Source organism: Ursus arctos, unplaced genomic scaffold (assembly GCF_023065955.2).
Source record: "Ursus arctos isolate Adak ecotype North America unplaced genomic scaffold, UrsArc2.0 scaffold_56, whole genome shotgun sequence".
Classification (NCBI taxonomy): Eukaryota; Metazoa; Chordata; class Mammalia; order Carnivora; family Ursidae; genus Ursus; species Ursus arctos.
In genome coordinates this window covers 13,650-157,828 of record NW_026623074.1, presented here as the reverse complement: position 1 = coordinate 157,828, position 144,179 = coordinate 13,650, and the positions used below count along the sequence as shown (strand labels likewise).

General features: G+C 37.6%; 1 pseudogene; it reads left to right on the top strand.

Moving 5' to 3' along the window:
* The first annotated feature begins 38,828 nt into the window (after positions 1–38,828).
* On the top strand, positions 38,829–112,183 carry LOC130542854 (WD repeat domain phosphoinositide-interacting protein 3-like; annotated as a pseudogene).
* The last annotated feature ends 31,996 nt before the right edge of the window (positions 112,184–144,179 follow it).

The following is a 144,179-nucleotide window of genomic DNA, read 5'->3' as shown; positions in this document are numbered from 1 at the left end:
ATTTGTGATGTGCAGTGCACCCTACAGAGACTTAGCATCATCCTGCTGTTTCTGCAAGAGGAAACGATAAACTCTGCTTGGGTTTTCCCACACAATTATAAGATAATTAAGCTTAGCTCTTTAAGGATGAGTTCAGGACTAGAACTGGCCTCTTCTTGGCTAAGTAGTGCTCTGAGGGCAAAACACTTAATTATAAAAGATCATCTTAAACACACACACACACACACACACACACACACACACACAGAGTAATCTAGGTCCTTTGTAACAGCATCTATAGAAAACGCTGCCATTGTTTTTTCATGGATTTAAATGTTTTGCAAACCAAACATTTTCTAATTGCAAGTGAACAGAAATACAAATACACTTTCTTGAGAGAAGGTTTCACACATGAAACCCTCACTGAGTAAAACCAGAACATTAGAAGCCAACAGAATTTTCAGCATCTACACACCTGAAAAAACATACAAGAAACCAACAGTTTAAGAAAAAACAGTAGGCTTCAAGGAACTCTCAAATCATTCCATCTCTATAGTCAATTCTACTTTTTGGCTTTGTGTTTCAGTGAACAGGAAGCAGACGGGAGAACTTGCCCTCGTATATCTCTTCTAAAAGAGGTAAAATAAGATGTTCCAGATAGATGCACATACATGACTTCTAAAAGGTGGCTGTCCTTAATCTCTCCTTACTTACCTATCCTGGTGAGTTGGCTGCACTTGGTAGAATAATAAATCCTGAAGTTTTATCTCCCAACCAGTTTTAACAACTGTGTAATGAGGCTATGATCTCTTATTTCAAAAGATGTTGTAAGAATTAAATAAGATGTGTATTTAAAAGTGTTTATTGAAGTTCTGAAGATAAAGTACTCAAAATGTGTTGAACAAATCAGGTCTGTCATTAACATTTTTTAAATGTCTATGGAAATTAGGGTTAAGACAATACAGATTACTTTTGTTTATAAAGTTCAGGAGAAGAGGAATAAAGTATAATCGTATAGAACCTGTGACTTGAAGCTCAATAGCTCCTAAATCAAAATCCAACCTCTGACTATTCTGTAGGTTTTGGGTGTAAAAGACCATCATTGATGATCTTATTAAAGTTCTAGGAGGCTTCTCCAAAGAGCAGAACTCTGACTTGGAGAAATGCATGATGAAGAGAGGTAAATCCAGGTACACTGACCTGTCCTTTTGGATATTGTAGGATTTCTTGAGAGATGCATGGGCTCTCAGGAACATGTTAAAAATTGAAGAAGGAAATTTTAGGAAGAGATTGGAACTTCAAGGAAAGGGAGCCAGTTTAGAGAGTGTCTTTTGTTTCTCATTACATTATCCAATCAGATTTTACTAGAGAGTCATTTCATGGTGGTTATAAAATAGTTTCTTTGCCCCATTTAGCTCCTCTCTTGGTGTATATAATTTATTGGCAGAATCCTATAGAAGAAAGCTGTTAGCAGGTTGATTTGGACACCAAACTCTAACCTCAACGTCAACATCATTAAGTTAGACCGTGCTAATATAGACACTTGCAATAATTTGGACATAGGAAGGGCACCTTTGGGTTTCTCAGTTGTCATTTTTTTTGCCTGCTAAATATCAAGCACTGAGTTAAGTGTTAAGAATAATAATAATACTCCCTTCTTCCCTCAAGATATGCACAGCCTGGTGCAGGAGAAAGAAAAGTAAACTGAAAATGTTAACACAATGTTCAAAATGCTATAGGGAAACAAAAGAGAGGCATAGTAAATATACCTGAGGATAAGAAAGTCTTTGAAGAGTAAATGAGACCTGTGCTGCGTTTTGAATGATGAGTAGCTCTTTGTCAAGTAGGCAGAGTGTTAAGGGATACTCCAGTTAGAGGAAATAGTAAATTCAAAGGTATGAAGTTACAACAAAGCAAAGCATGTTGTTGAGCTTTCAATTTGGTGTAACTGGAATGTAGAGAGGTCCTGAGGAGAGTAGAGAGAGAAAAGGCTTCAAAGATGAGGGAGGTTTACTTACTCAGGCTTTATATGCTGTGGGATAGGAAGTATGGATCCTTTGAAAAGTTTTAAGCAGTAGACAGAAGAGTAATGATCTGATCTGTTTTTGGAAGATTACTATAGCAGTTGGATAAGTAAAATTACAACTATATCACTAAAAGAATGCACAGTATAGCAAGAGAAACAGAGTGAGAGTACCTACCAGTTTTCTGCCTCAGCCAGTTATAATGGAAAGAAACAAGTCTAAAATTTTAAATATTTTTATGTAAAAATTAAAAGAAATGACTATATATATAGCTAAACTTTAAAGTTTACTTAAAAAAAAGGTATTTGGGGCATGTGGGTGGCTCAGTTGGTTAAGCTCCTGATTTTGACTCAAGTCATGATCTCAGGATCCTGGGATCAAGCCCCGTGGGGAGAGGGGGGCTCTGCACTCAGCAGGGAGTTTGCTTCTCCCTCTCCCTCTGCCTTTCCCCCAACTCATGCATGCTTTCCTCTCTCTCAAATAAATAAATAAAATCTTAAAAAATGATGTTTGATTTGAGGTTAGTTACTATAAAAATATGAAATACATTATTTTACTTTAAAATATATACATTTTCAGGGCACCTGGGTGGCTCAGTCAGTTAAGCATCTTCCTTCAGCTCGGGTCATGATCTCAGGGTCCTGGGATCGAGCCTCACATTGGGCTCCTTGCTCAGCAGAGAGTCTGCTTCTCCCCCTTTCTCTGATCCTCCCTGCTTGCTGTCTCTCTCTGTCTCAAAAAAATTTGAAAAAAAAATTTTAAAAAATATATACATTTTCAATTACAATAGTAGACCTCACACAAGAAAGCTTTATAAATGTAAATTCTACCTCCATCACAACCTCTTGTCTCAAAGTCTGGCTGGAAACCAGATGACATAATCATGTCATGTATAAATAAGGAGGTTTTATTTGTTCTTTTCCTACCCTAGTAACATTTACTTATGTTTCTTGCTCTATTGTCCTAGCTGGACTAACCCATAAAATGTTGAATAGAAATATTGATACTAGGTCCCTTTACCTCATTCCTGATCCAGGGGAATGCTTTCAAGTGTGATGTTTCCTGTTTTTTTAAATGCCTGTTATCAAATTAAAGCTTTCTATTCTTGGTCTGCTAGGATTTTAGTCTTATCATACATGAGAGTTGAATTTTATCAAAAGCTTTTTCTTCCTGTTTGAAATAATCATACAATTTTTCTCATTTATTTTTTTGATGTGATGAGTTACACTGATCAATTTTCTAATGTTAAACCAATCTGCATTCTTGAAACAAAGCCAAATGGCTGTAATGTATCAACATTTTTAAAAAAATTATTTTATTGCTGCATTTAGTTTGCTAATGCTTTGCTTACAGTTTTTATGTATATCTTTATGAACAGAATGAGCTATAATCTTTCCTTCTTGTGATGACCTTATCAAATTTTGGCATTTAGTTGATATTGGCCTTATAAAACTAAGGGAAAAGAGTTCTTCCTCTTTGTAGAATTTATATAAGGTTGGAGTTACTTTTTCTGTACATGTTTGGAAAAATTTCCAGCTAAAGTTAACTGAGCTTGAAGATTTCTTTGTGGGAGAGTTTTATTTACTTATTGTATTTTAATTTAATTTTTTACCCATAATTTTATTTGTTTGTAATATTAATTCCAGTATAGTTAACATAGAGTATTATATTTGTTTCAGTTATACAATATAGTGATTCAACAATTTCATATATTACTAAGTGCTCATCATGATAGATGTACTCTTAATCACCTTCACCTATTTCACCCTACTTCAAGAGTCTGTTTTTTGGTTTGTCTTTTTTTTTTTTCTGTTTGTTTGTTTTGTTTCTTAATTTCCCCATGTGAGTGAAATCATATGGTATTTTTCTCTCTCTGACTGGCTTACTTCACTTAGCATTATACTCTCTAGCTCCATCCATGTTGTTGCAAATAGCAAAATTTTATTCTTTTTGTGGTTGAATAATATTCCGTTGTATGTATATAACACATCTTTATCCATTCATCTATCAATGACACTTGGACACTTGGGCCACTTTCATAATTTAGCAATTGTAAATAATGCTCCTATAGACATAGGGGTCCATGTATCCCTTTGAATTTGTGTTTTTGTACTTTTTGAATAAATACCCAGTAGTGTGATTATTGAATCACAGAGTAGTTCTACTTTTAACTTTTTGGGGAACCTCCATACTGTTTGCATTCCCACCAACAGTGCTTGAGGGTTCCTTTTTCTCCACATCCTCGCCAACACTTGTTGTTTCTTGTGTTTCTGACTTTAGCTGTTTTGACAGGTGTGAGGTGATATTTCACTGTAGTTTTGATTTGCATACCCTGATGATGAGTAATGTTGGACATCTTTTCATGTGTCTGTTGGCCATCTGTTTATCTTTGGAGAAATGTCTGTTCATGTCTTCTGCCCATTTTGAATTGAATTATTTGTTTTTTGGGTGTTGATCTATATAAGTTCTTTATATATTTTGGATATATCATAAGAGAAAGAGTAAAAAACATATCATCATTTCAAGAGATGCAGAAAAAGCATCTTTGTGCTTTCACAAATCATCATATCTGTTCATGATAAAAACCATCAAGAAAATAAGTTTAAAGGGAACATATCTCAACATAATAAAGACAATATAGGAAAAACCCACAGCTAACATCATATTCACTGGTGAAATGCCAGAGCATTTCCCCTAAGATAGGGAACAAGACAAAGATATCCACAATTACCACTTTTATTCAACATGATACTGGAAGTCTTAGCCACAACAATCAGACAATAAAAAAAAAATTAAAGGCATCCAAATTGGTAAGGAAGAAATAAAGTTTCCAATATTTGTAGATAGTATGATACCATATATGCAAAAACCCCAAAGCCTCTACCAAAAAACTATTAGAACTGATCAGTGGTTTAACTCTTTTTCCCCCCATGTTCATTTGTTTTGCTTCTTAAATTCCACATATGAGTGAAATCATATAGTATTTGCTTTTTTCTGACTGACTTATTTTGCTTAATGTAATACCCTCTAGCTCCATCCACAGAGTTCCAAATGGCAAGATTCCATTCTTTTTGATGGCTGGGTAATATTCCATTCTATATATATACCACATCTTTATCTATTCATCAATCAATGAACATTTGGGCTCTTTCCATAATTTGGCTATTATTAATAATGCTGCTATAAACATTGGGATGCATGTGTCCCTTCAAATTAGTATATTTCTATCCTTTGGTAAATACCTAGTAGTGCAATTGCTGGCTTATAGGGTAGTACAATTTTTAACTTTTTGAGGAACTTCCATACTGTTTTCTAGAGTGACTGCACTAGTTTGTATTCCCACCAACAGTGTAACCATAAAACAGACTCTTAACCATAAAGAACAAACTGAGGGTTCTTGGAGGAGAGGTGGGCAGGGGGATGGGTGAAATGGGTGATGGGTATTAAGGAGGGCACTTGTAGTGATGAGCACTGGGTGTTGTATGTAAGTGATGAATTACTAAATTTTATTCCTAAAACCAATACTACACTATACGTTAACTAATAAATTAAAAAAAAAATTCCAATGGCCTTCTTTTGCTTTTTCTGCATCTCTTAAAATGATATGTTTTTTATTCCTTCTCTTATGATATATCATGTTGATTGATTTGCAAATATTGAGTCACCCTTACATCCCCCAAATAAATCCCACTTAATCATGGTGAGTGATTTTTTTAATGTATTGTTCGATTCACTTTGCTAATATTTTATTGATGATTTTTGCATCTATATTCATCAGATATTGGCCTATAGTTCTCTTTTTTGTTGTGTCTTTATCTGGTTTTGGTATCAGGGTAATGCTGGCCTCATAGAATGAATTTGGAAGTTTTCCTTCCTTTTCTATATTTTGGAATAGTTTGAGAAGAATAAGTATTCTTTAGGTATTCTTTAAATGTTTGATAGGTTTCATCTGTGAAGCTATCTGGTCTTGGACTTTTGTTAGTTGGGGGTTTTTTCTTACTGATTCAATTTCATTGCTGGTTATCAGTCTGTTCAAATTTTCTATTTCTTCTTCGGTTTTGGTAGGTTATGTGTTTCTAGGGATTTATCCATTTCTTCTAGATTGTCCAGTTTGTTGGTATATAATTTTTTGCAATATTCTCTTATAATCCTTGATATTTCTTTGTTGTCAGTTTTTATTTCTCCTCTTTCTGATTTTGCTTGAGTTCTTTTTCTTTCTTTCTTTCTTTCTTTCTTTCTTTCTTTCTTTCTTTCTTTCTTTCTTTCTTTCGAATCTGGCTAAAGGTTTAGCAATTTTGTTGCATTTTTCAAAGAACCGGCTCCTGGTTTCATTGACTTCTTTACTGTTTGGTTTCTATTTCATTAACTTCTGCTCTAATATATATTATTTCCTTCCCTCTACTGGTTTTGGATTCTGTTTGTTCTCCCCTTTCCAGCTCCTTTAGGTGTAAAGTTAGGAAGTGTATTGGAGATTTTCCTTGCTTCTTCAGGTAGGCCTGTATTGCTATAACCTCCCACTTGAACAGCTTTTACTGCATCCCAAGGATTTTGGACTATTGTGGGTTTTTTGTTTGTTTTTTTTTTCATTTTCATTTGTCTTCATGTATTTCTTTAAATTTCCTCTTTGATTTCTTGGTTTACTAATTCATTGTTTAGTAGCATATTATTTAACTTCCATGTATTTTTGGTCTTTCCAGATTTTCTTGTGGTTTATTTCTAATTTCATTGTGTGTGGTCAGAAAAGATGCATAATATAACTTCAGTCTTTGAAATTTTTGAGACTTGTTTTGTGACCTAATATGTGATTTATTCTGGAGAATGTTCCATGTGTACCTGCAAAGAATGTGTTTTTAGCTGTTTTAGGATGGAATGTTCTGAATGTATCTATTAAATCCATCTGGTCCAGTGTGCCATTCAAAGCCACTGTTTCCTTGTTGATTTTCTGTTTAGATGATCTTTCGGTTGATGTTAAGTGGAGTGTTAAAGTCCCCTATTATCATTATATTACTAATGATTAGTTCCTTTATATTTGTTATTAATTGTTTTAAGTATTTGATTGCTTCAGTGTTGGATTCATAAATATTTATAATTGTTACATCTTGTTGGATTATCCCCTTAATGATTATTCCCTTAATGATATCCCCTTTCTTTGTGTCTTGTTACAGTTTTTGTTTTATTTTATTTTATTTTATTTTTTTTTTTTTTTTTTTTTTTTAAAGATTTTATTTATTTGACAGAGAGAGAGACAGCCAGCGAGAGAGGGAACACAAGCAGGGGGAGTGGGAGAGGAAGAAGCAGGCTCATAGCGGAGGAGCCTGACGTGGGGCTCGATCCCATAACGCCGGGATCACGCCCTGAGCCGAAGGCAGACGCTTAACCGCTGTGCCACCCAGGCGCCCCACAGTTTTTGTTTTAAAGTTGACTTTGTCTGATTAAAGTATTGCTACCTTGGCTTTCTTTTGACATCTATTTGCATGATAAATGTTTCTCCATCTCTTCACTTTCAATCTGCAGATGTCTGTAGGTCTAAAATGAGTCTCTAGTAGGCAGCATAGAGATGGGTCTTATTTTTTCTATCCATTTTGACACTCTATGTCTTTTGATTGGAGCAGTAAGTCCATTTACATTCAAAGTCCATTTACATTCAAAATACATTTATTTTTGTAGATCTTTTCTGTTCCTTTCTCCTATTATGCTCTTCTCTCACCATAAGTTGGCTTTCTTTAGTGATATACTTAGATTCTTTTCTCTTGATTTTTTGCATACCTATTAATGGTTTTTGGTTTGTGGTTACCATTAGGTTTGTATATAACATATTCTGTGTATAGCAGTCTATCTTAAGTAGATTATAGCCTAAGTTTGAACCCATTATTTAATCCTCTCCTCCCCAAGTTTTAAGTATATGGTGTCGTACTTTGCATCCTTCTGTTTTGTGAGTCCTTTGACTTATTTTTACATGTACACTTCTTTTTACTGCTTTTGCTTCCTACTTTTCTAACTCTTACTTATGGTCTTTCCTTTCCACTCAGTGAATCCCCTTTAACAATTTATGTAGAGCAGGGCAGGTTTAGTGGTCATGAACGACTTTAATCCTTGTTTGTCTGGGAAACTCTATCTCTCCTATTCTGAATGATAGCTTTGCTGTATGGCGTATTCTTGGCTGCTGATATTTCCCTTTCAGCACTTTGAATATATCATGCCACTCCCTTCTTCTGTCCTGCAAAATCTCTGTTGAAAAATCTGCCGATAGCCTTATGGGGCTTGAATATAGCTATTTTCTTTTGTCTGCCTGCTTTTCAGATTCTTTCTTTATCATTGCTTTTTTGCCTTTTTAAGCACTATGTGTCTTGGTGTGAACTTCCATGGTTGATTTTAGTGGGGGACCTCTGCCTCTTAGATCTGAATTTTTCTTTCTCAAATTCAGGATGTTTTCAGCTATTATTTCTTCAAATAAATTTTCTGCCCCCTTTTCTCTCTTCTTCTTCTTCTGGGATTTTTATAATGTGAATGTTATTATGCTCAATGGAATCACTGAGTTCCCAAAGTCTGTGCTCATTTTGCATAATTTTTTTCTCTCTCACCTGCTTAGCTTAATTACTTTCTATTTCTCTGTCCTCCAGGTCACTGATTCATTCTTCTGATTCTTCTAGCCTGTTATTTATTTCATGTAGTATATTTTTAATTTCATTTATTACATTCTTCATCTCTGATTGGCCCTTTTTTATGCTTTCTATCTTTTTGTTAAGAGTCTCACTGATGTCCTCCACTGTTTTTGTAAGTTCCGTGAGTGTCTTTATGATAATTACTTTAAATTTTCTATTTATGATCATTACTTTAAGTTCTCTAAGGCATATTACTTATCTCTATTTCACTTAGGTCTCTTGCTGTGGTTTTGTCCTGGTCTTTCATTTGGGACATACTCTTCTGTCTCCTCACTTTGTCTAACTCTCTGTGTCTGTTTCTTTGTGTTAGGAAACTCAGCTATGTCTCTTGCTCTTGAACGTAATGGGTGAGGTATGCACTTTTAACAAGGTGGAGCTGGTCCTCTTCCACAGGGAACGGACCCACCATCAAGAACAGGGCCAGCCAGGAAAGCTCTGCAAAAGTGCATGCAAGTCAAGTGTGCCTGCCTAAAAATTGTGTGCACCAGCCCTCTTCCACAATGGACATATCACCACTGCAGAGATGGGTGGAATAAGTCACTCCCAAAGTGTGTGTGGGCCAGGTACACAGTTTTACAAGGTGCCCACATCCTCCATGGGAGTTGACCAGCTACCACCCCTATACTAAGGCCCTCCAAAGCAGGCAGTTGGGAGGTGTGGTGTTGGTAAAGTTTGCACCAGTCTTCTGGGAGAGGGGAGCTGCAGCACCAAGACCATGGAGGCCTGGCTAGAGAGGGTGCAGCGTGGTGTAAGGAAGTTATGTAGTGAATGTCAGTGTCATGCTTGTTCCTGCAGTTGGCCGTGTGTTTATGCCTGGGATGAGGGAGGGAAATGGTATCTGCCATGTCCTTTGTTCCTAGAGAAATCCCTCATAAATTAGTAAGTAACTTTCCCTCCCATGTCTCAGCTGTTTATCAAACTGCTGCTTCTGCACTGTATCTTCGTGGGCTGTTTTTTGTGCTGTCTGTTTAAGGGTGGTGACTCGGTTTCCTATTGCTCTCCCAGCTCTCGCATAGCCAAGCCCACCAATTTTTAAAGTTCCAGGCTTTAAGTCCCTCTGGTTATAAGAACTCATGAAATTCACCTCCTCTGATTTTTAAAGCTACATGTTATGGAGATTCATCCTACTCCTGCAGGCTTCCTGGCGCAATAGTCTGTTTCTCTCCCCTCTTCATGCCTGTGGGTCCCTTCCTCTGGTGGTTTAGCTCCCTACCACATCTCTGCTCTACCCACCCTCTTCAGTGTGGTGTCTTCTCTATACTTAGTTATGGAATTTGTTCTACGAGTCTTTGGGTTATTTTCTGATTTATTTACACTGATGTTAATGTTATAGATTTGTATCCATGGGACCAGGTGAGCTGAGGGCCCTCCTATTCTGCCATCTTCCCCAGAAATCTCCTGGGAGAATTTTAAATTACAGATTTAGTTTCTTTCATAGGTATAATACTAATCAGATTTTCTGTTTCTTCGTATGCCATTTTTGGCAAGTGATACTTTCCTAAGAATTTGACCATTTTATCCAATTTGTCAAATTTATTGGTGTTTAGCTTTATATAATTGTTACTGATGTCTTTAATGACTTATGTTCCCATTATTATTCTGATATTGAGAATTTATATTCACATGTATGTGCATTTTTTTCTCCATCCATCTTGTTTGAAATTATCCAGTTTTAACCATTTCAAAAAATCAACTTTTGACTGTGTTGCTTTTATCTATTATAAGTCTGTTTTCTATTTCATTTATTTTTGCCCTTCTCTTTCTTTTCTTTCTTCTATTTTCTTGGTGATTAATGTATTGTTTGTATACTAACTTTTTGTTTTAGATACTTAGATCTTTGATTTTAGCCTCTCTGTTCTCTAACATGTTGTTCTAAAACATGATTAGTTGCATTCTACAAGTTTGATCTTATCATCATTTAGTTCAAAGAATCTTCTAACTTACATTATGATTTAAAAATTTTGTTTTCTTATAAATTCCACCAGACTTAATTTTTTTTAATTTTATTACTATAGATGCATCAACTTTCTTTTGGTTGGTGTTTGTATGATATGCCTATTTTTCTTCCTTTAACTCTGACCCTTTCTGTGTATATCTCCTATAAGCACTGTGTATTAAGTTTTTTTTTTTTTTTTTACATTCAGGATGACAATCTTTGTACTTCAACAGGAGAACTGATCCATGTACATTTAATGCAACTGCTGATATACTTGAATTTATATTATCATAATACTAAGTGTTTGCTGTTTTATTACATGTTTATGTATCATTTGGCCCATGGAAATCTACTGTTTAAGTTCCATATATTTGGGATTATTCTTTATCATCTTCTTTCTTTTCACTTTTTAATGATATGTTTGTCAGAAATTATACTCAGTATGCTTCCAATCCTTTCAGATATCTTGAAAATTGTTCATAGTGTATTATTTGGTAAATATTCCATATATTTCTGTTTTTGTAATTTCATTATCTGGGTTACACTTGTCTGTGTTTTAAAATTTTCATCCTGTTTCTTGGTACTTGCCATGTTTAATTTCTTACTGAATGTCATACATGTGTATGAAAATTTGTAGATGATATTATTTTCCTCCAGAAAGTACCCACCAGTAGACCCTACCCACTAGAATTATGGGATCACCACAACCCAATAAGGTATTGAGTTGACCTGATGTGGGGTGTAAGCCTTTATAAGGCTTATTCTACAACTGCTTTACCCTTACTCCTAGAGTGCAGACTTCCAGGGTCTTTACCAGGGACTCTCCTTTTGGGAAATTCCTGAACTCCAAATTTTTGTCCTGGGCATTATAAGAGAAAACTCTGGTCTGTGTTTCACATTCTTTCTGCTTAGATTCTTAGCCTATTGTTTTATGTAAGGAATTTTAAAATTATCTCAAAGATTAAAGTGCTAACTTTTTTGGTTCTCCTTATTTTACTTCTTTTGGAGTTTTTTCTCAAATATTGGCTGTTTTGAAAGTCCTATACTCAAATTTTTGATTCCCCAGTGCCATATGATTTTAGAAAGTTCTGTTAGATTCTATGCCTCTTCACAGATTGTCAGATTGCAATTGTCAGATGAAGAATGAAGACACTTTGGGCCAACTGGTGTTGGAGAAGATAAAGCAAAATAGAAACAAGAGGACTTATTTATGAATTGGGTGTTTTTGCAAACATGCTGGGTGGAAAGAAACAATGTAGAATGAAATATGAATTTTTTTATAGCAACTAGGAAGACATAGAAGTGGCATTTTGAAATATGAAGTAGAGATAGATTATTTAAGAAATGCACTGGCACATTTCATTAAGATTTTGGAAATATATTTTAGATCACTTTCTCATATCATGTAGTCAGAAAATTTCCAGAGAGATTAGAGTATTGAGTGAAAAAACTGAGAACCAAATTTAATAGTATAAAATATAGGTATTTATCTTATTTTTACTTGAGGAATGTCTTTCTAATTTCAAAAAAAATTAAAGAAACAAATCAATGGAGATAATTGAAATACCTGACTATGAATATTTGAAAACTTCTCAACACTAAAAATATAATTAGCTTAAAAATACAGATGACAAGAGGATAAAGTTGGCGGGCAGAGGGAGAAGCAGGCTTCCTGCTGAGCAAGGAGACCAAAATGGGACTAGATCACAGGATCCTGGTCATGACCTCAGCCAAAGGCAGATGCTCAACCAACTTAGCCACCCAGGCATCCCAGCAATATAGTTCTTGAAAAAAGATTGCTATTCCATAATTATCAAGGGTAAATTGGATGGGTAAATTAGAGATGTTTTAATAAAGCGAAAGAGTAAATATAGAGGAAGAAGGATCTAACACAAAGCCTCTATTTAATAAGCTCTAAATGAATATTGGAGGTATGAAACTGGTGTGGCCTGACCAAGTAGAGACAACTTAAAGAGTTTTATCTAAAGGGTAGTGGAATGATGGTCAAAGACCATCCTATCACTAAGAAAGATGATCCTGGCTACAATGTGGGTAGTGGTCCAGTGTGGTCCAGAAGGAAGAGTACTGGTTAGAATCATGTAGGAACCAGATTATTTTAAAAGGTCATAAAAATATGAGACTTAATCTCTTGGTGGAGAAGGAATGTTATTACAAATGACTTCTAGGAAGTTGTCCCATCACTGAAGTTTCATTTATACTTCATTTACATCTAGAAAGCAGTCCAATTCCCTCTATACATAGACATCTACAAAAAAACTTCTTTTATTATATAGTTTTCAAGTTATACATATATATATCTCATATTTTCTCCCTGTACCAATCCTCTCTACTTTTAGCCTAAATGTCTTTCAAGTTAAAATGTTTTAGATTTTATGCTTCATTTTATGATTAGGAAATTAAAACTGCTGGCTTTTATGGAGATCATGCCTGTATTTAATTTTGGTTGTTAAAAAGTTCTTTGACCTAGCAAGCCTCTTTCCTGGGACTGTATCATACTTAAATATGATATGCTTTATCCAAAAGCAGATAAAGAAGAATATCTGGAACAAAAGAATTATAAATGATTAACTGAGTAACATAATATGCTTGCTCTATATCACAATAAAATAATGTATGGCCATAAAAATGACTATTATAGACTGTAGCAACCAGAATATCCTTATGAATCATTTAACCAGATTATAAACACATATCTACACCGTAGTTAAAACATTGTAAAAATGATATCTATTTGGGGCCGGGTCTGGAAAAGATCGGTGAAAATGAATATAGTTTGATTCACAGAGGTGATCAAACAGTGTTTTTCAAACTGTAGAGTACAAGTGAATCATCTGAAATACTTCTTTAAAATTCACATTCCTGGACCCACCCTGAGATTTATATTCAATTGCTCTGAAGAGGGACTTCAGAACTTACACATCTAAAAAAGCATTCTCAAGTGACTCTGAGGCAGGACATAAGTAGTTTACATTGGTGACACTGTGATAGGATAGGAAGTGATTTAAAAGATTATAACCAGTCTTATCATCCACTAATGTGGTTATGTTGTTTGCTCCACAAATATGAAAAATATGGGGGAAATCAGGAATATACTGCATTTGATTGTTTGTCTAGCCTCTAGTCAAAATGTGTTAGGCTAAATTTTACACAGCTGATGTATAATATCATGACATCTGCATATTTCTGACCCACATTAATAATTTTGTTGTTGTTGCCTATGTCTGTGGAACTCTATTTTTCTTATCTACTCCTTGGGAAGAGACTGACTCCATTTGGTAATTTACTACTATTCAGTTCTTGGAATTGAGCAGGAAAAACAACAAATTTACAGTAGTTCATTAATTAAAGAGGACTTTAAATGATGGTTCTCTAATGGAGAAGACTGGAGTTAAGCTTGTTGTCATGGATTCAGTATCCACCTCTCTGGGTGAATCTACATTTTCTGTATCTCAGCTATCTTCCTGCCTCCTCAAACCTGGTTTTCCTTTTTCCTGTTGAATCAGATTCCATCTATAACCCAACACACATCATACCCTATTGTAGTCTTGCTAGCATGCTCCCCAGCATATGGAATTGCCTCTCTTGGGTCATTCACTAGTTTCCTGATTTGAATGGACTTATCAGTAGGAAACATGGTATATCTGTAACCTTCTGTTATTTAATTAATGATAGATAATTGACTGGCTGCTATACTGAGGACTGTGACTGTCACATACTTAGCAAGTGTACAACAAAGGCAAGTGATTATTCATTATATCTGCTAATCTGAATGCTTTTAGATATCAGCATTAGCCCTACCTGACCCTAACCACCTCTGCATCTATTGGACACTTGGAATGGACTTTAAAATAAGTTAAGCATCATGGCTTCATGAATGTTTCACACCTCCAGCTGTTTTCTGGTCCCAGTTTCATCTTTCTTTTCATCCATTCATGGGGGTGAAGTTCCACGCAAATATGTACCCAATCTCGTATTTATAACATTAGATTAGAACTTATATGTAATTTCTAGTGTAGACAAGGCAAGCACATTAATAGTTACCTTCCCAAAGTATACTGTACAAACTAATTTGGCATTGAGAAGGAAAAGGAGGCAGTACTATCTTACATATTTGGCACACATGATTAAATTTATTCTCACAAAGATAACATATTACATGAGGAAACTGAAGTTTGGAAATAACAGAGGTTTAAGTATACTGACAGAAGCAAAATTTCAACTTGTATCTAACTGGCTCTAAGGCATTTTTTTTTTTTTTACCACTATATTATCATGGCAGTCAACTTACCTGTTTTTTGTTTTTTTGTTTTTTGTTTTTTTAATTTAGAGGGTAGAAACAAACCACTTAGAAGGAAAAGCTTATTGTTAGCAGCATTCAGTCATTGACTGAAGGTTTTTAGTTTGTGTGATTTTGTTTTTCTAGAACTGGTTAGTTTAGTTTTTCAATAAGGCCAAAAATAATGAAAGAGAGAAGAAAGATAAGGTTTTAAGTGATACTATGGACATATTCTCAACATAAAATTAATATGCAGGGCAAATGGGGAACTGAGCAAAAATGATTAATTGCTCATTAAAATTTACCTTGATATTAAAGTATGTCAAGGGCATTTAGTTCTGAAAGGCTATCGGACGAGACTAAGAGTGTGAGAAAAATAAGAAGTGGCTATGAGGTCATTCTTTTGTTCTATTCTGTGAACTTAATAGCATAGAAACCATTGCATAATGACTGACATGATGATACAGATAAAAAATGAACAATACAGCAATGCAAATTAAGAGGCTGGTTGTTGGCCTGATTTAGGATAGGAATAATGAATAAGCAAGGTCAGGTCATGTGAGAATTTTTCTTTTATTTGAGAACTCTAACAAGAGTTTTAAAGAGAAATTAAATTGCAGTTTGTATTTTAAATATATCAGTGTCTTCTCCATTTAAATACTCATAGAGAGACAGTTAAAGATAATACCTAAAAATCATTCTGAGAATGAAGTGTATGTATCAACCATCAGAAAAGACCCAGAAGAGCTTCCATGAACCACAAGAAGTCGGTAAGACTGGATTGAGAAACACAATTATAATCTATGTATTGAATCCTGGTGGGAAGAAGTGGGGATTGAGAATAGGAAATCAGTATAAAATATAGGGGTTTTTTTCCAAGTTAACTTGAAGACTTTCTATTAAAACAACCTGAGCAACTACTGATTTACGGTGTGGGTATGCTTTCTTTAGAGAGAGCCAGGGTCACATGCCACCCTCCTCTATCCCTCATCAATACCTCTCTTTCTCATCAATTCAAAGAAACAAACTCTCAGAGTACGATATAGCAAGCAGGCAGAAGGAGACAACTAATAGTGTAGTGTAGTTTTTGGTGTATTTTTTCACTTCTATGAAGTGATGTATCTACAGAGAGAGACAAGAATAATACTGAGGTGAATAATGCTGAAGATTCTAGGATTTTATGTACTCTATGTAATGGAAAAAGAGTCAGGGATAATTTTACCTCAAATTTGCTTGTTGATGTACTGAAATTATGACAATCTTAATTTATATCAAGATTAATTCAATTTTTGTCAATTTAATGTGCTTTTAACTCTTACATTTAATTCTTCACATTCCCTATATCTATAATCTTGGTTATTATTTGCATTATTTTATTTGTGATTCATTTTATTCCTTTCAATTCACTTCTCTTTCATTTTTCTGACTGGTGATTTTGTTCTGGCAGCACATTTTTGGGGGTTATGTATTTACAATGTTTTGAAATATTTGGTAGTGCAAATATCACTTATGTCTTTCAAAAATGTTGAATTGTCTATCTAAGCCTACTTTTCCTCTCAGAATTGTTTTAGCTATTTTCAAATGTGTGTCTATGCAATTTTGGATATTGATATTGTGATGAAACCAAATATTACTTATGGAAGAATTGTGACCTTTATGAAATTCATTCTTCACGTACAGGGATTCCCTGTAATACCTTATAACTTTGATGAGAATTGTGACATTTATTATGTAGAGTTCTACGCATTTCTTGGTTATTTTTAATTGTATATAAAATATTTTAGTCTTTTGTATTATTTTTTTTTCTTCAATGTTTTAATGATTTTTTATTATATTATGTTAGTCACCATACAGTACATCCCCGGTTTCCGATGTAAGGCTCGATGATTCATTAGTTGTGTATAACACCCAGTGCGCCATGCAATACGTGCCCTCCTTACTACCCATCACCGGTCTATCCCATTCCCCCACCCCCCTCCCCTCTGAAGTCCTCAGTTTGTTTCTCATAGTCCATAGTCTCTCATGTTTCATTCCCCCTTCTGATTACCCCCCTTTCTTTATCCCTTTCTTCCCCTACCGATCATCCTAGTTCTTATGTTCCATAGATGAGAGAAATCATATGATAGTTGTCTTTCTCTGCTTGACTTATTTCACTTAGCATTATCTCCTCCAGTGCTGTCCATGTTGTAGCAAATGTTGAGAACTCGTTCTTTCTGATAGCTGAGTAATATTCCATTGTATATATGGACCACAACTTCTTAATCCAGTCATCTGTTGAAGGGCATCTCGGCTCCTTCCACAATTTAGCTATTGTGGACATTGCTGCTATGAACATTGGGGTGCATATGGCCCTTCTCTTCACTCCGTCTGTATCTTTGGGGTAAATACCCAGTAGTGCAATGGCTGGATCATAGGGTAGCTCAATTTTTAACTTTTTAAGGGACCTCCACACTGTTTTCCAGAGTGGCTGTACCAACTTGCATTCCCACCAACAATGTAGGAGGGATCCCCTTTCTCCACATCCTCTCCAACAATTGTTGTTTCTTGCCTTGTCTATTTTTGCCATTCTAACTGGCGTAAGGTGGTATCTCAGTGTGGTTTTGGTTTGAATTTCCTTGATGGCTAATGATTTTGAACATTTTTTCATGTGTCTGTTAGCCATTTGTATGTCTTCATTGGCAAAGTGTCTGTTCATATCTTCTGCCCATTTTTTGATTTGTTTATTTGTTTCTCGTGTATTGAGTTTGAGAAGTTCTTTGTAGATCTTGGATACCAGTCCTTTATCTGTAGTGTCATTTGCAAATATATTCTCCCATTCCGTGGGCTGCCTCTTAGTTTTTCTGACTGTTTCCTTGGCTGTGCAGAAACTTTTAATCTTGATGAAGTCCCATAAGTTCATTTTATCTTTTGTTTCTCTTGCCTTTGGGGATGTGTCATGAAAAAGGTTGCTTTGGCCGATGTCGTAGAGGTTGTTGCCTATGTTCTCCTCTAGAATTTTGATGGATTCCTGTCTCACATCGAGGTCTTTCATCCATTTGGAGTTTATTTTTGTGTATGGTGTGAGATAGTGGTCAAGTTTCATTCTCTTGCATGTAGCTGTCCAATTTTCCCAGCACCATTTATTGAAGAGACTGTCTTTTTCCCACCGGATGTTTTTTCCTGCTTTATCAAATATTAGTTGCCCAAAGAGCCAAGGGTCCATTTCTGGGCTCTCTATTCTGTTCCATTGGTCTATGTGTCTGTTTTTGTGCCAGTACCATGCTGTCTTTGTGATCACAGCTTTGTAGTACAGCTCGAAATCCGGCATTGTGATGCCCTCAGCTTTGTTTTTCCTTTTCAACAGTTCATTGGAGATTCGGGGCCTTTTCTGTTTCCATACAAATTTAAGGACTGTTTGTTCCAGTTCTTTGAAAAATGTCCTTGGTATTTTGATCGGGATAGCATTGAAAGTGTAGATTGCTCTGGGTAGCATGGACATTTTAACTATGTTAATTCTTCCGATCCATGAGCATGGAATATCTTTCCATCTTTTTATGTCTTCCTCAATGTCTTTTAAGAGTGATTTATAGTTTCTAGAATATAGGTCCTTTACTTCTCTGGTTAAGTTAATTCCAAGGTAACGTATGGTTTTTGGTGCTATTGTAAATGGGATGGATTCCCTAATTTCTCTTTCTTCGGTCTCGTTATTCGTGTATAGAAATGCAACTGATTTCTGAGCATTTATTTTGTATCCTGCCACGTTACTGAATTGCTCTATAACTTCTAATAGTTTGGGAGTGGCTTCTTTTGGGTTTTCCATATAGAGTATCATGTCATCTGCAAAGAGAGACATTTTGACTTCTTCTTTGCCAATTTGAATACCTTTGATCCCTTTTTGTTGTCTGATTGCTGTTGCAAGGACTTCTAGTACTATGTTGAATAATAGTGGCGAGAGTGGGCATCCTTGTCGAGTTCCTGATCTTAAGGGAAAGGCTTCCAGCTTTTCCCCATTGAGAATAATATTTGCAGTAGGCTTTTCATAGATGGCTTTTATGAGATTGAGAAATGTACCTTCTATTCCTACACTCTGAAGGGTTTTAATCAGGAAAGGATGCTGTATTTTGTCAAATGCTTTTTCGGCATCGATTGAGAGGATCATATGGTTCCTGAGTCTTTTCTTGTTGATATGATGTATCACGCTGATTGATTTGCGAATATTGAACCACGCTTGCATCCCAGGTATGAATCCCACTTGATCGTGATGGATAATCCTTTTAATGTACTGTTGGATTCTATTAGCAAGTATCTTGTTGAGGATTTTGGCGTCCATATTCATTAGGGAAATCGGTCTGTAATTCTCCTTTTTGATGGGGTCTTTGCCTGGTTTGGGGATCAAGGTAATATTGGCCTCATAAAATGAGTTTGGTAGCTTTCCTTCTGTTTCTATTTTTTGAAATAGCTTTAGGAGAATAGGTATTATTTCTTCTTTGAATGTTTGGTAGAATTCCCCAGGAAAACCATCCGGGCCTGGAGTTTTGTTATTTGGAAGGTTGTTTATCACTGACTCAATCTCTTCATAATTAATTGGCCTGTTTAAGGAATCAATTTCTTCCGGTTTCAATCTTGGTAGTTTATAGGTTTCCAGGAAGGATTCCATCTCTTCCAGATTGCTTAGTTTATTGGCATATAGCTGTTGATAAAAATTTCTAATAATCCTTCCAATTTCAATGGTGCTCGTCGTGACCTCTCCTTTTTCATTCATAATTTTAATAATCTGGGTCCTTTCTCTTTTCTTTTGGATAAGTCTTGCCAGTGGTCTGTCAATTTTATTGATTCTCTCCAAGAACCAGCTTCTAGTCCTGTTGATCTGCTCTACTGTACTTCTGGTTTCTGCTTGATTGATTTCAGCTCTAATTTTGGTCAACTGCTTCCTCGTGCGTGGATTAGGCCTGTCCCTCTGTTGCTGTTCCAGCTTCTTGAGGTGAGAATATAAAAACTGCATTTTAGATTTTTCTATTCTTTTGAGTGAGGCTTGGATGGCTATGTATTTCCCCCTTAGGACTGCCTTTGCAGTATCCCATAGGTTTTGGACTGTTGTATTTTCATACTCATTGGTCTCCATAAATTGTTTAATTTGATTTTTGATTTCCTGGTTTATCGAGTCATTCCTGAGCAGGATGGTTCTTAGTCTCCAAGTGTTTGAGTTTCTTCCAAATTTTTCCTTGTAGTTGAGTTCCAATTTCAGAGCATTGTGGTCTGAGAATATGCAGGGGATAATTTCAATCTTTTGGTATCGGTTGAGACCTGTTTTGTGTCCCAGAACATGGTCTATTCTTGAGAATGTTCCATGGGCATTAGAATAGAATGAGTATTTTTGGTTCTGGGGTGTAGTGTTCTATATATATCTATGAGGTCCAACTCGTCGAGTATGGCATTCAAAGCCTTTGATTCTTTGCTTAGTCTTTGCCAGGGTGTTCTGTCTATTTCTGAGAGTGGAGTGTTGAGGTCCCCTACTATTAATGTATTTTTATTTATATGTCTCTTTATTCTGGTTAAGAGTTGGCTTGTATATCTTGCTGCTCCCCTGTTGGGGGCATATATATTTATAATTGTCATATCCACTTGTTGAATACTTCCCTTAAGAATAATATAGTGCCCTTCTGCGTCTCTAACTATAGTCTGTAGTTTAAAATCCAATTTATCTGATATGAGAATTGCTACCCCAGCTTTCTTTTGAGGTCCATTTGCGTGAAAGATGGTACTCCATCCCCTTACTCTCAGTCTGAATGCATCTTTGGGCTTGAAATGAGTCTCTTGTAGACAGCAAATGGATGGGTCATTTCTTTTTATCCAATCTGCAACCCTGTGACGTTTTATGGTATGGTTTAAACCATTTACATTAAGACTGATTACTGAGAGATATGATTTTAATGTTGCCATGTTGCCAGTAAAGTCTTTGTTTGTATTGGCTGTGACTTTCTGTTCTGTATCACTCTTGGGGCCTTTTTACTTTTATAGAACCCCCCGTAATATCTCCTGTAGGGCTGGTTTCGTGGTTACAAAATTGGTTAGTGACTGGCGATTCTGAAATGTCTTTATTTCTCCATCAATTCTGAATGACAGCCTTGCTGGATAAAGGATCCTTGGCTGCATGTTTTTCTCTGAAAGAGCTTTAAATATGCTCCCCCAACCCTTTCTCTCATTCCAGGTCTGTGTAGACAGGTCTGACGTAATTCTGATGCTTTTGCCTTGGTACGTGAGAAATTTCTTTGCCCTGGCCGCTTTTAATACTGTATCCTTGCATCTAATATTTGCGAATTGCACAATGACGTGACGTGGCGTAGGTTTGTCGTGGTTGAGCTTGGGAGGGGTCCTCTCTGCCTCTTGGACATGAATGTTTGTTTCCCTCGCTAGATTAGGGAAGTTTTCAGCTACAATTTGTTCAAATATCTCTTCTAGACCTCTGTTTTTCTCCACCCCCTCGGGGATGCCGATGATTCTAACATTGGATCGTTTCATTGAGTCAGTAATGTCCCGTAACCTACATTCGTGGGCGTGGATTTTTTTAAGACCATCTTCTATTTTCATTTTTTCCTCTATTAACCCATCCTCCAATTCACTAACTCGTTCCTCTGCTTCTGCGACCCTGGCCGTCAGAGCCTCTAGTTTTGCCTGCATTTGGCTCATAGAATTTTTAATTTCTGTCAGATTCGCTCTCATTTCTGTCCTTAGGGATTCTATATTCTCAGTAACCTTTTCGTTAATAGTTTTTTCAATTCTACTCATCATTTTGACCATCGTTACTCTGAATTCCATTTCTGATAATTTGGTTACATCCATATCCATTATTTCTGTGGCAGAGGCCACAGACTCACTGTCTTTTCTTTGCTGGGGGGGGGCTTCTCCTTCTTGTCATTCTGATGAAGAGAGGTTGCGGGGTTTCCAGAGCCCAAATTATTGACTGGGTCCCAGGCCGTGCCCCTTGTTTTATAGGGATCTTAGGGATGTGGGCTTCTTCTTTAAAGATTTTATTTATTTATTTATGTGGCAGCCAACCAGCGAGAGAGGGAACAGAAGCAGGGGAGTGGGAGAGGAAGAAGCAGGCTCCCAGCGGAGGAGCCCGATGAGGGACTCCTTTCGGGAACACCGGGATCACGCCCTAAGCCGAAGGCAGGCGCTCAATGACTGCGCCACCTAGGCGCCCGGGTTGTGGGCTTCTTGATTTTTCAGCCTGCCTTCTGTGTTCTGGGGGAGGGGCCTGCCGCGCCGATACTCAGGCAACCCTGTTTGGGTAGAGTCTCGGCGTCCCCTGCGAGGGGGGGTGGGGATGGGCACTCCCTGAGCCGGTATTTCCAGGCTTTTGTTCTCTGGCGGCTTTCCCTGGCGGTTTGCTGTGCCTCTTCTGAGAGTCAGAGCAGCAGCGGCCAAATTTCAGCCTCTGTCACAGAAGAGAAGGATTGCGGCCCGTTCTCTACTAATGTTCTGGCCACTTTAACTCTGTTTCTGTTGGTGCTGCTCAACCCTGCAGCGTCCTGGGATGTGCGCCCCACCCCCGGTGTCCCAGCCCTCACTTCCAGGGCCGGCGTGTCTCTGTCCTTTGTGTTTCTAATGCCGCCAGCCGCCCCGCGCGCACTCCCGGATCTCCCGGTCTCAGTCTGGATCCAGTGAGCGCACCGGGATTCCGGTGATCCGCAAGATGCCTGGTGGCGCGCGCACCCGGCTCACGGTCTCAGTCTGCTGTTTTGCGGGTGCCGTCCGCGAGCCCCGCCCGCTCTCCCGTGCAAGTGGCTACCGCTTCCCGGCACCCGAACGCGGCGGCTCCCTCCCCCTTCTGTTTATCTTCCGATATCTGTGAGCAGTTTCATGGCTCCCCGCTTCGTACCTCAATACTCAGCTCTGGAGATGATCATTTATAGAGATCCAGATGCGTCTTCCTGCGTCTCAGGCTGGTTCCGTGGTTGTTTAGGCTGGTCTGGTACCTATCCAGCTCGACTCGGAGGACCGGCTGAAAACGGTGTCTCCTACTCCTCCGCCATCTTAACTCCTCCCAGTCTTTTGTATTATTAAGCTGGTATTACTGTTGTGACGGAAATGCATTAGCATTTAAATTAGAACACTATGATCAGAATTGGAATAGAATAGTGCATTGATTAATAGACTAGATTATTCAATCAATTAATGCTTTTACCTGAGTAGGAGCTAAAATTCTAATGACTTGAAAATTAGGTAATGATATGACTCAAATCTGGAGACAAAAACGACGTGACTACCTCCTTCTATAAGTTACAAGATTCCTATTATGGATTTTAATTTGAGTTACATATAACTCATCATTGTCACAGACAAGAATTTGGTCATTTCACTCCCAACATTCCCTTTTATTAGAAATCCTCAGCAAAATCTGGGGAGGCAAACTTAAAATGACTTGCAAAGTTTATGCCCAAGTTTGAATGACACAAGTATTCCCTAAGTGAGTATACATGTGACCATCCAGAGAATCTAGAAGTGAGAATAAAACAGTTTGAGGAAATCAAGATTATAATTTTTTTTAGTTAAGAAATAAACTGGCTTTCCAGGTAGCTATAGACAATGAAGTCAGTGTATTAAATAACCTTCCAAGATCTCTTCCATAAAATATGTAAAGTAGCCTCATATCATGCAAAGTCACATGCAAAGCATTATTTAAAGACAAAGAAAGCTGAATTTTAAAACAACTGGTGAAATGAGAAAAATCAGCAGGTATTAGCACCATGGACCCACTGGTCAAGGGCAGGAAAAGTACTCAAAGGAATAAGGCTTTTAACTTCCCAAATTTGGCGGAAAGGTATAACCTACAGGTTCAAGAGCTGAATGAATTCCAAACAGAATAAACCCAAAGTAATTCACACTACATGCATCATAGTAAATCATCTGGAAACTAAAGAAAAGAAAAAGATTGAAAGCAGTGGGAAAGAAATGACACCAAGTGCTAAAAGAAAAGAACTGTCAACCCACTTTATTATATCCAAAGAAAACATCTTTCAGAAATGAAGGAGAAATCAAGACATTTTCAGATGAAGGAAAACTAAGGGAATTTGTCACTAACATATCTACCTTAAAGAATGGCTAAAAAACGGTTTCTGAACAGAAGAATATGATAAGAGACCTTGGAACATCAGGAAGAGAAAAAAAAAACAAACTGAGCAAAAATATCAGTCAATACAATAGACTTCCCTTCTGTTAGGTTTTATAAATTATGTTTGACAGTGGGAGCAAACATTAGAGTCTTATGTGATTCTAAATGTGTGTAGAGGAAATATTTAAGACAATTATACTGTAAGTAGAGGAGGATAAAGGGACATAAAGGAAGGTAAGGTTTTTGTATATCACTTGAATGGTAACATGATGATACAAGTAGACTGTGATAAGTTATGCATATGTAATGTAATATCTAGAACAATAACCAAAATAGCTATACAAAGAGATACACTAAAAAATACTACAGATAAATCAAAATAGAATTGTTCAAGTCAAATAGTGTTCAATTACCCCACAGAAAGACAGGACAAAAGGAACAGGGTAACTTAAGATAAATAAAAATAAAATGGCAGACTTAAGCCTCAGCATATCAGTAGTTACACTAAATGCAATTGGTCTAAATACAGCAATGAAAAGACCAGAGACTGTCAGAGTGATTTAGGTAACATGCTCAACTATATGCACTCTAAAAAATACTGACTTCAAATATAACAATATAGGTGGGTTGAAAATAAAAGGATGGAAAAAAGATGTATTATGCAAACATTAATCAGAAGAAAGCAGGAATGGCTATATTAATCAGCTTCAGAACAAACATTACTATAAGTAGAGAGGCATATTACGTAATAAAACAGTTAATCCACTAAGAAGATTTAGTGATACTAAATGCACCAAACAATAGAGCTACAAAATATGTCAGGAAAAAATTGATAACTGAAAGGAAAAATAGACAAATCCACAACCAAAGTTGGAGATTTCAACATCCCTCTATCAAAAATTGATAGAATATATAGACAGAAAATCAAGAAGGATATAGAATAACCAAATAATGATATTAACCAACAGTATTAATTGACACTTACAGGACACTCCACTCAACAAAGCTGAATACACATTCAAGTGTCCATGGAACTTATACAAAGTACATCATAACCTGGCCATAAAAGAAATTTCACCAAATTTAAAAGAATTAAAAATGCATAGATGCAAACTAGAAATCTGTTATAGAAGCATAACAGGAGGGATGCCTGAGTGGTTCATTTGGTTGAGTGTTGGACTCTTGGTTTCAGCTTGGGACATGGTCTCAAATTGTGGGATCAAGCCCCGTGTTAGCCTCTGCACTCAGCAGGGGTCTGCTTTTCTCCCTCTTCCTTTGCCCCTCTCCCCTCTCCCTCCCTCTAAAGTAAATAAATAAATATTAAAAAAAAAAAAGAAAGATAACAGGACAGTCTCCAAACATTTGGAAACTAAACAATAGATTCCTGAATAACACATGGGTTAAAGAGGAAATCTCAAGGTAAATAAATAACTACATTATACAGAATTAAAATGGAAAATATGATAGATTAAAATTTGTGGAACAAATTCAACAATAACAACACATACACACACACACACACAACACACACACACACACACACACACACACACCCCAAAGAACCCAATTTAAAAATGGGCAAATGACTCAAATAGACAATTTTCAAAGAAGAGACACAAATAGCTAATAAACACATGAAAAGATGATCAACATCATTAATCATTAGGGAAATCAGAATAAAAACCACAATGAGATACTGCTTTGCACCCAGTAAGATGACTATTATCAAACAAACAGAAAATAATAAACAAGTTCTGACAAGGATGTGAAGAAATCGGAACCTTGTGCATTGTGGGGCAGGGAGAGTGTAAAATGTACAGCTTCTGTGGAAAGTGGTATGGTTGTTCCTCAAGAAATAAAGCAGAATTACCGTATGAAACAGTAATCCGACTCTGGGTATATACCCAAAAGAAGTGAAAGCAAAGACTGCAACAGATTTTTGTACGCCCATGTACATAGCAGCATTATTCACAATAGCCAAAAGGTGGAAGCAGTTCAATTGTCCATGGACAGACAAATGCACATACAAAATGTAGTATATACATACAATGGGGTATTATTCAGCCTTTTTAAGGCTTTTTAAGGAAGGAAATTCTGACATTTGCTACAACATAGATGAACCTTGAAGACATTATGCTAAGCTAAATAAGTCAGTCACAATAGGGCAAATATTGTCTGATTCTACTTCTGTTAGGTACTAGAATAGTCAAATTCATGGAGACAGAAAGTAGAGTGGTGCTTTTCAGGGGATGAGGGGAGAAAGGAATGGGGAGTTATTGGTTAATGGGTACAGAATTTCAGTTTGGGGGAAAATAAAAAATTCTGAAGATGGATAGAAATGCTGGATGCAGAACAATATGAATAATGCCATGCAACTGTACTCCTAAAAAATGGTAAATTTTATGATAGGTATATTTTGTTACAATAAAAAAAAAACTGTGGGACATAGTTAAAGCAGTGCTGAGGTGGGATTTTATAGCACTAAATGAACACATTAGAAAAGAAGAAATGTCTGAAATCAATAATGTAAGATCTCACCTCAACAATCTAGAAAAAGAAAAGCAAAATAAACCCAGAGTAAGCGGAAAGAAGTAATAAAGAGAGAGATATTTAACAAGAGATACTTAAACAAAACAAAGAGCTGGTTCTTTGAAGAGTTCAATATTATTGTCAAACCTCTATCAAGACTGACAAAGGAAAGAAAAGAAAGAAGATTCAATGACCAATATGAGGAATGAAACATGGCATATCACTACCAACTCCCTAGAATGTATGTCAAGTGTTCGGTTCAAGACATATTAAGTTTGATACATATCACGAAACTTTCAAACCATAAAGTAGGCACTGGGATTTAGGTGCCTTGATGCACAAGGACTGTTGTTGAAACCTGTCTCAGCAGGTCAAAAATATTTTTTGGCCATTTGCCATGTGACAATGCATCCTTCATCTGAAAACAAACAAACCTGATTAAACTCTTATGTGTAGTGCATTGCACAGCAAGCCTTAGTTTGTTTTATCCCATGCAGATCATTTATATAAATCATAAGAAATGAAATGAGAGCATGTAAGTTTCCTTATATATTTTTCATTATGTCATGAATGTTTTTTCATGATTGCCACTTTATAATAGCTTCATTAGAGAAAAAGTCAGCCACCTCTACATCCCAAATGATGTCATTGTTGTCACTGGGTACAAATGAAGGAAGGTCACATCATAGAAGAAAAGAATGACGGGGTTACGTCTATGTGGCTTAACTGCCAATGAACCTTGTTTATCCACCTCCTCACAAGATAGCTAGAGGCTGGGTGATTAACCAGGAAGCATGTTCTTCAGTTCTGCTGAGGTTATTGAAACTTGAAGTTTCTTCATCAGAATGTAGAGAAATCAGAGTGGGTGATAGCTGATTGCTACTTAATAGAAAATGTTGAGAAATCACTTAGACTGATGTCTGTATCCAAGTTCTGAACCTTTTATCCACTGATTATAAAATGAATCTACTATATAATTAGGTCCCTGAGAGGGAGAAAGTACTCACTACTGATTTTTTTACCACAACTTCCACTAAAATGCCAGGGAGACACCATCATGTATGCCATTTAATGTCACAGGAATTTCTGCAATTACATGGAACAGTGTTTCTCAAACTTTTGGCAACTGTAGGTTACCAATTTAAAGTACAGTTTTAAAAGATTCATCAACTCTGTGAAAAATACTGATGATATTTTGACAGGGATTGCATTGATTGTGTAGATTGCTTTGGGTAGCATAGACATTTTAATAATATTTGTTCTTCTAATCCATTAGCATGGAATTTTTTCCATTTCTTGGTGTCTTCTTCAATTTCTTTCATAAGTGTTCTATAGTTTTCAGAGTACAGATCATTTACTCCTTTGGTTGGGTTTATTCCTAGGTATCTTATGGTTTTTGGTGCAATTGTAAATGAGATCAATTCCTTGATTTCTCTTTCTTCTGCTTCATTCTTAGTGTATAGAAATGAAACTGACTTCTGTGCATTGATTTTATATTCTGCAACTTTGCAGAATTCCTGTATTAGTTCTAGCAATTTTTGGGTGGAATCCTTTGATTTTTCAAATGTAAAACAATAATACAATAAAATAGAATATTTAAAAATTAGTAAGTATGTTAATTATTTCAGATCAGTGAGAGAGAGGAAATTATTTGAAATCTTTCATCAATGTTTCCATATCCAGTTTACTAATGAATAGCTATAGTTGACAATTGGGGGTATATCCAATTGATATATTCTTTTAAATCCCTTTTTCTATTAAATTAGAACATTCTAATAAATTTTAGTCACCAGGAATGGGCAATAGTGTTCAGTGTTATCTGTTTAATGGTTCTGGAGATTCAGATTCAAAACAGATCTAAAATTTATAAACAGATTTTTCAGTTACTACTTTAGTTATATGAAGGTATACTTATTCAGTTACTACGTTAAGTATATGTGACACTCTGTGGTATCATTTGAAAAACTGAAAAGTCAAATGTCTCAGTATGAAAGATAATGGTGAATGAGTCTTTATCCATGCTTTGTTTCATTCATCTCTGTAAAGCATTCCTTCAGATTTTGATTAAACATGCCCAATAATGTATACCAACAATTTCATTCTCCACTGGTGAAAAAGCCATCAGGTATTGTGAAAGAGTGAAACTCAGAAATCAGTCTTCAACATGGTTTAGCTTTCTTTTTGAAACTTTAATATCTTATCCTTAACTTAAAGAACTGTGATGTCTTAGTATGGTATCATAGATTCAGACTGTTCAAGATTCTGCCCATTTCAATGAGAAACACAATTTAAGTAAATTACTTAAAATCTTGGAAATGATTTCCCGTATTAGAAATGTTTCATCTAATGGTTCATTTCACTCATTTGCATGCCTTTATAACAATCTGCATTCTTATGTGCATAAAAGCATTTTGTTGCACAGCATATTGAGAAAAATGCATGATTTAATGATATTCCCAATTATGCTCTTTTCTTTTGACTGTGAATTGAGATCAGGAATGGGCTCTGGAGCTGGACTGTCTGGATTTGAATCCCAGCTCCACTACTAAGCTGTATGACTGGGAACAATTTACTTAACCTCTCAGTTTCTGCATTGATAAACTGAGGTTTATACTAGATAATAACAATTTCATATGTTATGTGGTAATTAAATGAGTTAATTCTTATAAAGGTTTTAGGGCAGTGATTGATACATAGTAGGTGCTCAGTACATGTTATCTAATATATGAGTAGCACTAACTTAAAAACTTACTCAGATATCAGTCATTTTATCTAATTGTAGTATATGTAGGACATGTGTTTTAAATGCTTTTCTAAATAATTACACTTTAGTAGTCAGAACTCTTTCTGACATGGATTGAAAGAAAAAAACCTTGAACCTAGCTTAAATGGAAAAAGAAATGCATTAGCTCATATAAACTGGGAAATCCTAGAGGAGACTTCACATTAAGCCTGTCTGAATTAAGTATTCAGACGATGCTATCAATAATAAATCAGTCTCTTTTTCTCTCTCTCTTCAATCTCTTGGTTCTACTTTCCCAAATTTGGCTTCATTCTGAGGGAAAAAATGGCTATCAACCACTCTGTGCTTAAACTTTTTGACTATTAAGACTTCGAAAAAGAGAGACTTTCCTTCTCATGGTTTCATTATGAATCCCCATGTAAAATAAACAGGTGATAATGGTTTGAGGGAAAAGTTTTATCTATAGTTAATTGCCCCTTTCAACCTTCTTTCTAGAAACAATTCTCCTTACCCCTGAATGAAATATCAGGCGTGTACCATATCTTTTAGCTAATAACAAATAGTTTGAATTTTCAGTATTAAAAAATCCAGGCTAATAGTAATGCTTCAATATTTCATCCACTTTAAAGCTTCTTCCATTCCCCAGCTTAGCCCTTCTTCAGGCTGTGAATTCTGTGATGGGAACATACAGGTGAAGTTAGTTTCCTCACTGTTTTCTGTCCCTGTTTTTCTGCTGCTTCTCTCCCATTCACTTGGCTTCTTTTGAATCCCATAGTGTTGAAATAGGGGAACAAAGAGAGGTAAGGACAGGAAAGTTTGCCCATGTTATGCAGTTGTCATGTGGCTTTGGGACCCTTTGAAGAGTGGCAGAGATAGATAGATAGATAGATAGATAGATAGATAGATGATAGATAGCAGCTCATTCTTCTTCTAGTTGAGCCCCTTTTGTGGGTTTCTGAGAGACTTGCTGGGAACCTCTTACCTGCAGTTCCCTGAAGCTCATAGAGGTATATGACACTCAGTTATTTCCTGTTTTGTTCCTGGGCTCTGACAGGTATCCCAAGACTTGCTCTGGAGAGTCTACTCTCCACTTTGATTGGAAATCCTTTAACACATGCAAGTCCAGCTTGTCTTCTGCAGGGTTGCCATCTTGCCTCCAAATTCTGGAAGTCCAGACCACTTCCGGTGCAGCTCTCTTTATTGGGCTTAGGAATAAGCCGGCCTGCCAGCAGCATGAGCAGTTCTTCACTCTTACTTCATTTGGTTAGGTTTCCCTGCTGCCCTAGACCAGTGTTGCCAGGAGTTGGATAAGTCAGTTTTTCTAGTACTGGACTTGTCTTGGTAGGGGTGTTTGGTTCTTCCACCAAGTGCATTTTTCAACTAACCTGCATCAATAAAATGGGTAATATTTTGGCCTCCAGTTTTATTATTTGTTTTATTTCTCACGTTATTCAGAATCTAGATGGGGAAAAGAGTTCTCTTTATTTAGATGGATGGAGAATCTCGGTGGTACAGACCACTATGCTGAGAAACACTAATTCATTGGAGAAAATATAGAATGAAGTGGGAAAGAGCCTAGCCTCTGCCTTCAAATTTTTAGTCTAATTAGAGAACTAGGCAAGTCAGTCAACATGTACAGGTCAATGTTCAAAAGACAATAGTGGCTGTATTTATTGAGCATCAACCCGTGCCAGGCTTTACATCTATTTTCTTATTTAATTCTTCAGCCACCTTGATTTAGGGACTATTATATCTTCATTTTACAGACTGAGGCTCAGAGAATTCAAATAACGTGCCCCAAGTTAGGAAGAGTTGGAGCTCAAATTTGAGCCCAGGCCTGTCTGATTTCAATTTTTTAAAAAGATTTATTTATTTATTTTTGAGAAAGAGACAGAGAGCACAAATGGGAGGGGCAGAAAGAGAGAGAGAGAGAGAGAACATCCCAAGCACATTCCACACTGGGTGTGGAGCCTGAGGTGGGGCTTGATGGAGGGGGGCGTGGGGCTCAATCCCACAACTCTGAGATCATGACTTGAGCAGAAACCAAGAGTCGAAGGCCTAAGTGTCTGCACCACCTAGGCTTTTAATCAGCACCCTCGAAGGCCTTATTTTGACTTTTAGAAGCTTAGAGTCTAACAGAGAGCCGGACATGCAAATCTTCAATTTCAGGAAAACATTAGAAAAGCTTCCTTCTATCAAGTGCTTTGATGTAGTGAATTATATGATATAAAGTCTTTCTTAATATGCTAATGTCATTATTTGGCAATAACAAAGTGTCTGTCTTAGTTCAGGCTGCTGTCACAAAGTACCAAACATTGGGTGCTTATAAGCAACAGAAGTTTACTTCTCACAGTTTTGCAGGTTAGTAGTCTGAGATCAGGGTATCAGAATGATGAGGTTCTGGTGAGGAATCTCTTCCAGGTTGCAGGTGGCTGATTTCTTGTTGTATTCTCATATGGTAGACAGTGAACTAACTCTCTGGCCTCTTCTAACAAACATTCATGAGGGCTCTACCCTCATGACTAGTCATCTCCCAAAGTCCTCGCCTCTGAATATATCACATTGGGGATTAGGTTTTCACATATGAATTTTGGGGGACACAAACTTTAAGTCCATAGTAGTCCTAGGTATAAATGCATGAATCTACATGAATTTAAAAGCTCATCTCTAGCACCTAAATAGTTCAGACACTCTCCACTGTGTATACTGACCATTCGTGTATGCTCACCAAAACGCAATGCCTTTTAATATATTCTGAAATATAAACAAACTCTATTCAGGATCAGAAAATCACATAATTTCTGAGAGATCAAAAGATTTATTTTTATACTTTATTACATGAAGAAATATACCATTAAATTTCACAAAAGTAGTAACATTAGTATTCTGATTTTATTTTAAATGTGATTTTTTATATCTATTCATTTGATATCATAGTATATAGTAATGATGGTACAGAATAGATCATCATTATTATTATTACCAATATAATTAGCATTATAAGGAGCCTGAGGTTCAGAGTTATAAAGTGGCTTGCCAAGTCACACAGTTAGCAGCTGCCTGGACTCTCTTCTGACTGTAAATCTTTCTACTCTACCTCAGTGCTACAGATACAGTCAGCAATCACTCTAGCTTTTCCTTGGCTAGTTCCTCCAGAATGATGGATATCTTCAAAAAATTGCCAACGTGACTGCAAGGACTGATTATTGGCTGGCTAGAAATAAAACATATATCAGACACTGTGGTAAAGCACAAGTGCATTTACAGAGGCATTGTTTTTAATCATGAAAAGCTGGTATGACAGGTAATTTTTTGAAATATTAAATTGTGTTTTGCTTTTCCAGCTATAAAAAAATTAAAAAGAATGAGCGTATTTATGTTTTATACTTTGTATTTTCCTCCCCTCACTCTGGAAAGGCAAACAGGACTTTGCATTCTTTTCCCTCTGGTGTAATTTCTAAGTAAAACAAAATTCCTGATACAAAATCACTTTTTATGGTCTTTTTGGAAGCTTAGATTCATGAAGGATAGCATGGGAAGGAGGGAAGAGAAGCCAGTCTCTTCCAGGGTGAGAAGTAAACAAAACCAGTGAAAAAGTTGGGGTACACCACAAAATTTAAAAGGGGATGGCGATCTGCTAATTTGTGGTGTATTTGAGATGCAAAGTATGACCCATTGAAATATTCTTGGAAGCAGGAAGGAACCTAAAGATGAAATGACTGCGTGATAAAGCTCAGGAGGCTAGACCTGGAGCTGAAACACAGGCAGACATTCAGGTGGCTGACAAAGGCTCCAGAGCCACAGGGCTTCGAAGTTCAGTGGAGATAGATGATAGGTTTATCAGCTCTTCCAGAATGTCTCAATGGCAGGAGAGGTCTCTGCGAACATATGTATTTACCAGAGCTCCCATCATCATCTTTGTATGAAGGCAGAGTCAGAAAGGGGATTCTTAAAAACATTGCTTTTATATCACAGAAATAAAGGACACAGCAAACGAATATAGTCAATACTGTAGTAGTGTTGCATGATGACAGGTGTTAGATGCACTGGTGACCACAGCATAAGGTATGGAGAAGCTGCATCACTGTGTTGTACACCTGAAACTAATGTAACATGATGTGTCAACTATGCTCAAGTTAAAGAATTTTTTATTTTAAAGGATTGCTTTTCTAGATAGCTACTAGCTGGAAACTTGAAGATTTGATTTTACTTGACAATTTAATTTAATTTTATTTAAAAACAAGTATATATATGTGTATGTGAGTGAGGCAGAGTTGGATAGTTGAAATAAGTTTGGCAAATGTGAATAATTTTGACATTGACTGATAGGTACATGGAGGCTCATAATTCTCTTTTTGTGTACGTTAGAAATTTTTCATAATAAAACATTTTAAAAAACATTTTAGATATAATAATACATAATGAAAATGTGTTTACCTTCAATAAGATAACAGTTCTTGCACCCCTATTGTGTAGAATAAGGTTCATCCTGGCCATGTTGGAAAGAGCTTAAGAAGTATAGCCAAAGGGAGTAGGTCATTTGCAGGGCCTACCATGGGCTTAGAATGGAGACGTGGCTATATATGTGACATGCATTTTCCACCCTTGGTCAAGTTTCTCTCACTTTTATTTTTTATATAAACAAAGTCATCAGAAATCAATATATTCCATTTTAGTCATTTCCATGCAGAAATAGAACAAATATGTTATGCTTTTGTGGGGCTAGATTAATAATTTGAATCAATATCCATATCTTTTATTATAAAGATGGTTATTGTTCAGTATTTGATTCTATAGCCCCCCCCCTTTTTTTTTTTTACCAAAACCTGACCAAAATGTTTCTGCTTGCTGTAGTTCCAGGACCAGCTCTACTAGGAACAGAAGTGGGATTTAACTAGAGTCCCCTATCCACTAAAGCTGCTAGATCCAGATAATCTTGCTGGCTTTGGTCCCCCAGAGTAGAAATAAAACCTGGCCTGGATCTTTACCGGAGTTTGGGAGCTGGATTTCATTTCCAAACTCAGACAAAAGCCCTGGTATCCAGTTCTTGCCTACTACCATCTGAGATACCCCAAACTTTTACCCCAGCCCTGCTGGTGCTCTGGGGTGGCATAATCAGCTCTCAGGGGCTGATCAGGGCTCTCAGATTCTTGCCCTGATCTCCTGAGTTGCCAGCCTCTTTCAAATTCTGCTATAGGACCTGTAGCTCAGCAGGCCCAGAAACCTGCATCAGCAGGGCTCCTTCTTCTGGACTAGGTGTCTAAAACCAGGATACCCCAGATGAGAAGCTTCCAGCCAAGGGAAGTCTAAGCATACCCCTAGAAGGGCCTGGAGCAGACTTCTGAGGACTGCCTGTTCTCAGAGTGGAGCTGCTCTCAGGAGGGGCTGGATTCCCCTGAACCAGTTGAGAATTAAATATCCAGTAGCTCAAGAAGCTTTGAAACTAGCTTCCAAGGAGTACAAACTACCAAACAGTGATTCACAGACACATCTAGGTCTTTGGGGGATGTCCAGCCATACTTAGGACTGGCCCAAGTGCAGCTACTTCCCCAGAGGAAAAAAACTTCTACTTTGGAACTGCCCCCAACATTCAGGCCCCTGAATGCCTTGTCCTTCAGGGCTGAGGATGGGGTATCGAAACCTGAAAAGGTTCAAAGGCTCCTAAAGGTCTCTGAGTGGTGTACAGGAAGAAAATGTTGCAACTTCTATTTATATTCATTTGTATCTAATACGCTGAAAAGGAATATACTTTAATAATATATGATTGGCAGTGGTATCCCCACTTGGTCCATGTATCACTTAAGGTATACATTGTACCCTGAGGGGAGAAGATACATTCTACAACTTGAAAGGGTCAACAGCTGCACACCTACAGATCCCTTCAAGCACATAGTGTGGTTCACATAGGCTTGGCTATGTGTGTTTATGAATTTGGTATCATAAAGAGTAGACTCTTTATAATGCCTGAATTTGCAATGATATTAGGTGTGACCATATAAATCTATTTTATGTATTGTTTTTTGTTTTATTTTATGCAACATAGTTGTCTTGTTATCTTTTGGCAAAGAACCTAAAAGAGTAACAGTTTTCTTTCACTAAATGACAAGTACTCCAAATTTGGTGACCTTTTCCTTGATGACAAGTAGCTGTCAATAGATGCCACCTAACAGAGATCCTCAAAAAAGATAAAGACACTTATTGTCTCCTTTCAAGTTAAAGGTGACATTCTAACAATGAGTGAGAAAGTAACTATTTTTTCTTTTGTTTTCTTTTATTTTTAATCCTGCTATGGGAAAAGAATGTTGAAAGATGGATGTTTGTATGTGTTTACATCATTGTCAAAAATTATATGTATCAGACATAAACTTCTTATATCTTACACTAAAAAAAAAAATGAAACAGAATTCTCTAACCTATTTTAAGATCTTCCAAATGAAGAGTTTCAGTGGTTTTTTGAAACCATTGGATAAAATTTTTATGAAAGAAAATCCCTTCTGACTCATTTAAAAAAATCGATTTTGACATCAGGGAAAGGGAGAATTTATGAATTTTAACAATACAATCGAACAGGAAATGTTGTGAATAGGACTGAGAAAATATGATTTAGAAAGTGCAGCCAATGATGCACTTCCTCTGTTGGATCCACAGATCTTTTGAGAAATATGTTGCAGCTGTGATAGTCATCAAAACCAAGTATCAAAATAAAATGAACACACTAGAGCTTTAATTTCTGCAACGTGAAGCACTAAGTCAAAATTTTATTTAAATAATGAAGCATATTCTATCTCATCACAATGCTAAAACTGTTATTAATAATAATTTAGTGAGCTCTTTCATACAGATTTTTGTTTAATAAATATAATTTAAATGTTTAAATATTCCTAATTCATTTTTATTATATTTGTACAGTGTCTGGTTTGGTAAATAGTTTGTAGTGTACATAGTACCTAGTACTGTTTTATATAGAGAGATATGTTGCTTGTGTGTACATATATATGTAAAGAGAGAACAAAAAATTTATGTAGGAATGCCCTGGGTCACACACATGAGATCCAGAATAACTGGACATACCTTTTGAACCGCAGCTCGAAACAGGGGTTCTGAGGCTGGCTATCTCTATACCCATATTGTTAAACACAAGGCCTTCCCAAATTGAATAAATAATAAATGAATGAGTTTCAGTATGGCTAGAGGTTTGAATTGTTCTCATTTAAAAATAAGCATTCATTAATTCTTTCAAAAACTGTTTTAATCCAACCACATACACACAGAGCAGTGACATAAAATTGCAAAATATTTATGCATTTGTAAAAAAAAAATTCTATTCCCATTAGACCTGAAAAAAAGGAGCCCAATGTTTCTGTTACTAACCACTAGATGGCAATAGCTCTACATTACTCTCCATCTCGCTTCCTAGGGATCCTTCCCTAGTGGTCTTGGAGTTAGCACAGAATGTTATCTCTGCAGATGTTTGCCAAGAAAAGGCTTATCTGTTTTAGGACCTCTGATACTGATATTACTGATGCAAATATGTTTCTGTGCTTGTTTCTTGTTGCATATATCTATGACTATCACAACAGTCATCCACCAATTTGATTATCTTGGAGCTGTAAATTATTATAGCAAAATCAATAAAGAATTTATTTTTAAGCCATAGGAGTCCATAAAGGTCTACATATGGAAAATTTAAGATAATTGCTGTGCCTTTATATAGCATTCTGATATACTCTTTCTCCTTTGCCCTAACCTCATGGCCTTGGAATTACAGAATGAAGACATGAGAGCAGCTATAAATACAGATAAAGATGGCAGAAGTAAGAAGTCTGCCCTTGCTTCTCTCCCTGGCTTTTGCTCTGTATTCACAAACAAGTCACCTAACTGTGACTGAGACCTGTCCAGTTTCTCTTTCATGGAGCAGATCTACAAAGAACACCTGCAAAATGCATGAGATTTTGGACAGAAAATGATTGAATTGGAGGCAAGATAATGGCTGGGCAGTATGAAATGCTCTTCAGCTCAATACCTTAGAAAAATGATACAGTGAAATTTTCTTTTGAAATAGGAATGAAATTTAAATCAACACTTTCATGAAGCTGGTTTTTTTTTTTAATTTATTCATATAGGCATATCAGGATAATAGAAAGAAACCATACCCAAAGTTCAGGAGTTGAACTAACTAGTTTGGTCTAAAGCCCTCATAGGTAATATGTAGATTTTTTAAAATGTCTTTTTCTATGAATTTATCAACTATTGGCTCTCATTGACCAAAAAGTTAGGAAATGAAACTAGTTAAATTAATTTTTAAAAAAAACCTCTTGACCTTTGAATTTGTATCTTTTTTTTAAAAGATTTATTTATTTGAGAGAGAGAGCATGAGTGGGAGGGGCAGAGGGAGAGAGACTCTCCACCAGACTCTGTGCTAAGCACGGAGCCCAGTATGGGGCTCATTCTCACAACCCTGAGATCATGGCCTGAGCTGAAACCAAGAGTCAGGCCCTTAACCAACTGTGCCCACCCAGGCGCCCCTGAATTTGTATCTTTTTATTCCTCTAGTACTTTTAGCTCTGATGGATTCAGAAATGCAGTTTTATTTTAGCATCTCCCTATGCCCTGACAACTGCCTCCTGTCCTCCTCTCCCACTTTTCAAATCTTTGTGAGGGGAAATTTATTTATTTATTTATTTATTTATTTATTTATAAGATTTTATTTATTTATTTGAGAGAGAGAGAGCGCAAGCAGGGGAGAGGGGCAGAGGGACAGGGAAAAGCAGGCTCCCTGCTGCGCAGGGATTTCCCCAGGCTGGACTCTATCCCAGGATGCTGGGATCATGACCTGAGCTGGAGGCAGATGCTTAACGGACTGAACCACTCAGGCGCCCCCTGAGGGCAATATTTAAAAAGAAAAGGCAAGAGAGAGCTAAAATGCAGACCCCCCTCCCCCCCCCCGTGTATTTCTAAAATTAAATAAATATTAATGATGCAGCAAAAAGTCACAGATTACTGTGATTTAGTTAAGGCCACATTTGGCTGTTTTATGATGGAAAATAACTGAGTTCTAACCACCCTCATGCTTTCTGCATTAATTTAACTTCCATCTAAATCCGGTTGTAATTGGTTTCTTCTAGAGAGAATGCTAAGGGATTATTTTGGGATTGAATCTTCTCTTGACTATCTACGACCAATTGTTGTTGAATATTATTTTAAAAACTGACCAAATGAATTGGAATCAATGTGGTATCTCCAAAAGAACATTCATTCATTCATTCATTCATTCATTCATTCAACAAGCTCACATAGAATGTCAGCCCTGTGTTCTCACATGGCAGCGTCCAGAGCTGGAAGGGAAAAAAGGCAAAGCGGTCTTGTTCTTATGCACCTCTTTTTTTTCCGGTGTTAACTTTTTGGGTATCTCCTGGCTCACTTTTCTTACATCTCTTTGTCCAGAACTGGGTTTCATACCTCCTCTAGGCCCACTCCTACTAAGTGTATGGGGTTCTGTGACTCTCTTAGGTTAATCATGAGCCATCCCTAGACAAGTCTGGGTACATTGTCACCTGAATAAGGATGGCGGAAAATTTTAGTGGTAGGAGACAGTACGTGGGCAGCACAAGATATAACTTTTTAGGAGAGAGGCTGGTGAGTTTGAAGAACTAACAAGTCAAAGACCAAAGTTTCTGCAGCCCTGAATGAGGTAGTGCTGGAATGACTGGGAAGGTTCAAATGTATAAGAAATGGGCTAGGGCAGAGTACATCTCAAGAACTAGATTGTGGAGGAGACTGAGAGTCTGCAGCATGGGATGACCAAGACCACAGTGTGTCCCACCTTGTGAAGGGAGATCTGTCTTCCTTTGTCATTGTTAGGAATGAGACTGGCCTTTCCCTGGCACTGGATAGAAGAAGAACTCCTCCTGATTCAGCAGGGTATTTGGTCTCAAGCACTGGACACGGAGTTTGTAATTGCAGCCTTTTACTGAGATGATTCAGGCTGTCCTTGGGCAGTGTTTGCATCACTGTGAGAGGGTGTGTCAGTGTCTAGTCCGCTCGCAGAATTAATCTGAGGCATGTCATTTGTGGCTCCACCACTGGGTGAAGATCAGTGAATCCACTCCAGTGGACAAAGAAGGGCCAGAATGCCTGAAGTACTTACTCTTGATAGGGAGGTTCCAGTATGTCTGGCTCACTTAGAGCCTTGGGAGACTCTGGGGCCTGTACCACTGACTAGGGGGGAGTCAGAAGCCCTAGGTCTTGAAAGATTCTTGGTGTCTTCCAATATTGCAGACAAGAGTGGGAGATTTGAAATTTGAAGAACTGTTGGTACAAGGATTCCACATGGCTGCACCAATGACTATGCAAACAGCTGATATTTCTGAAGCCCTGGATGATAAGGTACCTGTGTGTGTGGGAAAAAATCAGTAAATAAAAAAACTATGGGTTAAGTATGGTTGTGTAAGGGACAGATGTTATAGGCAAAGGATAAATTATATTCTATTTATTGTGTTTGGTCTGTGTGACTGACTTGAATTACCCTTTATCAAGTATGCATCACCAGTACCTCCCTTTAAATGTGTCCTCTTCTAATGACAGCAGAAGGCAAGAAGAAAATTCATTTTCTAGAATGCTTTTCCCCATATGGTTCAAATTTAAAGTGTGCCAGTGAAAACCACTTGCATGTGATTTGGTAAGTGGATGAGAAAAAGTATACATTATTCCCTAAAGACATTGCAGGCCCACACCTAGAGAGACATAAAGTCACAACAGCTTCTTAGGGAGTAATAGGAACCATACAACTCAGCACTTCAAACTGAACTCTCTCTAAATGTGTGTGTGTCTGTGTGTTTATAAAACACAACAGGGGACAGGAAACACAAATTAGTCTGTCTGAAGCCCTTTTCTATAAACACCTAGCCAGACTGTAGTAATTAAAATGTTTTTTAAAAAGGGAGAAAAAACCCATCTGAGGTTAATATGATGTTATATATCAATTATGCCTGAATAACCAAAAAAAAAATGTAAAGGGGAACGACTGAATTCAAATGTGGCACTGGAATTTGTAAATCTTTTTGGTTATGTCAGCTTTATCTCTGTCAGCCAATTGTCCTTTGAGACTCCCATGCCAACGTCTGGTTATGGTGGCTGTAAGACGAGAATAATACTTTTACATGTGTCTTCAAGGGCTGCCCATCCTTTGTGAAAAGAGTTGTGATCATGACAATCTATAATGGAGTGAGCATCTGGAGTGTAAGTAACAGGCATTCAGAAACAAGAGAGAAAGCAGTCAGGATTGGAATCATTAGAAAGGATTCTGGGATGGGGAAAGTTGGTTTTTTAAAAAAAATGTGGCAAAATATACATAACATAAAATTTACCATCCCAACCATTTTTAAGCATACGGTTCAATAGTGTTAAGAATATGTACAATAGTGTGCAACCAATCTCCAGAATTCTTTTCATTCTGCAAAGTTAAACTCTATACCCATTAAACAACAGCTCCCCATCCTTCTCTTCCCTCACCCTCCTGCACCTGCCAACCACCATTCCACTTTCTGTCTCAATGAATTTCATTACATTAGGTAACTTACATAAGTGGAATCATTGTCTTTTTGTGTTTGGCTTATTTCACTGAGCATAATGTCCTCAAGGTTCACGTGATGGGGGATTTTTGAACAAAGCCTATAAGAACTTATAGAATTAGAGGATACAAAAAAGGGGATTTCAAGTAGGGAAATATAGATAATTATTCAAAATACTTTAAAATATTTAGGCTTTATATGGGAAATCTATCTGTGAGAAAGAATAGTGGGTTTTTAAAAAATGCTTATCACCTATGGTAGTAAAGGAATCATTTTATTACAATAACAGAAGAAAAACAGTATATAAAACACAAATTTAAAAATTGGAAGAAAATTGACAAAGTTACTGTTAGAGGTAAAGAGTTTAAGGAATCTATTTCAGTCAGTTATTGTATATCAAAAAGGCAGAAGTGAAATAATGCTGTAAATAATTGGAATATTATTAATGATGCTTACATGTAATCTCCAGTTGTGAGCCCTGTAACGAACTAACTTATAGGTTATTTTCATTACCTTCATAAATATTGGTAACCAAGGAAAAGTGTAATGCATTTTTAAAAAGTAGATTACTTGATTTCCATATTAGGATAAGATCAATTAGCCATTTCCAGCTTCAGGTTCTCAAAAGAGGCAGAGCTATGAAAAGAAACCAAGAATAAGTCAGAAGTCCTGCTTCTGATTAGCTGTAGGTCTTTGTGCAAGGTACTTTCCTGCTTCACTTCATTTGCTTATCCATGAAATGGGAAGAAAGATATGTAAGGTCTTTTTCAAGTCCAACATTCTGTGACATTCTGCATATGATTTTCACTCAGATAAAAGGAAACCAAATGTTAGTATTTATTTGGCAAGTGTTTCTCGATGGTGTGTCCGAGAAAGGTCCTGTACTAGTTGGTGAGAACGGACATGTAAAGAAGTTATAAATTGGGGACCACCCAGCTATGTTTGGAATGTTTAAGGGAAACTTTATAGGAAAAAAACGTTTGAACTGGGTCTTGAAAAAACACATAATATATGCAAAGAATAAACAAACATATCCATGATCTTTTTTGCCCAATGAGTAATTTATGATCCTCAGAATACATTGCACAATTTCCTTTCATGCTACTAGGTCCCTCTGATGATTTTAGAACTAGAGAAAGAAAGCAAGTTATTTCATCTGAGAAACCACCCTACTGGGCCAAAGCATTATAAAGTACAGTTTGATGTTATAAAGGAAGATAGGAGTGCAAGAAAACAGGAATCAAGCAGAAACTGAAAATTTAGAAAAATCAACTGGAGTTAAAAGAAGATCAAAAGAGGAAACATAGTAGTGATAGCTTTGAAGGTTAGCCATTGATAACTCAATCTCTTGCTGTTCCTAATGGACCCTTACAGACATACCAAGGGAGGGTAGGAGAGATAGGTGGTAAAGGATGCTTAAACTCTAATAAGTTTCATCTTATCACGAAGGAACATAATTTCCATTTCAATGAGAACTAGGAAAGGCATTTATTCCATAAATAAGCATCTAGGATATTATCTAGTACCAACTAGGGAAATAAACCTAAAGGACATTTCAAGAAATTTTAGAAAGTTCTTGACTATGTAAGTATGGGCTTTCACCCAGACAAATATGAAGTAAATTCCAAACTCTGTGACTTAATAGCTGAGACACCTTGACAAGTCAGTTATTTTTCTGAGCCTCAGTGTCCTTAGTTGTAAAATGACACCAGTAGTAGTATTCTGCCACAAAGAGTGGCTATGAAGATTAAACGAGATGAGGATGAAACACGCAGCCTAGGGTCTAGTGTACAAGAAATGTCCTGTAAATGCTGTTTCCCTCCTTTCTCTGTAGTAGTGCCTAGCTTATACCAACCTGGCTGTACCAGTTAGGGTCCAATCAGGATTTGGAAACCATATAGTGATTTTAATAAGTTTAATAGAACAAATATTAACAATAACAGGGAATTGGAATAACAACGAAATAGATGGTAAGAAGTAAAGAGAATTCTAAAGAATTAGGAATGGCAGAAGGAGTAGTCACTATCCCTGGGGGTATGATAGAGTGTTCAAGAAAGAGCACCCACCATCCCTCACCCCTGTGGCTGAGATTCAGATATTGTTGAAGAGATTGAAGCTGTTGGTCATGAGTGCTGTTCGCCAACTGTGCACAGCAGGAGGAGCAGGTTGTTAAAGACATCTGGGCTATAGAAGCCTGTGGCTGGAGAAAGCACAGTGCTGCAAGAGCTGGGTGCTGGAGAAGCTACACATGCTGCAGGAGCCTACTGAGGAGAGCACACTGGAACCAGAAAAAAGATCCTCTTCCTCCTTTATTGATTGTCTCTCCAGAATTCTCTATTCACAAAACTTAATATTGGCAAAGAAGAAATAACCAAACAGCCCATCTCTGTTTCACAGATCGTGCGGTGGAAAGTGGATTTGTAGCTGAGAGGCAATAAAATGCTAAGTGGCACATTGGTTAATCTAGTTTCCTCTTTGGGGTGCATCAGTGTGGAATCATTCCCTGTGAATTTATCCAGGGGACCCAGGAGGTGTGAATGGCCAGAGACAGGCTGGCTAGCTCCTGGGAATGGCCATCTAGGGATGCTGGGGAGGAGATTTTAGTTTCTTTTATTCCACGTATATCTTACCTCCCTCACCTTTCCATGAAAAAATTGCTAATCTTATCAAATTCTGGGCCATAGATTCATCCACATTTGCTAATGGGCAGGAACACTGTGCCATAAATATCACAAACCAGTGCTACACTTTTTCTCTTGCACTCTTTCTCTTTATGGTGTTCTTGGAAGAAACTCTTACCACTTCTCTTTTTTTCCCCCACAAAACCACTTGAATATCCTTGTCAGTGTGTCAGATCCCTCATACCTTGGGACTGGTCAGTAGGTGATGATATTCCAAGATTTGGAATTAGGCGAGGTGTAAACAAAGAGCTACAGTCCTCCAACTCAAGTTTCCAATGTTTTGCATTAGGAATAATTAGGTACTTACCCAAGTAATAATAAAATAGTATTGGTTTACCACTGGCTTTGTTTCTTCTGTCTATCTCCCTATAGAATTTTCAGAGATAAGTTGTGATTTGTAGAACATGATTCAGACATTCCTACATTTTTACAAACATCTTCAAAAGTCTACCTTAATTTCTAACAACTGTCATCTTGTTTTTGCAGTCAAATGCCTAAAGTGGTTGGCATTTTAAAAAATACTTCTTTTATAACAATCATAAAACAGAAGTATTTAAATGGCAATTTATATTTTTCAACAGAAATATGTATATAGCAACTTTACAAACAGCTCTCACATGTTAAATCATCCCCGCAATTTCTATGTGAGATTATTATTCTCACTCCTATTATACACCTAAGAAAACTGAAGTTGAGAGGTTAAATACATTTTCCAGAATCACATAATTTTTTTTTTTAAAGATTTTATTTATTTATTCGACAGGATAGAGACAGCCAGTGAGAGAGGGAACACAAGCAGGGGGAATGGGAGAGGAAAAAGCAGGCTCATAGTGGAGGAGCCTGATGTGGGGCTCGATCCCAGAACGCCGGGATCACGCCCTGAGCCGAAGGCAGACGCTTAACTGCTGTGCCACCCAGGCGCCCCTAGAATCACATAATTTTTAAAAGGTGGAACTGAGATCTCAGTATAGGTGTTCTGATTCTTAATCCTATGTTCTTTCAAGTGAATAAATATAGTTTTAAAATTCCTGGCACATAGTAGGTATTCCATAAATGTTGATTTTCCAGGTCCCTGCCCTCTACTTGCACTGGCTGCTTTCTTTGTGCAGGAAGTGGATCTGTTAATGCAGCTTATTTTCACTTCCCATTGCTGTGATAGTGCTAATCATTTAACATTTTGTTCTAAGGGCCAAGATCCTAACAGCGATCATACATGGGGTTCCTTCTGTAATGAGCACAGCTTCTGGTCCTGGAAAGGAATACATTTTGATCCTTTTCTACAGTATTACAAAACTGATTTGCCATTTGTAATTTTTATTTATTGGGAAACAGGATAAATTCACCACAGTGGAGCTCAAACCTCCACATTTGTCTTTAAAGTTCTTCGGAAATGTTTTAACTCTAGAAATGGCCTTAGAACAGCAGGGTCAATTGTTACAGATAGATAAAGAGCGAAAAACAGAGAGCATCTGATGCTTTTAAAGGGGGATTTCCCTAATATACTTACTGTTGGGGATTAAGAGCTTTCTCTCATCTATGGAACATAAGAACTGGGAAGATCGGTAGGGGAAAAAAGGGATAAAGAAAGGGGGGTAATCAGAAGGGGGAATGAAGCATGAGAGACTATGGACTCTGAGAAACAAACTGAGGGCTTCAGAGGGGAGGGGAGTGGGGGAATGGGATGGACTGGTGATGGGTAGTGAGGAGGGCACGTGTTGCATGGTGCACTGGGTGTTATACGCAACTAATGAAGCATCGAGCTTTACATTGGAAACCAGGGATGTACTGTATGGTGACTAACACAATATAATAAAAAAAATTAAAATATAAAAAAAAGAGCTTTTGAACAATTAAGTTTACCCCCTAATGTTGCCAGACCACATTTAAGTCCCCTGTTCATTCACAAGATATGGCCCACAGAGATGCACTTCACTGGCAATGTGGGAAACTTGCATTAATGCTCTATAGAGAAGTAGAAAATGAGGGAGCAAGATGCTCATTTTTATCTTCTGTATTTCTAGGTTTTCTCTATCAGAGGTTTCAGAACTTGCTGTATAGCATCCCTAGAAGTGAATGTGCTCTTGGATTCTGGTGACAACACTTCTCTTTTGTTTTCCAACCATGAGAGAGGTATCTGCTTTCTGTATATATTAATCTCTGGGTAACATTCCCTCCTCCAGGACCCTTCCTCATTTTTGCTCTTCCAGCTTCCCAGTATTAGTGTCACCAATTCTTTCTGTTAAAAGTCTGAAAAGGATTTCTATTTTCCTGATTGAAACTCATTGATAGGGAAACAAATCAATATGTTGATTTTAAAATGTGTCAAGTTCTTTGAAGGAGATAAAAGGGTAAAATGGGGTTCTTTAGATATTGTTATCAAAGCCTTCTTAAAAGGGAAGTTATTTGAGCTACCATCTAAAGTATGAGAAGGAGATAATAGCAAGGAGATCTGAAGGAAGCGTGTTTCAGCCAGAGGGGAACTTCTTTGGATGATAATTAGTGGTAGTTTGGATTAAAGGGATGGCAGTGGAGATGAAGTGCATGGATTCAAGATGTGTTTTCTTAGACAAAATGCCAAGATGGAGGAATTCATCCCAAATTAAAGAACAAGATAAGGTCACAGCCAGAGATCTAAGTGAAGCAAGTATAAGTAACATGCCTGATGGAGAACCTAAAGAAATGATCATAAGGATACTCAAATTAAATTAAAAGAACTATTTATGAAAAATACATGTTGGTGTGAGAGGAGAAATAAAAAATGTTGGAGTATGCTGAGTAACGCCCCCTCCCTCCCCCGCCGCTGCACACATGCAGGTTCTAATCCTTGGAACCTGTGAATGTTACCTTATTTGTCAAAAAGAATTTGCAGATGTGATTAAGTTAAGGCTCTTGAGACGGGGAGGTTTATTCTGGGTTATCTGGGTAGGCATTAAATGGAAATGCATGTGTCCCTATCAGAGGGATATCTGACACGGAAGAGAAGGAAACCATGTGACCAAAGCAGGGAGAAGCAGAATCAGTAGGAGAAGATGTTATATACACTGGCTTTGAAGATAGAGGACGGGTCACAAGACAAAGAATAACAACAACTACGAGAAGCTAGAAAAGGCAAGGAAACATTCTGTGGAAGAAGTATAGCCCTGCTGACACCTTGATGGTGGTCCAGTGAACTCCATTTTAGACTTCTGGCTCTAGAACTATAAGAAAATTAATTTGTGTTCTTTTAAGCCAGCAAGTTTGTGGTTATTTGTTATAGCAGCTATAGAAAACCAATACAGACAACTTCCAGAATTTCATTCTGAGCAACAGGGTAAGTGTGATATCATTTACTAGCATGAGAAATAGTGGGAAATGAGCAAACAGGTTTGAAGGGTAGGAAGTATCCAGGAAATATCAAGGAATCATTTTTGAACTTGGTAGTCTTAAGATCTAGGAGTAAGCCAAGTTGAAATGATTAGTTGGCTGTGGATATGTCCTACTTGGAATTGCCTGAACTTCTTGGATCTACTGATTGTTGTTTTTCATCACATTTAGGTAATATTTACCCATTATCTCTTCAAATATTTATTCTGCTCCATTATCTGTGTTCTCTTTTTCTGGGACTCCTGTTACCAATATGCTAGGTTTCTTGGTATTATTCCACAAGTTATTGAGGTTCTGTGTTTGTTTTTGTTTCATTTTCTTATCTGTGTATGAGTTTGGAAATTTCTATTTATCTGTCTTTAATGTCCCTGATAGTTCTGAAAGCCCTTCCGATTTTAATTTCAGATATTATTCAGTTCTGGATACCCATTTGGTTCATTTTTAGTTTCCATATATTTTCTGAAATTTCCTATGTCTCCTGACATTCCCTATGATCATATCCATTTTTCCAATTGACTCTAAACTTCTTGTTTGCTAATTCCAATATTGGGTATGTCTGTGCCTGCTTTTATTGACTGATTTTTCTTTTGAATATAGGTCATAATGTTCTGCTTCTTCACATGTCTAGTAATTTTATTATACATTGAATAATTTGTAGAGATTGGATTCTATAACCTTTCCCTGAAAAACGTTAATTTTGTTCACAAGCTAATAAATTTCTGGTTGATCCTGCAGAGGCTTTGCTTTTAGTTTTCTTAGAGTTGCTGTAATTTAATCTTTCTCTCACTTATGGGGCATAGACTTTAGTCCTGAGAAATATCCGTACTACTATAAGATGTGGGCCTTCTGGAGTATCAGTGACAAACCCTAGATTTAAGTCCTTTAATGAGGCAAGACTTGAAAGTCCAATCTGTGTCTCCTCAACACCAGGCAGCTACAAAATCCCTGTTCAGTATTTTAGCCTTTCAACTGCTTTCTGCTAAGTTCATTAGAGTTTGTATCTACATATGTGCAGCCGAACTTTGGGAGAGTTCACATGCAGATTTGGGGGGCACTCCTTCACTGGTTTCATCCTTTCATGTACTTACACATCCTAATCAATTTTTAGCAGCTCTGACCTCAGACTTCTGTTTTCTACTTGAACTCTATCTCCTATGTATGGAACAAACTGGGAAATGCCAGTTAAATGTGTATCTCATCCAGTGTGGTTCCTTTCTTGAAAGTATAAAAGCAGGTCCGATGTCTGCTTGCTTTTGGTTGATATATAGAGACATACATATATTTGTTTGTCCAGACTTTATAATTGTTTGTGGCAAGAGCCTTAGTTCAATATAAACTATTCTGCCATTACCACAATTCTGGCAATTGAATGAGTGAATTTTGATTTCAGGAAATAATTCTGGAGCAAAAATATAAAAATTGGTATTTACCAGTAAGAAACTATGCAAAACAATCTACAAGTGCTTCTCATTATTGGTTTCACATTAGAATCACCTGACAATTCTTAATGCATTTGCCCAGACTACCCCCAAGTCAACTAAATCAGAACCTCTGGGGGTTGGATCAGGCTATCAGTCATTGTTAAAACTCCTCAGGTGACTAAAATGTGCACTCGAAGTTGAGAATCACTGATCTTGAAAGAGGTTGAAGGATGAGAGAAGTAGATTCAGATTTGAGTTCCAGGATTATTCAGCAAAGGAAATTGAGAAGGAACAACTACAGGAAGGCAGTACTATGACAGCCAAGAGCAGAGAGTGTTTCTCTAACCAGGAAGAGGTTATCAAATGTTTATATGCTTCTCAGAGTTTAAGTAATTTGAGGACTGGAAAGCAATAGTATTTTTGCAACATGGTATTTATTAGTGATTAACACACTAAAGCAAATGCAAGAATTTTCAATATTGTGATCAAAAGATGAATAGAGTTGATATATACATACTATGTTTCAGATGTGGATGAAAGACTATTTCTGTATCTGTTCAAATGTGAAGTCAGCCTCTTTGAGATGCTTAGTCATGACTGTAAGTTGAATCAATTGTCTTTTTCTATGTGTATGTGGTAGGGGCTGGGAGACCTAAGTTCTTGGGTAACATGCATACTATCTGGGGTGTTAGGGTTAAAGAATGATGGATGTCCTATCGTCCTCACTAGTTTCCTTATACATGTCTATCAACCACCAAGTCACTGGCTAAGATACTGTGTTTGTCAGGTTCCTTGTTCTTATACCTACTGTTGAAATCTCGGGCCATAGCTAGAATCCCTGAGTTTGAGGTCCTCCAAATCTATATTCCCTCAACCCCAAGCTCCAAGGCTCTATTGCTTTACCATTTCCTCATTATTAATTCATTTTACATCTAAAACCAAGCTCATATTTTAAAATAAGGACTTCTTAAGATAAAATTTTAGTAATGATAAAAGGGATTATAGCAAGTAACATGTAAGTAGTTACCTCATAGAAAAAAATATTAAGGTATATTTACATTAGAAGTCCAAATTCAAGAGATGAAGTCTTCTATATCCAATGGAAGTTATGCCTCTTACCTAAGTTCTGTCTTGATAATTCAGCATTTCCCATTATCTTCCTTGTCTCTGATCTTAGAAGCTACGTGTTCCAAAGATAACTGACTCTGATATTATGTTAACCTTTTAGGGAGATCATTCCTTCATACAGTTTATCAGAATATAGTAATTTCAATACCCACAAAAAAAGATGAATACAAATTATCAAGGGGCTCATTTTTAAGTTTCAAGTAGCAAAATATAAAAATACATAAAATGTTGAAAAATGAGTGAAAACAAAGTGATAGACATGAAAAATTTAAATGTGTAAATATGCTTAAAAGTACATTTTTGTTGGAAATGCAATTGAAATAAGAGACACAAATAATTGAATAGTATAATTAGTAAGTTTGAAAACACAATGAACATTTATTCAAGAATTTAGAGGATGTTTGTAAAAATTAGATGTCTTGCTTCAAAAGTAAGCACATAGAGAAACTGAGACTCAAACTGATTTGTCTCAGTATTCACTGTGACTGTCTACTTTGTTTGTGAGAACTCCATCTACTGGTGGGTCTTCATAAGGCTCATAGCTGCGGGAACTCCAAGTGCTAACTAGGGAGCTGAGACAAACAGAATACAAGCTGTAGTTCAGTAGGTGGCCCAAAGTTTACACCTAAGATATATTCTTCTCCCCTAGAAAAAGGGGAGAAGTGAATGGCTGTAATAAGAGGATTAAAAAAATCAAGGATTGCAGAAGAGCAAGTTTGAACAATTATAATGAATTGAAATGATCTAGAAACTTACTACTAAAAGTGTGGTCTCTAGACCAGCATCATCAACATTATTTAGCAGCATGTTAGAAATGCTCAGTCTCAAACCCCATCACAGACCTACTGAATTAGAATCTGCATTTTAATAAGACCTCCTGATGATTTGAAAGCATTTTAAAGTTCAGCAACTGATCTAGGATATAGCTGAAAACAAAGCAAAGCTTTCCAAGTGATATAGAGTCCAGGGTTATAATTCAATTCTTCATTATTACAAAGCTAACTTGGACAGTATATGATGTCAAGGAGTGGAAAAAATAAAATAAAGCAGTAGAGGAATATTCCACTTACCCATATTTTGAATATGAAAAGACTAATGCAAAAATTATTTGGCCTCATTATGGCAAGTAGTGGCAAAAGGTCAGAGGCAGTGGATAATAAATATTTATTAGGGGATGCAAGTCATATAGTCATATACTAATTTACATTAGTGCCAATTTCAGTTATGAAATATTTGATCTGAAATACCTCTCCTCTGATGAGAGTCAATGCTTCTTCTTTGGTTAAGCTGGAGAGAAACTGAAACTCATCTCTAATTGGGTTGCAAAGACCCAGGAATAGCAGTGATAGCTCAAAATAAACATTAAATGCCAATTCAAATATTTGTAGGTAGCAGATTGAAATTGAAAGCACACTTGGTTAACTAGCAGGATTTCAAATCCTGACTTTTATCACACCTAATAAATGAGACTTAATTGAAAGTCTGCTATGACAGCTCCTAAAATCATACTTTGAAACAATAGTCACTGTTAACATCAGAGAGGTTAAATTGAGGCCAACTTTCTTCCTCTGAATTGGCCTTGGTAAAAATTTATTTTCTCATAATTCTGTCTTCTTGATTTCCATTTGTTCTTTTATTAAATATTCATTAAACACCTTTTATGTACCAGATAATCTAGGATCTGGGCATACAGAACCTATTAAGTCCTGTTCCTGACCTTTGGGAAATCAGGAGGTGGGGAAGCATCTATACTAGTAGGGAAAAAAATCCTTAATAGTAGCATAAACAGGGAGTTATAGAGAAGAGGAGGGACTGGTGGAGGCTAGAGGAGCAGAAAATGTAAAATATACTGAAAAAAATGTTTAATATGTGTAACCTTTACTAATGAGAAAAATAATTAACCTGAAAATTTCATCCGATCATTTCAAGAACCATATGAAATAGATATTAATCTGCTTTTGCAAATGAAGAGTCTGAGCCTAAAGGAAGATTAAAGACTTACTCAGGATTTTACTGGCAAGTGGTGGGACCCAAATGAGGATCCAGGTTTTCTAACACTAGAATTCTAGGTCTCCCACATAACTAGCCCACAACCCCTACCTAACCCGAGGTAATAACAGGAATAATATTTAGAATACTTTAGGATCCTCATCTATGTAACTATGAATGGTGGTCCTGCTAGGGATGTATCACCTGATCGACTGCTTGGTTGTGTTTGGGTGATATAATTTAGACAGGTCCCTCTAACCCCCTTGCTGTTTTTAGTCTATCCCTCTGAAAGCTGGCCACTTGTTAAAAAATGATTGCCTTCCAATCTTTAATAGTTAAAAATGGCTGTGTGTTTGGGCTCCACTGCTAGAATTTTAAAATACATTCATTATTTCACTTAATGACTATTTGTAGGGCATGAACCAACTATATACAAAAGGTTATACTGGGGCTTTGCGGAAGAACAACATTTTTAATACCTTAGTTGCCCAGTACTACCCCAAATCAACTAAATCAGAGTCCCTGGTAGTTGGCCCAGGCATCAGTAGTTGCTAAACCTACCCAAGTGATTTCTATGTGCACCTAGAAGTGGTGACTGCCCCTACATAGCACAAAATGGTTACAACCATAACAACAGCTCATTATTAGTGATAACTTATCCTAGGCCAGGCAACAGGCTAAGCTCTTTAATTGGATCATCTCCTTTTATCTTCCCAACAACCCAAGGAGAAGAGTGCTATTGTTACCCATCATCTCCATTTTTTCATATGAGAGAAATGAGGCTTTCTCAGAGGCTCATTAGTGTGTCCAAGGTCAGTGGTGAACCCCAAATTTCTGACTCCAGATTCCACGTTCTGACCGCTAGATTATACTGTCTCCCTACAATAAAGCTAAATAGCTTTTGAAGGCTATTTTCTAAAAGTTAAATTTACAAGATAATTGAGGTAGATCTGTACAATATTTGAGTAGATGATTTTTTTGTCCAGTGAAGACTGAATAGAGAAAGATGAAAAATTAGCTCCAAATGAATTAAGGTCCCCTGTATTATCTCCTTTGAAATTGAGCAAAGTGTTTTGATGTAGACCTATTGATTTAAAAAAATATCCCTAAGCGGCCTTTGGGACAGCCTGGCCCATAGCTGTTGGGAAGGAAGGCCCCTGTAGCAGATCCCAAGGCAAATACGTAGGAAAGCATCTGGTGCCAGCAGAGGGGGCAGCATTACGTAGAGGCTGGAGTGGGTATATTCAGTAGGGTTGTGGAACAGCAGAAAAGTATGAGACCTTAGTTGCAGAGCCATACAGATCTCCAGGTTTCACATGTTGAAGAATTATCAGTGCATAAATGTGGTCTGCTCACTTAATGTTTGCCTTATGTGAAGCACTACAGTATATTGGTTACCATATATACATATCCTAGAGCCTGAGCTAGGCTCCAATCTTGGCTCTAAAATGGAGTAATAATACTAATTTTACAGGGTTATTGTGAGAATTTTAAGATGTACTACATGATATTGTGATTTATAATGAAAAATGTATGTATTTCATCTTCATCCCCATTTCTTTTTTTTTTTTTTTAAGATTTTATTTATTTATTCGACAGAGATAGAGACAGCCAGCGAGAGAGGGAACACAAGTAGGGGGAGTGGGAGAGGAAGAAGCAGGCTCATAGCGGAGGAGCCTGATGTGGGGCTCGATCCCAGAACGCCGGGATCACGCCCTGAGCCGAAGGCAGACGCTCAACTGCTGTGCCACCCAGGCGCCCCTTTATCCCCATTTCTGACATAGAGCTTCTAAAACCCTTGAAATTTTCTAATTGATGAGAACAATAAAAGTGAGTTTTGTTACCTTAGTGAGGTGACTGTTTAGAACTCACGTAAGGATGGGGGCTGGTTGCCAGGGGAACCAGGCTCCTGATTGGAGAATCGAAATTTTTATCTTACCCCCCTGACCTCCTGGGATGGGAGAAGGGCTGGAGATTGAGTTCAGTTATCAATGATTTAACCAGTGATTTAACCAATAATGCCTAAGTAATGAAGCCTCTCTGAAAACCAAAAAGGAGGAGGTTTGCCAAGCTTCCAAGTTGATAACATGTGGAGATCTGGGGAGAATTGTGCATTTAGAGAGGGCATGAACCTCCATACCCTTTACCCATACTTTGTCCAATGCATCTGTTCCATCTGCTGTTCCTGAATTATATCCTTTTGTAATAAATAAGTAATCTAGTAAGTAAAATGTTTCTCTGAGTTCTGTGAACCACTCTAGCAAATCCTTTAAAGGCAAGGAGGGGGTCATGGGAACCTCTGATGTATAGTCAGTATGGGAAGTACAGGTAACAAGATGGATTTGGAACTGGCTTCTGAAGTCGGGGTTGGGGACAGTCTTATAGGGCTGAGCCCTTCATCTGTGGGATCTGATGCTATCTCCAGGCAGGTAGTATCATAATTGAGTTAAATTGTAGGACACTCAGCTGGTGTCCAAAAATTGCTTTTTGATGTGGAGGAAACCACCCCCGAGGTGGAATTGGGTCTAGAACAATTTTTATAACAACATACTCTTAGATATTTGAATAGTAGGCCTAGGATATCATAAATCTCAGTATACTTTGGTTGTTATTATTTCTGTTCCATTAAATGAGAAATCAACATAACTAATAATAACAATAATTTCCTATATTTTAGTTAAACCCGGAATTTCTGAGGAAGGGGGAGGAAATGTATCACTTGACCATTTTCCTTGAAAAGTATCAGAAAATTCAGAGAAGATTGTATAAGTGTAGATATTACAACTGGATATAATAAGTTTGAGGGAGCAGAGCTTAGTGGTCAGGAGCACAAGTGCTGGAATCACATGGCCTGCCAATGATTAGCTTTGTGACCTTGAACAATTTCTTGATGTCTCTGAACTTCAATTCTACTATCTTCAGATTGGGAATAAATAATTTAGGATTAAATGTGTTAATATTTGTAAACTCTTAGAACAGTGTCTTGCATATAATAAGTGGGACATAAGAGTCTACTGAATAAAATAAATCTGATCTAGAGATACAAAGTTGGCAGTATGCTTCAAGGGAAACATTAATTCTGAATACTTCTGCATGAATGATTCAGGGAACTTTTCTTGATTGAAGTGGTATTTTGGGTGGCCTTGTACACTATTACTATAAGGCTTTTTCCTCATACTCCAATATTTGGTGAGATGGAATGGATGTCTTTGTATGATTCCTGTTGTCTGTACCGGATGTAAGTCTAAAGGACCTCCAGCATAAATGGTAAGGATCTTGTCTCTATGATAAAGAAAGACAAGTCCAGAGTTAAATACATGATGGAGATCAACATAAGCCAACTAGAAATCATTTGCCATAATTACTGGAGAGGAGAGTGTCGACCTTCCCCTGTCAACCATGCCTATGTCACTAACTCAGGCTCTCTCAGGGTAGGAAAACTTGGCATTCTTACTCTTCCTGGAAGGCAAGGGGATACCACAGAGATTCAGAATCTCATGGCTCTTGTACTATGGCCCAATGTATATTCTTGAACCTAACTCATTCTTGGGGATCCAGTGACAATGGTGTATGGAGAGGAACCTGAGTGGTCTTCAGAGGTCAACTTCCCTTTATTTTTGATTCTTTCTTTTATTAATTTTATGACTTCTTTTTTTAAGCTTAATTAATTCTAATGGTCAGCTGGAGACATTTTTTAACCACTTAGGAAACAGATCAGTGGATTATCAGAAAACCTCTCCTTACACCTTCATAGAACCCCATCACCAATTTTTAACAAATAATATATAGTCACCTCATTTGAATGTCTGGGTACCTTGTTTAGGCAATGAGAATGCAGTGATGAGGGTAAAATCAATGTGGGTTCTGCTATCAGGGAGCAACTGAGTAAATTAGACTTTATACTGTGCTGGGTCAAATCGATCAAGGAGGACTTGGGGAAAAATAATGCTGTAGAAGACCAAAACTGTCTCAGTCTAAAAAGAGATTTCACCACAGAATAAATAATAATGAATTAGTGAAAACAAGATTAGCAAGATTGTTTACGTGAGAGAGGAAATTCAAATTTTAATACAAATATATAATTTAAGTGAACAAATACAACTTTCTATCAGACATGCCTGACAAAATTGTTTAAACTCTTATATTTAGAAGATGTGTAGTCAGGCGTTCATCCTTCTCAGAAAGTCTTATATTGTTGTACTAATTACTGATAAATATAGAAAAAGGTCTTTTAATCAACATTGACAAGAAACAAAGCATGCACAATTTCATCTTTCAAAAAGCCATTTTCCATCTGGCTAGCATCTTCATTTATATTCCTGTGGTTACAAGATGTATATATTCTTGTTCCTTCATTTTTTTGTCTTGCTGAGAAGGAAAATTTCAACAGAGCATTTGCATTTTTCAAGTACATATGTCCATAAATACAATTTAACCCACATTTTTATAACTAAAGCATGTCAACATAATTAAAATTTCCTTATTTTGATTTCCACAGAGCTTATAGTCTAGCAGGGACCAATTAAACTGGCAGACCATCCCCTTAGGCCATCATGAAAATCTTTTTTGATATTGTCCCCCAAACCCTTAAAATGGGTCAGTACAGGAATTAATTGAGTGACCCCAAGGGCATACTATACATTAGGATAAATTATCCAAGTTCCTATTTTTCCTTCTCCTACCTATTCACCAGACAAACTTATACAAGAATGTGTCAGCTAACAGCAGAGCCCAAATAACACAAAGCCAGCAATTTAAAATGCCCCAAATTTTCAACGAAACCTGTACATTTTAAAAGTATTATCCATTCATGTTATTATATAAACCTCTTTTTACCGCAGGGAAATTTAATAGCTGAAATGAAATCTTGTCTCCCATTTTACAGATAAATTAAAGTCCTGGATTATGTCTAAAATCACTTTCCTGCATTTTCTTCTTATTTCACTGAGTCTCAGTCAAAAGAGCTCACTTAAGTTAGAGAAATGGGGGTTACCTCTTCATCAGTAGTGCCCTGATTAAGGCCTACCTCCTTCCATTGGACATAGTAGAGCTTTTTAGTACGGCCATATGGACTTCTATCTAGAAGACTGTCCCATGTTCTTGTAAAGTTCCAGAGGGACAATAAGACACACAAGATCACAGCACCAACCCCGCACTTTATCTACAATCACACAGGATCCATGTGACACTGGCAGCTCTAAAATCTAAGCATATACATAAACAAATACCATATAACATATGGTATATATGGTATAACATATACCATAAACAAAAGCATTTTCCAAGTAAAAATGATGTCCCTAAAATACAAAATATGTTACAAGATACAGTCTACAAAGCAAAAACAAAAACAAACATAACTTCATAGACCTTGTAATAATTGGTAGAAGAACTGAGGACAAAAAAAGAATTTAAGAGAAAATTTTTTCTTGGTTTATTTAGTTTTTTCAGAATGTCTATCAGTTCCCTAAATCTAGTGCCTCTGAATTTGACCCTTATATGTGAGAACTCTCTCACTCAGAGGTAATTGTGACACACTCTGTTTCTTGTATTCTGAGGGGAACAATAAAACAAAAGAGAAAAAAATAATAACAAAAAACATTGCCCTACATACATAAATTAGGAGAGGCTTATTAAAATATTCTTATCTTCTTAATATATGTAAAGCAGTAGTCAAACATTGCCCTTTATTAACGCCACCTTTTCTCCTTTATGTCCTAGTTAGTCCACTGATGTTAATTAGAACGGAGTTCTAGGAATCCCAGTTTTTGGGTGTGGTCTTTTGGGTGAGCTGAGAATCTCAGACTTTCAACAAGGACTAGTATAGTTTATGGCCTTGGAGTTCCTATTCTCCCAAATTCTTCTCTCTCTGAAGTTTTCCATCTCCGAAAGAACCATCATATTCCTTCACCATTTGCTGACATTTCTGTTCCTCTCTAACAATAGCTGCAGCCCCAGCTCCTGAATTCCTTACACCTAGGATTCTCCCTACCAGGAAGATTTCTTTCTGAGTTCACATTTGTCCTTGCTGGAGAATAGACTTATGAACTGGAGATGGAATTTGTTTTACTTTCCAAAACTGTACCTTTGGGCCCAGTGCAAGCATTTGCATATACTCCTCTCTCAAACATTTTTTTCCTCCAATACCCTTACCTCAAGAAATCTCTCCTCCAGTCGCAGCAAAAATACTCTTTGCATCTTTAACTTATTATCTATAGAATGAAATCTGACTATACTGACTCTAGAAATCCTTTTTTTTTTTTTTAAGACTTGGGTGTCTCTCAATAGCTTTTTGAAAAGGCCAGTTGAGATTTTAATACTTCAGTGTTCTTCTTGATGTGATCCATTTCTCCTTGACTGTTATAAAACTAATGTATGCTGAGTTTGAATGTCTCCCTTCCTTTCTTTTACTGTTTCTCACAGCTCATGTTTTAACTTCTAGATCAAAACCTTACTATATGGTGACTAACATAATATAATAAAAAATATTATTATTAACAAAATACTAATAATAAAATAAATAAAAATGTCAGCATACACTTTTTTTAAAAAAAAACCTTTTACAAGTAGATTTCCTTACTTCTGAGTTGCTGATCGTTTTCTTATAAAATGCAAACAACACTTTTCTGTTGCCAGCCTTCTTACCTGCTGATTGTTGTTACCCCTTTGCTTATTAGCAATTCTGATATTAGAGTCGCTGTATTGTTTTCTTCTTAGCAATTGGATATTTGGTGAATACATTTGATTTTTTTCACCTCAGTGCAAGGAGTTGGAACTCTGGGATCTAGGTCCCCCCAAATCCACACTATTATCAAGGTCTAGTAATAAACAGGTCTCTCAGAACTTGGCTGGGGAGAGAGGCAAAAAAAGGACAGAAAGATCCTGGTATAAACATGTCACTTTGAAAGTCAAAAGCTTTGATACAGAGGTCCTGGCAATTTTGAAGTGATTTTTCCATGATCTTGGAAATGAATATGAAGGCCTGAACCACAATAAGCAGAATCGTGGGGGAGAGTATGTGTTCATGAAAACCCATTTTTTTCCCCTCTTGGGCTTATAATTAGACTCATTTTCTTGCTTCCTCTTCAGCCACTGAAGTCTGACCCTTGGAACAGGAGTGAAAGTGATGTGTGCCATACCCAGGCCTGGCTAGTAAGAGGCTCAGTGTGATCTTCCACGTGTGCTTGTCTCTCTTCACTATCTAGCTGCCAAAAACAGAGGATTCAGCTGAGAACTCTAAGGTCCTAGGGAACAGTGGGACCACAGGACAGGAGGACCTGGGTCCCTGAGAGACTCTGTGGAGGAGAGCACTCATCCTCTTTCTCCATCTGTGGATTTTGCATGAGTGAAAAAGTTCTATTTTTTATTACCACTGAGATTTTGAAATTGTTTCAGCAGATAGCCTGCCCTAAATAATACAATAAAATACAGATTGATATATGAACTTTTTCCCCCTGTGCCAAGGAGGATTTATCCAGGATTGGGGGAAATTTTCTGACTCACGAGTCAAATGTCAGTGTCCTGAAATCAAAGCCACTCTAAGATAAAGCAACGTTCCACAATTTTTTTTTCAGAGCAAGAGAGCATGAGTGGCGGAGGTGGGGGAGTTGTTGGAAGGGACAGAGGGAGACAAGAGAGAGAATCTTAAGCAAGTTCCATGCTTAGCAGGGAGCCTGACATGGGACTCAATCTCACAACCCTGAGGTAGGACCTGAGCTAAAATCAAGAGTGAGACACTTAACTGACTGAGACACCCAGGTGCCCCTCCACAATTCTTTTTAGTATCTCTTTAAAAAACTACTTAGTGATAGCTCATAATTCTTTTTTCTTGGACTATTTGCCTTTACCCCTTTTCTAGTTTACTGCATATGATTTCTCTAATTTAAAATTTTTTTGTATATTGATGCTGCCTATGTAGGAGTGACTCAAGCAAGATTCAAGAAATAAAACCAAGTTTCATAAAATGTTGAGAGCTTGGAAGCTAAAGATACAAATAAAACTCTCCAAACATCTCAAGAAGCTAACAGTTAAATTCAAAGTTCGAATTTACTTTTGTCTCTTGATAATGTTCAATGTAGCCACTGTCACATTGGTAGGGGGGATTGTGGTGATACCAAAAAGGCACTGAATTGGAAAAAGATTGCCTAAATATTGCAAAGGGAAAAGGATCTTTTTCTTATACAGGTCTTGTTCAAAAGAGCCACTTTGGATCCAGGCCAAAGATGACCTAGCTCCCAAGGTTGAGTCAAATAAAAATGCAATAAAATTTTGTTTTTATTTTGATACTTTGCATCACAACATTTTACCCTTATTTAATGGATATTCTTACCTGTTCCACCAAAATACATCAAATGTAAATTGTGTCTTTCAGGATGCCACAGGGAAATGGTAGGCATATAAGTTTTTACTGCCCACCTATTAGCAAAAGTTTAAAGCAAGCAATATATGAATGGATAATAAGACTATGTGAAGGAAGACTTTATTTCCTGGGGCTTTGTCCTCAAGCTCCAATATGGAGCCTAGGTTATAGTGAGGGGTAGTGAGTACAGCACTGTGAAAACCCCTTGGGCTGAAGTTTTCTCTTTTCTAGTAGGCTTTACTGTCTTTACAACATGTATCTCAATGAGGCTGAGGGGCTAGATGCAGGAGGAACATATTCTCTTATGGGCCATGACTTAATGGCAATGTCCACATGCATAAAGAACTGAAGTGGAACCTGCTATGCCTTAGCTCAGAGGCTAAGTTCTTTCCCTCCTTAACTCCAAAATGCCATGCTCTAAGACTGTAATCTAGTTAAAGAGAACATAATACCCCCTTAGAACTACCTCTTCTTAGGAGTACAATGAAGGAAAAACTAATAGCTTCCAAATTAAGTTTTTATGTAAATTCCGGTTAGTGAACATGCAGTGTAATAATACTAGTTTCAGGTGTAGAATTTAGTGATTCATCACTTACATACAATACCCGGTGCTCATCACAACCAGTGCCTCCTTAATGTCCATCACTCATTCAGCCCCCCCCCACTGTCCCTCCAGCAACTCAATTTGTTCTCTATAGTTAAGACTCTATTTTACAGTCTGCCTCTATTCCCCACCCCCATGTTCATTTCTTTCCCTTCTTAAATTCCATATATGAATGAAGTCCTTTGCTATTTGTCTTTCTTTGACTGACTTATTTTGCTTAACATAATAGTCTCTAGCTCCATCCACATTGTTGCAAATGGCAAGATTTCATTCTTTGTGATGGTTAAGTAATATTCTATTGTGTGTATGTATCTTCTTTATCCATTCATCAGCTGGTGGACATTTGAGCTCTTTCCATAATTTGGCTATCATAAATAATTCTGCTGTAAACATTGGGGTGCATGTATCCCTTTGAATTAGTATTTTTTGTGTTCTTTCAGTAAATACCTGGTAGTGCAATTGCTGGATCATAGGGCAGTTCTATTTTCGCCTTTTTGAGGAACCTCCATACTGTTTTCCACAGTGGCTGTACCAGTTTGCATTCCCAACAACAGTGTAAGAGGGCTCCCCTTTCTGCACATCCTCGCCAACATCTGTTGTTTCCTGTGTTAATTTTAGCCATTCTGACAGATGTGGGGTGATATCTCATTGTAGTTTTGATTTGTACTTCCCTGATGATGAGTGATGTTAAGCATCTTTTCATGTGTCTGTTAGCCATCTGGATGTCTTCTTTGGAAAAATGTCTATTCATGTCTTCTGCCCATTTTTTAACTGGGTTATTTTTGGGGGGCGGGTGTTGAGTTTGATAAGTTCTTTATATTATTTGGATACTAACCCTTTATCAGATATGTCTTTGAAAATATCTTCTCCCATTCTGTCAGTTGCCTTTTAGTTCTGTTCCTTGTTTCCTTCACTGTCCAGAATCTTTTTATCTTGATGAAGTCCCAATAGTTCATTTTTGCCTTTATTTCCCTTGCTTTTGGAGATGAATCTAGTAAGAAGTTGCTACGGTGGATGTTAAAGAGGTTGCTGCCCATGTTCTCCTCTAGGAATTTGATGGTTTCCTGTCTCATATTAGAACTTTCATCCATTTTGAATTTATTTTTATGTATGATGCAAGAAAGTAGTCTGGTTTTGTTCTTTTGCATGTTGCTGTCCAGTTTTCCCAACACCATTTGTTGAAGAAACTGTCTTTTTTCCATTGGATATTTTTTCCTGCTTTGTCAAAGATTAGTTGACCATAGAGTTGTGGGTCCATTTCTGGGTTTTCTGTTCTGTTCTGATCTATGTGTCTATTTTTATGCCAGTACCATATTGTTTTGATTACTACAGCTTTGTACTCTATCTTGAAATCTGGTATTATAATATCTCCAGCTTTGTTGTTCTTTCTCAAGATTGCTTTGGCTACTCAGGATCTTTAATGGTTCCATACAAATTTTAGGATTATTTGTTCTAGTTCTGTGAAAAATGTTGTTGGTATTCTCATAGGGATTGCATTAAATGTGTAGATTGCTTTAGATAGTATTGACATTTTAACAATATGTGTTCTTCTAGTCTGTGGGCATGGAGAATCTTTCCATTTGTTTGTGTTATCTTCGATTTCTTTCATTAATGTTTTATAGTTTTCAGGATATAGGTCTTTCATTTCCTTGGTTAAGTTTATTCCTAGGTATTTTATTCTTTTTGGTGTATTTGTAAATGAGATTATTTTCTTAATTTCTCTTTCTGCTGCTTCATTGTTAGTGTATGCAGTGCAATAAATTTCTGTATATAGGTTTTGCATCCTGAAGCTTTACTGAATTCATTTATCAGTTCTAGCAGTTTTTTGGTGGAGTCTTCCAGGTTTTCTATATATGGTATCATGTCATCTACAAATAGTGAAAGTTTTACATTTTCCCAATTTGGATGCCTTTTATTTCTTTTTGTTGTCTGACTGCTGTGACTCGGACTTCCAGTACTATGTTGAATAAAAGTGGTGAGAGTGGACATCCTTTTCTTGTTCTTGATCTTAGAGAAAAAGCTCTCTGTTTTTCATCTTTAAGTATGTTAGCTGTGGGGTTTTCATATATGGTCTTTATTATTGCTGAGGTGTATTCCTTCCAAATCTACTTTGTTGAGGGTTTGTACTTTGTCAAACGCTTTTTCTGCATCTATTGAGATAATCATATGGTTTTTATTCTTTTTCTTGGTATTGTGATGTATCACATTGCTTGATTTGTGTGTATTGATCCACCCTTGCATCCCTTGAATAAATCCCATTTGATCATGCTGAATAATTTTTAATATATTGTTGGATTCGGCTTGCCAATATTTTGTTGAGGATTTTTGCATTTATGTTCATCCGAGATAATAGCATATAGTTTTGGGGTTTTTTGGTAGTGTCTTTATCTGGTTTTGGTATCAGAGTAATGCTGTCTTCATAGAATGAATTTGGAACCTTTCCTTCCTTTTCTATTTTTTGGAATAGTGAGAAGAATGAGTATTAACTCATCTTTAACTATTTAATAGAATTCACCTGTGATGCCTTCTGGTCCTAGACTTTTGCTGGAAGTTTTTTGATAACTGGTTCAATTTCATTGCTTGTAATCAGTCTGTCCAAATTTTCTATTTCTTCCTGGTTCAGTTTTGGAAGGGTAGATGTTTCTAGGAATTTATCAATTTCTTCTAAGTGTTTCAATTTGTTGGCACATAATTTTTCATAATATTGTCTTATACTTCTTTGTATATCTTTAGTGGCAGTTGTTATCTCTCCTTCATTTCTCATTTTATTTATATGAGGCATTTCTCTTTTTTGCTTGATCAGTCTGGATGAGGGTTTATCAATTTTGTTGATTTTTCTGAAAGAACCAGCTTCAGGTTTCATTGATCTTTTAGATTGCTTTTGTTTCATTGTTTGTTTGTTTTGGTTTTGGTTTTGGGTTTTTTTTTAGTATGCATTTTATTTATTTCTGCTCTAATCTTTATTGTTTCCTTCATTCTACTGGCCTTGGATTTCATTTGTTCTTTGTTTCCCAGCTCTGTTAAGTGTAAGCTTAGGTTGAGATTTTTCTTGTTTCTTGGATTAGGCCTGTGTTACCATAAACTTCCCTCTTAGAACAGCTTTTGCCACATCCCAAAAATTTTGGACCATATGCTTTCATTTTCAGTTGTCTCCATATATATATATATATATATATATACATATATATATATATATATATATATTTAATTTTTGTTATGTTATGTTAGTCACCATACAGTACATCATCAGTTTTTGATGTAGTATTCCATGATTCATTGTTTGTGTATAACACCCAGTGCTCTGTGCAATACATGCCCTCCTTAATACCCATCACCGGCCTATCCCAATCCCCCACCCCTTCCCTATGAAGCCCTCAGTTTGTTTCCCAGAGTCCATAGTCTCTCATGGTTCATTCCCCCTTCTGTTTACCCCTCTTCATTCTTCCATTCCTCCTACCAATCTTCCTGCTATTTCTTATGTTCCATAAATGAGTGAAACCATATGATAACTGTCTTTCTCTGCTTGACTTATTTCACTTAGCATAATCTCCTCCAGTCCTGTCCATGTTGCTGCAAATGTTAGGTAATCATTCTTTCTGATGGCTGAATAATATTACATTGTAGATATGGACCACATCTTCTTTATCCATTCGTTTGTTGAAGGGCATCTTGGCTTCTTCCACAATTTAGCTATTGTGGACAATGCTGCTATGAACATTGGGGCGCATATGGCCCTTCTCTTCACTACGTCTCTATCGTTGGGGTAAATACCCAGTAGTTCAATTGCTGGATCATAGGGTAGCTCTATTTTTAACTTTTTGAGGGACCTCCACACTGTTTTCCAAAGTGGCTGTACCAACTTGCATTCCCACCAACAGTGTAAGAGGATCCCCTTACTCCACATCCTCTCCAACATTTGTTGTTTCCTGCCTTGTCAATTTTTGCCATGCCAACTAGCGTAAGATGGTATCTCAAGGTGGTTTTGATTTGAATTTCCCTCATGGCTAATGATTTTGAACATTTTTTCATTGGCTGTTTGCCATTCGTATGTTTTCATTAGAAAAGTGTCTGTTCATATCCTCGGCCCATTTGTTGATTTGATTATTTGTTTCTTGGGTATTGAGTTTGAGAAGTTCTTTTTAGATCTTGGAAACCAGTCTTTTATCTGTAGTGTCATTTGCAAATATCTTCTCCCATTCCGTGGGCTGCCTCTTAGTTTTTTTGACTGTTTCCTTGGCTGTGCAGAAGCTTTTAATCTGGATGAAGTCCCACGAGTTCATTTTTTCTTTTGTTTCTCTTGCCTTTGGAGATGTGTCATGAAAGAAGTTGCTATGGCCAGTGTCAAAGAGGTTACAGCCTATGTTCTCCTCTATGAGTTTGATGGATTCCTGTCTCACAACGAGCTCTGTCATCCATTTGGAGTTTATCTCTGTGTATGGTGTGAGAGAGTGGTCAATTTTCATTCTTTTGCATGTAGCTGTCCAATTTTCCCAGCACCATTTATTGAAGAGACTATCTTTTTTCCACTGGATGTTTTTTCCTGTTTTGTCAAAGATTAGTTGACCATAGAGCTGAGGGTCAATTTCTGGGTTCTCTATTCTATTCCATTGGTGTATGTGTCTGTTTTTGTGCCAGTACCATTCTGTCTTGGTGATCACAGCTTTGTAGTATAGCTTGATATCAGGCAACGTGATTCCCCCAGCTTTGTTTTTCCTTTTCAACATTTCCTTGGCGATTTGGGGTCTTTTCTGGTTCCACACAAATTTAAGGGCTATTTGTTCCAGCTCTTTGAAAAATGTCATTGGTATTTTAATCGGGATGGCATTGAAAATATAGATTGCTCTGGGTAGCATAGACATTTTAACTATGTTTATTCTTCCAATCCATGAGCATAGAATGTTTTTCCATCTTATTGTGTCTTCTTCAATGTTTCATCAGTGTTCTGTAGTTTCTAGAATATAGATCCTTTACCTCTCGGTTAAGTTAATTCCAAGATAACGTATGATTTGTGGTGCTATTGTACATGGAATTGATTCCCTAATTTCTCTTTCTTTAGTTTCATTGTTCGTGTATAGAAATGCAACTGATTTCTGAGCATTGATTTTGTATCCTGCCACATTACTGAATTGTTCTGTGAGTTCTAGTAATTTGGGTGTGGAGTCTTTGGGTTTTCCATATACGGTATCATGTCATCTGCGAAGAGGGACAGTTTGACTTCTTCTTTGCTGATTTGAATACCTTTTATTCCTTTTTGTTGTCTGATTGCTGTTGCAAGGACTTCTAGTACTATGTTGAACAATATTGGTGAGAGTGGGCATCCTTGTCGTGTTCCTGATCTTAAGGGAAAGGCTTTCAGCTTTTCCCCATTGAGAATGATATTCACTGTAGGCTTTTCATGTATAGTTTTTATGAAATTGAGGAATGTACCTTGTGTCCCTACACTCTGAAGGGTTTTAATCAGGAAAGAATGCTGTATTTTGTCAAATGCTTTTTCTGCATCAATTGACAGGATCATATGGTTCTTGTCTCTTCTCTTACCAATGTGATCTATCACACTGATTGATTTGTGAATGTTGAACTACCCTTGCATCCCAGGGATGAATCCCACTTGGTCATGATGGATAATCCTTTTAATGTACAGTTGGATCCTATTAGCTAGGATCTTTTTGAGAATTTTGGCATCCATATTCATCAGGGATATCGGTCTGTAATTCTCCTTTTTGTTGGGGTCTTTGCCTAGTTTGGGGATCAAGGTAATACTGGCCTCATAGAATGAGTTTGGTAGTTTTCCTTCTGTTTCTGCATTTTAGATTTTTCTATTCTTTTGAGTGAGGCTTGCATGGCTATGTATTTCCCCCTTAGGACCGCCTTTGCAGTGTCCCATAGGTTTTGGACCGTTGTGTTTTCATTTTCATTGGTCTCCATAAATTGCTTAATCTCCTTCTTATTTACCTGGTTTACCCAGTCATTCTTGAGCAGGATGGTTCTTAGTTTCCAAGTGTTTGAGTTTCTTCGAAATTTTTCCTTGTGATTGACTTCCAGTTTCAAAGCATTGTGGTCTGAGAATATGCAGGGAATAATCTCAGTCTTTTGGTATCTGTTGAGACCTGTTTTGTGACCCAGTATATTGTCTGTCTGGAGAAAGTTTGGGTAGAGTTGCCTCGTCCTGGGGGGGGGGGGGGATGGGCACAGTGAGAACCGGTTTTTCTGGGCTTTTGTTTTCTGCAGGCTTTCCTTGGTGGTTTTCTGTGACTCTTTTGAGAGAGCAGCAGTGGTCGTATCCAAGCCCCTGTCTCAGAACAGAGAGATCGCAGTCTGCTCTCCACTGAGCTCTCCTGGCCACTTTAACTCTGTTTCTGTTGGTGCTGCTAAAAACCCACAGCATCCCTGGTTGTGCGCCCCACAGCCACTCTCCCAGTCCTCACTCCCAGGCCCAGCACGTCTCTGTCCTTTGTGCTTCTAACACCGCCAGCCACCCTTGGTTCTCGCGCGCTCCCGAGCTCCCTGTTTCAGTGCAGTTCCCGCATGCTCCAGACCTCCGATTTTCAGTCTGGTCACACGCACACTCCAGAGCTCCCAGTTTCAGTCTGGTTTCTCCACGGCTACCAGTCCGCAATTCCGTCCTGCTCCCCAGTGCGGGAGGCTACTGCTTCCCAGCACCCGAGAGTGGCAGCTCCCTCCCCTTTTTGTTTTTCTTCTAATATCTGTGCACGGATTCATGGCTCCCCACTTTGTATCTCAATACTCAGCACCAGAGATGTTTATTTGTAGAGATCCAGAGGTATCTTCCTACCTCTCGGGCTGATTTCATGGGTGTTCAAGATGATCTGGTAGATATCCAGCTCAATTCAGGGGACCAGCTCAAAAAAGGTCCCCTACTCCTCCACCATCTTTTTTTCTCCCAGACTTTATATTCTTGTAAATTAATGTTCTGTGGTATTTTTGGGTTGTTTTTTTTTTAAACAATTCAGAAATAAATAAGATAGATACTTTAATACCAGTTGATTAGGAAGCAGACAATAATCAGATTTACCCATGCTGGGGCTTCACACTGATTTGTCTCCATATATTTTTTATTTCCCCTTTGATTTCTTGGTTTACCTATTTATTGTTGCATATTACTTAGCCTCTGTGTATTCATGTTCTTTCCAGAATTTTTCTTGTGATCTATTTCTACTTTCATACAGAAAAGATGCATGATAGGATTTCAGTATTTTTTAATTAACTGAGACTTGTTTTGTGGTCTAATATGTGAACTATTCTGGAGAATGTTCCATGTGCACTTGAAAATAATGTATATTCCACTGTTGGGATGGAACATTTTGTATATATCTATTAGGTCCATCTGATCTAATGTATCATTCAAAGCTGCTGTTTCCTGGTTGATTTTCTGTCTGGCTGATCTATCCATTGATTTAAGTGGGGTGTTAAAGTCCCCAGCTACTATTACTGTGAAATTCTTCCTTTATATCTGTTGATAATTCTATGTATTTAGGTGCTCCATGTTGGGTGCATAGATGTTTACAATTGTTATATCCTCTTGTTGGATTGTTGCCTTCATCATTATATAGTGTTCTTCTTTGTCTCTTGTTATAGTCTTTGTTTTAAAATCTATTTTGTCTGATAAAAGAATTGCTACCCCAGCTTTCTTTTCATTTCTATTTTCATGGTTAATATTTTCCATCCTTTCACTTTGTCTGCATGCATGTTTAGATCTGAAGCAAATCTTTTCTGGCAGCACATAGATGAGTCTTGCTTTTTTTATCCTTAAGTCATGCTGTGTTTTTTTATTGGAGCATTTAGTTCATTTACATTCATAGTAATTCTTGATAGCTATGTACTTATTGTCATTTTGTTACTGTCTTATGGTCGTTTTTATAGTTTTCTGTTCCTTTCGTCTTCTCTTAACTCCCTTCCCTTGTGGCTTGATGGCTCTCTTTCATGACATGCTTGGATTAATTCTCTTTGTTTCTTGTGTATCTATTATAGGTTTTTAATTTGTGGTTACCATTAGCTTTATATATAACATATTATACATATAGCAGTCTATATTAAGTTGATGGTTCCTTAAGTTGGAACCCATCCTAAAAACACTATTTTTACTCCCCCCCCATTTATGTATATGGTGTCATATGTTACATCCTTTTTTTGAATCCTTTGAAGATTTTTTAGATATAATTGATTTTACTACTTTAGTGCTTTAGCCCCAAACTAGTTTTATAAGTGATTAATGTATTGCATGTATTATATGTTTGCAATTACCTGTGAAAATTTTCATTTCATAATTTTCATATTCTTGTTTATGGCCTTTTATTTCCACTCAAAGAATTTCCTTTAACATTTCTTATAAGTCTAATTTAGTGGTGGTAAAATCCCTTCACTTTTGTTTGTCTGGGAAACTATTTATCTCTCCTTTTATTCTGAATGGTATTATTGCCAGGTAGAGTATCCTTGGTTGCAAGTTTTTTCCTTTTAGAACTTTGAATATATCATGGCACTCTGTTCTGGCCTGCAAAGTTTTTGCTGAAAAATCAGCTGATAGCTCTATGGGATTTCCATTGTATGTAACTAAGTTTTCTTTTCTCTTGCTGCTTTTAAAATTCTATCTTTATCACTACTTTTCCCATTTAATTATTATGCGTTATGTTAACCTCCTTGAGCTAATTTGTTGGGGGAGGGTTCTCTGTACTCCCAGAATCTGGATATCTGTTTTCTTCCCCAGATTAAGGAAGTTTTCAGCTATACTGAAAATAACTTTTCTACCTTTTTGTCTCTTATCCTTCTGGGATCCCTATAACATGAATGTTATTATGTTTGATGATATTTCTGAATTCCCTTAACCTGTTCTCATTTTTAAATTATTCTTTTTTTTCTTTCTTCTATTCAGTTTGGTTGCTTTCCATTACCCTGTGTTCCAGATTGCTGATTCATTCTTCTGCATCTTCTAGTCTGCTTTTGATTCACTTTAATATGTTTTTAATTTCAGTTATTGAGTCCTTTATCTCTGACTAGTTCTTTTTTATATTTTCTATGTCTTTTTTGAAGGTCTCACTGAGATCTTCCACTCTTCTCTCAAGTCCAGTGAGACCATTTTTATGACCATTACTTTGAATTCTTTATCAGACATATTGCTTATCTCTGTTTGATTTAGCGCTTTTTTTTTTTTTTTTTTTTTTTTTTTTTGCTGTAGCTTTGTCCAGTTATTCTCATTTGGGACAGATTGCTCTGTCTCCTTATTTTGTCTGTCTACATTTGTTTCTATGAGTTGAGAAACTCAGCTATATCTCCTGATCTTGAAAGTAGTGGCCTTGAAAAAGAGGTGTTGTGGTGCCCTGTAGCATAGTGTCCCCTCTTGACCAGGATAGGGTGCTCCAGGGGTGTCTCCTACATGGGGTGTGTGCACCCTACTGTTGTGGCTAGGCTGTGTTTGCCTTCAGTCCATTTTGCCTGTTGTGGCACGATTTGGTCCCTGTGGTATTAAGGGACCTATCTGGGGCCACCACAGGCTTGTGGTTGGGTGGTGTCAGCAGTGAGACCAGATGCCTTCCCTTAGTTCATCTTTTGGGGCTGCAGTTGCATCAAACAGCAGGGCACTCTGTCTGCACTGTGAGCTAAAACAATTCATTGCTGGAACTGCAGGCACGCTGATGTATGTAGTTATCTTCCCCTTCCCCAGTGTAGGAGTCACTTCAGAATGGTGCTGGTCCCTGCCAAGCTTGCTTGTAGAGTGTGTCTGGGCAAGAGTGGCTTTGGAGGGACACTTGTCAAATGGGGCAAGTTGGAAGGAGAGGACCTGGAAGGGAACACAGGGCCAAGGGAGGGATATGAATTGCTAGCAAGATAGTGAACAGTTATTCTTAATAGGATTATTTCCCTCATGTTAGGTTTTGAGGATCAAAACCTTCACACTAGTTAATCCTGACAGAAAGAAAAATAGTAGCAAAAGTTATCATTCTTATTTCACTGAGGTCAGATAAAGATACAGAGAAGGTATCAGGGAGAGTCCATCCTGTTGTCAAATGAAGCTTCACAATTTTCTTTGGTAAATTTGCTAAAAATTTCCTTGGTAAATCTCTTTTTTTGTTTGTTATCTTTAAAGATTTATTTATTTTTAGAGAGAGAGAGAGATTGGTGGGAGAGGGAGAGAGGGTCTTAAGCAGATTCCAGGCTAAGTGTGGAGCCTGACATGGGGATCAAGCTCATGACCCTGAGATCACAACCTGAGCCGAAACCAAGAGTTGGACACTTAACTGTCTGCACCACCCAGATGCCGCAGTAAATCCCTTTATAATATATACTGTACTATACTATACTATTATCTTATATTATATTATTATAAGGCATTGGCTCATGTGATTTTGTAGATAGACAAATCCCAAGATCTGCAAAATGAGTCAAAAAGCTGAAGACCCAGAAAAGCCAATGGTTTAGTTCTAGTCCAGATTGGAAGGTCTGAGAACCAGAGAGCAAATGGTATAATTTCCATCCAAAGGCTAACAGGCTCAAGACCCCAAATAGTCAAGTTTTTAATATGAGTTTGAAGGCAAGAAAAAAGTTGATGTCCCAGCTTGAAGGGAGTCAGGCAGGAATGCTCTCTTCTCAGTTAAAGGAAGGCCAGACTTTTTGTTTTGTTCAGGCCTTCAAATGATTGGATGAGATCTATCCACATAAGGGAGAGCAATCTGCTTTATTCAGTCTTCCAGTTTAAGTATTAATCTCTTCCAAAATACCCTAACTGAAACTCATAGAATACTATTTGACTAAAGATATCAGTACTCTTTGGTCCAGTTATGTTGACACATAAATTAACCATCACAGCCATGGTACCTAATTTAATTCTTTTCTGTGTACTTTAGGTATGCACTTGTCTCTGTCTTTAGCAGAGTCAGCATTTTACAAATGTTATAATAAAAAATGAATGTAGGTTTTCAAAATGGCATAGAAAACATTCTTTTACCGTATTAGCTGGATCATAAATCCCAACAAATATTTTGAAATTAATACTGGCAATAAATACTTTTTTTACCATAGAATGTTATCAGATTTTTAGCCTAGTTTTATAATACAAATAGATTTCAAGGCACAGACTGTTTTGAGAGTTGATATATCTTAAATATGATAGAGACAATATACTGGACTGAATAATCACCTATGATTGGTGTGCTGTATCCCCATATCACTTAGCTCAAGGAACACAGAAACAAAGAGCTGAGCATCTAACTACATGACACCAAAATTAAAAACAAGACACTTCATCCTACACCTGTGACTTTTACCTGATTAGATCTTGCCTTTTATCTTTGCATTTTATTACTACCCATTAAAAAGTCTTTCAATTAGTGGAGATGGTGCACGTTGATTTGTTCCTTTTAATTATTCTGAATGTAGAATCACTTGAGGGTAGATTAGGCCCATACTAAATTTAAATTCAAGGATTGCATATGTTTTTAAAATGTCAAGGCACAGACAAGTAGGACTTATTGGAGATACAGGAAAAACAATTTTCCTCTTTCCCCTATTACCTGTCCAAACTCTCTCTGTAAAATTAATTCTGCCTTTGTCCCTTGATTAAATTCCAGGTTGGCTCCATAGGTTTTTTTATCTCTCATTTAGTGAAAATCCTCCAGTCTCAGTTCAATAATGACATATCCAATCTGGGGAAATAATCAAGACTTTGAATTTCTAGATTATTAACTCGCATCTCTCTCTCTCTCTCTCTCTCTCTCTCACACACACACACACATTTTAAATGCATGAGTTCTAATTGTTAAGAAAACAAAACAAATGTGGTGAGACAACTTCCTGAACACCACACAGTCATGATCCTATTTCAGTCTAGAATTGTTGCTAAATTGAGGCAGTCAGCCAGGGATTACATTTTCCAGCCTTCCTTGCTTCAAGGTAATGCCATGGGAATGAATTCTGATCAATTAAATGTGTGCAAAACTTATGTCTCTACTTCTAGTATTAGCCTATAAAACCTACCAAGCTATTCTCCCCTCTCTTTTTCTCCATCTACTGACTGAATGTCAGCCCTCAGGGCAACCTTGGAAGCCACATGTTGAATCTAATGATGGGTATTGGAATGTTCATTGTAATATTTCATTTCATTTTATTTTATTTTTTTTAAAGATTTTATTTATTTATTCGACAGAGACAGCCAGCGAGAGAGGGAACACAAGCAGGGGGAGTGGGAGAGGAAGAAGCAGGCTCATAGCAGAGGAGCCCGATGTGGGGCTCAAACCCAGAACGCCGGGATCACGCCCTGAGCCGAAGGCAGATGCTTAACTGCTGTGCCACCCAGGCGCCTCCATTGTAATATTTTAAAAACTTTTTATTTTGTTTTACTTGCTTTCACCTCCCCAGCTGGGCCTAATTTGGGAAGTCTATCTTCAGTGGGAAAGCAGTCGTGCCCAACTCCTTCTCAGTTTACCTAACTTATCCCTGTATCCCTTCTCTCCCATATTGCTAATCATGGTTTCTGACAGGTCCAAGGTTCATGTGGAGAGGAAGAAGGTGCACAAAGGAGATATAAAAGAACAGAATATTTCTCTCTTGGCTAGTGTTATTCTAAGCTGTTATTAAACTCTCTAGATGGTAGGGGAGTAAGGACTATTTCTTTTTTGAAGTGCTGTGTGTGGTCTTTGATGAGCACATCAATATCTGACACCTCCTGTGTATAGTTTCCTTTCAGATGAAGTCTCATCTCCCACCAATTAGTTGTTAGGGGCTCTTTCTAAGACAAATAAATGACAGTGCTCTCTCTCTAATAATCTATGTCTCGTCTGGTGAAACCAGGCCCTTGGATCTAATGTCAGCAGGAGTACACCTACTTCTTAACTGAATCCTCCCTTTCTGATGGTATGGGTTACTTCAGGCAGCCTCTGTATTTCTCAATTGGGAGTCACACACCAGTCCTCCAAATTGCTGGGGTCATATATAAATCTCCATCAGGGCTCACTTGAAGCTGCTATCACTAGGCTTCTGTTGAAGTGTGCGTACCCACCACTTCTTCCCCATAAAAGTAAGGACTTACAGCACTTCATTTGATTGGAGTTAACTTCTAGTTAACTCCAATCAAAATTTTTGTCCAAATACAACTTATCTTTGCTTCTTCAACTCCTTTTCCTTTTTAATGCGTTGGCACATGTAAGGGAAAAAAATAAACTATATATTCAACTTGCGTTAGATGTGCAGTGAAATACTGCGTGCTGAGAGTGGGAACCATAGCTATGAATTTAAGAAAAAAATAGTGCACTTAATTTGGTAATTAATGCTGGGAAAAGTGGCTAGCCATACATTTTTAAAAATCTCTTCATGGGGGGGGTAAACAGAAGGGGGAAAGAACCATGAGAGACTATGGACTCTAGGAAACAAACTGAGGGCTTCAGAGGGGAGGGGGGTGGGGGCTTGGGATAGGCCAGTGATGGGTATTAAGGAGGGCACATATTGCATGGTGCACTGGGTGTTATATGCAAATAATGAATCATGGAACATTGCATCAAAAACTGGGGATGTACTGTATGGTGACTAATATAACAAAATAAAAATTATTTAAAAAAATAAAAAAATAAAAATCTCTTCATAAAGTAAAAATAATTTCCAAATGATAAAATATGCAAAATTAAATTTTAAAGGAAGGAAACATAGAAAATGTCTTCATGATACCTCCCCCTTGGGAGGGATTTCTTAAATAACTCAAAAGGATAAATAAATACACTTAAACATACCACTATTAAAAACTTCTATCATATGATTTCTCTCATCTATGGAACATAAGAACTAGGATGATCGGTAGGGGAAGAAAGGGATAAAGAAAGGGGGGGTAATCAGAAGGGGGAATGAAACATGAGAGACTATGGACTATGAGAAACAAACTGAGGACTTCAGAGGGGAGGGGGGTGGGGGAATGGGATAGACCGGTGATGGGTAGTAAGGAGGGCACGTATTGCATGGTGCACTGGGTGTTATACACAACTAATGAATCATCGAGCCTTACATCGGAAACCGGGGATGTACTGTATGGTGACTAACATAATATAATAAAAAATCATTTAAAAAAAAAAAAAACTTCTATGTATAGCAACCCACAGCACTGGGAGAAGGCTTCTACAATGCATGTAACCACAGTAAAGGATGGAATGGACACATACAGGAATATGTATCTTAGGAAGTCAATAAGAAATATAGAACAAAACACTATTTAAAAAGAAGAAAGCAATACTAAATCTAAGTAGAATGTAGAGAAAAGGGAGTTCTCACACATTATTGGTGAGAATATTAATTGAAACCATCTTTTTGGGAAATAAAGTTGGAGATGTGCATATTCTGATTCACCAATTCCCCATTTAGATATAGATATAGATATATAGCTAAAATAAGACTCATCTTAATTATTCACTGACGGAGGTAGAATAATAATTATGAACTCACGTGATGGAGTCCTAAGCAACAAAATGAGTGAACTGAATATAAATCAATCAAGAAAGGATCATTTCCAAAAACTAAAAAAAATGTTTATGAAAAGAAACAAAGCCAGACATTTCCTTCTATTCAATCAATGCATGGCATTTGTCCTGGAGCTTCTCCGCTACATTATCCATATTCTCTCTCTTATTATAGGAATTAGATATGTTTCAAAGAGTCTGTTTTCTGTATTCAACCATGTATGGACAGTTCCTATGAATACAGAGATCCTAAAAGTTTTTGAATCTCTGAAATTCTCCGTTTTTTAAAATAATGACTTTAATTTGTTCACCAAAAGTATCTGTCCATTGAGCTTTCTGGGCACATCACAGCTTTTTGTCTTACTAAATTTACTCTGCCAAATTATCTCTACTCCTTTCTTTAGGAATGGTATCATTTTTTCCTGCCTTAATTTGAGAGATAGTCTCTGCTTTTCCACCTTTTTTGTCCTACTGAACATAGTTGTTTTTATCAGCAAGCCTCTTGTGATTTCTTTATTCCTTAATGAATTTGAGCAGTAACTATTTCCTGAACTCTTTCTTATAATTATCTTAAGCCTCTTCTTTGGGAATTATTTTGAATCCTGTGCCCTGAAGGCTGAAAACAGAATAAACAAGAAACATCAGTTCTGTTGACTGAGTAATTTTAGTTGCTTCTAATAGTTCCCACACTGGGTTATCCCTATCCTTAAGAGAAACAAGATTCGGTCATCTTTCACAAACATAAATCAGACATGTTGTCTCTCAGCTGGTAAACTAATCTGCATTCAGATGAGAAGAAATGGGAGTTATTTTATATCTTACAATTATTCAGAAGACATACTTGAAAAATGCATGATAAGCTATTTCTGGAGATCTTAAACATGCTTTTATAGTCACTGGAAAAATTTGTTCAGATTTTACATTTCTGAATGTATTCACCAAAGAGTAGACATTTCTTGATTTCTAAGAACCCGTTTTGCAATATGAGAAATTTTCTTCTAGATTGCTCTGATTTGAGCTAAAAACTTCTCTGAGCCTCTAAGACCAGTTAAACCAGGTGAGAGGAGGCATTACAAACTTGTGTAATGAACTTAATGAAACTAGACTATCAATCTGAGTTTAAAAGACAAAAAAGACTTTAAAAGGCTCTTTTCCTAGAGTATGCTTTCCTCTTGATTTTTGAATGATGTATTTTCCCAAATAAAATGTCTCAATATTCAAAAAATTGAAAATGTCCAAAGATCCAAATATCTGGCCTACATAACTGCCAAACATCCAGAATTTGGGGAACATTTGGACAGCTGTTTCAGGGTATCCTCTATAACTATACTGCTAAATCAACATCTGTCCATTTATAAACATTTTTGTGAAAAATTTTTTGTTTCACGGTTGTTTGTTTTTTCAGTGAATCCCTTTGATGGATGACTGACAGTGTCCATATTCAGTATCCTTTTTGAGAACATAGGATACCACAATGGTTGTGCCAGTTTCCATCAAGAATCTGGACAAATAAACATAATGGCATAGAGCGTTAGACAATCTCTTTTTCTTAGACATCACTACTGTCAGCCGTGCAATATTAATCATAAAAGCAGATATTCTAACCTGAATCTTTAAGAACACAGACCTTCCAATGGCATTTGAGTTTTTAAAAAAGCTTTGAGAAAATATCACAATTATTTTGAGTCTATAATGATTACTTAATATTAGCAAATACAATAATTAAAGAATAAATTGCCTTTTACTAGTAATTGCAGTGGAGTGGCTGGGAACATGGTAAAGCGTGAGAATGTATTATTTACTTACACATATTCTGTCTTGTTCTTTAATTAATTTATTGTGTTTTGAGATGAGCATGTTTAGAAACATGCCAATATGAGAAATGATACCATATATTGAACAAGCGTACTTGTTCAGGGCTTGCTAATAGAAGTGCCTTCTCGCAATCTGTGGCTTCATTATTTTTTCATTTCATCTCTCCTAGTTAACAAGAGTCATCTATCTATTTTGCTCCTTAGTTTAGAAACCTTCAGTGAGTCCTCAAAACTTCAGTATTAAAACTATCTCCCAGACTGACATATGAAGCACTTTGTATCAGTCAGCTTAAGTGGTATTATATAACAGAAACAAATGGCCCCCAAATCTCAATGACTTACAGTAACAAAGATCTATTTTTTTCTCATGATACACGCTGTTGCATCTTGACTGCAGTTCTCCAAATTATTTTTATTCTGGAAGCCATCTGAAAGAACAAACTCAATCTGGACAGGCAACAAAGAAAAAATGTGTATAGTAGACTGTACACTGATTTTTTTTAAACTTTAGTAGAAGTGACAATCATAACTTTTGCTCTTATTTTATTTGTCAAAAGAAATGACATAGACAAGGATATCAATGGAGTATGAAATAAAGTCCTCCTGCGGGAAGGGATGCTGAAGGGTGAAGCAAAAATCTAATCCATCACACTCTTTACGAGCTTATTTTATGTCCGTCAACTAAAAGTACTATTAAAAACTTGCTGTTTCCTTGTTGTGTTTGCACATAGATCTGAAAATTTAAATCTGCCAGAATCCCTTGGTTTGAGTTTCTTCCTGGCAATTTTCTACTCATTTTTAGGAACTGTAAGATCTATAAAGGTCTTGTTAGCTTCAAGAATCTATGTGGCATATTTAGAATTACTTTTACTGGGAAATTTCTGTTATGTGCATAACTCTTTTTCATTGTAGCCTTCACTATAGCCACAGCTGTGAATGTCAGTCTGGTGCTCATGTAATCTGTTTCACAGCTTCCAAAGTTAAAGGTTTCTAATTTTGAGACAATACCGTGGTGCAGGCCAATTAAATAGAAGATTGATATATACCTGACTTTTGAGGGCAAATATATTTATTTGTTGAGTTTCCTAATGCAAGGAAAAACCCACCACTGGACCTCTTCTTTTTTTTAAATAATATTTATTTTGTTATATTAGTCACCATACAGTACATCCCCAGTTCTTGATGCAATGTTCCATGATTCATTACTTGCATATAACACCCAGTGCACCATGCAATATGTGCCCTCCTTAATACCCATCACTGGCCTATCCCAATCCCCCACTCCCCTCCCCTCTTAAGCCCTCACTTTGTTTCCCAGAGTCCATAGTCTCTCATGGTTCATTCCCTCTTCTGATTACCCCCCATTCATTCTTCCCTTCCTTCTCCTACCGATCTTCCTATTTCTCATATTTCATAAATGAGTGAAACCATATGATAATTGTCTTTCTCTGCTTGACTTATTTCACTTAGCATAATCTCCTCCAGTCCCGTCCATGTTGCTGCAAATGTTGTGGAATTGTTCTTTCTGATGGCTGAGTAATATTCCATTGTATATATGGACCACATCTTCTTAATCCAGTCATCTGTTGAAGGGCATCTTGGCTCCTTCCATGATTTAGCTATTGTGGACAATGCTGCTATGAACATTGGGGTGCATATGGCTCTTCTCTTCATTACATCTGTATCTTTGGGATAAATACCCAGTAGTGCAATTGCTGGTCATAGGGTAGCTCAATTTTTAACTTTTTAAGGGACCTCCACACTCTTTTCCAAAGTGGCTGTACCAACTTGCATTCCCACCAACAGTGTAAAAGGGATCCCCTTTCTCCACATCCTCTCCAACATTTGTTGTTTCCTGCCTTGTCCATTTTTGCCATTCTAACTGGTGTAAGATGGTATCTCAAGGTGGTTTTGATTTGGATTTCCCTGATGGCTAATGATTTTGAACATTTTTTCATCTGTCTGTTAGCCATCTGTATGTCTTCATTGGAAAAGTGTCTATTCATATCTTCTGCCCATTTTGTGATTTGTTTGTTTCTCGCATATTGAGTTTGAGAAGTTCTTTGTAGATCTTGGATACCAGTCTTTTATCTGTAGTGTCATTTGCAAATATCTTCTCCCATTCCGTGGGCTGCCTCTTAGTTTTTTTGACTGTTTCCTTGGCTGTGCAGAAGCTTTTAATCTGGATGAAGTCCCACAAGTTCATTTTTTCTTTTGTTTCTCTTGCCTTTGGAGATGTGTTATGAAAGAAGTGGCTGTGGCTGATGTCAAGGAGGTTGCAACCTATGTTCTCCTCTATGAGTTTGATGGATTCCTGCCTCACATCAAGGTCTTTCAACCATTTGGAGTTTATCTTTGTTTATGGTGTGAGAGAGTGGTCAAGTTTCATTCTTTTGCGTATAGCTGTCCAATTTTCCCAGCACCATTTACTGAACAGACTGTCTTTTTTCCACTGGATGTTTTTTCCTGCTTTGTCAAAGATTAGTTGACCATAGAGTTGAGGGTCCATTTCTGGGTTCTCTATTCTGTTCCATTGGTCTATGTGTCTGTTTTTGTGCCAGTACCATGCTGTCCTTGTGATCACAGCTTTGTAGTATAGCTTGAAGTCTGGCAACGTGATGCCCCCAGCTTTGTTTTTCCTTTTTAACAATTCCTTGGCGATTCGGGGTCTTTTCTGGTTCCACACAAATTTAAGGGCTGTTTGTTCCACTTCTTTGAAAAATGTCATTGATATTTTGATCGGGATGACATTGAAAGTGTAGATTGCTCTGGGTAGCGTAGACATTTTAACTATGTTTATTCTTCTGATACATGAGCATGGAATATTTTTCCATCTTTTTGTGTCTTCTTCAATGTCTTTCAAGAGTGATTTGTAGTCTAGAATATAGATCCTTTACATCTCTGGTTAAGTTAATTCCAAGATAACGTATGATTTTTGGTGCTATTATCAATGGAATGGATTCCCTAATTTCTCTTTCTTCAGTCTCATTGTTCGTGTATAGAAATGCAACTGATTTCTGAGCATTGATTTTGTATCCCGCCACATTACTGAATTGTTCTATGAGTTCTAGTAGTTTGGGGGTGGAGTCTTTTGGGTTTTCTATATAGAGTATCATGTCATCTGCAAAGAGAGACAGTTTGACTTCTTCTTTGCCGTTGTGGATATCTTTTATCCCTTTTTGTTGTCTGATTGCTGTTGCAAGGACTTCTAGTACTATGTTGAGCAATAATGGTGAGAGTGGGCAACCTTGTCGTGTTCCTGATCTTAAGGGAAAGGCTTTCAGCTTTTCCACATTGAGAATGATATTCACTGTAGGCTTTTCATAGATGGTTTTTATGAAATGGGGGAATGTACCCTCTATCCCTACACTTGGAAGGGTTTTAATCAGGAAAGGATGCTGTATTTTGTCAAATGCTTTTTCTGCATCAGTTGAAAGGATCATATGGTTCTTGACTCTTTTCTTGTTGATATGATCTATCACACTGATCAATTTGCAAATGTTGAACTACCCTTGCATCCCAGGGATGAATCCCACTTGGTCTTGATAGATAATCCTTTTAATGTACTGTTGGATCCTATTAGCTAGGATCTTGTTGAGAATTTTGGCATCCATATTCCTCAGGGAAATCAGTCTGTAATTCTCCTTTTTGATGGGGTCTTTGCCTAGTTTGGGGATCAAGGTAATATTGGCCTCACAGAATGAGAGGTTTTCCTTCTGTTTCTATTTTTTGAAACAGCTTTAGGAGAATAGGTATTATTTCTTCTCTGAGTGTGTGGTAGAATTCCCTGGGGAATCCATCAGGCCCTGGACTCTTGTTTTTGGGGAGGTTTTTGATCACTACTTCAATCTCTTCATAATTAATCGGTCAGTTTAAATAATCAATTTCTTCCTGTTTCAGTCTTGATGGTTTATAGGTTTCCAGGAAGGCGTCCATCTCTTCCAGATTGCTTAATTTATTGGCATAAAGCTGTTGATAAAAGTTTCTAATGATCCTTCCTATTTCATTGGTGTTGGTTGTGATCTCTCCCCTTTCATTCATAATTTAATTAATTTGGGTCCTTTCTCTATTCTTTTGAATAAGTCTGGCCAGTGGTTTATCGATCTTATTTATTCTTTCAAAGGACCAGCTTCTAGTTCTGTTTATCTGCTCTACTGTGCTCCTGGTTTCTAATTCATTGATCTCTGCTCTAATCATGATCACCTGCCTTCTCGTGCGTGGGTTAGGCCCATTCTTCTGTTCCAGCTCCAGCTTCTTGAGGTGAGAGTATAAAAACTGCACTTTAGATTTTTCTATTCTCTTGAGTGAGGCTAGTATGGCTATGTATTTTCCCCTTAGGACCGCCTTTGCAGTGTCCCACAGGTTTTGGACCATTGTGTTTTCATTCTCATTGGTCTCCAGAAATTGTTTAAACTGATTTTTAATTTCCTGGTTTACCCAATCATTTTTGACCAGGATGGTTCTTAGTTTCCAAGTGTTTGAGTTTCTTTCTTCCAAATTTTTCCTTGTGATTGACTTCCAGTTTCAAAGCATTGTGGTCTGAGAATATGCAGGGAATAATCTCAGTCTTTTGGTATCGGTTAAGACCTGTTTTGTGACCCAGTATATGGTCTATTCTGGAGAAAGTTCCATGTGCATTTGAAAAGAATGAGTATTCTGTTGTTCTGGGGTGTAGTGTTCTGTATGTATCTATGAGGTCCATCTGTTCCAGTATGTCATTCAAAGCTCTTGTTTCTTTGTTGATTTTCTGCTTAGGTGATCTGTCTATTGCTGAGAGCAGAATGTTGAGGTCTCCTACTATTAATGTATTATTATCTAGATGTCTCTTTATTCTGGTTAAGAATTGGCTTATGTATCTAGCTGCTCCCCTGTTGGGGGCATAGATATTTATAATTTCATATCCATTTGTTGGATACATCCTTTAAGAATAATATAGTGTCCTTCTGTATCTCTCACTACGGTCTTTAGTTTAAAATCTAATCTGTCTGATATGAGAATTGCTACCCCAGCTTTCTTTTGAGGTCCATTGGCATGAAAAATGGTTTTCCATCCCTTCACTTTCAGTCTGGATGTATCTTTAGGTTCAAAATGAGTCTCTTGCGGACAGCAAATGGATGGGTCATGTCTTTTTATCCAATCTGCAACCCTGTGGAGTTTATGGGAGCATTTAGGCCATTCACATTGAGAGTGATTATTGAGAGATATGATTTTAATGATATCATGTTTCCTGTGAAGTCTTTGTTCCTATAGATTGTAAATTTCTGTTCTGTATCACTCTTGGGGCCTTTTTACTTTTATAGAACCCCCCTTAATATCTCCTGTAGGGCGGTTTGGTGCTCACATATTCTCTCAGTTTCTGCTGGTCTTGGAAGGTCCTTGTCTCTCATCCATTCTGAATGACACCTTTGCTGGATAAAGGATCCTTGGCTGCATGTTTTTCTCAGATAGAGCTTTGAAAATACTCTGCCAACCCTTCCTCGCCTGCCAGGTCTTTGTACACAGGTCTGACGTTATTCTGATATTTTTCCCTCTGTATATAAGGATTTTCTTTCCCCTGGCCGCTTTCAATACTGTATCCTTGAATCTAATATTTGCGAATATCACTATGACGTGACATGGTGTGGGTCTGTTCTCATTGACCTTGGGAGGGGTCCTCTCTGCTTCCTGGATATGTATGCTTGTTGCCTTTGCCAGATTAGGGAAGTTCTCAGCTATAATTTGTTCAAATATCTCTTCTAGACCTCTCTCTTTCTCCACCCCCTCGGGGATGCCAATGATTCTGATATTGGAACGTTTCCTTGAGTCAGTAATCTCCCATAATCTACATTCTTGAGATTGGATTTTTTTGAGGCAAGTTTCTGTTTTAACTTCTCTTCCACCATCCCATCCTCCAATTCACTAATTCGTTCTTCTGCCTCATTTACCCTGGCTGTCAGAGTGTCTAGTTTAGACTGCATATGATTCATAGCAGTTTTAATTTCTCCCAGACTCGCTCTCATTTCTGCCCTTAGAGAGTCTATATTCTCATTAATATTTTCATTAATAGTTTTTTTCAAGCCTACACATCATCTTGACCATTGTTACTCTGAACCCATTTCTGACAATTTGGTTATATCTATATCCATCAGTTCTGTGGTAGAAGCCACAGACAGACTCATTATCTTTTCTTTGCTGGGGGGGATTTCTCCTTCTCGTCATTCTGATGAGGAGAGGTTGTGTGGATGCCCAGAGCCCAATTTATTGACCAGGACACAGGCAGTGTCACTTGTTTTATAGGGACCTTAGGGATGTCGGCTTCCTGATTTTTCAGCCTGCCTTCTGGGCGAGGGGCCTGCCGCGCTGATATTCAGGAAACCCTGTTTGGGTAGAGTTGCCCCATCCCCTGCGAGGGGGTATGGGGCTGGGCACACTGTGAGCCAGTATTTTTGGGCTTTTGTTCTCTGGCGGCTTTCCCTGGTGGTTTTCTGTGCCTCTTCTGAGAGTCAGAGCATCAGTGGCCATATCCTAGCCTCTGTCTCAGAACAGAGAGATCGCAGTCCGCTCTCCACTGAGCTCTCTTGGCCACTTTAACTCTTGTTTCTATCGGTGCTGCTAAAAACCCTGTAGCGACCCGGGATGTGTGTCCCACAGCCTGTGTCCCAGCCCTCACTTCCAGGGCCGGCACGTCTCTGTCCTTTGTGCTTCTAACACCGCCAGCCGCCCCCGGTTCCCACACGCGCTTCTGAGCTCCTGAGCTCCCAAGCTCTCTGTTTCGGTATGGTTCGTGTGAGCTCTGGAGCGCCAGTTTTCAGTCTGGTCGCGCGCACTCCCGAGGTCACCGGTACACTCCGGTGTATGCTCCGGAGCTCTGGTTTTCAGTTTGGACACGCATGCTCCCAAGCTCCCGGATTTAATCCGGTTCCAGTGAGCACTCTGGAGGTCCGGTTTTCAGTCTGGTCGCGTGTGTTCCTGGGCTCCGTCTGCTCTCTCACAGGTGCCAGTGTGTGAGTCAGCCCGCTCTCCAGCACAAGTGGCTACTGCCCGGTGCCCGAGTGCGGAGACTCCCTCCCCCTTCCGTTTATCTTCCTATATCTGTGTGCGGATTCACAGCTCCTTGTTTCGTACCTCAATACTCAGCGCTGGAGATGTTCATTTGTAGAGATCCAGGTGTTTCTTACTGCATCTCAGGCTGATTCCGTGGGTTTTCAGGATGATCTGGTAGATATCCAGCTTGACTCGGGACCAGCTGAGAAAGGGTCGCCTACTCCTCTGCCATCTTTTCTCCTCCTTGCAGAAAGTGGTCGCTTTTCTGTTCATAGAGTTTCTGCTACTCTTTTCTTCGTTCTCCAGTTACATTCATAGGTATTCAGAATGGTTTGGTGGCTCTCTCGCTGAATTCCCGGGACCAGACAAACTTTAGTTCTCCTGCTCCTCCACCATCTCGGAACGCTGACTACCACTGGACCTCTTCAAGTAGAAGATTTCTTGCAGGTCATGTGGGCTCAGTATCAAAGGATTACTATATAAGTAGTATATTTTTTGTATATTAATATAGTATTTGGTGCATTAATATAACATGTTGCTTTGTAGAATATTATACAAATTACTCTGTTTCTTATAGGTAGAAACCGTTGAGTGGGTATTCTGTCTTCCTTAAAGTAACAGCTTCCCCTTATTTCCAGTCTTTGGTTCAGCAGTCTTGTTTTTCCATAAGAATAGTTTGATAGTCTCCAAACCATCCTTCATTCCATGGAAGAGAGACCATTGTGATTGTAATCATTCAAGTTCTGCTGTTACAGAAGAACATAGGGGCAAAGCGTTGGAGATATAAGATAGAAATGTTAACATTTTAAGATTGGAACACTTTTGCTCTTCTCCCATACTTCTGGGAATTTCTCAGACTTTCCATTTCTGGGGGCTTTAATTGGCTCTGGAATTTCATAAACCTGAGCATATCTGAGGTTTATGAGGCTCTCATGGTCCTCTATATTTTAAGAAGAGAGGAGAACTAGCAGAACTGCCAGCTGCTAGTATAAACTAGTAGGTTTGTTGAATACATGATGAATGTCTTAAAAGATGAAATTTGAGAGCTGAAAGAAACTCTAGAAATGATCCAATCTAGAGGATCCTAAACATAGCTGCACATCTGAATCACCTTGGCAGATTTAAACATTACAGCAGAGAAAGACAATTATCATATGGTTTCACTCATTTATGGAACATAAGAAATAGGAAGATCGGTAGGAGAAGGAAGGGAAGAATGAAGGGAGGGTAAACAGAAGGGGGAATGAACCATAAGAGACTGTGGACTCTGTGAAACAAACTGAGGGCTTCAGAGGGGAGGAGGGTGGGGGATTGGGATAGGCTGGTGATGGGTATTAAGGAGGGCACATATTGCATGGTACACTGGGTGTTATACGCAAGTAATGAATCATGGAACATTGCATCAAGAACTGGAGATGTACTGTATGGTGATTAATATAACAAAATAAATATTATTTAAAAAATTACAGATGCTGCAGTCATAACTGCAGAAATGGTGATTTTGTAGATCTGGAGTGGGGGGGCACCAAAGACTTAGTCATTGAATCCAAGCCTCTCTTTACGCTCTACCAATCTCTTCTGTTATCTCCCACAGCATCCAATTCAAAAAGCTATAGAGAGCAGGTGCATAATAAATGTGACTGGATGACATTTAGTATATCCCATGCTTGTCTTGAAAGAAGATAGACAACTAGGATATTCCTTTAGTATGTAACATTTAAGTCAGCTTCTTTAGTTTTAATAAACATTCTGGTTCCTACCTACTGGTTCCCACCTAGATTCCAGAGTCAGAGAGTAACCCAAGTATCACCCAATACCACCACCAAAAACTAAAAAAATCTGAGAGGGACTTCTATTTAACATAACCAAAAAAGAATGCTCACAAATATCCTGGGGTATCTTTCAACACCCCATCCCAATTTTTTAAAAAGTCAACCTTCTAATTCAATGTAATCAATAATTTTGAGCACTACTATATGCCAGATACTCTGCTAGGTGATGGATTATATGACCTTAGTTACTTTGATGAAGAGCATTCAATACCACAGCAGAAGACTGAGCTAGTTATCATCGTGTCAGCACCTTTGCTCCTTACTCCAGCTTAAGTATGTGCCCCTAACATGTTCAGGGATCCAATTCCAATGCCTAGACGTTCTTTACTCCCAGGGCCTTTATCTTTTTCAAGATTGTATAGAGCAATTATACCTCTTTTTACTCTGTCCTCTGGTTTATCCTTCTTTTCTTTCCCCAGGACCCTGTGTACTTTTTCTCCCTCAATTCTGCTTATGAAATCTAACATGCTTTATCTGGTTTCTGGATTTTTTACCTTTTGAAAGTACTTACATTTAATTCTTAAATAGTTACTTAGGAGAGAACACCACAACCTACCTTTTAAAAGAATCTGAATTAAATTGAAAGTTTCTGCCACACACATTCAAGTAGTCATGTTGCAGATACCATCAACTATCCAAAAGTAGTCTAATTTTTAGGTGCCATACTGACTGGTTTCAGGACAAATTTGTTTTTGTTCCATACTTTTGCCATTGTTTGTGTCTTGCCATCACTGTTGGCCAAGAAGCATCAATACTTAATTGTCATCACCTGATCTCAGGTGAATTTGGTAAGTGCGATTCACATTGTCATCACATGAACTGAGTTACGTTTGTAGTTGGTACCACTCATGTTGAATTTCATTGATTTTCACAATATCTTCAAAAAGATTGTTGCAGTTTACCACTGAAATAAAAAAAATGTATGTGTGTACAATGTCTTGAACACAGAACAACATGACATATGATAATATTCTAAGTGTAAACAAAAATCTAAAAGTATTCTTTCAATTATTGTCAAGTAAATGTTCCAAGTGGGAAAAAAAAAATCATGCCATACTTTCCTTGGCAGGAGATTTTTTTTCTTTTTTAGGGGTATATAAAATGATGTGTTTTTATGACACTCCTTTTTGTTAAAAGTGACATTGTGCCCAGCAAAGACCATTCTCCAAGTTTGCCTACTGATTAACATGGTTACATGGCCATGTAACTTTGTTGTACACATAGAAATATAAACAGAAGTTATTTGGTTGATATTTAAATTAAAAGAAACTCCTTTAAGTGGGCAAACTTAATTGACAGATGCTGTCTTCCTTTCTCCTCATTGAAGTGGGGACTTGATGCTGGACCTTGAGTACCCTTCTTAAGACCATGTGACCTGAATACATAAGAATAACTGAGAAAGATGGAAGCACCCTGAGTATTTTATAACCTTGTGGGGCCAAGAAACCAGCCCTAGACATTTTTTTTTCAGCCCTAAACTTCTTACCTGCAAACACTTAGTGCATTAGAAAAATAAAATCCTTAACTTTTACTATTTTTCAGGTATCTATAACTCACAGTTGATGACAAATCTTGACTCTATACATAGAATCAAAAGCATAACATGAAATTCATAAAACCTTTGATAGATGAAATTATTTCCAAGTGACTCAGTAAGAATGGTTTTCCAGGATATTTTACTATTTTTAAATTTATGTAAATAATATATCACCATTGTATTAGAATAAAAGGATAAGAACCATATGATCTCCTCAACAGATGCAGAAAAACCATTTGACAAAATACGGCATCAATTCTTGATAAAAACCATCAACAAAGTAGGGATAGAGGGAACATACCTCAATATCTAGAAGGCCATATATGGAAGACCCATAGCTAATATTATCCTCAGTGAGGAAAAACTGACATCTTTTCCTCTATGGTCAGGAACAAGACAGGGATGTCCACTCTCACTACTGTTGTTCAACATAGTACTGGAAGTCCTAGCCTCAGCAATCAGACAACAAAAAGAAATAAAAGGCATCCAAGTTGTCAAGGAAGAAGTCAAACTTTCATTCTTCACACATGACACAGTACTCTACATAGAAAACTCGAAAGACTCCACCAAAAAATTGCTAGAACTGATACATGGAGTTAAGATGGCGGAGGAGTAGGAGACACCGTTTTCAGCCGGTCCTCCGAGTCGAGCTGGATAGGTACCAGACCAGCCTGAACACCCACGGAACCAGCCTGAGACGCAGGAAGACGCATCTGGATCTCTACAAATGAACATCTCCAGCGCTGAGTATTGAGGTACGAAGCGGGGAGCCATGAAACTGTGCACAGATATCGGAAGATAAACGGAAGGGGGAGGGAGCCGCCGTGTTCGGGCGCCGGGAAGTGGTAGCCACTTGCACGGGAGAGCGGGCGGGGCTCGCGGACGGCACCCGCAAAACAGCAGACTGAGACCGTGAGCCGGGTGCGCGCGCCACCAGGCATCTCGCGGAACACCGGAATCCCGGTGCGCTCACTGGATCCAGACTGAGACCGGGAGATCCGGGAGCGTGCGCGGGGCGGCTGGCGGCTGGCGGCGTTAGAAACACAAAGGACAGAGACGCGCCGGCCCTGGAGTGAGGGCTGGGACGCCGGGTGTGGGGCGCACATCCCGGGACGCTGCAGGGTTGAGCAGCACCAACAGAAACAGAGTTAAAGTGGCCAGAACATTAGTAGAGAACGGGCCGCAATCCCTCTGTTCTGTGACAGAGGCTGAAATTTGGCCGCTGCTGCTCTGACTCTCAGAAGAGGCACAGCAAACCGCCAGGGAAAGCCGCCAGAGAACAAAAGCCTGGAAATACCGGCTCAGGGAGTGCCCATCCGCATCCTCCCTCGCAGGGGACGCCGAGACTCTACCCAAACATGGCTGCCTGAGTATCGGCGCGGCAGGCCCCTCCCCCAGAACACAGAAGGCAGGCTGAAAAATCAAGAAGCGCACAACCCGGGCGCCTGGGTGGCGCAGTCATTGAGCGCCTGCCTTCGGCTTAGGGCGTGATCCCGGCGTTCGGGAAAGGAGTCCCTCATCGGGCTCCTCCGCTGGGAGCCTGCTTCTTCCTCTCCCACTCCCCTGCTTCTGTTCCCTCTCTCGCTGGTTGGCTGCCCCATAAATAAATAAATAAAATCTTTAAAGAAGAAGCCCACATCCCTAAGATCCCTATAAAACAAGGGGCACGGCCTGGGACCCAGTCAATAATTTGGGCTCTGGAAACCCCGCAACCTCTCTTCATCAGAATGACAAGAAGGAGAAGCCCCCCCCAGCAAAGAAAAGACAGTGATTCTGTGGCCTCTGCCACAGAAATAATGGATATGGATGTAACCAAATTATCAGAAATGGAATTCAGAGTAACGATGGTCAAAATGATGAGTAGAATTGAAAAAACTATTAACGAAAAGGTTACTGAGAATATAGAATCCCTAAGGACAGAAATGAGAGCGAATCTGACAGAAATTAAAAATTCTATGAGCCAAATGCAGGCAAAACTAGAGGCTCTGATGGCCAGGGTCGCAGAAGCAGAGGAACGGGTTAGTGAATTGGAGGATGGGTTAATAGAGGAAAAAATGAAAATAGAAGATGGTCTTAAAAAAATCCACGCCCACGAATGTAGGTTACGGGAGATTACTGACTCAATGAAACGATCCAATGTTAGAATCATCGGCATCCCCGAGGGGGTGGAGAAAAACAGAGGTCTAGAAGAGATATTTGAACAAATTGTAGCTGAAAACTTCCCTAATCTAGCAAGGGAAACAAACATTCGTGTCCAAGAGGCAGAGAGGACCCCTCCCAAGCTCAACCATGACAAACCTACGCCACGTCACGTCATAGTGCAATTCGCAAATATTAGATGCAAGGATACAGTATTGAAAGCGGCCAGGACAAAGAAATTTCTCACGTACCAAGGCAAAAGCATCAGAATTACGTCAGACCTGTCTACACAGACCTGGAATGAGAGAAAGGGTTGGGGGAGCATATTTAAAGCTCTTTCAGAGAAAAACATGCAGCCAAGGATCCTTTATCCAGCAAGGCTGTCATTCAGAATTGATGGAGAAATAAAGACATTTCAGAATCGCCAGTCACTAACCAATTTCGTAACCACGAAACCAGCCCTACAGGAGATATTACGGGGGGTTCTATAAAAGTAAAAAGGCCCCAAGAGTGATACAGAACAGAAAGTCACAGCCAATACAAACAAAGACTTTACTGGCAACATGGCAACATTAAAATCATATCTCTCAGTAATCAGTCTTAATGTAAATGGTTTGAACGATCCCATAAAACGCCACAGGGTTGCAGATTGGATAAAAAGAAATGACCCATCCATTTGCTGTCTACAAGAGACTCATTTCAAGCCCAAAGATGCATTCAGACTGAGAGTAAGGGGATGGAGTACCATCTTTCACGCAAATGGACCTCAAAAGAAAGCTGGGGTAGCAATTCTCATATCAGATAAATTGGATTTTAAACTACAGACTATAGTTAGAGATGCAGAAGGGCACTATATTATTCTTAAGGGAAGTATTCAACAAGTGGATATGACAATTATAAATATATATGCCCCCAACAGGGGAGCAGCAAGATACACAAGCCAACTCTTATCCAGAATAAAGAGACATATAAATGAAAATACATTAATAGTAGGGGACCTCAACACTCCACTATCAGAAATAGACAGAACACCCTGGCAAAAACTAAGCAAAGAATCAAAGACTTTGAATGCCATACTCGACGAGTTGGACCTCATAGATATATATAGAACACTACACCCCAGAACCAAAGAATACTCATTCTATTCTAATGCCCATGGAACATTCTCAAGAATAGACCATGTTCTGGGACACAAAACAGGTCTCAACCGATACCAAAAGACTGAAATTATCCCCTGCATGTTCTCAGACCACAACGCTCTGAAATTGGAACTCAACCACAAGGAAAAATTTGGAAGAAACTCAAACACTTGGAGACTAAGAACCATCCTGCTCAGGAATGACTCGATAAACCAGGAAATCAAAAATCAAATTAAACAATTTATGGAGACCAATGAGAATGAAAATACAACAGTCCAAAACCTATGGGATACTGCAAAGGCAGTCCTAAGGGGGAAATACATAGCCATCCAAGCCTCACTCAAAAGAATAGAAAAATCTAAAATGCAGTTTTTATATTCTCACCTCAAGAAGCTGGAACAGCAACAGAGGGACAGGCCTAATCCACGCACGAGGAAGCAATTGACCAAAATTAGAGCTGAAATCAATCAAGCAGAAACCAGAAGTACAGTAGAGCAGATCAACAGGACTAGAAGCTGGTTCTTTGAGAGAATCAATAAAATTGACAGACCCCTGGCAAGACTTATCCAAAAGAAAAGAGAAAGGACCCAGATTATTAAAATTATGAACGAAAAAGGAGAGGTCACGACGAGCACCATTGAAATTGGAAGGATTATTAGAAATTTTTATCAACAGCTATATGCCAATAAACTAAGCAATCTGGAAGAGATGGAATCCTTCCTGGAAACCTATAAACTACCAAGATTGAAACCAGAAGAAATTGATTCCTTAAACAGGCCAATTAATTATGAAGAAATTGAGTCAGTGATAAACAACCTTCCAAATAACAAAACTCCAGGCCCAGACGGTTTTCCTGGGGAATTCTACCAAACATTCAAAGAAGAAATAATACCTATTCTCCTAAAGCTATTTCAAAAAATAGAAACAGAAGGAAAGCTACCAAACTCATTTTATGAGGCCAATATTACCTTGATCCCCAAACCAGGCAAAGACCCCATCAAAAAGGAGAATTACAGACCGATTTCCCTAATGAATATGGACGCCAAAATCCTCAACAAGATACTTGCTAATAGAATCCAACAGTACATTAAAAGGATTATCCATCACGATCAAGTGGGATTCATACATGGGATGCAAGCGTGGTTCAATATTCGCAAATCAATCAGCGTGATACATCATATCAACAAGAAAAGACTCAGGAACCATATGATCCTCTCAATCGATGCCGAAAAAGCATTTGACAAAATACAGCATCCTTTCCTGATTAAAACCCTTCAGAGTGTAGGAATAGAAGGTACATTTCTCAATCTCATAAAAGCCATCTATGAAAAGCCTACTGCAAATATTATTCTCAATGGGGAAAAGCTGGAAGCCTTTCCCTTAAGATCAGGAACTCGACAAGGATGCCCACTCTCGCCACTATTATTCAACATAGTACTAGAAGTCCTTGCAACAGCAATCAGACGACAAAAAGGGATCAAAGGTATTCAAATTGGCAAAGAAGAAGTCAAAATGTCTCTCTTCGCAGATGACATGATACTCTATATGGAAAACCCAAAAGAAGCCACTCCCAAACTATTAGAAGTTATAGAGCAATTCAGTAACGTGGCAGGATACAAAATAAATGCTCAGAAATCAGTTGCATTTCTATACACGAATAACGAGACCGAAGAAAGAGAAATTAGGGAATCCATCCCATTTACAATAGCACCAAAAACCATACGTTACCTTGGAATTAACTTAACCAGAGACGTAAAGGACCTATATTCTAGAAACTATAAATCACTCTTAAAAGACATTGAGGAAGACATAAAAAGATGGAAAGATATTCCATGCTCATGGATTGGAAGAATTAACATAGTTAAAATGTCCATGCTACCCAGAGCAATCTACACTTTCAATGCTATCCCGATCAAAATACCAAGGACATTTTTCAAAGAACTGGAACAAACAGTCCTTAAATTTGTATGGAAACAGAAAAGGCCCCGAATCTCCAAGGAACTGTTGAAAAGGAAAAACAAAGCTGGGGGCATCACAATGCCAGATTTCGAGCTGTACTACAAAGCTGTGATCACAAAGACAGCATGGTACTGGCACAAAAACAGACACATAGACCAATGGAACAGAATAGAGAGCCCAGAAATGGACCCTCAGCTCTTTGGGCAACTAATATTTGATAAAGCAGGAAAAAACATCCGGTGGGAAAAAGACAGTCTCTTCAATAAATGGTGCTGGGAAAATTGGACAGCTATATGCAAAAGAATGAAACTTGACCACTCTCTCACACCATACACAAAAATAAACTCCAAATGGATGAAAGACCTCGATGTGAGACAGGAATCCATCAAAATTCTAGAGGAGAAGATAGGCAACAACCTCTACGACATCGGCCAAAGCAACCTTTTTCATGACACATCCCCAAAGGCAAGAGAAACAAAAGATAAAATGAATTTATGGGACTTCATCAAGATTAAAAGTTTCTGCACATCCAAGGAAACAGTCAGAAAAACTAAGAGGCAGCCCACGGAATGGGAGAATATATTTGCAAATGACACTACAGATAAAGGACTGGTATCCAAGATCTACAAAGAACTTCTCAAACTCAATACACGAGAAACAAATAAACAAATCAAAAAATGGGCAGAAGATATGAACAGACACTTTTCCAATGAAGACATACAAATGGCTAACAGACACATGAAAAAATGTTCAAAATCATTAGCCATCAAGGAAATTCAAATCAAAACCACACTGAGATACCACCTTACGCCAGTTAGAATGGCAAAAATAGACAAGGCAAGAAACAACAATTGTTGGAGAGGATGTGGAGAAAGGGGATCCCTCCTACATTGTTGGTGGGAATGCAAGTTGGTACAGCCACTCTGGAAAACAGTGTGGAGGTCCCTTAAAAAGTTAAAAATTGAGCTACCCTATGATCCAGCCATTGCACTACTGGGTATTTACCCCAAAGATACAGACGGAGTGAAGAGAAGGGCCATATGCACCCCAATGTTCATAGCAGCAATGTCCACAATAGCTAAATTGTGGAAGGAGCCGAGATGCCCTTCAACAGATGACTGGATTAAGAAGTTGTGGTCCATATATACAATGGAATATTACTCAGCTATCAGAAAGAACGAGTTCTCAACATTTGCTACAACATGGACAGCACTGGAGGAGATAATGCTAAGTGAAATAAGTCAAGCAGAGAAAGACAACTATCATATGATTTCTCTCATCTATGGAACATAAGAACTAGGTTGATCGGTAGGGGAAGAAAGGGATAAAGAAAGGGGGGGTAATCAGAAGGGGGAATGAAACATGAGAGACTATGGACTATGAGAAACAAACTGAGGACTTCAGAGGGGAGGGGGGTGGGGGAATGGGATAGACCGGTGATGGGTAGTAAGGAGGGCACGTATTGCATGGTGCACTGGGTGTTATACACAACTAATGAATCATCGAGCCTTACATCGGAAACGGGGGATGTACTGTATGGTGACTAACATAATATAATAAAAAATCATTTAAAAAAAAAAAAAAAAAAAAAAAAAAAAAAGAACTGATACATGAATTCAGTAATGTTGTAGGATATAAAATCAAAATACAGAAATCTGTTGCATTTCTATATACCAATAATGAAGCAACAGAAAGAGAAATCAAGGAATTGATCCCTTTTAAAATTATACCAAAACCCATAAGAAACTTAGGAATAAACCCAACCAAAGAGGTAAAACTATAGAACACTTATGAGAGAAATTGAAGAGGACACAAAGTAATAGAAAAACATTCCATGCACATGGATTGGAAGAACAAATATAGTTAAAATGCCTATACTACCCAAAGCAGTCTACACATTTAGTGCAATCTCTATCAAAATACCAATAGCATTCCCTCTCAAAGATTACTAATTAACATTATCTAGTGTAAATATTAAATATAAACATAAATATTATATTTAAACTTTTATAAAATGGATCAATATGTATATGTCGTAGTCCAAGTGAATGGTTTAAGGGTGTTCATTGTACTAAGGGTGATCGTTCATTGTTCTCTCCGTTTTTCATCAGGCTTAAACATTTTCAAATTGGAGATTCAAATCTCTAAATTGTGTACATATATGTGTGTTTATATAACTTTGTACATTTTCCAAAACACTTGATTGACAAAATCACAGTTGGAGAAACTTTGGCACTTCCTTCAGTGATGCTTTAGGCAAGCTCAGGATTCCCACACTGAAAACCAAATATCTTGGTCTGCACTTCACTGAGCCTTGTCCCATAACTATCTCCACACAGAGACTTGAAGAAACTCATTTCCCCCATCTTAGAAATAACATCCCTCAAACATACACCCACTACCCATTTTAAAAACTGAAATGAAAATCCTGACAATGCCGAGGTGAGTTATACTATAGGACTAATTAGAATCCTTTGGATTTCAATGAGAAAAGAGAAACTGCTGTACTGAGACAGAATTATCAGAAAATGCCTGCTCTTAAGTATATTCAAATTTGATAAGTGAAATGGCTTTCAATATGTTGTTTAGGAATCCCATAGTAGGGCATTAATGAGCTAGTCTCCATAGCTGATTACAAGTCAGTTCTAGCAAGGGATGTAATTAAAGTCTCAGATGTTTCGATTTTCACAAATAGAAGTTTGTCCTCCCTTGGTGCCATTTATCCATGCACAGAGTTCTTTGCAATTATTAGCTCATTAGTCCTAGTGGATTTTTTAATTTAATTGTAAATTAGTAGACCCTACAGAGTTAAATATAAAACAAACAGAATGTTAATAGCCCATTTCATGAATATATATACCAATGGCTCAAGTTTTATTATCTCAACATATACATTAATAATACCACCAGTGACTCCACCTCTCCTCTAAGCAAGCACAATTTCATACTTCTCACATAGCAGTAGTACACAAAACGTGTTTCAACCTCAAAAGTACTTTTTTTTGGTAATTTATTACATGCCACTTCAAAGTTTAGCTTTTTGTGGAATTTCCACATGCATTCATCCTATTACTTTGGTATTTGTTTAGCAAAATTGTCTCATATATTGTGGACAAAAAGTAGAACATTTTCATGAAATACACTGATTACTGAGATATCATTTATCAGGCATCTTACATTAACATTACTTACATTAACACCTTCCATCTGGGAAGGAAATCATGGGCATTTCCAGTGTTTCTGGAGCCCTGAGAAATACTTGGCCCTGTGCAGAAGTTGAAGGACTGAAAGACTGAAGGCCCTGTGCAGAAGTTGAAGGACTGAAAGATTTATCACATGGATAAATGGAGAAGTGAACCTTGATGCACCTAAAATTGAGAGAAGATAAAGAACTATATAGTTGAAAGCTGAAGTTTTTTCTAACCAGGTTCCATTCATCCTTCAACTCCAGCTTAACTCCTGAGAATCACCCCTTCCCTCAGTCTGTTCCAGTGCTGCCATTCCATTCCTGGTATGGTGGACCCTCACATGACTCAAGCCTGGCCAGTGTATTGCTTTCACTGGATTACAGTGATTGGTCCATATATTAGTTTCCTGGTACTTGCAAAGTACCATAAACTGGGTGGCTTAAACAACAGAAGGTTATTTTCTTACAGTTCCAAGCTCAAGGTGTCAACAGGGTTAGTTCCTTCTGGATGCTATGAAGAGAATCTGTTCCATGTCTTTCTCTTAGCTTCTGGTGGTTTGCAGGCATTCTGTGGCATTTCTTGGGTTTTGCTGCATTACCCTAATCTCTGCCTTCATTTTTACATGGTGTTCTCCTTGTGTGCCTATTTCCAAATTTTCCCTTTTTGTAAGGATACCAGTCATACTGGATTAAAGACACACTACTCCCATAAGACCTAGTCTTAGCTAATGACATCTGCAATGACCCTATTTTCAAATAAGGTAACATCCACAGGTACTGTGTGTTAGGACTTCAACATATGAATTTGGAGGGAACACAATTCAATCCATAATAGTCCAATATAGATGAATAAGCCATTAAGATTCAATGAGGTTCAATGAAAATTTCATTACAGATTCTCAAATATACTCCCAATTCTTTTTTTCCACCACATAAGAGCATGCAGAAACTGATGCTGCTGCAGTCATCTTACAACCACTGTCTAGGAGTGGGAGTTTGCTGAAAATGAATATAACATTGTGGAGGCAGAGCCAAGAAATAAAGATAGAAATGTCTATTTCCTTCTTACTGAACACTGGGTAAAACCATAACTGAAGTCAAATATTCCCTTAATTGTTCGGTTATATGAGCTAGAATGTATCCTCCCCTAAGCCTGTCTTAGTACCACTTTCTTCCCATTGCCAAAGAAATATAGTCATAAAGGATATGATTAAACAGTGGATTAGGGTTGGGATATCCATGGGAACTGCAAGAAAAAGGGTGATAGGATGAAAAATTCCTTTCTACTTTTGTATTATTTTAGATCAGACTCAATTTGATGAGTTCCTGCATGGGAATATGTAATATCTCAAAAGCATAAGAAATCTTTTTTTAAAATAATTTTTTATTACGTTATGTTAGTCACCATACAGTATATCCTTAGTGTTTGATGTAATGTTCCATGATTCATTATTTACGTATAACACCCAGGGCACCATGCAATATGTGCCCTCCTTTATACCCATCACCGGCCTATCCCAGTCCCCCACCTCCCCTCCCCTTCCCTCTGAAGCCCTCAGTTTGTTTCCCAGAGTCCATAGTCTCTCATGGTTTATTCCCCCTTCTGTTTACCCTCCCTTCATTCTTCCCTTCCTTCTCCTACCAATCTTCCTTCTATTTCTTATGTTCCATAAATGAGTGAAACCATATGATAATTGTCTTTCTCTGCTTGATTTATTTCACTTAGCATAATCTCCTCCAGTCTAGTCCATGTTGCTGCAAATGTTGGGTAATCGTTCTTTCTGATGGCTGAATAATATTCCATTGTAGATATGGACCACATCTTCTTAATCCGGTCATCTGTTGAAGGGCATCTCGGCTCCTTCCACAATTTAGCTATTGTGGACAATGCTGCTATGAACATTGTAAAAGCATAAGAAATCTAATCATTCTGTTCTATGAAATATCAAATTCCTTCACACAACAGGAATACACAAAGCCATGGTTTCCTGTAACAACAAATCTCCCAGCAAATCATCAAGCTATATGTTTCTAGATGCTGGGCCTACATCTTCTTAGGAATAAAGAGACAATGAAGCTAAGGGCAAGAGGATTAGCACAGAGCTGACAGGATCAGAGGTCAAATGCAGACATTGTCAATTACCACAGAAAGGTGGTCTTCGATCAGAGATAGTGTCTAAACAGTGGAATTAGAAATGCAGGTTAATTCAAAAGGAAAACTGTTCTTAGGAATGGAATGGGAACTTGATTTTCAAAATGCATAGCGGTGATGTTGGTATGTAAGGTGAAGTAAGTTTATCCCTGAGAAATATTTGGGAACAGTGATGAAGAGGAGCAAGGTCTATCTTCCAGAAACATGGCAGATAATAACAAGTCAGGCAAATGTGTTGTGGCAGGTTCTCCACAAGCATTACTGACCATGAATCTTCAGAATAGTGTTGACACTCCATCACTTTACTCGTATACCTTAGGAACCCAAGGACCCTGGTGTAGGAGCCCGAGATAATCTTATCTCTAGTGGTGTTTGATAGTGAGGTGATACTAGAGGAGACTTATACCCAAAAGCATCATTGAGGTGCCTGATACCCCCACTGTAATTTCCATATCTTGTTCATTTGCTAAATGTATACCATAGATTTGGGGATTAATCAGCTTCTCACTAGTCACAGGTGAAATACAAAACAATCGCTCAGTAGAAAGAGAAGTTAAAAGCCTTGAATGTGGATAAGAAATTGACAGTATGAGAGGAAGGGAGGTGCCATTGTACAGACTCCCAATGTACAGTATGTAAGGAGCATAACTTCCTGCTATTTTTGGTAATTCAGAGAGCTATGGGAATATTTCAATACATAAATAGGAGTATTCAGCCTTTGGAATCTCATACCTCTGAAGTGCAGACTCACTGCAGAACAGCAGCCTCCTGGATACATGCACGACTGTATTGGACAACTTCTGTGCCTTGTCTCTGGTCTTCTTGGCCCACGTTTTAATCTAGCCATCACATAACAACCAGCTTCATACAAATATGTAATGTGAGAGCACTTCACCTTTGCCTGCAACATACCTGCTGTTTTGTGCTCCAGCTCTTTGACATTGCAATATGGGATGCTTGTGGGAACTGGGTAACACTCACACATAGACACACTGGAATGCCAGAGAATAAACATCTGATGAGGCAGTCCTTGACTGATTGGAAGTGGGAGCTTGTGCAAAGATGCTTTCTTCTTCTTTCCTTCCAGTGAGCAATTTTGAGGCATATTCTACATTACTTCTCAGAAGACCCAGCATAATCTAACTCCAGTGCTCACAGCAAGTGACCATGTTGAGAACACATTCTTGTACTAACTTTTCTTCCTTCCATGTCCTACTCCCTGACTTCTATTCTCTGGGATTACTTGCCCCCAAAATTACCTAAACTCAAGCCCCTCAAACTCTTAATTTCTGGGGGGAGCCTAAGCTATCAGGATAACCTTCTGGGTTCTCTTTATGTTTTATAGCTAAAATCCCATTGTAGTTAAGGTACTTACTTATCACTTGTAATTCTCTACAACCTTTTTTACAGTAGAGGACACTAAAAAGAGCTGCTTTTGTGTGAGTAGCAGCAGACCACAAATCAAAGCTGGCAATTGAGAACATCAAGTGTGATTTGCACTTATATTTAAAATTTTACTGTTTATGTTCTGTATAATGTGTGTCCTGATCAGAAGCCACACGGTTCTGAACTGGTACCATAATTGCAATAACTATGTATGATAAAAGATACTGTGTTTGGATTGCCCAGCAGGTGCTCCAGGATTTTGTGTGTCCTTTGTGGACCAAATATTAAGTCAGAACGATTCAAAGTCTAAGTTTGATAACTGGCTTAATTTTTACGTAGATTCAGTTTTTGGAGTATGTGGAAGAATTAATGAGGACAGCACCTGATGGTAGGAGATACTTATCTTAAATCTTCTATTCTCAAATTTGGCTATACATCAGAACTACCTGGAGAAAAAAAAATTTAATATGGACTTTCGGGGTGCCTGTGTGGCTCAGTTGGTTAAGTGTCCAACTCTTTATCTCAGCTCAGGTCTTGATCTCAGGGACATGTGCTCAAGCCCCACATTGGGCTCCAGGCTGGATGTGGAGCATACTTTAAAACAAAAATTCAGATTCTTGAGTTTTATCCCCAAAGGTTCTGACTCTGTAGATTTAGGCAGAGATCTTGAGATATATATTTTTAAAAGCTTCCTAGGAGATTTTGATGCACAGCCAAATTAGGGAAACAGTGATCTAAATAATTCATGATTTTTAGGAGAATTTGTTACCAAAAACTATAAATTTTCTACCATAGATTTGGAGGCTCAGGCATTTTTAAAATCACATTTTCTTATTTTCAAGAGAGAAAAAGTCTTAATTTCTTGATTTGGAAAGGGAAGTTTAGAATTAAATTTTCGAAATAAAAAATCTGATTTCATTTATTTTGATATTTCTGAAAATTAACAGTATGTAAAAAAATTATTTACATATTTTCATTTATAGGCATCTATAGGCAGGCTTAGTTTAAAAGAAATCTCTAGGTGTAGTAGAATATAATAGTATGTGTGGTTAATTATAAATACTTTATCAACTAATTAGCATTAATTAACTGTATAATTAAGACTTTGATTGACAAAGGTAATTAAGTTGATTCTCCTCAAATATACATGTTCCAAAAGTGTTCATTAACTATTTTCAACCATAATTCATTTCCTAATAGACTTCCAGATGTGGATATGGTATTTTTTCTTCTTTTTAGAAACTACCTTAATACATGAGTGTCCTTTTGTGTCCAGGTGATTCCACAGTTGCTCTAGATTGCTGTAAAAACAGAAAGAGTGAGTCCAGGTGCTTAGTTAGCAAAAGAGTATGGGACATTCCTTTTGTTTTTGTTCATTTGTTTGTTTTGTTCTTTAATTTTTATTTAAATTCTAGTTAGTAAACATGGTTTCAGGAAGAGAATTCAGTGATTCATCACTTACATATAACACCCACTGCTCATCATAACTAGTGCCTTCCTTAATACTCAACATCCATCTAGCCCATCCCCCACCTTCTTCATTCCATCAAGCCTCACTTTGTTCTCTATTTTTAAGAGTCTCATATAGTTTGTTTCCCTCTCTCTTTTTTCCCTTTCCCATATGTTCATCTGTTTTGTTTCTTAAATTCCACATATGAGTGAAATCATATGCTATTTGTCTTTCTCTGGCTTATTTCACTTAGCATAATAACAATTTAGCTTCATCCACATCATTACAAATGGCAAGATTTCATTCTTTTATATGGCTGAGTTTTGTATACACACACACACACACACACATACATACCACCTGTTCTTTATCTATTCATCAGTCAATGGATGTTTGAGCTCTTTCCATAGTTTGGCTATTGTTGATAATGCTGCTATAAACATCAGGGTGTATGTACCCCTTCAAATCTGTATTTTTGTATCCTTTGGGTAAATACCTAGTGGTACATTTGCTGGGTCATAGGGCAGTTCTATTTTTAACTTTTTGAGGAAACTCCATAGTGTTTTCCACAAGGGTTGCACCAGTTTGCATTCCTACCCACTAACAGTGCAAGAGGGTTCCCCTTTCTCCACATCTTCACCAACACCCATTGTTTCTTGTGTTGATTTTAGCCATTCTGACAGGTGTGAGGTGGTATCTCACCATGGTTTTGATTTGTATTTCCCTGATGATGAATGATGTTGAACTTCTTTTCATGTGTCTATTAGCCATCTAGTTGTCTTCTTTGGAAAGATGTCTATTCACGTCTTCTGCCCATTTCTTAACTGGATTATTTGTTTTTTGGGTTTTGAGTTTGTTAAGTTCTTTATAGATTTTGGATACTAGCCCTTTATCAGAAATGTCGTTTGCAAATATCTTCTCCCATTCCGTAGGTTGCCTTTGAGTTTTGTTGATTGTTTCTTTCACTGTGCAGCAGCTTTTTATCTTGATGAAGTACCAATAGTTCATTTTTGTTTCCCTTGCCTCTGGTGACATGTCCAGTAAGAAGTTGATCTGGCTGAAGCCAAAGAGGTTGCTGCCTGTGTTCTCCTCTAGGATTTTGGTGGCTTCCTGTCTCATTTAACAGAAAATCAGTTTTTAGTTGTTGTTCATTTGTTTATTTGAATTGTGCTTTTGTGAACAGGGAAAAAAGTGATGGAAATAAATAACAAAAAATTTTAATAAACAGGATTATAAATATAAATTGGTCTCTTGATATAATTTTTGTTGCATATATTCCTTAGCTAAGGGATTTTCTGACATGACTAACTTATTTGAGATGAGGTTTTTATGAAAATAAAGTTAATTTGTAGAATTGTAAAACATGCATTGTGACTGGAGTTCCTTTACTTCTCTGTGGCAGAAATATATAGTTACCATGGAAAATAAAAAGGAAACTACAGCCATTGGTGAATTCAATCAAACTGAATGAAAACTATAAAAAATAGTAAGGCTACTAATCTGAAATGTCCATTCATTTGCTCATTCAGTCCACAAGTATTTATTGAGTGCCCGCTCTCCCAAGTAACTGTCCTAAACAGTAGAAATATCTGGTGTTAGTGAATAAAAGAACAAAATCCCTACCTGACTAGGGACTTACATTTTATGTTTTCTGCTTCTGCGTTTTATTAGAAAAATCTCTGTGATATCACAAAGGGTAACTGAGAATTACTTATTGTTGCTTGTCTGAATATAATGTCAAGCAGAAATGCGCCTGAAATATGGTGCAAACTGCAAATTACAGTACCTGTGTTTCACCTTCACCTTCTTGTTGTGTTTCATGGTGACACCAACAACACTTGGAAGTATAACTGGACTTATGGAAATTGTTCTGTGTCTTGAGACTACAGAGTGTATGCTGCACCATTGATGTAATTTATGAAAACATCTCATCTGAACTGCCTGTATGAGAAATTTTGATATCTCATTTGGCTATATATCTGATATTCAGAAAGTCTCAATAGAGTATATTTTAAGTGATGTATTTGACTAGTATTAAACTAAGATAAAGTATAATACGGGTCTTTGAGAAATTAGAGTCAAGTTAACAGTTTAATAAGAAATTTAATTTTCTGAAAGGCAGCTTCATAATGAGTCTGATGTAAGCCCTTGGCTCTCTCCAAAAACAATGATTCAAGTTCAGTCTCTTTTGTCTAATGTTGTTTTGCCTGTGACTGGTTCTTTTACATCTGAGAATCCCTTATTTGTGTCATTGAATCTCAGAAAAAGAACATTATGACTCATTAATGGAGTGGACAGTCTTGATCGTGAAGGGCAGCAGCAAAGCATGGTCCAGAATATTCCTGTACTGATATTCCTGTAGGGTGTTCTAATACTGCTATGAAAGAAAGAAAGAAAGAAAGAAAGAAAGAAAGAAAGAAAGAAAGAAAGAAAGAAAGAAAGAAAGAGAAGGAAAAGGAAAATCCACAGTAAAAGTGCCTCTGAAACAAAGGATGAATAATGACTGTGCATTTTGGCCACTATGAAAAGGCAAGATTTTTGACAAGCCCTTTTTTCATCCTCATTTTTTCTTCCTTTTCCTTCTTTTCTCTTTTACCTTCTCCTCTATTCCCCCTGTTCATTCTTCATCTTTGTCGTCTTCTTTCTTCTTTGAATTAAAGGAAGAAGAAAGTTTTCTATAACATTCTTTGGGTCACTTTGAAATGCTCCTAAATGGGAAACTTGGCTCTCATTTTTCTTTACAAGTAGCTTATGCTGTTGTGTCTACGCTCTACATCCTATGGCCAGTGAGAGCCAATTAAGGATATCTACATTAAGATCAGGGCCATGAAGTACATGATTATCAGACTCTTCTTGTGCTTTAGTCATACATGGAGCTCTACAGACAGTGGTGGTCTGGTCAAGCAAGCCTGATGGGGTTAGAGGTAAGGGTTCTGATTTAACTACTGACTTCTGACAAAACTAAAGAGTTTGTTGATTTCTGGTTTGAAATACTCTCACTGTGGCTGATTTCAAGTATCAACATGATATAACTGAATTCAGAGTTAGGAAAAAAGCCACTTTGCATTCTTAATATTTTATGAATGAATTTTTTCTAAAGCCCTAAGTGAACTACTTGGTGATTGATATAGGACAATTTAAGTTTAAATGTAAAGAGCATGTGCCACTATAGGAAAGAAAAAAGAAATTCTAATATGAAAACTGCTTAGGGAATTTTTTGCAAGGGTTTTAACTGAAATTGGGGGAACTATAATCTCCCCCACTGAAAGATCAGAGGAACTAGACTTGAATTTCCTGGGACCAAAAAAAAAAAAAAAAAAAAAAAAAAATTCCTGGGAATGTTATTTCTGGTCTCCAAGATTAGGCATTAAGAGAGTTTATCCAATGTTTTCATATGTGGTATCAGCAGTTACCTGCTATGTCACTTATCTCAGAATATTTTGCCTTTCTCTTTCTTTAAGTGTAAGCAGCTTTGGGTATTTATTGAGAAATAAATAGGGAAGACTCCATGTGATATATCAATACCCAAATATTCAGAGTCCAGATCCATCTGGAAATATTTCAATGCTTATGTCAATAAAAGTTTCCTAAGATTCTCCAATGTCGGTGGCTATTTTCTTTATATTATGCAGGACTTAAAGGGGCTGCAGCTTCTAAAGTAGGACAGAGGAGTCAGAAGAATCCTCATTTTAGTACTTTCACAAAAATTTGGTCAAATTCATCTGTTATGACAAGTTAAATTTCCTATTTAAGAAGCTGATATTTATTATTTAGTCATAAGCTTTTTTTATATGAATCTCCATCCATGAGAGATATATCTTGATGAGGACTAAAAGTTTTTTCACTTGAACTTATACTGCCCTTATCACTGTTTCACCTAGGTGTAACTAATTATATAATAGGACAATAAAAAATAGAATGAAGATCCCCCTGACTATCCAAATACGTCATACCAAACGCCCATTTGAAGCAGATTCGTAATCTGAACAAAACAGATCAGTTCTATGAAGATTTTAGTGTCAGGAATCATTTGGTTCATTGATGTTTCTAAAATCTACTTAGTGACCTAAGAAATATGTATATTAAAATATCACAAAAATTATAAGAATACAAATTATATGTAGTCTGTAATTCTAGTCCTATGCATAAACTATAGAAAATATGTTGTAAAGTTAATGTATAGTAGGACTATGGATAATTCATATTTTTTATTTTTTTTAATTGTGTATAATAGGAGTATATTACATATAATTTCAAAAATTAAAAAATCACTTTGTTCATAATAAAAAGTCATCAAAAGCAAATCACAATCTTAAAATTTTGGCTTTCTCTCTATTTGAGAATATATGAATTTCCTTTTATCCTCATCAACTTTTAAGTCCTAGATCAAGAATTTCAAGCCTGCCTTTAAATTTCTCATAAAGAAGATTTACAGGGTTTTAGAAGTGAACAGATATTACTCCCCATGATTTCTATTCATCCCCTAAATCGAAACCTTCCAAACCCTTTGTGTTCTTGAGTCAGAGTTTCGGATGACTTAATTTTTCAGGAAAAGTAGGGCAAAAGTTGATGATCAAAGAACATTTTTAGAAATCAAATGAGGTCAGAGATCACTGAGCGTATCCATACCATCTGGGAAGCCAGAGCCGACAAAAACTGTTAAGTCTTGAAAACACAATTTATCGGGGCTTTGAAAGTTCTCTGAGGGCTGCTTATAGGTTTATGCATTTCAACTTTGATTTTATTCCAGGTTAAATGAAGTTATTGTGTTATTTTTAATTATAAAATATGTGCACATATTTTATAGGACACAAACTACGGTAAAAAAGAAAGATGAATAAAATCAACAATCTACCCCATGAAGGCAAAAATGACTAACATTTTGTTGGATTTCCTTTCAGTATTTTTCCATGAATATTTTTGCTCACAGATAAAATCAAAGTATCATATTATGCACAACTTAAGTTCCTACTCTGCTTAACAACAGAAGAGTTTTTCCACATTATTTATAGAAATACTAAATAAATTTAGATTGTTGGATGAGAAATGGAAAATTACACAATGGAGTGGAAACCCCACCCCAACTGGGAGTTGAGAACCATAGATTTCAGTCCCCACAGTGTCCCTGTTTGGGGGTACAAGTGTGGGTACTTCTTTCTTTGGATGGCAAGGAGGATGGAATGGGTAGACAAAGATGAGAATCACTTAATAAGGGTCTTAAAATATAGGTCCAGACTCTTGCCCCAGATATTCTGATTCAGCCCCCTGATGTAAGACCCAAGGATCTGTATTTTTAGTGAGGACCCTGGGTGATCATGTGGGAGATTCTGGGAGCATTCACTGAAAAGCAGTGCAGTAGATCAGTCTTAGTTTTCATTATGGAGGAGTTGGAAAAGTCCACAGACACTAGAAGAGGTGCAGGAGAGATCCTAAAGTCGTCAGCAACTGCTTCTCTTCAATCCAAAAAATCCCAGGATAAGTGGCGCCACAGGCATAGCGTAGCTGGCAAAGGGCAACAGCCACATCCTTCAAGGCCTTCAGTCTTTCCCCCTGATTTGTGTCAAGCATTCTTTCATAGCCCCCTTGCTTTTCCTGTCTCTTCCCTTCATGCACACTTCCCCTTGCCTATCAAGTCACAAGTTTAGTTAATAGCAGAGTTCGTACTGGAAGCTAGGTCCCTCGACCCCTTTCCTAAAATCTTCCTACTGCATCATCCTTCAAATCCGGATTTTCCAGGTTCCCAAGCAATATCTCTTTCAAGAAGCCTTTCCCAGTTCTCCAGTCTTTTCTGTTTCTACAGTAACTTCACCCACCCCTGTGTGCTTGCTTCTTTCACTGTGTTTATAATATAGTTAATTCCTTTATCATCCTTCCCTACTGCCCCAAGTTATCCTGTGCCTAGGACAGTTGCTGGAACAGAACATACACGCAATAATATTTTATGAATTAACAAATAAATATACAATCTCTTCTTAAGGCATTTATGGTTAAAAGGACCTAATGTAGTACATCTTTGTAGTATGGGTCTTCCGTCCTTGGTTAAGTTCTATTTTTTTTTCAGATGCCAATATTTTGAAGTTTCATCTCTTGTTTAGGGGGCATTCATAGTAATTCATCTTTTCTGAAACAGCAGGAGTATATCATTTCATGCTGTTACACATACAGCTTGAGGTAGGATTTCTTTTTAAATTTATTTCAATCAGTTGGCCTGATTTCCATCAGAGTCTTCATTTTAAGTTGTTATTTTATCCTCTGATCAGAATAACTACTCTGTAAAGGAAAAGAATAAAATGTTCAAAGAAGATAGTTATGTCTATTGACATTGTGTTAAAATGCAAATGCAATGCAAACTGGAAGAAGTCAAACTGCCAAATAATCTGGATCATTTTTGAGTTCAGGAGAAAAATTCAAATTACTCATTTTCTGTATAGCAAACCTCTGTATGCATATTCTTTGCAAGAAAAACAGAAGTGAACTGGAGGATATTCATTCTTCATGCTTGGTTACACAGGGAGAACACCCACTGACATTTTCTAACACATTTTCAAAAACAAACTTTCACTTAAAAACATATGTACCAGGCATAATTATTTCAGAACCATTTTGGGTTTCAAGGAAACCCCAACCCCACCTTCTTAGCCCCTAGCTGCCTCCATATACCTTTCATACCTGTCAATAGATCTCAAATATTTACCCTGTTTTGTTCACTTGTTGGTAGGTTTTGCTGTCAGGATTCCTTTCCTCTTAGAGTAACTGAAAAGTTGTATAGAATCGCTCCAGCTCCTTGCTTTCTTGTAGAAGAGAGATACAAGGTTTCATATAAGAATTTCCTTGCTAACCCTCATCTCACTAAGTTCCCTGGCCCCCCAGTTGCCTCTGATTTTATCTCTTACATTCTTCCTTTGCCTTACTTCACGCCAGCTTCTCTGATTTTCTGGCTGCTCCTTAGCCACTAAGCACACTCCCGACTCAGGGCCACTGGCCTTACCTTTGTCTCTGCCTACACGGTCCTCCTTTCCCTTGGAAGTCAGCATAGCCCACTCCCTCGCTTCCTGAGGGCCTTTGTTCAAATGTCAGCTAATCAAAGAGGCTACATCCTCTATTTCTTCACTCTGCTTTTTTTTTTTATAGCATTCAGCACCCACTGACACATTATGTATTTGATTGCTTTATGTCTGTTACTATGAATCTGAGTACATAGTAACATGAAAGCAATGACTTTTTCTGTTTTCTTCTCTGCTCCTACCTTAGCACCTAAAATAATGCCTGGCACATATTAGGTGCTCAAAAATAATTGTTAAATAAAGGAATGATTACTGTGGGGAAATAATGAGGCAGTTTCTGTAAAGGGTAAATGACAAAAGTTCTGAGGTTTTTAAACAGCATTTAAAATACAGTTCCTGACCTTTATTCTCTAACTCTTTTTCAGACAGCTATTAGAACCAGTGGCATTTATAGAGTCAGCTTTCATTTCTGAGAGGAACCCCACCATTACTATCTCCTCTTCACACCCTTGACTTTAAATCAGAGCTCCATTCTCTGCAGGAATGCAGATTTGTAAGTGTCAAAAAATGGCATATAAAAATGGCATCATGAGCACATTGTTTTATAGCTTCATGTTACATAAGACTAATACAAGAGTACACTTCGCTGTTAAAAAATAGCCTTCCTAGTGTAGCTTTGAATGATGAAATAGTTTCCTTGGTAAATCCACAATGATTAGACATTTAAGTTGTGTCCAGTTTTTTAGTTTTCTAAACTATACTGAGTTGTCTGTTCATGTGGAGAAATCTGTAAATTCATCCATAGCTATTACTGTTGGATAACTTCCTAGATGTGGAATTATGTCAAAAAGCATGACTTCATTGTTTAAAACTTTTGAAGCACACTCCCAAATTCCCTTCCAGAAAGGTGGTAGCAATTTACCATGAGTGCAAGAAAGTGACTGTTTATGATGTGTATATTAGTTAGGATTCTCCAGAGGAAAAGAACCATTTGGATATAAAAGAAGATTATTATAAGGGATTAGCTCACCCAGTTATGGAGACCGAGAAGTCCTGTGGTCTGCCATCTACCGGCTGGAGACCCTGCAAAGCTGGTGGTATAATTCAGTCTGAATCTAAGGGTTGAGAACCAATGACGTAAATTCCAGGGCAGAAGAAGGGATAAAATATCTCAGCACCAACAATGAGGCAGAAAAAAGGGGCAAATTCTTCCTCTTCTGCCTTTTTGTTCTATGCAGGCCCTCATGAGATTAAATGATGCCCTTTCGGGAGGGTAATCTGCATTCACAATTCAAATGCTAATCTCATCCAGAAACACCCTCCCAGTCATACCTAGAAATAATGTTTAATCAAATATCTGGGCATTCCCTGATCCTGTCAAGTTGACATTTATGTTCAGTCAGAGGAGCATACAGCTCTTCATCTTGGGGTTGTGAATTCGAGCCCCACATTGGCTGTAGAGATTACTTAAATATATTTTTTTACTTAAATTTGAACTTAACTTTCACAAATCCATTCCTTGTCAATTGGGCACTCATATCCCTCTCATTAAACTATACTTAATTTCCAAATAAAAGCAATAATGGGGTTATAATTTCACCTAACATGATACAACTATCCTGCCTACAACTGAGAACCCACTAACTCTTTCCCCAAAAGAGGACATACTCTTCTTGATACCATGTAACTTAAATACTATAATGTAAAATTAGCAATACTTAAGTACCATGATATAAAGTCAATACATCTATCTTATGTTACATGATAAAGGAATGACAGGAAAACAAATATATTTGGTACACACACAGAAATTGTGTTTTTCCTAACAGAAAAAGCGGGAATACTCCTGACTCTTAATAGTCCTCTTTTCTATAACTGGTCACATGGCTGTAGGTGATGTATAGCTACCTTCTTTCACTACCATTCTGTATCCCCTTGTATGACCAGTTCAGCTGGCCATGGTTTTCTTCCTGGTGTGGTGAGACTGAATATTTGTATCTCCTCACTCACACCCAAATTTATGTGTTGGAATCAAATCCCCAGGGTGATGGTAATTGGAGGTGAGCCTTTAGGAGGTGATAGGTCATGAGGGTAGAGCCGTCATTAATGAGATAGTTCCCGTATAAAAGAAAACCCAGAGAGCTCCCTTGTCCCTTCTGACCTGTGAAGAACCAATAAGAAGGCCATGTAAAAATCAAGTTCTCAGGTTATTAGCAGGTCCTCATCAGTCACTCAATCTGCCAGCAACCTGATCTTGGACTTCCTAGCCTCTAGAGTTCTGACAAATAGTGTTTGTGGTTAAAGTCACCCAGTTTATGGTATGTTGTTATAGCAGCCTGAACAGACTAGGATGATGTCCATGAAAACACTAGCTGTTCTTATTCCTTAAAATCTTTGTTCAGTTTGATAGATGAAAACTTATCCATTTGCATTTGTTTTGCTCCTACTGTGGTTGAAATTTTTATGTGTCTTGACCATTTATGTATCTTCTTTGTGATATATTCTTTTTTCTTTTTCTTATTGAATTGTAGGAAATGTTATATACCTTATGATTATTAAATCTTTGATGTATCTATGGAAAATTTTTCTCCCTTTTTTGACCATTTATGTACCTCTTTTGTGATAATCTCATTCCTCTTTTTTTTTTTTTATTTCTCTTATTAGCTTTCAGGAAACTTTCATGTATATTATGACTATTATAAAACATTTTTTTCTCTTTTTCTTTTTCATTGAATTGATTCTGGGTGTTTTTTTCCCCAATCAAATCTGTCAACTCCCTTTATTGGTTCTGAATTTTGTGACGTATTTGCTTAGAAAGTTCTTTCCAAAAAAATTTCTCTGGGTTTTTAAAGAAATACCAAGATCTTTCAGCAGTCTAGGCATTATTTTGGTGCAATGATTAGTCTGACATTTGTTATTTAATCTTTCTCTACAGATGTAGATCTTTCATCTACAGATGTCTCTCAAGTGACACCTTTATTATATTCTAGATTATTTATATTTACATAGGTCTTTTTCTTGACTTTCTATTCTTTCCATTGTCTCTTTCTTCCTAAGTTTGTATTGTATTACGCCAATTACTACTACCTTATACAAAACCTTTTTTTTTTTTTTAATTGGGCAGGGCGATACCCCACTGTTTCCTCTTTTCAGCATTTTCCTCACTAGTCTCAAACAGTTGTTCTTTCAGGTGAACTCTATGGTCATTCTAAAAATTGCCAAAAGTCCCATTGGAATTGCCTTGAACCAAATCATCTTTCAAAAAAAAAGTAACATGTCAATAACATTTTGTTATCTAATATATAAAGTCAAAGCAATAGAAATAAAAAGCATGAAGCCCCGTCCCACTCATTGCACTGCCAGGTGGATGCACTGGGTGCCCAGAGGGCTCCCTGGTATGCATGCATTTCCCGCACCAGGGCCGCCTGATCCCACCTCCAGGTCTCCCCAAGCAGTATTTCACTGCAACTCTTGAGATTTTGTTGTTGGTAGAAAAAAAGCCAAAATGCTTTTCCAATAAAATGATAACCTTGAATAATCAAAAAAAGATTTATTAAAATAAAATTTGCGGAGCACCTGGAGGCGTAGTCAGCATCTGACTCTTGATTTTAGCTCAGGTCATGATCTCAGGATTGTGAGATTGAGGCCTGTGCAGGCTCTGGGCTTAGTGGGGAGTCTGCAAATGAGATTCTCTTCCTCTCCCTTCCCCTCTTGTCCTCCCCCACACGTGTGTTCTTTCTCTAAAAATAAATAAATCTTGTAAAAAATAAAATAAAATAAAATTTTCTACTGAAGTCAAAGAGGTCACACTGAAATGAGATAGAATTATGGTCATGTGGCACTCCGTAATTAAGGTGTTTACATGTACACACAATCCCTATCAGTTCCTGTCTTTGAAACCTGCTATAACCCAGCCTAACCCTTTGTGTCTTTTTTTAATTTAAGATTTTATTTATTTATTCGACAGAGATAGAGATAGCCAGCGAGAGAGGGAACACAAGCAGGGGGAGTGGGAGAGGAAGAAGCAGGCTCATAGCGGAGGAGCCTGATGTGGGGCTCGATCCCATAACGCCGGGATCACACCCTGAGCCGAAGGCAGACGCTTAACCGCTGTGCCACCCAGGCGCCCCAACCCTTTGTGTCTCATATCATGATAGTAGCAATTCTTTCTTGGCCTTTTGGGCATGCAACAAGACACGTGCAGCTTATGGATTTGGCCAACACCGAGAAGCTGCCTGTGGACATTCCCTCACAGAAGGGCATCCTAAACTGCATTGCTGTCAACCTGTAGGGAACAAAAATTGCAATCTGAAAAAGGGACTCTTAGAAAAATATTTGCTACTTCATCAGGGCATTGAGTCCAGGAACCAAGAAGAGGATTGCAAGCAGCAAATGTTTATTTCATTTACTTCAGTCAGGATGCTTCCCTCATCTGTGTATCTAGTGACCATGGCACGGTGCACATTTTTGCTGCCAAAGATCCAAAGAAGGAATAAACAGTCTAGTTCGGTGTCAGCAGTTTTCTTCCAAAATACTTAAGTTCTAAACAGAGTTTTCCCAAATTTCAGGTTCCCTTACGCTCTCCATGCATTTGTGCTTTTGGAACAGACTCAAATGTTGTCATTCAATTTGCTCAGAAGGCAGCTCCTATATGCATTCCTATTCAACTTCAAGGAGAAGTGCATCCGGGGATGCCTATGTGTGGTTTCTAGGAATGAACAATGACAAGCTGTGATTCTTCACAAGTGCGTGCCTTCAACACCCATGCTGACCACCCCACTGAAGTGTTGAGTGTGCCGAGACCCACCCAATAAGCCCAAGAGCTTTGTGGTATCACTGACAGGAGTAGCTAGTCTTCCCATGGGGTAGGACTAGGTCTTATAAATGAGGAGAGTCAGTTTTATTCAGGGTTAAAACTAAATTTTTCAGTTATGTGTAAGGAACAAAGTAATGCATAGACTTTAAAAATTAGTTAATTTGAACGTACAAAAGAAAATATTCAACATCTCTTTCAACAAAGTGATATTCGAGAGAGAATGTCCTTTGGTGATTTCTGTCAATGTTGAGCATTAATGCCTTATATAATGCTTTGTCTGTCATATCTACTTCCTTTTCCTTGGCATCTTTTTCTGTCTTCAACATTTTTAAGATTAGCTACAAACCAGTACTTTGGAAATGAAAGACACATCACATTTTTTAAAAACATTAAGTAAGTGCCATAAGTTATGGGCTCTGTATTGTTAAGTACTGTTTGAGGTATATTTAATTTTCTTAAATTCCTGATAAAGAGATTTACTTTTGTGTTTTTGACTTCAACATTTAAAATCAGCATAGCAGCAAATCCTCAGTTTTGCAAAAATACGACAAAAAGACTAAAGAGGCTAAACTATGAGCAGAATATAATAATTATGAACTTTGTAGTCTTGATCTTAACCCACGTGTCCTTAACAGGTTCCCACAAGCAACATGAACTGGAGTCCAGACTCAATAGCCTAACCAGCTTGCAAAGTAAAAAGAAAGCCCAAATTCTTCCATTGGGGCATTCCTGAGCATCCCAAAGTATCTATGATACAAAGAAAATTTCTTCCTCCCTTAATTCAAAAGAGGAAGATGAAGAAGACCAATACTCCAGGAGAAAACTGATAATAAGATATAGAGAAACAAATCACAGAAAATAGTTGTGAAATAAGCACTATGAAAACATTCTCACTTCATATTTAGTAAGGAAAAGTAACTATTAATTATGTATCATGCTTTGCCTGTCAATATAAACTCCTGCTGCAACTGCGTATTAGTAACGCCTGCCCCAAAAGCAACTGGACAATAACTGGCAAAAGCTTTAAAAATATAACTTACAGTTGAACCTAACGATTTTAGTTCTAGGATTCTACTCCTAGGAAGTCACCAGGGATGTGGAGATGTGAAGAATGATTCATGTACAGGGATGAACATTGCAGAATTCTTAAAATGTAGAAAATTAGAAATAACTTAAATGCCCAATTGTAAGTTAATTGTCACATAATTTATGGAATAGCCTTCTGGTACAATATTATACAACTATTAAAAGATCGTTTTCAAATAACATTGACTATCACAGGAAAATGCTTATTGCATAATTTAAATGAATAGAAATAGGTGATAAATATATAATATTATATATGTGTGTGCATGGAAAGGAGTGTGAAATATTTACAATAGTTATTTCTGGTTCCTGACTCTATGAATAATTTTTATTTTCTCCTTTGTACTTTGTCAGGGTTTTAATGTAAACATGTAATCACTTTTTTTTTTTTAAGATTTTTATTTATTTATTTAACAGAGATAGAGACAGCCAGCGAGAGAGGGAACACAAGCAGGGGGAGTGGGAAAGGAAGAAGCAGGCTCATAGCAGAGGAGCCTGATGTGGGGCTTGAACCCAGAACGCTGGGATCACGCCCTGAGCCGAAGGCAGATGCTTAACCGCTGTGCCACCCAGGCGCCCCACATGTAATCACTTTTAACAGAAAAGCACTGAATTTTATTTTAATACCCAATAACTTCAGGAAAAAATAATCTGTGAAACACAACACATTTCACATTGCATTCTCATAAAGTTTTTGTTTCATTTCTAATTCTGAACTTGTGCTTTAAACTTACCTTTGTGAAATAAAATTCTCAGTTTTAGGAAGTGACATTTTAGCACTTGTTATTCTGTAGGGAAATTTTACCAGACTAACCCTCAGCCCAAACTAGTAGAGATTGATGGGCATATATATTGAGTAATGCACACTGATTTTTCACAGGAATGGAAACATTTGTAGAGATTGATAGAGCAATTCTTTTCAGACAATATACACTTTGCTTTTCCAGACATTCACACTAAAATAAGAAAAAAAAAGTTTTCTTAGCTTGATCTTTCTACTTCTGTATTTGTTTTGGGTTAAAAAGCAAGCATATCTTCTGAACTTGTATGTCTGTAAAATAATGCTCTGAATGAAGCAAACATAAACAAAATATAAACAGAAAATCCATTAATAAAAAGTTCCTCGATTATATGTACAACCCGAGGAAAGCATTGAACTACATTATACCTTGGATTTTGCATTTTAAAAATTAAGATAATATTTGTGTTATCACTGTGGTTTTAAATTTTGCATCTCGAAAAGGCTTTACTTCCTGTTTATGTCCAGGAGGCTTTGCAATAGTCCTGCCCTCTTTCACTCATATAACACCACAAAGATTTTCTAAACCACCAATTTCATTATGTTTCTCTTCGTAGGAGTCTTCAAAGGCCCTTCCTTCAGGATAGTTATAAAGAGGTAAACACTGATTTGAAGGATTTATAACCCACTTCCTCTGCCTAAACCTCTGCCCTTCCTTACTATTCTGCCCCTACTATTCCTCAGTCTATGTTCTGGCTGTCAAGATTTTGCAAACAGCCTGGGTTATTTCCAGACTATATGTCTTTGTTGGCTGTTCTTTCTGCATCAAATGCATTTCCCCAGCTTCTTTGCCTAGCAAGAAAAACTTCATCCTGTAAGATGCATCACAGATGTAATTGTCTTGGTGAAATTTTGCCTGTTTGCCCCAGGGTAAATTTGTCCTTCCTTCCTCTTCACTCGCATCTCATCTTTAAGTCTGCTTTATACCATTTATTGTGCTATTATATATGTATATGTAGTTGTTAATTTATGGTTATGCTCTCCAATAGACTGTGGGCTCTGTGAGGATAGGGATCGTGTGAGTTTCTATGCTAGAACCAAAGGGTGAGGCAGGCTGTAGTAGGAACCCAACCTTCAATGGATGGTTTACCAAGACGACTATGGGTGCCCCTTTCAGTACTAAGCATATGGGATTCCCCTGCCCAGCTTGCCATTCTGACTGGGGAAGGGGGAGGAGAAAGTTGTTCCTAGGGGCTGGGGCAAGGGTGAAGTTCCTGGTAGCAGTGCATCTTTTCCAACTTTAATCAGCAACTTTAATAAATACATTCCTTTCTCCTCACTGTTTTTTGAGATCCCAGGGCTCTGATAAATGAAAAGTAGCTGTCCTTACTATAAAACATTTGAGGAAACTGCTGAGCTAATAATAACTAGTGTTATTGAACATTTATTCTGTGCCAGTCGTTCTTCGAAGGGCTTTCCAAATATTAATGCACTTTATCCTCATGGTAACTCCATGAGATAGGTATCATTAGTGTAGATGAGAAAAATGCAAACATAGTTCATGAAACTTGTTTAAATATACATTGCAAGTAAGTGGCAGACCTGAGATTCCAACCTAGACAATAGGATCCAGGTTTCTACAGCCATGATCAAGGGTACCTTGTCTTCAGAGCTATTGATGCCTTCTTGAATTGTTAACCTCTGGGTCAATGCTAACTGAACATAACTGTTCTCTAAAGTTGTTTTCTTTCAAAATCTTTCAGTCCAGTTTACACACTGCAGCCATTTTACCTTACAATACACAAATCTGATCATGTTGCTCCCCACCAAAATAACCCTCCAGTATCACCCTCACTGCTTTGGAAATAATGTCCCAACACCTGAGCATAAAATGAAAAGCCTTGCATGAGATGGGCTTGCTATTCTAGCATCAGATCTGGGCTTTGGTAAAAGCTAGAAACAAAGTAGGTAATTGGGCCATAAGGAAACCCCGAGTACAGCTGCAAGATCTAAGGCTCACTGGAACATCTGTGCCCTAAATGCCCCAGAACTTCTCCAAATACCTTCTCTCATGCATTTCACATGTTATTCCCTGCATGACCTTTCCCCCTCTTCCTGAGAAATTCTTATTTATCCTAAAGTGTTGAGCTAGGCCAACCTACAAAGGAATCCAAGTGGAGCCTTCAGCAGGAATGCTGCTGGCAGCTGGAGTGCTTTGGCCCTAAAGGGCTCCTAAAGTGCTTTGGGTGGTGTATCACTATATCCATTCAGCCTACTACCCTTTGTGGCCTGTAACTGTGCCACAGTTGTTGATTTCTGAGTTTTATTTCCTATTGTGTCATAAAGGTTTCTACCATTCTGGCCATTGCCTACCACAAGCGTACAATTGAAATATCACTGTGTCTATAAACATTCTGTATCTTGCCTTTCTCCACCTTTCTCCTATGCAGAATTATTCTTTCTCTTTTCTGTGTTCTCATGTTATTTTGTTCATACCTCTTCTAGTACTTACTCTCCTTGTGTAATGATTCATATTCACATGTCTGTCTTCCCTTACTAGACTATTAGCACCTTAAGGGTAGGGTACCTGTTTCTTCCTATTTGTAACCATCTCAGTATCTGGCAGATAGTAGGTGGTCATAAATGTTTAATGAATGAACTAATAAATGTAGCTAAAAGCAGCAACTCTCTGCCTCTTCATCAATTGGTGGAGCAGACGGAACAGCCAACTATATGAACAAAAGACATCAAGCATGTCCAACAAAAGTGACTGAGTGTGTATCGGGAGGCAGTAAAGTAAACAATATCTCAAGGGTCACAGCTGTTTCACTCTGCCTTTCAGCCAAGAAATGCCATGATTTACTTTCTGCTCTTGCCAAGGATGAAGAAATAAAGTCATAAACAAAAAGTGAAGGAGTGAGGAATTACTCAGTTTGGATGGACAGGTCAATCTGCTTGCCCACCTGTGGCCAAACAAGCACGATCAAAGAATAATATACTTTCCCCTACTGTCCCCATTTCACAGTCTTTATTCTTTAACAAAAATGAAGGGATCTTCAGTGAGAAATGTAGTTTCAAACTTAATATCACTATCAAAGTTGGTTTTATAGACGGATGATATTGGGTATCCCCAACATTGTAGGGGCCGTTTCAAAATTTCTGCCCTCAATATACCCCTTCTTGCTTCACGTTGCTAATTCTAAGAGTACTCCTGTGTAGTACCTATTTCACAGGGATGTTAGGGGGATTTAACAGATCAGGAATTGACAAAGGTAGAAACTCCTAGGATAGTACACATGATATGTGCCTAATAAATGTTTTTATTTTATTTATTTTCCTGTAATAGTTTAAGTTCAATAAAAATTATGTATATGGAAGGTTTGGAGGAACAAGGTCAATATGACAGTTTACATGTATTTTATCTTGGAAACTTTGCATTTATTAAAGTAACATAGATACATAGTAAAAGTTCAAACAGTATAAAGCAATATTAAATGTCCTCCTCTCCCCAAACCTGCTCTTAGCATGGTTATTCTAAACAATATGCTGAAATCTGGGTTTTTTTTTCAATGTATCAGGTTTAAATACTAACTATAAACTTGCCTATGAAAGAGTAAGAACTTTTACATGATTTATATTTATATGATTACTTAATTCTGTTGGTTTCATTTTTAGCTCTACATCATGTAGATTATTCCTTGATACCTACCATTTAAATAATTAAATTATATATTTGCAGAACCTCATGCCTAATGGTTTACAAGCAAATTGACTCATGGTGAGAGGGGCTGATTTGTAGCATTTGCCTATTTCTGTGGCTAATTTCAAGCTACCCACCTGACTGTACATTCCCTTTTATAATTGCAATCATATTCAGTGTTTTCCCTATGGTTTGAATTTTTTAAAAAAATCAATAAGCTGCATTTATAAAATTGTGGTTATGCAAATGTTATTCAATATAGAATGTTTTGATTTCTCACAGAGAAATGTAATCCTAATGGGAAATAAAGTAGATAATCAAACTACAGTTTTCATATTTCAGTTGTATTTTAGGAATAATTAAATCTATCATTCTGAAGGAGAACATGGTTCTTCCAAAATCCAAAAAAGAAAATACAAGGTAGCAAGAACAACAGATAACAGAAAATGTGTGCTTTTCCAAAGTTTTGATTACAGAGCATGCTGTTTCATAAAACACTTGGAAAGACATCCAGAAGTCTTAGTATTATTAAGGGTTACCACCAAAAAGAGAACAGAGACAGAAAATTATTTCCTAGTCATAAAAATGTGCCACAAAGGAAGCAACCAGATATATGGGCCTAGATTCCTAGTAGGAATTTGAGTGATGTGAAACACAGAGGAGACAGGTTTGTGGTTTTGTTTAAACATGTAAACTCATGTCTTCTTGCCTGAGAAATATGCAGACTTCTTCTTTCTCCAAGAACATGGAAATACTAAGATGCAAAATTGCCTGTCTTCTTTGACTCATTTTCTCTACTGGTTTCCATCATTTGTTAGAACAATGGGAGTTTACTGTTTAATTGTATTCATCTGTTCATTCATTTAATAGTAGTCACTAGCCACATGTGGATCCTAAGCATTTGAAATGTGGCTACTACAACTAGGAAAGAAATATTTCTTCATGTAATTTTAATTCCATTTACATTTAAAAGCCACATGTGGCTAGTTTACTATGTACTGGCAATTCAGTTCTTTTTTTTATTTTAATGTTTTTTATTATATTATGTTAGTCACCATACAGTACATCCCTGGTTTCTGATGTAAAGTTCCATGATTCATTAGTTGCGTATAACACCCAGTGCACCATGCAATACGTGCCCTCCTTACTACCCATCACCAGTCTATCCCATTCCCCCACCCCCCTCCCCTCTGAAGCCCTCAGTTTGTTTCTCATATAGTCTCTCATGCTTCATTCCCCCTTCTGATTACCCCCCTTCTTTATCCCTTTCTTTCCCTACTGATCTTCCTAGTTCTTATGTTCCATAGATGAGAAAAATCATATGATAATTGTCTTTCTCTGCTTGACTTATTTCACTTAGCATTATCTCCTCCAGTGCCGTCCATGTTGCAGCAAATGTTGAGAACACGTTCTTTATGATAGCTGAGTAATATTCCATTGTATGTATGGACCACAACTTCTTAATCCAGTCATCTGTTGAAGGGCATCTCGGTTCCTTCCACGATTTGGCTATTCTGGACAATGCTGCTATGAACATTGGAGTGCATATGGCCCTTCTCTTCACTCCGTCTGTATCTTTGGGGTAAATACCCAGTAGTGCAATGGCTGGATCATAGGGTAGCTCAATTTTTAACTTTTTAAGGGACCTCCACACTGTTTTCCAGAGTGGCTGTACCAACTTGCATTCCCACCAACAATGTAGGAGGGATCCCCTTTCTCCACATCCTCTCCAGCAGTTGTTGTTTCTTGCCTTGTCAATTTTTGCCATTCTAACTGGCATAAGGTGGTATCTTAGTGTGGTTTTGATTTGAATTTCCCTGATGGCTAATGATTTTGAACATTTTTTCATGTGTCTGTTAGCCATTTGTATGTCATCATTGGAAAAGTGTCTGTTCATATCTTCTGCCCATTTTGTGATTTGATTATTTGTTTCTCACATATTGAGTTTGAGAAGTTCTTTGTAGATCTTGGATACCAGTCTTTTATCTGTGGTGTCATTTGCAAGTATCTTCTCCCATTGCGTGGACTGCCTCTTAGTTTTTTTGACTGTTTCCTTGGCTGTGCAGAAGCTTTTTATCTTGATGAAGTCCCACAAGTTCATTTTTTTCTTTTGTTTCTCTTGCCTTTGGAGATGTGTCATGAAAAACGTTGCTTTGGCCAATGTTGTAGAGGTTGCTGCCTATGCTCTCCTCTATGATTTTGATGGATTCCTGTCTCACATCGAGGTCTTTCATCCATTTAGAGTTTACCTTTGTGTATGGTGTGAGAGAGTGGTCAAGTTTCATTCTTTTGCATATAGCTGTCCAATTCTCCCAGCACCATTTATTGAACAGACTGTCTTTTTTCCACTGGATGTTTTTTCCTGCTTTATCAAAGATTAGTTGCCTAAAGAGCTGAGGGTCCATTTCTGGGTTCTCTATTCTGTTCCATTGGTCTATGTGTCTGTGTTTGTGCCAATACCATGCTGTCTTTGTGATCACAGCTTTGTAGTACAGCTCGAAATCCGGCATTGTGATGCCCCCAGCTTTGTTTTTCCTTTTCAACAGTTCCTTGGTGATTCGGGGCCTTTTCTGGTTCCATACAAATTTAAGGACTATTTGTTCCAGTTCTTTGAAAAATGTCATCGGTGTTTTGATCGGGATAGCATTGAAAGTCTAGATTGCTCTGGGTAGCATGGACATTTTAACTATGTTAATTCTTCTGATCCATGAGCATGGAATATTTTTCCATCTTTTTGTGTCTTCCTCAATGCCTTTCAAGAGTGATTTATAGTTTCTAGAATATAGGTCCTTTACGTCTCTGGTTAAGTTAATTCCAAGGTAAGGTATGGTTTTTGGTGCTATTGTAAATAGGACGGATTCCCTAATTTCTCTTTCTTCAGTCTCATTATTCGTGTATAGAAATACAACTGATTTCTGAGCATTGATTTTGTATCCCACCACATTACTGAATTCTTCTATAACTTCTAATAGTTTGGGAGTGGATTCTTTTGGGTTTTCCATATAGAGTATCATGTCATCTGTGAAGAGAGATATTTTGACTTCTTCTTTGCTGATTTGGATACCTTTTATCCCTTTTTGTTGTCTGATTGCTGTTGCAAGGACTTCTAGTACTATGTTGAATAATAGTGGCGAGAGTGGGCATCCTTGTCGTGTTCCTGATCTTAAGGGAAAGGCTTCCAGCTTTTCCCCATTGAGAATGATATTTGCTGTATGCTTTTCATAGATGGTTTTTATGAGATTGAGGAATGTACCCTCTATCCCTACACTCTGAAGGGTTTTAATCAGAAAAGGATGCTGTATTTTGTCAAATGCTATTTCTGCATCAATTGAGAGGATCATATGGTTCCTGAGTCTTTTCTTGTTGATATGATGTATCACGCTGATCGATTTGCGAATGTTGAACCACGCTTTCATCCCAGGTATGAATCCCACTTGGTCATGATGGATAATCCTTTTAATGTACTGTTGGATCCTATTAGTTAGGATCTTGTTGAGGATTTTGGCGTCCATATTCATTAGGGAAATCGGTCTGTAATTCTCCTTTTTGATGGGGTCTTTTCCTGGTTTGGGGATCAAGGTAATATTGGCCTCATAGAATGAGTTTGGTAGCTTTCCTTCTGTTTCTATTTTTTGAAATAGCTTTAGGAGAATAGGTATTATTTCTTCTTTGAATGATTGGTAGAATTTCCCAGGAAAACTGTCCGGGCCTGGAGTTTTGTTTTTTGGAAGGTTGTTTATCACTGACTCAATCTCTTCATAATTAATTGGCCTGTTTAAGAAATCAATTTCTTCCTGTTTCAGTCTTGGTAGTTTATAGGTTTCCAGGAAGGCCTCCATCTCTTCCAGATTGCTTAATTTATTGGCATATAGCTGTTGAGAAAAGTTTCTAATAATCCTTCCAGTTTCATTGGTGTTGGTTGTGACCTCTCCTTTTTCATTCATAATTTTATTAATTTGGGTCCTTTCTCTATTCTTTTGGATACGTCTTGCCAGCGGTCTGTCAATTTTATTGATTCTCTCAAAGAACCAGCTTCTAGTTCTGTTGAGCTGCTCTACTGTACTCCTGGTTTCTAATTCATTGATTTCTGCTCTAATCTTGGTCAACTGCTTCCTCGTGCGTGGATTAGGCCTGTCCCTCTGTTGCTGTTCCAGCTTCTTAAGGTGAGAATATAAAAACTGCATTTTAGATTTTTCTACTCTTTTGAGTGAGGCTTGGATGGCTATGTATTTCCCCCTTAGGACTGCCTTTGCAGTTTCCCATAGGTTTTGGACCGTTGTGTTTTCATTCTCGTTGGTCTTCATAAATTGTTTAAATTGATTTTTGATTTCCTGGTTTATTGAGTCATTCCTGAGCAGGATGGTTCTTAGTCTCCAAGTGTTTGAGTTTCTTCCAAATTTTTCCTTGTGGTTGAGTTCCAATTTCAGAGTGTTGTGGTCTGAGAATATGCAGGGAATAATTTCAGTCTTTTGGTATTGGTTGAGACCTGTTTTGTGTCCCAGAACATGGTCTATTCTTGAGAATGTTCCATGGGCATTAGAATAGAATGAGTATTCTTTGGTTCTGGGGTGTAGTGTTCTATATATATCTATGAGGTCCAACTCGTTGAGTATGGCATTCAAAGCTCTTGTTTCTTTGCTGATTTCTTGCTTAGGTGATCTGTCTATTGCTGATAGTGGAGTGTTGAGGTCCCCTACTATTAGTGTATTTGTATCTATATGTCTCTTTATTGTGGTTAAGAGTTGGCTTGTGTATCTTGCTGCTCCCCTGTTGGGGGCATATATATTTATAATTGTCATATCCACTTGTTGGATACGTCCTTTAAGAATAATATAGTGCCCTTCTGTGTCTCTGACTATAGTCTTTAGTTTAAAATCCAATCTGTCTGATATGAGAATTGCTACCCCAGCTTTCTTTTGATGTCCATTGGAATGAAAGATGGTGTTCCATCCCTTTACTTTCAGTCTGAATGTATCTTTAGGTTCAAAATGAGTCTCTTGTAGACAGCAAATGGATGGGTCATGTCTTTTTATCTAATCTGCAACCCTGTGCCATTATGGGAGCATTTAGGCCATTTACATTGAGACTGATTATTGAGAGATATGATTTTAATGATGCCGTGTTGCCACTATAGTCTTTGTTTCTATAGATTGTGACTTCCTGTTCTGTATCACTCTTGGGGCCTTTGCAGTTCTTTAAAAAGCTATTGATAAAGGAAAGACAGAGATGCCTCCACTGGGGGCTCTATAGTTTGGTCTGGGAATGAAACAATCTGCTCAGCTACTACTTAGAAAGTCCTCCTTGCCCTGGAGATCTGGGTCACACAGTCAGGAGGAAATGAGAGTCAGCAATTTGATGACATTAAATCTGTGCTACTGGAGGCTGAATATTCTAAGCATGAAGATCAAATACAGTCTCTTTCATTTCATTCTCTTTATTGCTCAAAATCATGATACATTTTGTTTTGGTTCATATTTGGGCTATGATGTTCTTGCATGTATCTATTTCTGGACTTTCTAAATGCTTTTGCTTTACATGGTGGGCAGAAAAACCATACGCCTTCAAACTATTAAGAGCTTCCAGTTGCTTTTTTTTGATGCTATATTGTTTTGTTTGTTCATTTTAATGCTATGTGTTTAATGGACTCCACTTCTCATGAAGACACTATTCTTAGGACCCTGTGAATTCCTACTCTTGCTTTAGGCCTCTTGCTTTCTTTACCTGCTCAACAGCTGACATTTTGGGTTTTCTTGTCTTATTCTTGAGTTCATTCATTCATACATTCAATAAATATTTGTTGAATGCCTAGTAAATGCCAGATACTCTCATAAACACTGGGAAATTAGTGGTGAACACAATCAAATCTCTGAAATCACGAAGTTTATATCTCAGTAAGGGAAGCCATCAGGTAAGCAAATAAAAATAACATGTCAGGCAGTGAAAATAAAGCAGAGTAAGGGGGATGGAGAATGATGCGAATAGAGAATGATATGTAACTATTTTCGAGGTTGGTCATGAAAGGCTTTAAGATGGCATTTAGAAAAGATGCCTAAAAGGGAGAAAGAAGAAAGCTATGTGAATATTAGGTAAAGAACATAACAAGCAGAGGAAACAGCAAATACAAATGTTCCCAGATGAGACCACTTGGGGTGATGAGTTGAGCTCTTTGTCCATGGACAGGGTTTGTCAACCTGTCCTAGTCTGTGTGAATGGGCAAACCCAGGCAGGATGCCTTAAAGAAGGTTTAACTCCAGGGCAGGAACACCTTTGTTAGAGATTCTTGTTTAACCTTGATAGAGTGCCAGAATGCCTTTGTTTGAGAAGGAAGATCATGACTGCAGCCTGGTTCAGTGTGTGTGTGTGTGTGTGTGTGTGTGTGTGTGTGTGTATCATGACTGCAGCCTGGTTCAGTGTGTGTGTGTGTGTGTGTGTGTGTGTGTGTGAGAGAGAGAGAGAGAGAGAGAGAAAGAGAGAGAGAGAGAGAAAGGTTTGGTTATCTGGCAACAGTTCTCTAATTACTTGGACTTTTCCATCATGACCTAGTTGAGTTCTGGGTTCACAGTTTCCTCTTCAGCTACAGGTTTTCTTTCTGTTCTAGACTATGCTTTCTCTGTTCTGACTTATCAAACGAAAGAATTCATACTGCTTTTCATTATTATAAAAAATGCCTCAGTATTTGTGATTGCTGATGTCTCCATTCTCAGATTTGGGCTATATATAGATAATTCTCTACTAATGTTTTAATAGGATTTTGGAAGGAAAGTAAATTTACATGGTATCTTGAACTTGAAATCAGAATTCGTATGGGCTGAGGGGGCTGGAACCTGAGGCAGAGCAGACTGTATGGTATAGTCCTGAGTGGGCCATTACAGGAGGAAAATAGTAGAGATCTTTACTTCTATCTTCTGAGAGCCCTACTGTGTAAAGATGACAGTAACTGGGCTGTTATGGTTTTGTTATATGTGGTACGCTAAAATTTGATGTCATAAGACTATAAATCAGGGGCCTCACAGACTGAGTGACTTGGGTCCAAAGGAAGGTAAGATAATAGATAAGTTTGGGGATACAGACATCAGTAACAGTGGTTTGGGGTTATCAACATCAAAATGAAATGGATATTTCCCTCAAAATATAAAGACATCTCAAATGAGAGAGCGTGTTCTAACGAGTCTTAGGTATATACTTGAACAAGATAATGTTTTAAAGTTTTTTACTCATTTTTCCTAAAAGGGGGGAATCTTGAGGAGGGCTAGCCTAGTTAAAAGTGAAGACTCCAGAGCCAGATTTTGGGGGTTTGAAATCTATCAGTTAAATATGACAGCGTGTTAAATAAGCAGTAGCCTGCAGACCTAAAGGATTGGGAGCCAGAAGTGGTTCAATGAAATGAATGTGTACGGATTATCATTCTGTGGCAGGCCCACTACTGGTCCCTGGGGCCAGAGAGAAAGGAAATTTTTTCTGTGGATAGGCAGCTTATAGCTGGATAGGGAGATGGAAATGATTTCTGCTATCTAAATTTTCTAACTCAAATTCCAGAATAAAGATAGAATGTCAAAAATCATATAAATTCATCATTAGAATATGAACTATCTTATATGTATATTAAACTGTGTTCTCAGATCACATATCAGAAGCTATGTAGCTTTGGAAAGTGCTAGCGCATAGTAGGAATCTAAATGGAGCTGGATTGAAATGCAGGAAACTATTAATAGAATTACTAACAAATTTGATATCATATAGTGAAAATATCCTAAACACTAAAAGAAAGGAGGTAATTTAGAGAATTACCCCTCTTACTTTACAAATAAAGAAACTGTGACCTGGATATTTATCTGGGAAAGACCCAGAATTTAAGGCCAGATGTAAACTTTCTGTCAGAAGTTCTTTTCCACTGTAGCTGCAGGATAAAAATCTCAGGTAAGGTTCCCACTGCACATACAAAGGCTCAGAAATCTTTTTTTTTATGTCACAGTACCTATAATAATAGGAAGTTCTACTTCTCTTGCCTTCTTTCATTTTAACCAATTATCCATTCATTCGAGAACATGAAGAGAGGCATCTTTCCAGACCCTATGCTAAATGCTGGAGATACAGTTCTTGCCCTCATGGAGTTCATGGTCTAATAGGGAACATAGTCAAAGACAGTATAATAATAATATATAATTAAAATATATTAAATATACTATAATAATTATAATTTTTAGTTATATATCACATTATATATATATAGTAATTAAATAATAAGTATAATTGCCAGAAAACTATAAAAAAAGAAATGATTATATGTAAAAGCAGTAACAGAAGCATGGAAAACAGAATAGAGAGTAATTGTGTAGTCAGCAAAGGTTGTAAAGAGGTTCCTTGATCGTGGTGCTGAAGAATGAGTAGGAGCCTTCAGGGGGACTTGGGACATAACTGATCTGGGTGAATGTGCCTCCCTTTAGATGTTTGGGTAAGCTTTTCTCATCATGAAGAGATTCAGGTGTCCAATTTTGCCACATCCTGAGCTCCATTTGCTGTTCTATTCCACGGAGACCCTTGCTCTTGACTTGTGCACCTGAAACACTTCCTCACCTCTACCTTTGCATTTTTACTAGCTGCAAAGTGTTGAGGGAGGTGGATTTACTTATCTTTATCGTTGCTATTTTTGTCTATTTACAATTTTTTTCTGCTCACTAGGAATGGGTGATGGTGGATAGAAAACCAATTAAACTTTACTAAGAATATGCTGTGGAGAATTAACCATATTATTTTTCTGTTAAAAAGGGGAGGGGAATTACAAGGTGCCCAGCCTTTGGGAATGACTTACAAATTAATTTTCTAGTGCAAACATCCCCACTCTCCTTTTCCAGGAGAGAAATCTGAATGGAAGACATGATCTCAGTTGCAAGCTCACTTGAAACTATAAAACTTGCCTGTTGCAATAAACTTAGACTACTCAAAACTGGAGGGAGATTATTTCAGAAGACAGAGAAGGGAGAATTTCATTTTAAAATGAATATTGATTTCTTTTATTATTAGAACAAAATATGCACATTGTGGACAATACAGAAAATTATAAAGAGGAAAGCAAAATTACCTAGCAGTCCCATCTTCCTGGGTTAGTTACATAGATAACATTGTGGAATTATTTCCTTAATGTCTTTCTCTAATTATATGACATTATATTTGGAAGAGAAAATAAACCACTTGACATACTGCAGTTTTTTAATAGAATCCAATTCTAATAGTCAAAAGCTTTGTTATACTTTCTATTTTATATGCTCAAATTATCTGCCCTTCTTTGGATTTTCTGAGCAGTAAGCGGAAACTACTTTTTCTTTCTTTCCACTGCACTTTTTTTTTTTTAAAGATTTTTATTTATTTATTTGACAGAGAGAGACAGCCAGCAAGAGAGGGAACACAAACTGGGGGAGTGGTGAGGAAGAAGCAGGCTCCCAGTGGAGGAGCCTGATGCAGGGCTTGATCCCAGGACTCTGGGATCACACCCTGAGCCGTCCTGAGCCGAAGGCAGACGCTTAAGGACTGAGCCACCCAGGCACCCCTCTACTGCACTTCTGTTACTATTTTCCAAGCTCATTTTCCTTCCTTTTCTCCTTCCTGAGCCTGTGATCATCATGTTATTCTGCATCTTTCAGGCTTCTTCTTCTTTTTTTTTTTTTTAAAGATTTATTTATTTATTTATTCGACAGAGACAGAGACAGCCAGTGAGAGAGGGAACACAAGCAGGGGGAGTGGGAGAGGAAGAAGCAGGCTCATAGCAGAGGAGCCTGATGTGGGGCTCGATTCCACAACGCCGGGATCACACCCTAAGCTGAAGGCGGATGCTTAACCGCTGTGCCACCCAGGCGCCCCTGCATCTTTCAGGCTTCTGTCTTTATCTTCCATGATACCTTAGTTGGGTTGAAACTCTCTCCTACCAGAAGGTTTTTTCATAAAAACAATATTAACAGTAAGATAGAGAATTGATATTTGAACTTGACCCAGTTGGTCTCTTCTAGAATATTACAACAATTAATGAGAACAAGGACTTATAGGGTTTTTAAGTCACTATATTACACAGAAATATATAGTACCAATTATTGAAATCTGGGATAATCTTACACTTTTAGTTCAAAGGACAGGGGGGATACCATTTTAAGAAGAGATCTACCTCAGTGGGGATACCATTTTAAGAAGAGATCAAAGTAGAAAAGGAAAAATGGCAAGGACTTACAAATATAGATATACATAAAACAGAATCCCAGGGTAGCTGCAAATGCTTCAAATAAAAAGTCCTCATTAAATTACTGAGTAAAACATTATTCACGCTGTTGTGATTAGGGTTAACCTTAAGTTTAGCACTCTTCAGAGAACTTAGCTTTAATAAAACCGTAATGGTTTTATTAACTAGACATTATCATATTTTAACTAGTTTTGATGTCTAGTTTTATTAACTAGACATTATCATATTCTTTATTTCTGAGTTTGGCAAATCAGAGTTTGGGCCATATTTCTAAAACGGTGATTAGCAAATAGTTGAACAAATGATAAACAAATGAATGAATACTGGATTGATCTTGGAAGTCTTTGATCAATTGTAAGATTGAGTCTGAGGGGGGGCAGAATTAATACTTGGCATTGAAGTTTACTAGAGTTATCAGCAATAAAACAACCCTCATTGTCATTACATAGTTACATAGATAATTGTGTAGTCAGGGGAACAAAAGTCAGGGCAGTACTAAATGATAAATTAAAATTGAGCAGCCAGAATGCAAGAGGCAGGAGTAGAGCCAACTTCTGGGGAGAAATAAGACTGTAAGATTTACCATGTCGAGGACATCAAGTGGACTTACTCTGTACTAGCCAAGCGCAATGCCAGGTGCAGTGTACCTGCTCAGTAAATAAGATTTGTTAAGTGGTTGGGCGTGCACATAAGAGTGTATGGGTATGTGGGTATGCTCAGAAACATCAGACACGAGGCAGCAAAGCACAATTTTCTATACCTAATGAGTAATTGCTGTTATAGCAGTTTTCATAGGTTTAGTTACACATACGACAGATTTCACCCTGGGCTACCTTGAATGGCCCACGTATCTTCTCACAGAAGCTGACAGAATTGATTCTGATCACTTGGGAAATATTGATAGACTTCACCCCAAAGCAGAAATAGTGCATGGCCTATTTCTTAAGACAATTTCACCCTGTAAAAGTTCAAGAGTTAAGAAGGAAGTGGTGCAGGAAGTATTTATGGGGTTTTTTTTCTTTTTTTCTTTTCTCTTACCTCTATAGCATTGAGTAATAGGCTCAAGGGATAATACAAAATGGTATTACTTTCACTTTATTAATTGGTCTTTACAAAAATCTGTGCGGTCAGTATTACATCCCATTTCTAAGTTGGGAAAATTGGTGTTCATTGAGTTAATTCAATGCTTTTCAAACGTATGTGCATGAGAATCAGAAAACCTTGTTAAAATGCAGATTCCGACTCAGCAGGCCCATGGTGGGGCCTGGGTGTGTATTTCTCAGAAGCTCCCAGGTGATGCTTTGCAGTTGGTGCAACTATTTTTTCAAGTAACAAATAACTACGAGACTCACTCAAGGTCACAAAGCTAAAAATGGTAGGACCAAGATTTGAACAAAGCTCTTCTTACTATAAATCTGAGACCAAAAAGCATGGAGTTAGTACTCTATTTTCCCCAAAGATAAGAAGACAAAGATTAGTGAGAATCTATCACCTTCTCGACAGTGTCTCACACCATTTAGGTAGGAGAGAAAAATCCTAATTACTCTGATAGGAATCAAGAGACTATAATAGGAAACCTACTCTTTTCTCCTTGAGATACTTTCCAATAAAACTTCTGGACTTCACTTGCTATTATTAATAATCCTGCTCTCTCTTGCCAAGTTATCAATGATCTCCTTGATTTTAAAGACATAGGACATTTTTCTGAACTTGACAACTCAGGAGTATTTGACTCTGAGGATCATTCCTTTCTCTCCTCCCTTGACGTCCATTTTGTGCTCCATTTGTGTTCTACCTCACTGGCTGCCGCTTCCTAGTCTCCCATGTGGGTTCCTTCTCTTCTTCACATGTGTTTCCTGAATATTGGTTCTTGTACCAAGCCCTATTTCTCTTTGCCCTCTTTCCCTATAGGATCAGTGTTTAACTCTTCCATGGGATTCAACTTTCACCTGCAAGTTACAACCTCCAGATTATATCTTTAGCTTAGATCTTTATACTCCAGATGGCACATAGAAGCACTTATTAAATATCTCCACTTTTATAATCCAATTTGAGATACCTGAGATTCAAAAACTAAACTGAATTAACTCATCTTTTTATCTTAAATTAATTTTTTCATTGGATCATATCTTTGGTAAACCCATCCACTTGGTTACCCAGATAAAAAACATGGCCATCCTCTTCACTTCCCTGTTTTACTTCCCACATTTAATCTATTTAATCCTACAGATTGATCCTCCTAAATGGCTCTCAGAATAACTCTCCTCTCTCCATCTGCACAGCCTCTACTTATTTCAGATTCATGGTATCTCTCTCTACTTGATCACTGGCAAACCCTTTAACCTCCTGCCTTATTTCCTCCTAATCCATTTTCCACACTACTGCTAGAATAACCATTCTAAAATACTAATGTGATTGTGTCACCCTCTTGCTTAAACTGCTCCCTGTTGCTTTCAGATAGTTGGTAAATTCCTTAAGTAACATAAAAGATACAATATGCCCCTTTCTACTTTTCCTATATAGTTGCCCATCATTGATCTCCTTCTGATGAACAAAGCTATGAGCATCCTGGCCTACTTTTAGTTTCCCCATATGGCATGCTTTGTCATATATCTATGCCTTTCTGCTATCAATCTTTTCAGAGCCCCCAGAACACTCAACAGCCATTTTCCAGGCTAACCCCAATGTTTCCTCTAAGATATCACCTCTTCAAGGAAACTTTCTGTAATTCTTTTGGTCTGGGTATCCTCTTATATGTACTAATATAGCACCTGTGTTTATATTTTAGCAGTGGCCACAGTGTATTATTTATTTGAGTCCTTTTAGAGTATGCACAGTTTGAGGAGAGCAAGTGTGTCTTGACTTCTGAATAACCAGCATTAGGGACTGAGCCTGGAAGATCAATTAACTTTTGCTGATGAGTGATGTTAGGGAAGAGCTACTTTCTTGATGAATTAGTCAAAGATTTCCTCTCAATGTCCCTGCCATTTTATAGGAACCATACATTCTAAACCCATAGATTATGGGCTTAATTTCTATAAGCAGTACATAACCAGACACATCCTGTTAAAAACATTCAGTAGTAAAGGACCCTCCTCCTAGCAAATATCATTTCATTATTTACCAAGAGGTCTAATTATTACACTGACAAGGAGATTAGAATGGGTCTCTTGTACTCTTTCCTTTTCCCCAGTAGCACATTCTTGGCAAAGGGGGTGAATGGATCTCAGCCTAGTTGTTTTAATTCCTTTCTCTCTAACTTTATTTTAGGGTGGAGTTATTCTATACTCATGATAGAAAGACAAAATAAGGGGTGCCTGGGTGGCTCAGTTGGTTAAGCATCTACTTTCAGCTCAGGTCATGATCCAAGGGGTCTGGGATAGAGCCCTGTATCAGGCTCCATGCTCAGCAGGGAGCCTACCTCTCCCTCTGCCTGCCACTCCCCCTAATTATGTGCTCTGTCAAGTAAATAGATAGATAGATAGATAGATAGATAGATAGATAGAAAGATAGGTAAAATCTTAAAACAAAACAAAACAAAACAAATGCCTTGAATGGAGACGTAAATGGAAGTGGTGTGCCTGTGGATTGGGGTTTATTCTTATTTTCCAGAATCTTTTTAGTTAATACATTTTTATTTTTGTAACACAAGCAAAACAGTTGTTCATTTAAGAAGATTCTAGCAATATAAAACATTCAGAGAAGATAACACAAATCACATATACTCTAACATTCCTGTGATAAAGTGTTAAAATTTTGATGTATATCTTTCCAAAATAAATGGATCACATTATATATGCTGCTATGTTTTTTTAAAATTAATTATATCATTCATTTACTTTATAATATGTGTCTAAGCATGTTGTCAAAATCAAAATTATTGTCACAATTTTTTTTTTATTTCTATCCAAGAGATTTCAAAATGCAGAGTGGCAAATAGAGTAGAATACTAATTACTATAATACTATCTTAAGGGATTATCAAAATTGGAAATCACCAACCTTATGTTTCTTATATATTTGGAACAAAGCATTTTAATTATGTGAAGAGTTCATGGAAAATAAAGTTGTGTTGTTCAAAATGCTAGCCATTTGCCATATGTGGTTACTTTAATTAAAATGAAATAAAATTAATGATTTAGTACTGCAGTTGCACTAGCCAGATATCAAGTGCTTAATAGTCACATGTTGCAAGTGGCTTTAGCATTAAGCAACACAGACATAAAATAGTTCCATCATCACGGAGAACTCTGTTGGGGAGTGTTGATGTAGAGTTCTAATAGATATGTCACAATTTAAGTTCAACAATTTGTTGAGCACCAAGTGTATGTCAGATGTTATGTTAGACACCTTTCACTTTCCCCATGTTATTTTACCTTATATTCACAAAAGATCTGTGGGATAAATAGTTGTCATATCAACTTTTCAAGGTAAAAAAACGGAGACTCATAGAAGCTAATTGATTTGATTGAAAGGGTTGGAAATCAGTTGAATCTTCATGGAAGTGTATTGATTTGATTCAGAGGGTTGGAAATCAATTGTAATCTGTCCAGCGTAACAATGTTAGTAGCTGGTCAGTTGGGGAACTTGGCCTTGTGGTACATAGGATGCTAATTTTCCATGTCAGAATAGCCAGAAAAAAAAAAAAAACCCTTTGAATTCCATGTTGGGAATCCACTTGAAGACAAGCATCTCCATCCACTTAGTTCTTCTTTATGCTCACACCCCCTTTAATTGACCTGGACCGTGGGCTGTGGCCCTCAGCCACTCTCCTAAGCTATTAAAGTCCAAGCTTCTCAACATTATTCACAAAACCCATCACAGTCTTGTCTGAACCTAACTCTCCTGCATCATTTCCCACTGTCTACTTCCCAGCCTGTGTGCCAGTCATGTCAAGTAATAATTCCCACAGGAGGTATCATGCTGTCCATGTCTTCAAATAAATTGTTCACTTGACCTGAAAGCTTCTTTTACTCTTTTCAACCTATTTAACTGTTGATGGTTTTTACTGCTCAGCTCAAGTCCTGCCTCCCCCAGATGCTTTGTCTTAACCACAGAATATGACTTAGGAATCCCCCTAATTTAAGAGTTCTTATTGTGCCTTGTTCTTAGCTTTCATAAATTACATTTACCTCAGTGTAATCATTGGTTAACTTGTGTGTTTCTCCATTGACTATAATCTCCTTGAGAGTAAGGCTCGTATCTTAATCTGCCATAATGCTGCATATGGATGTAAATGTTCAACTCTAATAATTAGACAATTTTTTCCAGATATGAGATATCGTCTGAAGATAGAGAAGCCGTAGGAGCGAGAAGCCTCTCTTAGGATTCTCTCAGACCTCAAAGGATCAGTCTCCAGCTTTCCTTTACATCCCACATCTTCTCCAAACCAGGTAAGGAGAGTCACCTGTCTTTATGGTCCTTATACTAAAATGATCTCGAGTACTATTGTGGCTGCTTGCTTCAGAATATGTGGAGAGAGTCTGTAGCTGCCCAAGTGAGGACAGCATACTTCTCTGATAACTTTGTCTCCCTCCAAGGCTGAAAGTGGAACTTTTTTCATGTGCTTAAGAGGGAGGCTTCTTCTTCCCATCCCCCAGCTGCCAGCCATGCTGTCTGAATCATTTGAGAAGTCCTCCCCACTCCTTCGTTAACTCTCCTCTGTGCCAAATAGGGCTGGCTTGCTGTGACACCTGCCATACTGTGTCACCAGCTGACAGGCAATCACTTCGTAGAGGATACTGCTCTGCTACAGAACACACAGACTGACACACACTGCCTCTCCCTAATGGAGAAGAGCAATTCTTCTATATCCTCGGGTAGAAAAAGCTGGTATAAAATGCCAGGCTCCTGTAGCAATATGATGTGCATTATAACTGTCATTCACCTTCCTGGCCTTGGGATGTGTCATGGTTATGACACATGGTTATAATCATCTGCCCTCATCTCAAGCATATTCATTTATCCACGCATTTATTCATTCATGTATTCGACAAAATTAGGGGGGTACTTTTAAGATTTAGGTACTCACAGAAGGTGCCAAGGGGATACAGGGGTAAACATAACATGATCCCTAACATTAAGAACATCTCATTCAAACAGGAGACAAAGGCACATAAGCATGATTATAATACAATGAGACAGAGGCTTGTAAGAGAGTCAGACATGAGGTACTATCAGGCAGAGCACAGTGGAAGGAGCCATTTATGAAGCCTGAGGGAATCAGGGAATGTTTCACAGGAGAAATGAAATAGGACCTGATATTTGAAGGACAGTGACATTCATGCAAGCTGGGTAGGGAACTCCCTCCTGGCAATGGCAAAAACAGGTACAGAGGAAGTAGGTATAAAGGGGTAGGGACTGTAGTGCTCTCTGGTGGAGCATGAGATAAGCAAGTAAGAGTCACAGGAGGCATCAGACAGGCCCATGGGGAACATAGCCTCCAAGGCCCTTGACTTTCTCATGTTGTCAATGGGTGGACATCAGCTATTTAGTCAGGGTGGAGCACAATCAGAGATTTTAGGTGAATGCTCCCCAACTTTATGGAATCAGGAGGAATAACAGGGTTTTTAAACTTTTGTAGCTTCTCCTTATTTATTTTTATCTTTTTTGATGTATGTTTTTATAATGGTTAAAAATTCTGAAATACACACACAAAAGTCCCGGTGGTTTACATTTGTGAGTAGCATGGGAAGAGGGGAGATTGCAAGACTGAATCTCACTCCATAGTGTAAAGCATGTCACAGCAGAACAGAAAAAAAGGAAGGAAAGCTGAGAATCTTGGGGGTAGTAGAGTAAGGAAGAGAGAGGACCCAGAGATACTAATCTGAGACAGAGATGTGGTCAGGTGTCCTTGGTGCCTAATTACCTGATCCCTCTCCCAGGGAGGACTGATCTGGTGTCAAAGTACTATTGCAGGGTAAGGGTCTAGAGGACATGCATATATGAGGAAAGAGCCATGAGGTTAGAGAGACATGGAAAACATCAGAAATGGCGACTCATCTATACAAGTAGAGGTTGATTGCTTTGCTGATTGTGCATTTGCTTAGACAAGGTATGTCCAGGAAAAGTTGTATGTGGGCATAGAGAAGCAGATGAGAAAGATATTAGCAATAAGATGACCACATAGGTCTTCCTTTTATCCCCTAAAGAATATGACCAACCTTAAAAGGCAGGGATACTGTCTAAGATTATGCCAGGTACTTAGCAGCAAAGGTATTGGAATCTGACAGAAATCAGTTTAAATCCCAGCTCTACCGCCAAGTCTCTGTCTCCCCATTAATGAAATAGGCATGAAAAATACCTTTCAGCATGATTGAGAGGACTAGCTGATATAACGTAAGCAAAATGTTCAGGCCACTGCCAGGCATTCAAAGAATGGAGCTATTATTTTACACAGTTTGTATATTTTCCATGTAGCACAGACTGGGCCTTCAAGAAACTTAGAAATATTCCTTGGCATGACTTCTCTTGGTTTGCAAGTGTACCAGAAGTGTAAATTAATCTTTGGCAAGTATAAGGCACATGAAGAGTTATCACCAGTTGGTATTGAAGGAGATAGTCATTTGTCAGTAATATTGACCCAAAAAAAACCAGTCAGGTGTAAAGAGGCATTACTTTGAATTGATGTGACAAATGAGGCTCCATCATTTGAATGAGAAGATAGTAATAGGGTCACTGGATCTTGTGGGCCTGCTCTGACACTTGGTTAAATAGTCATTGCAACCGCAATACACAGGATTCCTTAGTCATTTGTACAGCTCGGGGTAAGGGATATGAGTCCTTTTGCTAAGAGTAGAGATAAAATCTGTGTACCTCAAGCATGAAAACCTGAGATTGAATGACTACTTGAGAAATAAACCTAAAGATTTGGGAAAAAATGCTGTAAATAGGTGTCAATGTCCCAACAAAAATATCAGTACACTTAAAAATATTTCTTTGAACATGTACATCAGTCAGCTATTAGAATTATTCACTGATAAGCCTTAAATGTCCATTTCTGAAGGCCAGCAAATCTTATTTAAATTTAACCAAGAGCAGGCGAAATTTTGACAAGCTTCTAGTCTTCCTTCAGCTTTCAAGCTTATGTTTAATTCAGTGTTTCATCATTTGCAATGAAATAAACTTCTTCATGATATGAAAATTTACAAAATGTGAAGCAAAGGGAGTATATGTCAGGTACACAATGATATTATTAGCTGCTCAAAAAATTGTTTATGTGCCATGAACTTACCCTTGTGTATTGAAGAGGGGAATAGAACTTAATGTTAGGAGCTAAAGAAACAGAAAAGTATATATGTAATTTCCAGATCACCATATACAAATTGGAGTTTCACTCCCTGCCCAGCATTGTTCTCGAGACTATGTGGACAGCAAACCTCCAATCTGCTGGTATCCTTGTCTTTAGTCTCTCTTGCCTGTATTTTTTAAATATATATATTTGTATTTATAATATTTATATAGTGGATATATATTTATAAAATGAATATACAGCTCCAACCCCCAACTTTTAGCTTCTTCAGGTACCCCTTCCTTCTTCTCCCTCTTCTCCTCCCCTACCGCTCTCTTCCTTCTTCTCCCTCTCCTCCTCCCCTACTCCTCCCACTCTGTCTCCCACTCCCTTCCCCCACTTTTCTCATCTCCCAGAAGCGATGAGCTCTGGGAGAAGCAATGGCAATAGCTGTAATCTGCTCCACCACCATCAGTAGTGAATACTCTCCTGGCTTTGTTAACACCACCTCTTTTCTGTTCTTACAGTCCTCGGAACTTCCTGTAGTTTCTAATCTCTGTGTTACCTCATCTTTTCTCTTACTTTCTCACTCTTGAAGCACTGTGGAAACATGTACTCTCTCTCAAAGTACCTCTATTTGTAATACACAGTGTGGCTTCAGTTTTTCTCGTTGGACCCTGATTGCCTCAGGGTCCTATTAGCCCACAAATACACATGAAGTTAAAGTAGCAATCAAAACACAAAATATGTTTTTCCCATCATCTACTTATGCAGGTATTCACCACCTGCAACATTCCTCTCACTCAAGTGTAATGAGGGTTGATAGGAAGATCTGTGTGCCAACTCGGTTGAGCAGAACCACTGCATTCCTGAGTTTCTTGGGTATCTGCCACCTCCTCTCATGCATCACAGTCTCCATCATTGCTCTGCTTCCGCCTTCCTGGGTACTGCCACTGGTGCAAAAGCACTGCCATGTTCTCCTTTCCATACGTCACCATGTCTTTCCACCTGGGAACAAAGCAGCATTACTTGTGTCACTGGAAATCAGACTCCCTCATAAAAATAACTCCTTCAACTCTGGTCTAAAAGTCCCATATTGGCACTAAGGATCCAATAATTGAGGGCACCAAGTGAGACCTATGGAGCACCTAAGTCTCGGTTTGTCCCTTGGTGAGATGTGGGTGTGTGGTCATCTCTCCAGAAATGAATAGCTGAGAGGGAGGCAGTGTGATGGGGTCTCAGAGGTGGTGGTTTTCAGCTAGGGTAAGGGGTGGGTGAGGGCAGTGGCATTAAGAAACAGAAGTGGCAAGTTTTAGGGGAGAGTCTCAGGCATGCAGGACTGCAGGGATGGATCAAAGATTCCTTAAAGAGATGGCCTATACCCTCATTCAACAGTTTTTATCAAATTTAAATTACTAGAGCTCTGTCTCCTTTGTCCCTCCAGTTAGGACAGCCTGAACCTCAATTTGCTCAACTATCAAGTGGGTAAAACCACAATAGCAGCTGGTGAACACTTCAGATCTCGTATTTTTTTCAGACACATTTCTAAGAATTTAAAATCAACAATAATAAAAACCCACAACCTTTTAAAATTCCTTAAACATTTCTAGTTGGGTAATTTTGAGGGGGGGGATGTCAGAAAACCATAATCAACTAGTTTGGGTTTTATTTTTTTGTTTTAATATGTGGTGCTTCTGATTGTTTTAGTGTGTTGATGATGACTGTGATGATGATGATTAAAAATCCAAATCACGGGGTGCCTGGGCGGCTTAGTCATTGAGCATCTGCCTTCGGCTCAGGGCGTGATCCTGGCATTCTGGGATCGAGCCCCGCATCGGGCTCCTCTGCTAGGAACCTGCTTATCCCTCTCCCACTCCCCCTGCTTGTGTTCCCTCTCTTGCTGGCTATCTCTCTCTCTGTCAAATAAATAAATAAAATCTTAAAAAAAAAATCCAAATCACATTAGAGGCCCTCGTGGTTTTTCAGGTGCCTATGAGGTGTTTGGCTGAAGTTGTGCCAATTGGGATGGGTTTGGAGTGAATCTATGTGTCCATGGGAGAGAAAGGATTGCCCTTGAATACGCCCTGTGTTACTTCTACTCCCATCCCTCCTTCTCCCCACATAGTGACATAGCACTTGAGCAGTGAGCTTACACCAGGATTTTGTTCATCTTCTTGTAAACATTTTACAACAGAGCCAAAAATCTATCTTCAAAAAACTACCTAGAAATTAAAGTTTTTAAACAGATAATATTTAAATGAATTAAAATTTAAAATGCAGTCTTCCAGGTGCCTGGGTTGTTCAGCTGGTTAAGTGGCTGACTTTTGATTTTTGGCTCAGGTGATGATCTCAGGGTCCTGGGATTGAGCCCCATGTTGGGCTCCGCACTCAGTGGGGAATTTACTTGAAGATTCTCCCTCTCCCTTTGCCCCTCCCCCTGCTCTTGTCCTCTCCCCCTCTCTCACTCTGTCTAAATAAATAAATCTTTAAAAATAAATAGATATAATGCACTCTTCCACCTTCAAAATTATTCTGCATCACGCATTTCAGAGTCCCTCATTGAACTCCAGCAGGTTATTCCTGACCCCTTGTGACACCCAGGTCGCTCCCAGGGCTTCCTGCGTGGAGAGATGAGGATGCATGGTCCAGGGACTCATTTTCAGTAAAAAAAGAATTTTAAAAAAATGTTCTCTAACCAATAAGAATTTGTGAGAAATCAAAATGTTTAGAATTATGTTTGAAGCCTTTTTTTTTTTTTTTTTTTTTTTTTTGGCCAGGAAGCTTTTTATTGAGGTATATTTTACATATAATAAAATATACTCATTTTCAGTATAGAGTTCAATGAGTTTTGGCAAATGCGTACAGAACAGTTGAATCACCTCCTAAAGTTCCTTCATTCCCTTCCCTGTCATTCTCCCTGAAGACAACAACTAGTCTGATTTCCTTCACTTTAGATTAGTATTGCCTGTCCTAGAATTTCACACACGTGAAATTATACAGCTTTCTTTTTTATGTCTGGCTTCTTTCACCCAATCTTATGTCTATGAGATCCATAGACATGTGAAGTAGTTTGTTCTCTTTCATTGTTAGAAGTATTTCATGATTCCATTGTTGTGTTTCTATCTTGGTTCTGCTGTTATGAGACACCTGGGCTATTTCCAGTATTTTGCTATTATGAATAAAAGTGATATAAAAAATGAAAATAGGTAAAAAGAAAAGCCCCATATTAATTAGAATACAAACTACACTGATATGATGAAGCGATCCCAACACATGGTGGCTCCTGCATGACAGAAGTTTATTTCTGCTTATGTATATTCTGGAAGGAGCCCAGGGCTGATGGTGGCTCTGTTTCCCCCAGGTTGATGGACTAGCTCTGCCATCCTCAAAACGTGACTTTGATCTTTGTATATAAGGTTGGTATCCCATTATTGTCATTTCCCAGACAAAGGAAAAAGGAAGAGAGTATCCAAGACAAGGGACCTTGCTTAAGAAGGTGACTGGAGGTTATATTATGGACATCACTGCTGCATATATCCCATTAGCTGGAAATAATTCATATGACTACTTGTATTACAACAGAGGCTGGGAAATTTGTCTCCAGCTGGATAACCAAATGTCCACTTAAAACTCTGGGGTTCAGGGTACCACGTGCAGATTTGTGGGTTGTGGTCTGAAAAAGAATGACCTGCTGAGAAACTAGGGGAGCTGATACCCAACCCATGCTCTGCTCATCAAGCCATGAGTCCCAGTCTATCTTCTTTACATAAAACTTTCTGTTTGTCAAGCCCTGTGTCCACAGAGCTATCTCTGCCCCAGGAGGAACTTTTTTCTAATTTGCACAAGGTAGCTGTTTAGGCTAGTGGCGGTCCTAAAACTCCTAGTGCAAGATATTAGCAGCCTATGCCAGAGATTCTCTCTTTACAGGGTTCATATCTATTTCATGCAGCTGAGCATGGTAGGAAGTAGTTAGGAATAAACACCACCCTTTGGTCTCCAGCTTTTTCTTTCTCCTGTGTGAATGCCACACTGAAATCTTCCTGCTTCAACCTAAGATAGAAACTTTGATAACAATTATCACTTAAAAATTGAGCACCTCCCTTATCTTCCCCGCTATTCCATTCACATCCTTCATCCTCAAAAGTCTGGGCATAACTATCATATATTTATTTATAGTTACATATGAGGAAACTGAGACTCAGAGACATTAGGTAACTTGACCAAGATCACACAGCTACTAAGCAATTAAATATAAATTTTGTCCCAGGTCTATCTGACTCCAGAGTCATTGCTTATTTTATTATATCACACTGCCTATTAAGTTACAAGCACTGGTACCTTGTGATAAAAAATGAACTACTTGTAATATGAACCTTTTTAATAGAGAGGTTTCAGGAAACAGGACATCACCAGGGCCTCACTGTCATTGTGGTTTACACTTCCCATGAACTCCTTCCAATAAACATTTCATTTAAATTTAATAAAGTAGTGAATAAAGCCATAAAGGTTAATTACTAGTTAAGGGAAAAATATGACTACACTTTGGTGAACATGTGAAAAATGAATCAACTTCATTTTGCAGTTAACCCAGGATTATACAGGCAATAAAGCATGATTATGGATTTAACATGTTAATCCCCAGTAGATTTAATAGCGGTGCTATGAAGTACATGACCAATCGCTAACCCATCTGACAAGGCTTCAGACAGCACTAATCAAGATTAAATCACTTGGCCCACATGTGGATGCAATATATCTTTCAAGATGAAATGACTGTAATTTTTCATCATGGAGTTATTACAAATGCTGGTAGGATGAAAAGTAGAGAAAGGAAAGTGGGGAATGTAATCTGTGATCTCAGTCTGACACCTCATTTTGGTAGCCATTTTTTGAAGGAAATAACCTTTAACTTTTTTCATAGTTTAAAGATTATTCTCTCCAGGGATGGCGCTAGTGGTTCATGATTTATTTGTATTTTGTAGAATAAAGCAAAGTATCCACGTCCCTTAAAATATTTTGCCTTTCCAAAAATAAACCATTGGCATAGTCAGCTCTTGGTGGCACTAATATTCTATATTCAACAACTTTCTGTTTCATCGGTGTTGCTTTAATTCTTAAGAAACAGAATCCTAAAGAACAGTATATTTTGTTTATCATGAGTTGTACCACCTGGTAACCATTAAAAAAAAAAAATGGTGCATTCTTTTCATTACTTGAAGGTTAGCAGTAGGGATAATGGGGATCTGAAAATGATGGATCATGGGCCAAATCTAGCCCACCAACTATTTTTGTAAATAAAGTTTTATTTGTACTTAGCCATATTCTTTCAATTATGCAATGTCTTTGGCTGCTTTCATGCTACAAGGGCAGAGGTAACTAGTTGTTACAGAGACCATATTCCCACAAAACCTAAACTATTTACTGTCTGAACCTTTACAGAAAGTTTGCTGATTCCTAATCAAGAGATTATTTTTTCCCCTTAACTCCAGTTTAACTAAACATGGTTACTTTTAGGGCCTTTTATTTCTCCCATTTATATCGTGCATTTTAGACTTTGGTTCCCAATTTTCTTTTTTTCTTTTTTTAATTTAAATTTATTTATTTTTTTAAAGTTCCATGATTTATTACTTGCGGTTCCCAATTTTCTAAAGTCTCACATCAAAACTGCTCCCTACCTCACCTCATAGTGATGAGAATTAACTATGGGAGCATGTGCTCTAATATACATCAGGTGCTCAAAAAATATGAATTCACTGCCCCTCGTCCAAACTGTTGTTGCTGTTTTAACAGGAGACAGTACAGTGTGATGGTTAAGAGCATGGACATGGGTTCCATACTGCTTGGGGTGAGGGCTAGCTCTCCCACTGTTATCTGTATAACCCTGGGCAAGTTCCTTAAGTCCTCTATGCCTCAGTTTCTTTATCTGTAAAATAGGAAACATAATAGTATACCTTCCTCAAAGGGTTCTTCATATGATTAAAGAGGTAACACAAGAGGTTTGTTTAGTATAGTGCTTGGCACACAGTAAGCACTACACTGGTGTTAGCTGCCACTACCACCATCATTATCATCATCATTAAAAGAGCTTACCATATTGGAAAGAATTAGTCCATCTCCTACTGACTGAATAAATGGTGTAGGAATTGTTAAACCTAAACAACCCTGTGTTCAAGTCAAGCTTTATGGCCTTCTACCTTTTTTTTTTTTTTTTTTTTTTTTTGGCTAACATGAAGCTTTATTATCAAGGTGCTGTTCTAAACATTTTATATGTAATAACTCATTAATCCTCAGCTTATCCTATGAGATTGTGTCTATTAATTATCCCCATCTCACAGGCTGGTGCGTGGGGACATGGAGATGTTAAGTACCCAGCTGTGTGAACTAGCAAGTTGCTTAGCTGAGATGAGTGAGTTAATAGTTAAAAAGTATTTAAAAGATTTTGAACAGTTGTGTTTTCACTTTCATTTGTCTCCATGAATTTTTTAAATTCTTCTTTAATTTCCTGGTTGACCTATTCATTCTTTAGTAGGATGCTCTTTAGCCTCTATGTATTTGAATTCTTTCCAACTTTCCTCTTGTGAGGAAAGCACGTTTCAAAGCACTGTGGTCTGAAAATATGCAGGGAATGATCCCAATCTTTTGGTTCTGGTTGAGACCTGATTTGTGACCCAATATGTTATCTATTCTGGAGAATGTACCATGTGCACTAGAGAAGAATGTGTATTCTGTTGCTTTGGGATGGAATGTTCTGAATATATCTGTGAAGTCTGTCTGGTCCATTGTGTCATTTAAAGCCCTTGTTTACTTGTTGATCTTTTGCTTAGATGATCTGTCCATTTCAGTGAGAGAGATGTTAAATTCCCCTACTATTATTATATTATTGTCGATGTATTTCTTTTATTTTGTTATTAATTGGCTTATATAATTGACAGCTCCCATGTTACAGGCATAAATATTTACAATTGTTAGATCTTCTTGTTGGATAGACCCTTTAAGTATGATATAGTGTCCTTCTTCATCTCTTATTACAGTCTTTGGCTTAAAATCTAATTTGTCTGATACAAGGATTGCCACCCCAGCTTTCTTTTGATGTCCATTAGCATGGTAAATGGTTTTCCACACCCTCACTTTAAATCTGGAGGTGTCTTTGGGTCTAAAACGAGTCTCTTGCAGACAGCATATCAGTGGGTCTTGCTTTTTTATCCCATCTGATATTATCATATTCCAAGTATTTGTCAGAAGTCCTGGCTCCTCCACTTAGCAACCTGAGTAATGTCTGTGTTTCCTCAAGTTTCTGGGCCTCAGCTTTGTCAACCATAAAGTAAGATAATAGTACCTGAGCCACTACTCACAAGAGGTCTGTGAGGATCCCATGAAGGTAAAGCACTGTGAAAACAAGGAAGTGCCACAGGCCCTGGCGACAACACGTGGGCCCCGGTGTCTGGCCAGGGGCAATGAAGTTAGTCAGGCATCTTGGGGTTCAGGCTCCTCCACCTGGGACAAGCTGTGTGACCTTGAACAAAACACTGTTACACCTCCATGCTCTCACCCATGAAATGGAGAAAAGACCCAAATCATAAGCTAGTTGACTGTTCAAGCGGGGAGGGGGACCACACTTAAGCTCCTTTCAAATTAAATGTAGAGTCTGAATGTAAAACCTCAATAGTATTAATTCTTTAAAAATTCAAGTTGGGAAAAAAAATATCTGAATTAAGATTCAGAAAGAATCTTGGAATGCAATTGGAACTTATTAATTCTTCAAAAATTTGAATACGAAAAATGTATCTGATTTAGGAGTCAGAATTGCAGAATGCAGGGGAGATGGAATCTTGATTTCTCAGGCTCAGGGCCTGTCAGTAGCTTTCCTGCCAGCTCATGAGCTGTGTAATAAAGTGGCCTTCTACTTTTTTAATCTCAAATAATTCATTTCTCTTCC